General features: G+C 43.4%; 6 protein-coding genes across 6 annotated transcripts; all 6 read right to left on the bottom strand.

Annotated features, from left to right (window-relative positions):
• Positions 1-38,604: 38,604 nt before the first annotated feature.
• On the bottom strand, positions 38,605-45,132 carry arl8bb (ADP-ribosylation factor-like 8Bb). Its single transcript, XM_068742347.1, has 7 exons — positions 44,951-45,132; positions 41,954-42,034; positions 41,773-41,846; positions 41,599-41,692; positions 41,236-41,303; positions 40,332-40,402; positions 38,605-40,233 (listed from the first exon to the last, which is right to left on the bottom strand). Exons 1-7 carry the CDS (start codon positions 45,071-45,073, stop codon positions 40,184-40,186), a joined length of 561 nt encoding a protein of 186 aa, XP_068598448.1. The 5' UTR covers positions 45,074-45,132; the 3' UTR covers positions 38,605-40,183.
• A 238-nt stretch (positions 45,133-45,370) lies between these two features.
• LOC137898718 (N-acylethanolamine-hydrolyzing acid amidase-like) lies at positions 45,371-48,485 on the bottom strand. The gene is made up of 11 exons (XM_068742760.1): positions 48,316-48,485; positions 47,718-47,882; positions 47,382-47,505; positions 47,127-47,217; positions 46,961-47,046; positions 46,718-46,890; positions 46,572-46,634; positions 46,144-46,210; positions 46,007-46,035; positions 45,646-45,715; positions 45,371-45,535 (listed from the first exon to the last, which is right to left on the bottom strand). Exons 1-11 carry the CDS (start codon positions 48,483-48,485, stop codon positions 45,518-45,520), a joined length of 1,056 nt encoding a protein of 351 aa, XP_068598861.1. The 3' UTR covers positions 45,371-45,517.
• Positions 48,486-49,424: 939 nt separating this feature from the next.
• bhlhe40 (basic helix-loop-helix family, member e40) lies at positions 49,425-52,271 on the bottom strand. The gene is given in 6 exon segments (XM_068742913.1): positions 49,425-50,348; positions 50,351-51,141; positions 51,240-51,363; positions 51,719-51,826; positions 51,930-51,993; positions 52,127-52,271. Coding segments are annotated over 6 exon segments (1,203 nt in total). The 5' UTR covers positions 52,207-52,271; the 3' UTR covers positions 49,425-50,312.
• Positions 52,272-56,243: 3,972 nt separating this feature from the next.
• itpr1b (inositol 1,4,5-trisphosphate receptor, type 1b) lies at positions 56,244-111,774 on the bottom strand. Its single transcript, XM_068742914.1, is given in 56 exon segments — positions 56,244-56,433; positions 57,694-57,855; positions 61,374-61,534; positions 62,845-63,010; positions 63,644-63,852; positions 64,854-65,043; positions 65,278-65,442; positions 65,857-66,032; positions 69,642-69,764; positions 71,982-72,174; positions 72,707-72,814; positions 73,235-73,372; positions 73,451-73,546; positions 73,889-73,999; positions 75,228-75,428; positions 76,058-76,191; positions 78,075-78,258; positions 84,303-84,487; positions 85,567-85,636; positions 92,270-92,381; positions 93,120-93,268; positions 94,439-94,623; positions 94,736-94,856; positions 95,870-95,998; positions 96,153-96,278; positions 96,657-96,908; positions 97,045-97,245; positions 97,343-97,468; positions 97,555-97,692; positions 97,781-97,849; positions 97,946-98,113; positions 98,203-98,368; positions 98,456-98,510; positions 98,620-98,758; positions 98,842-99,035; positions 99,206-99,359; positions 99,440-99,581; positions 99,679-99,930; positions 100,092-100,283; positions 100,372-100,491; positions 100,855-101,027; positions 101,115-101,273; positions 101,374-101,515; positions 101,608-101,768; positions 101,858-101,957; positions 103,699-103,853; positions 104,500-104,526; positions 104,630-104,725; positions 104,812-104,958; positions 105,179-105,262; positions 105,909-106,007; positions 106,431-106,589; positions 107,041-107,127; positions 107,301-107,416; positions 109,130-109,200; positions 111,683-111,774. Coding segments are annotated over 56 exon segments (7,917 nt in total). The 3' UTR covers positions 56,244-56,346.
• A 5,023-nt stretch (positions 111,775-116,797) lies between these two features.
• On the bottom strand, positions 116,798-119,617 carry setmar (SET domain and mariner transposase fusion gene). Its single transcript, XM_068742129.1, has 3 exons — positions 119,507-119,617; positions 118,305-118,385; positions 116,798-117,595 (listed from the first exon to the last, which is right to left on the bottom strand). Exons 1-3 carry the CDS (start codon positions 119,615-119,617, stop codon positions 116,798-116,800), a joined length of 990 nt encoding a protein of 329 aa, XP_068598230.1.
• Positions 119,618-127,843: 8,226 nt separating this feature from the next.
• On the bottom strand, positions 127,844-129,997 carry lrrn1 (leucine rich repeat neuronal 1). The gene has a single exon (XM_068742623.1). It carries the CDS (start codon positions 129,995-129,997, stop codon positions 127,844-127,846), a length of 2,154 nt encoding a protein of 717 aa, XP_068598724.1.
• Between the last annotated feature and the right edge of the window lie 14,182 nt (positions 129,998-144,179).

Genomic DNA, 144,179 nt, shown 5'->3' with positions numbered 1-144,179 from the left:
ACTACGCACCGGACGGAGCAGTGCTCCTAATCTCTTTGTATATCCACTATGCAAAGACAATAAAGGCTTTCTATTTCTATTACTGATGTGACGCTGCTCACAGGGATGCGGTGCTTCCTCCAAGCTTTAGTTCACATCCTGCCTTTCAGTCGGACAACGCCCATCAATGAAACCAATATTCAGGTTTCACTAATCTGACTGAACTCCTGTCCCATTTGCCTTTGCCTTAAATACTCTAACAATTATTTGTTTTTGCACGTCACAATTCTATTGCAGGCATAATGAAATTGTAGAAATAATCTACACTTCCACTGAATGAAGCTAGAACAATGGAACAATCAGCGGAGTAGACACAGGGCAGCTACAAATGTGGTGCCACTTTTGTTTTGCTGTGTTTCTATTTCCATGCCAACCACATCAACCTGCCTGGAGTTGCCACCGCCAGAGCTGGAAGGCTATCTTAAACTCTCAGTGCAGGTTTGTGCAGCTCCTGGATTGTTTCTGCAGGGATGAGACACTCCCTTCCTCTCCCACAGCCTCACCCATTCCACCATGAAGTCACCCCTATGATCTTGACCGAATTAAATTCACTTGGGTTCAGACAAGCAGTAGGCAAATATTGCCAAATGCAACTTAAGAGCTATTATTTTTCCACTATCATTAACATTTCAAGGCCAATTCCTACATTAGATGGAGGGTTTGGTAAAACCCTACATTAGATAAGATTCATCATTTAATATAGATAGACAGAATTTTTAACCAATGGCACAAAAGCTTTTGCTCCACCAGGAATGTTTTAGGGGAAGATGTCTTTTTGAGGGGAACTCATGCGGATGGTTTATTGTAGCAGCAGTGACACATGAAGGAAGGATGTCCACTTCACTTCTTTCCTGCCTTCGTTGTCGTCTTTCCGTCTGTTTCACCTCCTGGGATATCTGCTTATTTGGTTAACGTTTCGAAATGTATGTGTGTGTCTTTGACACAGCATTTGGCTGACTAGCACATCCACCACCTAATGTATTCTAATAAAGGAGACTTTACATCCCCGTTGAGTCATTACGAAGTATGCTGACTCATGCAATATCTGTCCCTGCGCTACTGTGACTAGGATACAGTAGGTTTGAGCCGGAGGAAATAAAAACGCATATTAGCACTACGGCATCGTCCATAAAACGCTCGGTTTACCCAGCGTCCTCTAAATTGTATGGGGCAGCGTAGATGCGGGCCTGTACGGGAGTTCCGCGGATGACGTCAGCCTTAATAGCGTTTTAAGTACCCGTGAAAGCTCCTGGCCAATGGAAGCTATACTTCTGCCGTGGCGCAGGAGGGGCTCCGGGTCTCGCACAGCGGCACCAAAGGCCGAAGCCTGGAATCAAGCAAGTGCTGAAAGAGCGCACAACAGTTTGGATTTTATTCTGTATTGCAACAATAAACATTATTAATACATTGATTCCAAACTATAACTGGGGCAGCAGGGATTGAATGATGTCATCATAGCCAAGATGAACATTGTGTACCTTCGGTATATTAGATAATAGTTCTTTACGATTTTGAAAGCGCGTAGTGACAAGTCCAAAAGACTGATCAGACGAGCTCATATGAAACACTGAAATCCAATCTGGTACCATATTTGAACCAATTTATAATGTATTCTCTCTAGTGTTGGTGCTATTCCAAATTAACACCATGGTGTGTTTCCTTCTTTACATTTACTACATCACCAGATCATTATGCTTCTGAGAGACAGCAGCCTGACGCTACAATCCAACGCCATGACTTCCACTGTGGCTCCCTCAGGAATGATGAGCCACTTTATAACTGCCACAAACAATGATAAAACTGAATGACACGATGAGACTAAATCATATGTCATGTTTGCATGAACCAGGAGTTTGTGTGGTAGAAGAATTTGTTTGCAGAGATCCGTGCATTATGTCATTCAAGACTAGATTTCCCCACATGTTTTTTTCGCTTTCCGTTTATCAAGCCCACGCATGTTAAAAAAAAAGAAAAAAAAAAAGGTGCATGCACAGAACAGTATCCATGCTCCACGTGTGCTCATTCATCAAGTTGACTTTTAAGACTTTGTAGACGGAGGTGGAGCAGACAGCGGATGAGTTCTCCCTCCTGATTGTTCGCTTTGAATGCTGACCATGACCTTGGGTGGCGGGTCACAACGATTTGATTGGCTAGCCTCAGGTCTATGTTTGTCCTTGCAGAGGAGACGTTCTCCCTCAGGAGTTTTGCTTTCTCTTACCCTCATATCACAAGCAGGCACCTGGTTTATATGTATGCAGGTGTGGAGATGCTCCAGGTGATTAATGCAACCCAAAGTCCTTTTCACTGTAATTGCTTTTGGCTAACACTATCCTCTCTGACAAGCCTTCATTTACTGTATAGTAGATGCGTGTGGTATACTTGTATGTATTTATTACTACATACAACGCTGAGGCACATTATTATGAGACATTCTTTCTGCCTGTTTGCACACTGTTGACCTCGGCAGTGATGGGCCAAAAGTGGAAATCACCAGAAATGTGACAAGAGCTAAAAGGATCATTTAGAAATAAAATGCAAAAAAAAAAATCCAAATCCAACCCAGCATTCACTTGGTGAACTGAAAATTGGATTTCGTTGTATTTCTGTCCTCCGCTGAAACTCTTGGTTGTCCTTTTTGGACGTATTTATTGGCAGTTCTTACCGATGGGCTATCCAGCACCCTTCATTCTGCATCAAGCAAATGCTGAAAGAAATACTACTACTACAAAGACAAAGCGATTTGAGCAACTCACATGACAAACACCCTTTCACACACAGTTGGTAAATACTTACCTAAAAACAGTCTCTTTGGTTTTGCATCAGGAAAAGTGGAAATGCATCAGGACTTGGAGTTTGTTCATCTGGCCTTGCTTTAGCTGGAATGTACATGACATTTTCTGTATCTTATTTAGACATTAAGAGACAATGCTATTGTTAGAGGCCGACTTAAGTCGTTGGGCTGTCTCAAACGTCTATACAATTGGCTTGGCTTCCATGGAAGTGCTACCATAGGAAATGACCCGGTGCAGGAATGCATTAGCAAATATCTCCAGGGCACGCATGCCGCTTCCCTCTTGAATAAGAAAGGATGAAAGGATGTTTTGTTGGGCTCTGAGGTAACAGTTCAAACCACGGAGGAACTCCTTACTGATGTGTCAAATGTTTGTTTCGCGAGAAATGCCTGCAGGGTTGGATGCAAATTAAATTCATGGCGAGCAGTTGCAGAACTTGCAATACTTAGCAGGTGAGAGGAGGTAATGAGGGAAGACAATAGAAGACTGATAAGAAAAATACCTGCAGGGTCCTGCAGAGCGAGGGTGTCCAGCTCTCGTACCTTTGCAGAGAGGAGACGGCAAATAAAATATCACGAGAAAGAGATGACACTGTGATACTGAACCACATGATTGGTATTAGCTTGCAATTAGCAACCATAGAGCTGCTCGGTTTAGTTCTGAACAGGTCGGGAAAACAAAGTTTTAATTTGGTAAACTGGAGCAATTACAATAGAGGAGCAACCAGAGAAGTGAACCAATCAAAGAACCCGGTATAATAATCCATCATCTCAAGAATCAATAATGAAGGACTAAGAGTCTACAGACATGCTGCTGTTCCTTTGAGCCACGTTGCCCAACACCAACTCAATGCTAACATGTTTTTCATATTATGATAGCCACGTTGCTATTTTTTGTTTCGTGTTCATAATCTTCACGCTTGGAAAATTTACAGCTTTTAAATCACAACGTTCTTGAACCTATCGTGTATGGAAAGTTATCCATTAAAGGCTTCCTCTTTTGGCTGCTCCTCATTAGGGGCCACCCATCCGTATGGTCGATCTGGCACAGGCTTTATGCAGGACGTCCTTCCTGATCCAACCCCTCCCCAGTTATCCGGGCATGGGACCAGTGCCAAAAGTTCAAAAGCCAGCTAACAAAAATTAAAAGTAGGTGCACTGAAAGTGTAAGTATAACAGCTAATGAACCAACAATCTGGCATTTCCTCTGTTTATACCTCCTTCATAGGTATAGTTTGGGTGGCCCGTGTTTTCCATTGGCAAAGATTTGTGGATACTTCCTTCTGTTTCTTTTGGCTTCCGCTCAGTGGAAGCCCCAAACAAGCCGAGTCAAAAGGTGCTCAGTTAATTCACCGATTGGCACAGACGTTCATCTCTCAGAGCACGAAGAGGCAGGTCGCAATCTGCACTCCGTCTCTTGTTGCCTCCTTGTCGTGGCAAACAGCCACATACCGAGAGCCAAGAGCAACATCATCCATTTGCTTCCTCCCCCATTGTTCTTGTGTGTGTTTGTGCTGCATCAGCTGTTCGAGGCATCGCTTGATTGGGCACCTGAAGTATCAGTGGAGGAAGGCAAATTACTAAAAGTAATTAAAATCAATTCCAATCACACTGAGAAAACTGGCCTTAACCCTAATCCAGTGACTTCAATCCAATACTGGTCAGCACTCTAAACACAACCAAACCTGGTCACCTGATTACAAGAATGTTTTAGACATCACTTCCTGGAGGATGCTACATGCTTTCCTACAGTTTAAAGACACAAATCTATACATTGTCATGAAGCAGAAACAAACACTCTTTAAAAAACGTGATCAGGTATGACTACTTCCCACTGTGCTCTGTCCCATTGATGCATTTCTTCTTTGTTTCTGTCCCTCTTTCTAATGCACATTCATGCAAACACACTCATCGCCACACACACCCTCATTGCATACACAAACAAACATGCTCACATGCATTTTTGGTTGACCACTTGACCTCTAGCCCACCTCTACTTCTGAGGGCATTTACATCACAAGTAGCTTCTGGGCTGGTGGTTCATTGAGATGGAAACGCTCCAGTCATCAGGAAATAAAGTATCGGAAGTAAAAGTGGATTTTGACAATAGGCTGTCTCGAAGTGTTTGGCTTCTTTGGTTTTAATAGTTGGGGTAGAGGTGGCGTAGTGGTTAGCGCTGTCGTCTCACAGCGAGCAGGTACTGGTTTGATTCCTATCTGTTTAAGAGTTTGTATGTTCTCCCTGTGTCCGCGTGTGTTTTCCCCCGGGTTCTCCGGTTTCCTCCCACCTCCAAAAACATCTAATTTAGGTAAAATGATTTCTCTAATTTGCCCGTAGTGTATGAGTGTGTGCGTGTGTGCGTGAACGGTTGTCTGTCTCTGTGTGAACTGATGCACAATGATCTCAAAGCCAGGGCAGAAACAGGATGTTGTTTTTATTGGCCTTCAATAACAACTTTTTGAGTGACTTTTGCGCATTGTCTTGCACAATTGCACATCTTTAGGTTCAGCAGCAGAGGCAATTACAGCTCATAAATAACATCATTAGTCAACAAGGTGGCTAGCATTTCTGCTGCTGAGCATCAACATAATGCTTTACTGCACACCGCACTGCAAAATCAGACTCACTGAGCCGTTACTGCAAACCCTTGTTCGTTTAGTTCCTCGCCATTCAGAAAACATGCATTGCTTTGTACTAACTGGCACAGAAAACACAGTTTTCACCAATCCGTACTGTTGTCACATTATATAGGTATGATTTTAGTTGACGATATGCTACTGCGTGATCCAAACTGACAGGGAGATGGAAGGAGGTAAAATGAAAAGAAAAAGAAATTCCCCCTGCAGCCTTGTTGCTCTGTTCCCTGGAGAGCGACCAAGCAAAAGGAATATCTGATAATAAAAAAAAAACACACAGGAGAAACAGGCAGAGAAACTTTGGCTTTGAATTATTGAGGCATTTTGAGGTTGAGTTTGTTTCATGTGGGAGACGTCATGAATGCACACCCATTCATGGCCGTATTAAAACATGGATTCTGAATCTGAACGCGTGCAACTGAATGTTTGCTGTGGCATTAATAGTGTGCCATCGGGTCAGATTTTAAGACATGTGAAGAAAACACATGATATAAATCAGTGCTGAGTAGGTGGTGTCCATGGCGACCGCCACGTGGTAAAAGGGAGGGATTCCTGACCATTAAAGCGTCTCTGTTTGGTTGAATGAAGTATGGCACATCTCACTTTCATGAGCTACATCAGAGCAATGCTAATGTTATTCTCACCAGTATTAGCAGCACTCAAGCTCAGCCTCATTTTCATTGTCTGGTACCCATGGCAACGGGCGATTGCAAATAAGTCTGGTGGCTTTTGTTTGTAATTAGTGCAATACCAAAATCAGCAGGTCACTAAGCCTGCTGATTGTTCTGAATGTTCTACGTGTCTAAATATGCGTGTCCTTAAGGAAGGTACTAAAATATACCAGAGAACATAATAAGAGAATAATTCTTATCATTTTCCTTAAATCTAAGATTTTCTTGATAAATCTGGGAAAAATCAGTGAAGTCCGGACCCCAGAAAACATTTCACCGACCTAATTGTTGTCTCAAATGATGGGTTTTGATAACTGAATCAAAGGACACACCTCCAAGCGGATGAAGCCCCGTTCTTTACAAATCCGTGCACTTGTCATGCGGCGAGTCAAAGCGAGCCAAGCTAAGCCAGCACATTTATGGAAAGGCCTCGTCTGATAAGCTTTTACCACCTGTGCTCCAGAGCTGGAGATCCTGCCGTTTGATTAGCAGTTCAATCAACATAGACATCGCTGGAATTTTGGCAGCTTTATCAAGCAAAAGGAAAAAGCACCTCATTGTGCTGCGTCCGTACCTTCCCACTGCTCACTAGCAGAGCTGGAGAGAACCCGGCCAGCCAGGGCTGACCCTTAATAACATATTGTATTCCTGCATCACCCTGCTAATCCAGTCAGGTATCTCATTAGCTATCTGATTGCGTGGTATTTGGAGCAGGTGGGCAGCCTTCGTTGCAGATGCTGACTGACATGCTCTTTCATCTCGGGGCCAGACCCGCTCTCCTTTCTCTATATAAATGGGAAATGGGCCTGGGGGAACTAATATTGATGATGCATGAGGTGCACAATGATCTGAAATGTCATGTTGCATAACTATCTTTGTTTGATTTTATAATTTACTCTACGATGGTACCAATATTAGAATACGTTTTGTTGCCGCTGCACCAAGGTACACCTTAATGCACCAATAACACTGCAATAAACTAGTAATTAATCTGTCAGAATGTTGCTTGCCGTGTTGCTTTCTGATGATTCTCGGGATCTGGGGAAGTCCCGGGTTGTGACCCATCACAGATTCACATGCAGCCTGGCTTTCCCACACGCTGACCACATGGTTGGCAGACATGCTGCAGTGTTTTATCACGGAGTCTTAAATGGAGGAGACAGCTGTCGGACGGCAGCAGCTCTGCACACAGACAACCATAAAGAAGACATAAATTATCAGTTTCATCTTTTAGTTATACTTGGGCGGAACCAATCCCGCCATTGTTTCACCATCGGTGCTTGCTATAACTCAGTTCACATTGAAGTGCAACCCTTTATTACCCATCATGCCTTGCGCTGAACATAGTGTGTTATGTTTTTGTCTTTCTGTTAGCTCTTCAAAAACAGATGGAGATAATTTATAAAATTGGCACGAGTGATTCATTTAATTACTACTTACACTATTTTAATACGATCGCAGATGTCATTTATTTTGCTTTTATAGCGCCCGGCAATGCAGGACGTGAATTGATGAACAAAATATATTTAAAAGCAGAAATGATCATTGTACTTATGCTAGGGAAGTGGGTCTCTTTCACCCATAGCAGCACACACATCTGCCACTGCAGTGACCAGGCCTGATATGGATGCTTAGAGCGCTGCGTCATGGTGCTCTACGTCTCCAGCATTGGTTGTGCTGCAGTAAGCAGCAATCTGAGGCTAAAGCAGTCGCTTCTCTCTGACCTCTCCACGCGTCGCGCTGTAATTACTTTAACCCGCAGAGTCTAACTAGCGTCGGACTTCAAAAGAGAGCGGCTATCGCACATTCTCTCTGAAGATGAATACAGCTGTTCCAATATAATCTGAGCTGTGGCATTCAAAGAGGTCAAATTCCTGCACATCACTGGGCTTTTGTGTCTTTCCTGGCTCCTCGCTCAGGACCTGCCATTTTTTGTCACCTGTAAGAGATTTAAAGAGAAAAGCAAGAGGAGGATATACCATTATTGGAATCCATATTGTGCATGTTGTGTCACACTGTGAACCCCAGTAGCTAATTTACCATACAGATTATGCCAAGTCAGATTAAAATTAATAATCCTCTGCAACACCAGTCAGATATTTATTTAGTAGAGGTTTGGGCGTAGCGTTGTGAGAAAAAGCAATCAATATCACTGTCCAACAACACACTAGTTTTGCCTTTTTGGCAACACTTCTTTTTCTTCTTTTTCTTCTTCTTCTTTGTCTTCTTGCTTGCCCCGTCAGGGGTCGCCGGGGCAAATCAACCTTCTCCACTTCACCCTGTCCTCCTAATGTGCTCATTTTTATTGGACAGCAGAGCAAGCAAGTGTCTGTAAAAGGAGCACCCCCTTTGAAAACAATAGATTAAAATGAACAATCCATCATGAACATGTTCCCTGCGGCTCTACTAAAAGCTGTCTCACAGTGCACGCACACGCACACACGCACACACATACAAAAGCAAAATACTTACAAATACACATGCCACCATCTGGATTTCATTCGAACCTGACTTGACAAATTACATCTGAATAAATTACTCTGATTTAGTTTAATTTTATTACAATACAGGATTACATTTTTATTAAAAGTAAATCAAATCTATTTGCGTTCATTGCGTAATTGCTCTTTATAGTCATCGTATGTCAGTGGCTCAGGCAGCGTTCCAGAGCTGAACCCAGATGCCGTGAGCAAGCGCCGGGGATTCTAGCACGACAGAGCTGGATGAAATCCTAAATAAGGAGCAAAAACAAAACAGCTGGCGCTCTGCACGCATTTTTATTTTCTTTGGTTTTGTTGATTGATTGCTCCTGTCTGAACTAGGCAAGCGTCATCACAGCAATGAAATGCCTGAAGTTGGATTGAGCGAGACGCAAACAGTCTGAATCTTACTCGCATTCTCTGCTCAGAGTAATCGATAAATTTACTTGGAAAACGTATTTATTATAAATACTTTCTTTACTTGACCTGAAAGAACTGAAAGGTCACCAAATCAACATGCATCCATCAGCCCATGAAGGCCTGTGCTGAAATATTCTCCTAAATGTTGTTAAAAGACCCAAACGGACAGATTTAGTGTAAAAGGTGACGCTGCTCTCTCTCTCTCAGATGAAACAAGCTCAAAGACATCGCCTCTACCGACACCGTTGGGTGTTGAAGGAGCTGCTCACCTCCTCCTCTCCCATTTTCCGTTCTTCTTCCTCAGCTGAATGATTATCGGCGCCTGAACAAACCCTGCTTTGCTTATGACAGCCAATTACCGCCAGGCTTACCCTGAGCCCCGTTCAAAGCAGATGGGATTAGAGGATGATTAAAATGAACAAGCTGATGTCATCTAAATATACTTGTTTGGCAGAGGGTACCAAGTAACACTGCTTTATTGGGATCTCCCAACTCACATAAAAGTGAGGTGCAATCAGATTCCACGCTTGGTCCACAAGGGAAGTTACACAGGATGCTGTGGTGACTGGCTGGAGTTACTATGGAGTGTAATTCGTCTGCTGACTTAATGTGGGCAGAGCTGCGGTTGGTTGAAATCATCATTTGGTCTCACAGTGAAATATCTAATGGGCACGACAAGATAATATCTGAGTACTGGAATGTTTCTCTCCTCTCTGGGAGGCACGGCTATAATTCACCGTCTTCACTTAAAATACCAGTCGCCGTTCTGTAATAAAAACTACTGACCTCTCTTCTAATTTGTAGTGAGCATGACTTGAACTCAGCTTGAAAGGTTCATCAAATGCAGATGTGTAGGTGGCGGCGGCAATAATCATTAGTTAAAATTATTTGCAAAGATTTTGCGTCGCTAGAACTGCCACTGTGTACAACAGGGGGAAACATGTAGAAAAACACACACAAATAAATGGAAAAAAGTGGTGAAGGGAGGAGCCTTGATCGTCATGTGACAACATTTCACTATCGCTTTGCTTGATGCACAACAGAGTCTGCAACTAAAACACTTCATTTAATTCCCAGTTTCCTCCATGCTGATGGCTGCAAAGCACCCTTGGCCTCCACCGTTTACGCCCCTTCAACTTAGTGAGTCCATTAGTCATAAAAAGAAAGAAAAAGGCAAGTTAAGGGAATGAGAAACATTTGTCATTTTTGGGCAAACACACTTTTATATGGGCTGGGAGACACACAACCCACTGCCCAAAGGATGACACCCTGAAGCACAAGGCAACCCACCCAACTAAACTTTCATTTCATTTAACTTTCTCCCAAGCTGTGCTTTGGCCTCCCATCACCCTCTGCCTCCTAGTTGGCTGATATATGTCTCAAAGAGGAAATGTGATTGAGTCTTTTATCGATTTTTAATTAAAAGAAGTCCTCCTATTTGCAAATCACGGTATTCTGTTAGTCCATAATCTGCAAAGGCTGTGAGGTAAGTGCCGGAAATATGCCCGAAAGAATAAAAACGCCTCGTGTAGTCCTATAGATCAAAATTAAGAGAAAAAGCATTGCACCTCCCGTTCTTGTAATAAATTCTTTTATAGGAGTAACCCAATACCTAAATCTTCATGTCTCAATTACCCATCCCCTGTAAATCTTTACTGATAGAGATGCATTTATTCTCCTGCTTGGCCCTGAGGAATCAGAAACAGATGTAGGGAAACTTTACAACATGATGCAGAAAAGATGTTGAGTGACAACACAAACCCCAAAAACCTTTAAAGGGACGCTCTAGAGGACAGGCAGCATTGTCCCACAGAGGGACGAGGTCCAGCAGAAGTTGAATGGAGGTTTGATGAAGTGAACTCTGAGAAAAGCATGAGCTAGCATTTAGATGAGTTCGTCTTCTAAGCATTAATCCCACACTGTGTGACTGGAAAGACACAAAGTTCTGTGTTTTACATTTATGGAAAAGGGGGCCAGACTTCATAGCCCTTACAGTAAAGTGCAGCCTACATCTGCCCTACAGACATTGATCGCTGACTACGTTCAATAGTATTGAACTGAGTCGATGTGGAGCGTTGCCTGGTGGGATTTATTATAAACTGGTGGCAACTGACTACAGTGTGGCTGCGTGTTTTCCCACCTCTCTATTTCTGCAGCTTCCAAAAGGAGACTTGTCAAAGCCCAGGGTCTGGTTAATGCACGCCCATACACACACACACACACGCACACACACACACATGTACAAATCTCCATACCACTCTGGAAATATTTCCAAAGGCCTGCATATAAAGTGGAAAAATAATACATAGTTAAAATCCAAACTCCTTCATCTTACATCTACCACATCCATACGAAACAGTGACCAAAAGTTTTATATTCGTGTGGTGCATTATTAAAGCCATTTATATTGATTCCCACCTCATGACTTTCATCTGCACGACACCAAAACACTGATTTCAGCTCATGGGAGTAAATGAGAAAACACCTCTCCGTGTTATTCCCGTGTGATCTCTCGGTGTTTACACGGATCACGCCCTGTTGATTACCTGCATGTCTCCGGAGCCTTCAGTTATATCCCCAGTGATAACTGGCATTAAACAACCATATTTCATAAATTGATCTTATCTTATAATCACCTTAATTGCCTGTATAGCTTTGAGGATTACATTCCTTACTCCATAATCTCTGGACTTCAAAACAAGACAGACATATGTAAAACAATGCCTGATAAAAAAAAAAAAATATGCCGGTATAAAAAAAAAGAGGGGAGGCTTCACCCCGCTGTGGGTCGAGGCACCTTCATTCGAGCTCTCTGCACGGAATACCAAGTGGTTGCTGGGAAAACCTTTGTTGAGCCATGTTGGGGAATAGGGGTATTTGACTTAGATCTCTGTGATTGCTTGTGGGCTGTGGCTACACGACATGTGCCGCAGCTTTCAAATTGCTTTCTGCAAGGGAATGCGCGGGCTAGCATTTCTTTCAGCACGGGCATTAAAAATTCATCTGCACCGCACCGCCAAACTCCTGCAACACAACGGGAGAGGCTGGGTAAAATCATCTTCCAGAGTGGGCGCGCTTGTTCTGCAGACGACAACAACAAATGTCATCGTGACTGCGAAGCAGGCGGAGGGCAGAAACGAGCCAACCTGGACAAAGGGAATAGAGCTTCCAGGATAATGTATGCCCAAAAATAAATCATATTTGAACTTTGCATAGCAAACTAACAATAGCAGGGCGATCACACACACACACATCCCATCCAATCGTGCAAAAACGAATCAGCGCAGATTTCACCACGACTACCACCGCCAACGGCGTCCACCAGTGCTGTCAGATACTGATGCAGGCGGACGTGAGCCCAGGCCTTATCATTACTGAGAATGTCGAGGTCCTCACAGATAGACACGACATCCCATTTTCCTCTTGTTTGGATGTTTTTTTCCACTTTTATCACTTGCATGGAGCCTGTCTGACCAAACCGCCCTCACAAAGGCTGCCTGCCTCGCACATTTAGCCTTCCAGTTATCTGCCATCAGAAGCCATGACTGTCAGTCACATGGGTCGCACAACCGCAACGGCGCAGCCACGCAGTACATCATCTTTACAGCTTACTTTTGGTTTTGTCTCTGTGCATCTGCTCTCGGTTAAATAACTGCTTGTGCTTGATTTTTTTTGCAGACTTTTGCAGTATCGGGTCTCTGGATAAATTCTGCAAATGGCTTGCAGCTTAATAGATTATCAGGTGAAAATGGGATTCAGATGGGACAGTGACTGGAAATGAGTGGCTGAGGACAAAGTGTGGTGTCGCAACCTAAAAAAAAAGAAGCACAACAAAATAAAAACATTTTTTTTTTTTTTGAAATAACGGTCTCGAAATTTCCAGACTGATGGGAAGATGGGAGGATTTTAGATATGAGCTTCACAGTTAGCAAAAAAACATCAGAATAAACAGCTTTATATTGAAAACAGACAGATTTTAGGTATTGAACTATTGATTCCGTTTGACTTGGGGTACTGAAATTCATCCATCCATTTTCTTTCCAGTTTGCAGGTCAGAGGATTTGCTGGAGCCTATCCCAGCTTGCTATGGGCGAGAGGCGGGGTACACCTCGGACACAGACGACCACTCACGCACACACTCATACATTACGGACAATTTGGAGTATCGATTCACCTAAATCACATGTTTTTGGGAGGAGGAAACGGGAGAACCCGGAGAAACCCCATATGGAGCTGTGAGGCGACAGCGCTAACCACTATGCCACCGTGCCACCCACTGAAATTCATTATTTGTCAAAAAAAAAATTCAGTTGTTTGTGATTCTAGTAAATATAAATACGACAATAAACATACCTGTATTAGTAAAATATATATATATATATATATATATATTAGAAGAGTAATATATGTCTCTATATACTGTCTTTAAAATCGTTAACTCAGACCTTCAGATTCGGATTCTTCTCCGCTCCCTTGGGATGCCGCCTACTCCATAGAACGGGAACAGGTTCTTATAACGGAGAACCTAATTCCACTGAAGATGTACACACTGTGGGACATCAGGCTGACTGATGTCATATCAGAACAACCTGATTGTTCGGGTTACTGAATATTAGTCTGTAATCTGTGAACATGCTGTACAAAAAAATACTAAAATCTTAATCATCTTTCTAATTAGTGTTCAATCAGCTGTTCTACTGGAGCATTAAAACTTGGCCACAAATCAGTGTGAGAAAGCCAGGCGGCGATTTTATAGCTTTATTTATAAGCAGATTTTACTACAGCCAGATTCTAGACACACCCAGGGTTAGCGGGCTTGGGTTCCGTCGCTAATCTATCTCAGTCTAAGCATTTATATGTCATAGAGTTGTACTTCTATATGAACAGCTTTGTTGACTTTATTCACGCTGTCTCTCCCGGTAGGAGGTCTACAGGAGTTGTTCAGCTTTTCTCTGATTGGTCCACCACAGGAGTGGCCTCTCAGGTAGATGATCTCTGTCACCTGAGTGATGAATGTGTCCATATATTGCTCTGCCTTGTGACGCCGACTTGGCAAAGGCCTGATAAGGATCTCTGTGAGATTGAACTTTGAACAACTTAAATTCCTGCGAGCGTTTAGTGCATGTGCGGCTCTTTGCTTAGATGTTTTCCCTGCAAATACTTTTTTTTTGTATCATTGCATCAATTTCTTTTTGTACCACATACAGATGCACCATTGATCCTGAGACCTGAAACATGCAGCATTGATAAACACAGTCCTGATATTTCTGCGGCTGATTGAAAACAGTGAACCCTACACCTCTGGTTGCTGTCTGGAAACGGCGAGCCGGGGAGCTCGTTTGGCTGACCTTTCCCTTCATTAATCATCCAGAGCAGACACGACTCTGCGTGTGCCTGACATGCCGCCCCAAACAACACCGCGCTACAGTTAAACCTTTAAATACTACACCGATAAGTCCTAATCAATGTTAGCAGGCAAACGATATGAGTGAACCAAAAGGTCATCCCTGTCCGACTTCTAACAACTGGATAATAGGGCCTGTGTTTCTCTTTCTAATCCCCGTCATGTGATGGAAGCCAGCGTTCAGAGGTACAACTTTCTCACTTTCCCGTTTAATGAATTATGTCATCCTGCATCAATGGGGGCTGCATTTCCTCTTGAATGTGCTACGACAGTGTTATTCTGAGGCGCATTGATCCGGCGGTGGCGTTGCACATGCTGACGTGGATCTAGACAGAATGTCGAACCGGAACGTTCACCGTAGGCCTCCGTTTCTTTTGGAGTGTTTTCAAACTTCCATACTTGGGAGAGTTATCGGTGACACCCCCTTCCCTGCGACTGCACCCGGAACTTTGCATCTGCCCTTGGGCCATCATTGACAGAGTCAATGTAATACGAGACGTGGCAACTTGACTGCAGTACAAAAGCTGGAGTTGGCGGGCTATAAGAGGCTTCACACGTCACCTAACGTGGGGGGGGGGGGGTCATGCAGAGCAAGACAGACAAGAGAGCTGGGAGACGGCATGAAGCTCTGGACGGGCCTTTCTGGAGGAGAAGCAGCCGGCTGCTGGCAAGGAGATTGGGTTTCCCTACAACTTGTTGCCTGGTGCTAAATAAAATGCTGGCATGTTGCATGGAGACACGCTACACCCTGGCTGAAAGGGTCGCTCATGCCAAGTTACTCGCAGCGTCTCATTTCTGACCCTCCTTGTGCCCTCTTGACCCTTTCATTCCCGTCCGCCGTTCCTCTTTTACCCATTGCTGTTCCCGTCATGTTTGACCTCCCAGACTGCAGGGCATGAGCGCCTAGCTGTCGCTAACAAGGATCACAGGTCTGGCATATGTGTGTCTCAGTCTGGTGATATTATAGCATGCAGAAAACAAGAACATGCTATTGACCCGTTTCCCTGCAGTGCTGCTGCGCTTCGAGAATTCCAAACAACATGCAAGTCTGATTCTCCCTGTTTCGGAACTCCGCGGACGTGCCGGAATATTTTTTTCTTCGCCAAATCCATTCTACAAAGTAAGGCTCTGCCCAGTTTGATAGACCTTGCTGACTGGTTTCTGTAGCACAAAGGGAATTTATCATTAAAGAAGCTCAATCAATATCTCGCAAGGCCCTGATAGCGAAGCCTGTCGGTGAGCATCGAGAGGGGAATGCCGGGTACCAGAGGAGCCAATTAGAGACTGAACGTTGGCTATCTGGTTAGCCTGCATCCAGCTGTGGGAATGGCGCTAATGAGGCGTGCTGCACCAACGCAGACAGGCTGCTATTGCAACACGGACAATTACCGCGCTTCCTAATATTGCATGCTTGTATAATAGCCCAAATGTTGTATAATGAATGCTTTAATTCCCTCGTGTTGGTGAGCAAAGAAATCCAACGGGCTACATGGACGTAACTGACAATATCATGTCTGACATCACATCTGAACATTCCTGAGACGAGCAGAATTTTCTTCTCCAAATACGAATATTAATAATAATAATTCTCTATTTGGTCAAATACGATTTTTGCTTTGCTTTTACATTTTCAAAGGCGGTCAATAAAAAATTCTGACACAGCAACCAGTCGCAGCGAACAGTGCGTTCAATGTTGATTAATCCAGTAATTAACAATTAGCTGCGGTAATGGTTCGCATCCAGGCGGCCCAGAGTGCAGCCTGCCTGTTTTGTCTTCATTAGGGAGAAGGGTGCTGCGAGCAGCAAGGCACACTTTGACCCCTCGCCCCTGGGATTCATCCCACGGCAGCAGATTAGGCTCCATATCAGACCAGAGGTAATGCCTTTTTTCCTCCCTACTCCTTCCTCTCCTTGTTCCTGACGCTTCTTACGTGCTTGTCTTGGGAGAGTTAAGAAAAGTTTTTTTTTTACTAAGCATCTATTGCGATTGTCATAAGCTTCCTCCGGCTACCAATCACACATATCAGCTGGAAGGTTAATCTGATATTACATCCGTTCATCTCAGACACGCAGTTACTTAGCGGAGACCCCTGTAAGGTGAAAGCGCTGCAGGGAGTACTTTTTAAGTACTTGAAGCTTATGGCTCTCTCTCATCATAAACCCCTCCAGGTATGGGCTGTGGTTCAGAGCCCATTACTGCCAGCTCTACAAACCTAATGGCCGTCTCTTTATAGTTTGGGTTTAAACTTCCACGTCTTTTCTGTGAAATATGACTGCACTGCATCGCTGCAGCGCCTCCCAAACACGACTCCCGAGGCTGATACGGAGCAACGCCGTCACCGTGGATTGTGCAACCCCTCTATGTCATTTGCCCCTAACCAGGGTAAATATTTACAAATCTGCACTCTATAACATCTGCTGCGGTTTGGGCTCGGCAGCGTGGCGGAGCATGGCAGATGAAGCAAATGGCAAACTCCTGGGAACGTGCACGTCTCAGGTTCCAGCCCACTCATCGGGAGAACGCGAACGCCACAAACAAGCAGTCCCAGATGTATCCCATGATGCAACACAGATGAATTTAAAGCTCAAAGGATGCCTTTGATTGTTTAAGTGTGAGGAGTAGATAAGCGGCAGTTAGGAGGCCTGTCGTAGGCCAGCAGATGGGACTCGTGAGAAACATCTGTGGAAGCAGAGACATTAACGAAACCGATTCCAGGTGAACCGCTCACTTCTTCTTTTTAAATCGTGATGGTTTGACTAGATTGTCGCGTAATAATTTTATTTCACTTCTCTTTTTAACCACCTTGTTAAAATGCAGTTTGTCAAAACAAAACCTCTCAGGCGTGTGGATGAAAAGAAAAGATCATCTCTGCTTTTTTTAGTTACCGGCCATAGAGCATAATTGAAACTTTCAAGAGGTAAATCAAATATTTGGAAGTTGGTGTACGGTAAGAGAAACACTGATTAAATGTATTTTTTATTTATTTATTTACAATGACATTTTAGAATAAAACAATTAAGTTTGATTATTTGTATTATACACAAGATATGCAAAATGACAGGTATAAGCTGTTATTTTATTTCGATGGTATTACTTCTTAGACTTTTTTTTTACAATGTCCAAAGAAAATGCCGAATATGTTTTTCTTTCACTTTGATGTGTTTACGGTGTTAAAGCAGTCTGTCAGTGAAACACATCCTGACAGTACAAATACTCCAGTATGTCCCTGACAGGTGCAGGAATACTCCAGGAGAAAGGATTCTTCCTTCTCCAGCCTGGGAACCAAACTATCTGTGCACATCGGTGAGTCTGAAGAAGCTCGGTCAAACGTTGATGGACTGAACATATGGGGGCGTTGGAGGAGGAGACGTCCGCCATGGGTTTCCTGTCCTACATATACCAATAAAATGTCCCTTTTGCTTTTGAACCATGACATAAAGAATGTACCACATCTTAAAAGATGGTACAGTCATGCATAAAGCTACGGTTGAGCTTTATTAGATGTACTTAAAAGGTTTATTCCTACTCGTATAGCTGAAATGAAACGACACATCCACGCCCAGATTAAAGATGCAGAAGGGTTATGCACGCCTTTTATCAGTCTGCAGTCCTGTTTCTCTCTCTTCTATGTGCTTTTCTCCTCTTTCCCTTTAAGCCTCACTGAGTTGTCTCCACCTGTATTTCATTGTCTTCGATTTCCTCTTGCATTGTCTGTATTTAAGTCTGTGTGTTTCTGTCCTCTAGTGCCAGTCGTGTTGCTGTAAATGTCTCATCAGGTTCTTCCTTCATGTTGTTTATCTTTTCGTTTCTTTTTTTTACTGCTAGTTGTACTGGACTTGGTGCTTTGGCAAGACAGACGTTTGTTTCGCTCTTCTTGGATTTCTTTTTTTGAGTCCGTAGAAAATAAGGACTAATTTCCGTTGCCACCTCCTAGATTTATTTGCCAGTAAGTTTGAGTTTTACTTATGATTTACTTATTTTGTTTATTTTTCTCATGTTTGTGTGTCAGCGGTTGGGAATTCTGTCAATTAGCTGCAGGTGGAAATGAACATTTCTGAATGCATCCAACTGAGACTGAGACTTTCAATCAATAGGTCCAACGATAGATGCCTGGCTTTGCTTATGCCACAATTCAGAGACTTGGAAGATTGGTAGCTGTGAGCAATCGGTGGAAGTCGCCATTTTATGTGTGAGGAAGTCGTGGAGGTCACAGCCTCTGTGACTCCAGCCTCCATGCTTACATCGGACAACGCGCCATTAAAAACCTTCACAACCCGATGCTTGGCCTCCGTTCCCACGCTGGTGTCAGCTGGGGGGCCCCTGGCACCGAAGGCTTATAAAAAGGAGCTCGGGTTGGACCCCTCCAGCTGCGTGACAGACAGTGCACCAAACAGTTCTTACCAGCCATTTGCACCGCCCCCCCCCCCAGCATAAATAATGTATAAGTGAACTGTGTCGCCCCAGCAGCTGCTGCAGCCATGTTTTTTTACGAGTCTTGGTATGAAAGTGTGCCCCACGTGCACCATAATGAGCCGTCGCACCCCCTGCTTATTTACTGGAACAGGTAAGGGTGAGAATACTTTGTCTTTATTGGGTATGCTGGTTAGTGTTAAGTTACCCCCCTATTAAAATGATAGATGGCAATTAAGGTGTGCATGGTGCTAGCTGCCTGACGCCACACCAGCACGCCGCTAACCAAGATCAAATGTAATTTTCAAATCAGGAATGAATGAATTTAGGAATGAAATGATGGAATTATAATGTCTTTATATTCAAAGCTTTTGATTAATCTAGTGCTGGCTTCATTGCATTTGCTATTTGTTTAGCATTGATCCAGGTAGATGGGCAGAGTTACGTCATACAGCTATGAATTCATGTCCAATTGATGATTGACATTGTATTGTACCAAAACAAAACAAATCATGTATGGCATAATGTATAGTATAACCATACTGTGTTCCTTATATATCCAACAATTAAATAGAATATGACAGGCTTTCAAAACAAAGGCCTAATCTATAAATGTCATTGTTAGCAGACACCAAGAGGAAACGCCTCGCTGGAGGACCGAAGGCTTCCACTCCCTCATCTCCATTAAAGTCACGCAAGCAAAGTTAATGCTCTCAAACTTGTGGTGTTGCGTTACAGTGAACCCCACGAAACCTTGCTGGCTGTGCGTTAATCAATGTCATGTGCCTGCTTCACACGCTGCTTCAGGACGCGTCTCAAAGCTCACTCGTGACACAAAGATGACAGGAGGACTTTGAGGCGCCGCTACGGGAGAGGTCATTTCTGCTGCAGACGATGCTGTATGTCTTTGTTCAGAGTGACGTGAGCAAACAATTAATGGTGGACCGTGAGGCGAAAGTTGAACCTTTTAGACTAACACGAGTCAGAATCTCAGGACACGCGGTTTATCACTTTTATGGGGGTCAAGTGGCAGCGGTTGTGCGAAGGAGACGCAAGAGGAAGTGGCTAATAATGACTCCATGTTTACTCAGGGACACACACAGCAAGACGATTGACGATGGGCTGAACCCGTTTAGCCCCGCCCACACCCTATGCCACCGAACAGGAAGCATTTATACTACATTTATTTAACCTGACTCACTACGTTACTCATTACAGAATGTTAGTAACTGCTGTTTTATCACCGTCAATAACTGGCTACTAAAGGTCAGTAGAGGTTTCTCCATATGAGCTGCAGTAATATCATAATTTCATTTAATAGTACTTTAAATGGTGTCTGCTAACAGACCAAGTTCTTCGCCACTGCTGCAGCTTTTAAGAATCTCGAGTGAGATAACATTAAATCGCATAAATTCTCAAATGTATTCTTTGCAAATGGAAATTTAGTTCTAGTTTTACGCGTGCTTCTGTCCCAATAATTATATGAGAAAATGCTTTTTGTGCCGGCAGATGTGGTGAACATGGAAGCGATTGTGGCTGCCGCGGTGCCAAACTCATTTCACATCCCAGCTTCTTACCTGCCAGCTCGGCGGCTGCAGATGTGTTTGTATCTGTTAGATCGAAAACGTTTCGATCGTTAGCGGTTTTGAAAGTGAGGTCTGTGAGGTCTGCTTTGCATCACACAGGTGTTACTTTGTCAGGTGTCAAATCGTGAGAGGAAATGTTCATTTTGATCGATGGCAGACTCGTTTCCCCCATCCAGTGCATCTGAAAGCACCGCAGTGTGCCCCATGCATTCTTGAATTGAGCAACTGTTAAGTATTTTAAACATCCAGAAGGGGCCCCTTTGACAGACGTATAAGTTGGAGGCAGGCTCTCTGAGGTCATTATGAGTGACAATGTAAAGGGATTGGGGTCAGCGGGGACTTGGTACCTTTTGCCTCTTTCATTTCAGTCCCCTCATGCCTCCTCGTCTTAGGTCAAGAGATGTCTAAGGAGACCCAGAGAGGGGTCAAGCCACAGCTTAGACATAGAAACCTCTGTGCAAATTCTGCACATGCCATGCTGTTTGTCCACCGCGGAACAGATTCGGCTTGTTTCCTCTTCTGAACGGCGATGCAGGGCGTAATTTGTGGTTATGTGTGGTTTCCATGCTTCATTTACAAGATGATAATGTGCATCGTGGAGCTTAACGATGAAGCAGGAAGTGTCCTGAATCAAGAAGACCTGAGGATTGTCTTGCAATGTCCATGTGCAAAGACACCAGACTTTCACACACCAGTTAATTCAGTTCCGCCAGGCTCAAGACTTCCCTTCCTGTGCTGCCTCTTGAATAGAATCCATATCAACCAACCAGAATATTCTGTCTCTGGGACCTAAACGAATCCACCGGACTGTTACTTCCTGTAATGACAGGATTTGTCGTGACTCTCATCATCGTCAGCATGGGCTCATTTAGCCCAGCTCCAGATAAGGACCGCCTTTTGGTGTTCCTCTCGTGTGAAGGCAAACACAAAGGTAGAGATGAATAAAGTTCTGTGTGTGCTGGGACACACAGGGGATGTCTTTGTGTGTGACGGGGGGGGGGCAGAGAGGTCGGACCAATGACAGACATACAGGTGTGGCTGCTGACGATGAGTCGCGCTGTCAGGGCTGGACAGAGCGTTAATGCTTGACCTCTGGAGGACCGACAGGTTGGAGAAAGAACTTTTTCTGCGTGTTCACACGCAGCTGTAAGATGCATCTATCAAAGGAACTTTACCCAAATAATTACATTGCAGTTATGAATAAAACGATGGCATCCTCAATCTGCTTGAACACAAGTTGTTAATTTGCTGATGATACCCAACTATATATTTTAAATAAATGGGCTTAAAATCTAAAATGAGTTGAACTTTTTTGTGATTGGGCGCCACATATTGCATCTTTGCTTCACTTCCACTGCTTGTCAGCATCCTTTCCAGATAGAGTGTCAAGCCGTTGAAAAAGCACAGTTTAAATAACAGGGAATATGTTCAGCTGCTGGTTGAGAAACACATGTGAGTATCTGCAGGAAGGTTCCCCGTCTCAATTTTGTAAAGTGTTCACATGATGGTGCTGAGTTCACGGCTGGTTTCCGCTGCCCCCAAAGTGGTGTAAAGAAAGCTATGAAATAATTACAACGGGTGTAGCAGGACAAAATAATGAAATGTGAACATCAGAGATAATCATCACTAAGGCTTAGCACCAAATAAAACTGTTAAATTGTTCCAGCACTCATTTATTGGGATATTTCTACAAAACCTTCTTCTTCCTCTTTCAAGTTTTTGTTGTAGATTTTGTTAATACAAGAAAACAGCACCAGTTTACAACATTAATGTATCTTTACTTGGCTTGGGGAATACTTCTGTATATAAAAATCTGACATCAAATCCCGCGGGAGCAACACAAAGATTGTTAAATTACCTCAAGTCACCTAAAGCAGCCAGCAACACATCTGAGTTAAGAAGCAAGCTCAGCAGACTCCTTAAGTCTGCTGCTTGTCTATTTGACGCGAGATGCTCAAGGCTACATGAGACGCCAGCAGTCGAGGTGCGTTTGCGATGCATTGTCACAGAGAACAGAAAACAGTGAATTCAAAACATCCATCTCAAGGTTCGAACAGACCTCGTCAGGCAAGGCGGGCAGCATCGTTAAAAGCCTGAGAAATGAAACCAAGGGTAGACCACCTTACTCTGCCGTGTTTTAGATTCATAGTTTCTTTGTAGTATTGCTGCTCCTCACAAAGATTTAGACAATTAAAACTGCATCTGTGGCCAAACCGCAACATCCCTTCATTTAAAAACAAAACAAAAAAACATTCATCCTTCCGTGTTTGCTCCGCGCATTCTTCTGACACGTTCCCACAGCTACATGCAAAAGCCCAGCCTGCAGTGGTCAAAGCTGCAGTAGTTGCCGCTGCTGGCTTCACATGAGAATACTTAGCGAGGATCATGCCATATTGATGAGAAGCTCTGCCCTGACGGGTTATAGATTTTTCTCAGCCTCCTTTGAAGAATTCCAGAATCTCCTGTTTTTTGGTTCAGAGATTTATCGGGAATGGAGATGAAAACCTGCTCTCCTGGGATTTTTGTCGAGATCAGAGATGCGTGCACTCTTTTTCCTCAAACACGAACTTGCCCATGTGGTGAGGATGTGTCTGTGTTTCCAGGGTTAGCAACAAAGTATGAAATGATCAAAGAGAGCTGCAAATTCTGACTTTAGAATATTATCCAGTTCTTCAAATTCTTGACTCTTAACGAGAGGAATAGGCCTTGGCTTTTTATGCTCGCCTCCGCGCGATGAACAACAGAAAAGTTGGTCACCAAGGCATGAGAATGTCATTGTCAAATGCAATAAAGCCTTCCTGGCAAAACGTAACGCTAATGTAGCTTCTAAAAGCACTCAATTGTTATTTCCCTGTCTTTTGCAGCCTTTCCCTTTCCCCCTCTGCAATCTTGTTGGTCTTTTCACCACACTGGCCCGGTAAGATTTAACCATAAGTGCGTCCTCAATCCACAGACTCCCATGGTGGCAGCACATTTCTTGCGGCAGACCACAGGTAAATATCATGAAGGCAGCCCATACTTTTCCAATTCAGAGCTTCTGGCTGCAGATTCATCCGCTTATGAACATTTCCTGTTAAAACTGTGAAGCGTTTGGTTGCTGAGTCTCTCCGTGACCATGATCTTCCTAAATAACTAAACCCCACCACAGGATCTCACACATGTACCAACATGTGCTTTAGACCTATGAGCACATAAGCACATAAGCACGGTCCACCTTCTATTTATGTGTAAGCTTAGTACTGCATAGAGGCCTCTGAATGCTCAAACCCTTTACCTTTATTACCTTGGGCAAGGAGGTTATGTTTTTCTGACTGTTAGCAACATAACTCAAAACATTACAGATGGATCCTGATGACATTTTGAGGAAATGTTGGGAGGGTTTCCAGGAACAGATGATTGAATTTTGGTGATGATCCAGAAGAGATCCTGGATCACTTAGAAATCTTCATTAACATTGCAGTCAGTGGAGAAACAAATGTGGTGCCGGCGTGAGGACTGAGCAGAGTGTGCTGCGGGGCTGATGACGAGCCCAGCAGCAGGTGTCCTGAGCAGCACAGGTGACGTGGATGAGCTGATTACAGGCGTGGCGGGCAGAGCAGCGTGGCCTGACCATGAGGGTGGAGCCACGTAGAACGGGACGCTAAAGCCGGGTTCCTGACGCATTCACCGCAAAGTTAACAAACATTTCAAAGTGGTCCAGAATCCAGGATCACTTCTGGATCATCACCAAAATGTAATGTCTGTTTAAAGTATTGCAAGCACTAATTAGTTTATTGCCAGAGGAGTTAACATTTGGGGCATAAAAACTGTGCTTACAATCACAGATGAAACACAATTAGTGAAATGTTACATCCAGGCTTGAGTGCGCCATCTGCATGATTACATGTTATCATCAGATTCATACGGGGAACATTCCTCCAGCCAGTACAGCCGTCCCTTGGAGGACATAGATGAGATGTGACCACCGTTGTTTTTACCGCTGTCTGTGCTGAGTGCTTCTCTTCAGAGTCATCCCTGAGCCCGACCACATGCATCCTATGAGCCACATCTGGATGGCACATGTGTCTGGATGGTCCTGAGCCAGGACCCAAAACAGCTCAGGGGGACATTTTTAATGCAATACTGGGATTACTGGATTAACCTGCTTGTCAATCATTTCTAATTACCCATTTTGACGCGAGCGCTGTTGCTATATTTTGCCTGAACATATAGGCTTGATTTTTAGCAGGGATGTTCTGCGTACGCCACGACCTCTGTCCCGACTTGGTTACTGTAAATCGGGCTCCTGTTTTGATTGCAACCCACAGACAAATGTCTGCGCACACACCCAACACATCCTAAAGTCAGCTTTTTGAGGGTATCCTTTGTGCAAATCGAGTCATTCCCTTGAGTTCAAACACACGATTCTGCACAGCAAAAAAATCTGAGCTAAAAAAATCAAGTTGTGACGGCAGAAAAACAGCAAACTGTTCGTTAAACAAAGTGAAAGCAACGCTGCGACTAGACCCTAACCCGAAAGCATCATCATAGGGTCGTTGATGCGGACACAGAGGATGAGCTCCAGCTGCATGTGAGACCGAAAAGTGTATACCAGCAAAGATCAGGTGAAAAACAAAGGGCGATTGACAAGGAGGTAGGACAATGTGAAAATGTGTCTTTCACTTGATTCCATCCAAAGTCGGAAATTCCCATGGTGACATTTGAGTGAGTAAATGTTTACAGTAATCTTATGTCTGTCTGGGAGAATTACAAGCAGAGTTTTAGCATTCTTTGCATTAAATGCTGCCATCATTAAACATTTTAATACGTGGTTGCGCAGGAATGAGTTTAGTGAACTCATCAACAGTAATTGAGAGTGTCACTTCATGTCTTGTTTACTTTGTGGTCATTATTTAGAGCAACAGGGAGACAAATACATTCCAGGATGTAGCTTGTGGCCGAGCGGCATCCACCATTGGGGAGCTGCAGGCAGCTCGGTTTCCACCGAGGCATGCGTGGAGGACATGCCGATGTCTTAAGTCATGTCAGTTGTTGTTGTTTTGCATGCCATTGAACGCTCTCTGCATTAAGCTTTTAACTTATTTTAAAAAGCGAGTCTTTAATTCGTCCTTTCTTTTATTACACCGCCATAGAAATAAGACAGATTTGTTCCAAAATGTCACGGAAATCCGGACATTGGCTGAAAGGCTCGTCAGTTTGAAAAGGTCGAGGCGGCTTTTTGCTTTTGTGTGGTTGTGAGATCCTGTTTTTCGCAGCAATTGCACTTTAAGAATAGAAAAATAAAAGCGTAATTAGATTTTCATAGAGAGGTCAAGTGCTCAGGGTGAATGTGCCGAGTGTGTGAGAAAGAAAACAACGTTTTGTGTGTGCGTCTGCAACCGTGTGTCACACTGCACACATATATGGAACATGTGCGGGGCTGTGCATGCATTTAGGTGCACACATTAGGAAAACTCTTCTTATGTGACTCAAAGTTACTCATGCTTGGCACTGCTCCCTGTGTATGAAGGAAATACAACCCCTCCGCTCTAACTTTGAGGCTTCATAACAGAAAATGGCGGCGCCCCTCTAGGAAAGGTCTTTATGAAAGCAGGTCATTTTCAGCGCCCCCACTCTGGAGCAAATAATCACAGGTTACAAACAAAATGACATTTCATACACCAATAGCCTCGACCCTGTCTATGTGAGTGCTTGGCTGCTGAACTGTTGGGTGTTTCTTTTCTTTCTTTTGTCTTGGCTGCCTGTCACTGCTGACTCACGCGATTCATGTGGTGTGGAGTGAAATATGTCTTCTTTTGTCACAAGATTACGGATGTCGGCGGAAATAGGAGTCTTAGCACTAGGAGTCATAAATCACGAAGGTCTGTGTATATGCACGTCTATTCCAGAATCACGTTTCAGTCGTCGTGCATTCCATAGAGCTTTTCATTCACCGAGTGCGACTCTTATCTGCATCTGGCTTAAAGTGGCGACACGTTGCATCAGTCGCTGCAAGCGAGGCCGATGCAGAAGACTAGACGCTGCCGTGCGATGCCCTCGATAGCGAGAGACGAAGTGATGCAGGCTTAGTGCTCAGACACGGAGTCCTAAACTGTCATGCCGTTACAAAGACGCCTCTGGTTTCACAGACAGCGGCGCCTGCTTCATTGCTGTCAGCGTGATAAAAGACTGGATTCTCCCTCTCTGCAATCAACAAGCACTAACATTTGAAATATGTAACTTTGATGTCTCCGAGGAGGGGAAATTGAACAAAGCGCAGACTTTTAATCAGTTTGGATTGTGGTGAGATTAAGAGGCAAAGTTAGGCATCTTTTTGTTTCGTCTTATCGTGATGAAGGAACGAAATATTTTGAGTGAACACATCAGACAGAGCTCGGCTTGGTTGTGCGTTCCTGTAGGATGCGGGATCCAATTTACAAAAAGTCTGTTTCCCCACGATGGCGGACTGTCATTGTTGCGACCCTCATGTATGAGATGTAATCAGTGCCACTAAAGAGAACATTTATGTATGAGAGTATCATACTGCAGTGTACTCACGGTGCAGTCACGGTTCAGCTCCATGAGTCGGAGACACGATGTTCTCTGGCACATTGCAGAGGGATATAGAAACTAAACCCACAGTCTGTGGGTCGAGACAGTTGGGTGGGTGGTCATCTTAGTGGGTCATCATTTATCAAACTAGCAGGAGGTTCAATAAGTGCAAAGGAGGCAAAAGCTATGCTACAGCTGCTGCTCCAAGATGGTCCAGTGCCACAAACATCCCAATATAGCTGAGCATACACACACACACACCCCTCCAAAAACAGGCCTTCATTCATGCAGCCACACATCACATCTTCTGACCTCTCTATCTCTCTCTCTCTCTGTCTCTCTCTGGGGGCCCCGGGGGGGGCCTCGGGTCTCCAGAGCACAACCTCTGTCTAATTTATCCTCGACTGCGGGTCGCGAGCCCACGTGCCTGCTCGCGTTGTTTATGTTGTAGCTGCTGAAAGGGCAGTGGAGGCGTGCAGCCGACGTGGTTTCTCTGAATGTTAAGGTTCCGTGTGGAACTAAAAACATGTTTTTAGAAGGTGGAGGTTGAATCTATGGCTCTAAGGTTCCCGCTGAAGCTCAGGATGGTTAAGTGCTGCTATGAGAGACAAAATGAGACATCACTTCTGACATGAATTAGCGAGGGAGGCGAGGGTCTGTAACAGTTTGAAAGATTTCAACGGCTCAGGTTTGGAGAAAAGCATCGAGGAGAAATAACTAATGGATGCTAGTTTTTCCACAAGACATATGTCACATTCCTCTATGTTTTATTTTTCTATATGACTCCTGGGTCCTTTACTTTCTCTCTTTTTTCTTCCAATTCTGTCTTTCAAAGAGTCATAATTACCCTCGACAGCTGCTGGAATACTTGGAAGACAATTTAGGGGAAAGAAATACTCCATTTGGACATAAATACATCTCTGTAGAGATACATCAGACCCCTTTTGAGACTCACATTCTACACCTGCTGTTTTAAAAGTGTCTTTGTGTTGCAACGCTGAAGAATATAACAGGGTATTAGAGCCGCAATGAGGGAAGACCTCCAAAATAAACGTATTATTTGTTAGATTTTTTTTTAATCATTGTCAAGATTTTTTTTAAATAATATAATTGTGAGGATTTTCTTCTGTTATATTATTATTTTGTTCTCTAAATGCTCCAACGAGAGTGTGAAACTCAAATGGAACAGACATCAACTTTTCAAAGAGATGTCAAAGTTGAACATAGAAGCTTCTATCCCTCTTTGAAAGGTAGAATATCCTTATATTTCTTATATATCCAGTGTTTTTACCCTTTTTTTTTATTCCAGTAGAACAATTTTTACAAATCAAAGTATAAGTAAAACAAGCAGCAGGTGGTTTTGAAAGTCCGTCACTAATCTCAATTTAGCAACGAGTCAAGCGCCACCCTCTGTCCTGAAGCACATGCATAAAGACTGACGATATTTTCATAACCCGGTTATGGTGAGGTAAGAGGCTATAAAGGACGGCCTCCGCCAACAGCTGCAGTCAGGATGACATTGGCTCCAGACCTGGGATCTAAAATGACAAGATAAAATATCTTATCATTTGTCATCAGTCTTTAAAGTGTAGCTTAGCTGTTAGTGTAGCAGACAGTTGTCCCACAGTAGAGTCACTATGAAATGAAACTATATTATTTGTTTCCACCGTAACCTGACCCAGGATAACCAAAAGAAACCCATGAATGGACGGAGATGCACGTGACAGTTTTTCGTGGCTAAAAATGTCCTGTCAGTGATTTTACTGTCAGTGTGTTTTCCACGGGGGAATAGATTTTTAAGCTGCAGGTGCTTTTTTTTTTTTTTGCTGCAATACCACGATTCACCACCGGGCAAAATGGAAGCCAGTCTAAGTGGCCAAACAATGGCAGTAAATTTGACTGGTATTAAAGGATTTCCATATTACTAATACATTTAATCAATCTTGATTAAGACTAAACAACTAATTTATAGTACGTTATGCAAATAGTTTTCATTAGAAGCTAGAAACATACTCGATACGTGACAATCCACAAATCGAGTTTGACCACGGGTCACAGTGGCACGTCTGTAATGCTTTTGCCATTCTTCTCACTGTGTAACTACGGTGGGGGTGGTGAGAATCTGTGGGTCTTTGGGGACAATCGAAGCAGTCATCCCAGACTAGAGGGGAACAGGTGGCTATTCCTGTAACCAAGTCTTCCCCTAATATCAGTGTGGCAAGTGAGCATGGTGTTAACACTTTTACAGCTCCCCCGGGCAACTTAAGACCCCTAGTAGGCCTGTGTAAAAGCCTGTGGTGACAGGTCACCTTTGCAGAAAGTGGTACTGTCTGCCTGGGCGTCCTTCCAGGTCACATGTGTCAACTCTGTAGCTGCGTTGTATGTAATAATCTCAGATGATCGTAATGCATGCATGGAAAAAACCCGAAAACATTCCAGCATTTCACTCAAAATGTCATCAGTGAGAATCCAGGCAAACGCCTTATTGCATAATGCTATGATTCCTTAAACTTACAACATCTCATGCCAAGTATTATTTAAATATTTGATTTCATCATCCACTACCTGTGGGGGTCGTCCCCCGCCTTTAGTCATATGGGCTCCAAGCCCTGCTAAATGACATACAAGAAAATACATACAGAGGTCCAAAGTCAGACATGTAAAATAGTCCCGGTAACTATATATATATCCATCGTTGCTGTCCAATAGTTATTAGCGATCAGCCGTGCAGCTGAAAACTTAACCGTCTCCGAAGACCTGATCTGACATCGACTGATTATGCCCGAGTGAATTCAGGAAATGCAGTAGATTTGTTACAGTGATTACACGTGTTCAATCCTGTAACTTATAACATTTGGAACAACTTCAAATCCTTACCCAACCGAATGAGTGTAGATTTATCTCATTCATCATGCGGCATCGCAATTCCAGCCAAATCAATTCAATGTGCCAAAATGATCGATGCACATCTTTCATTAAAGAAGACATCAAAGCCATTGCAGGCTAACAAAAATCTGTGTTGGCTCATCAGGACTGCGTTATTTCACAGAATTAAGCAGCGCGCGACTTTTGGATCGTCTATGATAGACTGGAGCTTCATAGGTAAATTAAGGATAACTTCATTTTACAGGTTTTAAAATTTGCCTGAAGTGATTCGGGTGGGATTTAGGACGGCATTACAAGCAACGTACAAGCGAAAGCACAACTGGTTTGGATTATTGTCTGAAAAAAAATCCACTTGTTTTACAAAGACATTTGTGCCCAGGTGGATTCAAGAAAGATGCTGCAAGTCAGCATCTGATGGCTATTAGCGCGTAGCAGCAACAAGGAGTGGGACATGTCAACAAGAACATGTTTAGAATATAATCAATTCTGAAAATGCTTGTTGATGTTCCCTCGACTTTCTGACTCCACGCCCTGCTGGCCTGCGTACAGCCTCACAGCACAACCCTGTAAACCTACTCTTGTTCCAACATGAGTCAAGTCACTGAACTTTAATTTCTGAAATACAAGACGCGACAAGTGCAATTTTTGAAGGCACATTAATTCTGGATTTCCAGTATCAATAAATAAGATATTATTATTATTATTACAGTATTTCATTCCCGGCTTTGTTTTACATTTGGTCTTCATTTCCCAGGACTATGTCCCCGGAGCAGCAGTGACATAGGAGGTTATTGAAAATCTTGTGAGTCTGTCAAAATTATAAGCAATATTGACCGGCAAAAATGTCATACGTCAGCAGGTTGGTGTATTGCTCTTTCAAAAGTTCAACAAATGAGTATTGTATCCGACAGAGTCCATCATCTGACACAATACCGGGTTTCACGGAACCATCACGATAACAATTAGAGGGAGGAAACTGGTACAATACACCCGCTGAGAATGGTTACATAAGGCTGCAGGCTTACGGCCAAGCAGTCCACATTTATAACCTTTTATTACCTAATGGTATTAATAAGCTGCATGTCCTGCTGTACAAAATAAAGCAATTTCAGCAATGAAACAATCGTTAAAAACCTTTCCTCATGTAGGACTAACACATGTTTATTGCTTCTGCCAAGAAGTTTGGTTGGTTGGTCAGCAAGATTACATCAGATGCTGGATTAATTTCCATGAAGCCTGGAGGAAGAACGGGACATGGGCTCGGAATGATTTTTAGTTTTTTTGTAGATCTCAATAAAAGGGTGGATGCAAGAAAAGGATTTCAGCATTTTCCCTTATTATTGCAAAAAATAAGAAAACACACACATTTCCTTGGGAATGGGTCGGGATTTGCGAAATAGAAAATCTGTAAGACTGTTCAGATCCCGCAAAAGCCTTCGCTCGGCCTTCCCAAAATATCCCTGGCCCCACTTCCTCAGAAGAAGATATAAATCTCACCCCCTTAAAAGATGACGCAGTATTTAAGGCATATGATTCAGGTTGGACAGAAAACAGGAATGGGAGATGTCGAATAGGAAACACTCCAGCTCTGTCTGGGGCGATTCTGGAAGATACTCAAACCTTGGTTTGACTCTCAGCCCTACAAGAAGCTTCATGATTGGAGCCCTGCCTGTGTTCCTGAATGCTCATCGTCAAAATCCAGTCTAATGTTCCGTGTCAAAGTTAAGAGAGGGCTCATAGCTGTGAATGACGCAGTGAGACCTTTAACGGCTTATTGCATCTCTGTGTCCTGATGCTGCCGCGTCAAACACCGCGCTTTCAGCAATGCTTGCAATGAGCGCCAACAATTTTTCTTAAACAACAAAATAAAATAAAAAACACACAGCAAGTCTTGATCGTGCATTTTGTTTTTGTCTGGGATACTGGAGTTCATTGTGAACTGAAACAGACAGTATGTTCACAACACTGGCTGCTTGTCTTTGCAGGTAGACAAGTCCAAACACAAGATTTACATTCAATTGAGCCAAAAAGAAATCAGACAGAATGTTTCGGTTTGTATTGCCTGTTCAGGCTTCTTTTTCTTGTGGTTGTTGTGCAGGGCATGTCAACCGAGTAGGCTTATAAGTACATGCTGCCAAAAGTAAGCTGTCATATGACACCTGGGACACCAAAGGCTGTCTGCGCGAGCCAATCTCTGTGTCCTCGGTGCATCTTGGGTGTATTCATACCTGCACTAAAAGCATTCCAATTTTGATTGGATCAACCCGGGATATTTGAAATCAAGGAACGATGGGAATGACTAACAGCCGTCGAGACATTTCACGTAAGACCTCAAATCATTTGAAGGCAGTAGGATTAATTAATGTGACTGCAATTAAATTAATTACAAGGCTGGCCTAACTCAAGGAGCTACAAGATTCTGAAAATAATTGATCTCATAGTTATTCACAGAACGATCTTTAACTCGTGCCCAGAGGGATATTCCATTTGTCTCTGATCTTTGAAGCACTGCCATGTTCACCTTGATGAACCCTTTCACTTTAATGACCCTTAAAATCCCATCATTTCTCTCTTAATTCGACCCATGGAACGCATTCTTTGGTGAATCAGTCGTTTTACGACAGTCGAACGAAAGCTGCTGTTTTAAGCAAAACAGAGTGTGCGAGCGGCCCCACGCTTCAGTTGGCCCCTGCCCAATCTCACCCACGAGCTCCTCAGAGGGAAACTCAAGCAGGATCTCCACTTTATTTCAGGGATTGCATAAACTCCAACACTGTTTGAGTATGAACACGATGATGTGATACAAGCGGACATCTTGTGAGAACATCATTTATCCACTCCCTCTCCCTGGATCTAAATTAAGAATGTCCGTGACACATTTGGCGTTCACATTACTGTCGTAAGAGCCTCCAACGCCCAAGGGTGGAGCTGATCTGAATCTGGACCAGTTTGTTAACGCATCTGTCCCTGGATGGGAAGGAGGCAGACACCAGGCCAGCCCCAGCAGGCAGGGCAGACCGGCCAAGGTCCCTGCTTGGCAGTATGACAGACAGGAGGGGGGAATGGGTGGATGAGGCGCCTGGGAACCTCGCTCCGAGAGGATGACAGCTCTATAAGTCAAGCACTGATAAAGCCTTCAGGACGGACAATCTCTGGGCCCCAACCGACGTAGCGTCCGTCCTGCTCAGATAAAGTCAGACAGGCCATCCATCAGTCCGCAGACGAAGAGCCGGGCCCATGCTCTCCAGCCCCAATGGAGACAAGTCGGTGACCAGCGGCCGTTGGAATGCACAAAGCCTCTCACGCTCGAGAGGTGGAGGTGGGAGGAATAGATGCATGGAATCTTGCATAGATTAGTGGGAGTGCGTGACATGTAGTGGAAGAGGTGCCACGACTCCGGGCGAAACGCCGGGGACATGACACGTCTCTCGCTGGGAGGACCACCGTGGCTGCAGACGGCACGCCAACACTAGAGAATCTTCATACCATGAATGACAAAGTAATAAGCCACGGAGGACTCCAAATGCCACACAATGCATTCCACATGTCAAGCCGGTGCAAAGGAAGACAAAGCCGAAGGAAGATGCCAACTCCGGGGCGGTTAACAAGGATACTCTAAACCAGAAAAGCAGATAGGATGTCACATAAAAGACACATTTAAAATAGATTGGCATGTCTTCAGAGTTGACCCGTTCACCTCCTGACTACCTCCCTCTGTACGAGCCTCTTGATCTCTTTGTCTACCTTGATGGAGCTGTGTATCAAGATCTCAAGCCCGGAATGTGTTTGCATTAATAACAAGGACAATAATAATTTCCCTCTTTTGTTTACTCAGAATTAGCCTCTTGAAGCGATGCTTGACATGAGTGGAGCACGAGGTTTGCATTGGTTGCAGACCAAACTAAATATGCATGGATTCATTTGAAGGATTCAAAGCTTCAACGTTTCTCTTAACACAGAGAATACCTGCGTTTTCCTGGCTAAATGTTGGTTGTAGCTTCACAGTTATTATCAAAGGATATTTAGCACAACTATTTAAGCTCAGACAGAGGACAGAAAAACATTTAAAAAACTCTTCAGTGAGAGGTCTCAATTACTCTTGTCATCTTTGCTTGGAACGTCATCCTAGAACACCAGATTATTGTTGACCACCAACCTCCATGAAGCGGCACCTTCGGAAGGGATTGTGGTCATTGTGGTCCGGCACAATAATGCTGAGTCACACTCCACTAGAAGCCGTGGCTCATCCTCATTAGGGGGGTCAAATTCCAAAAGCAGGAAAACAGCATTCCTGGAAAACAATGGCATTCCATTCCTGCTTGGTCACACGCCTTTATGGATGGACTCCCTGGCTAAAGACGTACATTAGGTTTTTTTTTTATCACGCTCTTGCCGATGCTTTTAAACTTGGCAGCAGAATGAGTGCGAAGGACATGCTAACTATGTCCAGGAGCATTTCCTTCTCCTGATATTACATCATCTCACCTCATCTATTTTTGGGGCGCATGGACACACGTTTCTTCCTCGGACCTCGTTGAAAGACGTCTTTAATGACATCAAGCTGTTCGTCGAACAGAATTCATGACTGGAAAACTTTGCTTTGGACGCGTGTCAAAGGCAACATGCTAAAAAAAACCCCGCATTGCAAACTATATAGGCATTTAAATTGCTCACAGAACACATAGCAGAAAACACGAACATGCTAATGTCAGGAAATGGATGTCGTTCAAAGCAGTATGAAACAATAAGACTTTACGCTCATGCATGACGCCTTCTTAAGTGTCTCTGCAGGATGCTTGCAGCTGAAAGGAGTTTATGTTCAGGCAGGTGGCTGGAAGATGCCAAAGTGATTTTTTTCTTCTCTTCCTCTTCCTATGTCTGGGGTAACTTAGGAAACAGCTGTTTCTCATCAACAAAGCGTCACCCATTCTCGCAGTTAATAACGGAGAGCAAACCCAGAGGGACGATAGTATCTTCTACTGTACGAGGAAGAATAAATCATGTTACTCAAGAGAAATGTGCTTTGGATATTTCCCTTGTGTAACAACAAAATGAATTGGGGGGGGGGGGGGGGTAGTCAAGGGGGTTATGTCAGAAGAGCAGCAACAGATCATGTTCTGAAGGATGCCAACTCCCGCGAGGATTCATGTTCGTTCGCCTCTCATCCGAAAGTAAAGGCTGCACTGATGAAACTCTTGAGTCAGAGGAGGTAAAAAGGGAGGAAATGGTTCTCTCCATTCCTGGTTCAAGGCAAAACTATAGTTTTAGACTTTAAAACTGGACTTACACCGTTTGCATGACATTATTTCGTCCCTATTGTTAATCATTTTTCACTAACATTCCAGCCTGTCGGGAGCCATTTGTCCTGTCAGCCTCTCTATTCAGGTTTTTTTATTTTTTTTTATTTTAGCCATTGTCAACCTGAATCTATGGTGACTGGAAGATAAAGGACTCACGCGGACCCCGTAAAGTCCTCCAAGCACACCTGATGCTGCATGCGAACAAAGGGCGGTAGATTCCTGCAGGCACCCGGTGAGGAGGGCACCAGAGAATACGGAAATCAGCTATTGCATCCTTTAAAAAGTTAAAATAAGACATTTTCCACCACTAGCTTCTTCTTTCTCTTTCAGTTCAACCCATCTCGAATCGACTCAGCTACAAGACGACGCTCGTTCTAAATCTCTATCTCTAATATTAAATGCACAGTAGGCTGAAACACAAGTGTACCCCCATTTTTAGAAAGATCTAGAAAATATCCTCAATCCAGATCCGATCCGCAATTAAAGTCAGTGGCAACATAGAGATCCCCCCCCCACCCCTACATGACTGTGTCAAATGTCATAAACATCGGTCAATAATCAACCGAGATATTGAGGAACAAATTTTGAAGCTCCATTTACTGCAAAGTTAATGAAGATTTTAAAGTGATCCAGAATCCAGGATCTCTTCTGGATCATCGCCAAATTGAATCACCTGTTCCTGGTAACGTTCCAAACATATCCTGACGATTTCATCAAGATCCATCCGTAACTTTTTAGAGATATGGTGCTAACAGACGAACGCCGGTATGACGCCGCTTGGGCCAATGGTCACATAGCGGCACAAAAGATGCTACAACAACAAACAACCAACACAGACATCAGCAAGCTTAAGCTCAGTTGTTCATTGGTCTGGCATTACTATTCACCCCACATACCAAGTGTACTCCCTTGTTCAAAGAATTACACTCCCGACATCAACTTTTCATTAAATATACATTAATCCAACATGGTTTAATAAAGTGGGCTACAGTGAATCTGCCTTAAAATGCAGACTGATAAATACTCAATCTATATGTAAATATGAGGTACTGGGGGGGGGGGGGGGTCAAAACGCTGGGAAAATGCATTTGCCACCTTATTTGATCAGAGCCTCAGGAGCTGAAGCCTTGCTTTTTAATGGAATCCAAGAAGGAGTAAGTGTTGGAGCCGCGGCTCGGAGGTGAGCGTATGAAAGCATTCACAGCAGAGCCGGCTATCTGAGAGGAGGCCGGATAACAGGACGGGGCTGGAAGATTACCCGCACTGAGGGGAAATGGAATTATTTCATTTGAAGGTCTCAGCAGCTTTTCCTGCACGCCCACAATCGCACTAAAAAGAGAAGGAACAAGAAAGTTCTTCTTTTTTTAACCTGACATCAACCAGGACTTACACGCTCCAGAAGCGTTATCTGTTGCATGTTTTTTCTTAGGGACGAACACAGTAGGACGGAATTAGATAAAATGCACTTTATTAATCCCTAAGGGGGGGTTACTTGTGGCCAACATATATCTAAAAGGTGACAAGTGTAAAGCTCAATCTGATAAACACGAAGCTACAACTACTGAAACAAGGATCTTCACACATTCAAATTCAAATAAATTACAGTTTAACTTTGACATGCAAGATTTAGAGTCGCCAACTCTGTATCCAATCGAATGTGAAAACCGGTCGCAAACCTCCCCCCTCTTTCTCCTGAGATCTAAAGTGTCATCACTTCCTCATTCTATCAAATGAAATGGTGTGAAATCTGGTCGTAAGCAGTGGATGAAGTCTTAGATTTACGGGCCAAAATGTGTGTCTTGTGAACAATGCAGTGACCTTTTCCTCATGAAAACAATACACTCATTTTAAAATCTGCACAAAACACATAAAATAAAAACTCCCAAGGCCTTCCTGAGACGCGCAGATAGTCGGCCCTAAAAATCACGGATTGCTTCAGAGACTCCGGCTCCACTCAGGAACGTATTGATCTGTGGAGTCTTATTAAGATGGGCTAAGTGCAGAGTGTGTGTCACCATCTGTCCTTCTCAGGGCGCCAAGCACCAACAGGTCCTGACATTTGCCATGCAGCTCCGTATCAATCATTCCACACATAGTGATTAGTGCCAAATGCCGAGGCTTCAGACCTCTAATCCCAAAAGGTTAGTTTAACAATTTAGGAACACCTTAATATTTCATTCTCTGCGACAGAGATCCTGTCTTAAATACAAATGTTTGTGCTAAATAAATGATGTTCTAGAAGGAGAACCTCCACCCGCCTCTCTGCTTAAAACTCGCGGCGAAGAAGATGCTGCAAATCAGAGCAGGGCCTTCGCTTTACGGCCGAGTTTGGAACTCTGGGATTTAGCCGGATGCTGTGTGGGTGCAGCGGTAAGTGCCGTATATCATGAATGAACTCAAAAGTTGAACTGCAGGCAGTGGATGAAATAATGTCACAACGCTCGGCGAAACGTTCACGGTGACGACAAAATGAATTACAGACGTGATGGAAAGAGATGTCGGCGCTTCAAACAGATGTAAACCCAGATGTGCACACGAATACAAACGGCGTAGTGTGTTCAAATTTTGTCTCTTTCTGCACGAGACGGGGATAACATCATGTCTGTCGTTTTATGGAGAGGATATTTCTGCCACATAATAGTTGCTTTGTGATGATGGGTCCATATGAATCCAGAGAAAGCTGAGACTTTGACGTTATTCCGGCCACATTGGCTGCTGTACATCCGTTCAGCGCTCCATCCAAGCCTTCATCGGTGGAGACATCAATGAGCTCAGGGTTGTTTAGGTTAAGCAGACCGAAAGCTACGAGCGGCTGTTTCATACCTTGTAGTTTTTCTTGATGAATGGCCGCCCATGTGTCGAACTGACAATCTTATACGCTTTAAGAAATGCAGCGCCGTTGTGACAGGTGGCTGCTGCAAAACAGCTATTGCATAATGAGCCCATTTTGCGACGGGAGTGAAATGACATTAATAGCGTCACGCCTTCAGGCCTTCCCGGTGACCTCACAGAAATGCATAGCGTTTTAATCTTAAACCACACACACGCTCGAGTGTGTCATGTTCCCATCTGGACCCGGTGGACTTCATCGGATAACACCTTCATCCGTCCACACGTTCAGACTACTGCACTGGCATATAATAAAAGGCAGCAGCTGTCTGTGAAATGTTGAGTTTTTAAGAAATTAAATAAATTAGGTCATTCCTGCTTCTACAGCTACCAGCTGTGAGAACACGTGATTTATCGCCGCCCGGTTTGGGACACATGTCCCACACGAGGTGTTACAGTTGCATGTTTAACAATCATTCTTATGCCAAGAAACCATGAGGAGAAAAAAGAGCGGCTGCCTTTATTTTGTCGAGAGTCCGTTATTCGTGTCTTTCCACTGTCCTCTGCCGCCACCTGATGGTGATAAACTAAAGAGCAGCTCAAAGAACTCGAACGCCACATTTAATCTTTCAAAAAAAAAAGAAGTTTATTAGCAATCACAGGGAAAGAATGCATGACATCGATAGGAGCATTTGAGGGAATAAAAATGCTAACTTCTTATTTACAAGGTCTGCAATTGAATGTGAGTATTGTAGCACATGCACATACAAATTGCGAATAGGCTATATGTTATTACACAGGTAACAAAGCTTTCCCGGACTGCCCACAGTCACCCAAGCGTTACAGCCCCTCGTTGCTGCTGTGGTCCCAACAGTCGATACTTAGGATTACATAGATCACAGACACACAGATAATGGATTCGGAAGCGACGCTAGTCAAATCCAGAGGCAATGTAGCGTGCTGTAGCTGAAGGAATAACTCATCTCGAGCAAACAAGTAAATAAAACACATGACGTTATATAGAGCGGTCTAACGTGTGAGCGATCATTGTCTCGTCGCTGAAAGGAAAAGATGTGTCTGTCGACCTTGGACTGCTGAGGCGAGGCATGGAGGACATCGAGCATCCCGAGACCTAAGTGATGGACCGTCCTCCGCGAACTCAGCCAGCGCGACTAACGCTGGCTTTCGATTATCCATCCCAAACAAAAATGGGGATTATGAAGCAGATACTTTGAACACGGAATGGGTGTGCCCATTTAAAAAACAAACAACACACAAATACAAATAAATCCTTTAACTACCTGAGAACTGATTTTAATCTACGTAACAGCATTCAGACGAACATCGGCCTCTCATCTCTGTACAATACAAACCTCTCTCAGACATTGAGTGTTTATGTGATCACAAAACCTAAAAATTAGATTGTCGCGGGTTGGTGTTCGGAGTCATGATAGGTTTTACCCTCCGTCTGCTCCGTTTATCCATAACAGCGGATTACATGTTGCATTCGATGACTGTCTGACTGGAGCTTTTCACTGAAGGCACTTAAAACTCTGATGACCAAACTTCGGATTTTGCCTCCGAAACTCCCGACAAACACTCTGTCTTTCTTTCGCTTCTTCTTTAGGTCGAGTGTAAACTTTAAAGCACTGAATAAAACAGATATTTCTGTGTACCAGAAATTAAAACGGAGGCTACGCCGCTACGAGTTCATTAATTGAAGGCATTAGCGCAAAGTAGCCGTGATTTTGTTTTGGGTTTTTTTGGCAAATAAGTGTCAAGTACAATCACACCAACGTGACATAAATGGATGTTTGCATGTGGGATTAGCGCTCTCTTTTGGTGTAGCTGGGTGACGGTACACCGCAAACCAGAAGCCTTTTGGGAAAACAATAAACATAAACCCTTAAAGACAGATGTCTGTGGTGACAGAAGAAAAGGCATGGAGTGTCATGGAAGACCCACCTCCTAGCACAGTACCAAAACATGACATCAGGTATCTGGGCTGGTGGTAGTGTTTGTACGGGGGGGGGGGGGGGGGCTATAACATCTGTGGTAGTGTACTGGGCGGTGCAAGTGGTGACGGTAGTGAGCAGAGAGAACTGGATTACTTCACACAGGCAGTGGAAGGGACGGCTGTCAAGGACCCGTGGCCATTAGCGGGCGGAGGACACAGCTGCAACGTGGAAGGCTTCATTTTCAGCTTCTCCGCGACTTTGAATGCTGGATGAGCCACTGCAGCGTGATATCTGCACCGAGAGGGGGGGGGGGGAGACATTAGGATGTTGTACGACCTCGGCAGGCCCAAACACTCGGTGCTGAAGGATCCTTTAAATTGCTTCTGTACCTATATTGTCTTTCTCTTTGCAAGAGACGGAGTAGCAGCAGATCTCTCGGTCCTGAATGGCAGACAGATTCCTGACGAACAACAGGGCACAAATCAAAGAAGTATAATTAAGAACACAAAGCGACGTCCCGGTCAAAGTGTTCCGTCTGATACAACACTTAGAATGACCTGACTGTTGACTAAACATGCGCAGGACACACCGACAGGACAGGACAGGACAGAGGCGCTACCTGAAGCACTTTGTAAATGTTTACCAAAACACTTTAGAAAGTTAGAAGTCAAAACAATGAAAGAATTCAACTTAATTAATATTTATAGTCCTGCAAGAAGATATCTGGAGGGGAAGAGCGGACGTCTGAAGCGTCACCGGTCGTCCCAGAAGTGACAAGGATCCCCACGCATAGCTCAAAGTTCACCAAATCTTGCTTGAAGAACTCTTGGAATATTTTTGAGTGTCTGTCACAATCACCTGACCAGGTGGAGAAATATTCCCTTGTGATTGTTGACTGGCTTAATTCCAAAGGAATGCTGCAGGAAGCTACGGTTTGGCTGAACTTAATCTTTGCATCAGGTGATAGCAGGTCTGGCGGCAGTAAAAGCAGCGCCTGGCATTTTCTTTTGGGAAAGAAACACTTGTTGTGTGTTTCGTATTGATTTATCGGTGTGGTTGCTGTGGTGACTGCAAACAGCCGATCATTAGCATATTTTACAAATAGATCCAATGTGTGACTGCTTTAGCCTCTAATCCGTGGACACACCATGTGACTGCTGAACGCTTGGTTCCAAACGACAGGTATCAAAATGTTTTTCACAAAACAGAGGTCTTATTTCAGACGAGATAACTAGACCAAGCTCTGAAGACTGAAAATATTATAATCAAAGAACCACAACTAGAACGCCTTACATTGTTTCAATGAGTTGCTTCTCATCAAGTGCGTTGGGTAAGTCTCGTTTGTTACCCAGTACTAGAATCTGAAAGGAGAGAACAGATCCAGCATTATCGCTCTGGTGAAAGACAAAGGAGCGGGCCATCGACACGCATTACGACAAAGTAAACCCTCTCTGAGAGGCTCGTCAAATCACCGCACCTTTAAGAACATCAAACCCAGTCATCAAAGGCGACATCACTACAGTCCATGTAGTGATGTCCTGCAGTGACCGAGTTCAATCATTGATTGTGGCAAGAATCAGGAGACCCTCTGGAGTCAAACTGCAGAACCACATATTATCACAAACACACGGGCCGAAGGCCAAAAGTGTGACTTACAGGAATTCCTTGCAGCTGCGGTTTGTCTAAAAGGTTGTGGAGTTCATTTCGGGAGGCTTCGATCTTCTCTTTGTCTGCCGCGTCCACCATGTAACTGTGAGGGGGGGGGAAACACAGCATGCGTCAGTGGTCACCGAAGCCGCCTGATCGACTCTGGAGAGACCACAAACTTACACAATGGCGTTGACTCCTCTACAGTAGCGCTCCCACATGCTTCTGAAGCGGGGCTGTCCACCTATGTCCCATATCTGAGGCGAGGAAGCACAGAACAGTCACAGCAGCGCCGCAGACGACACCGCTCGATGCATTTAATGCGAGCGGATGCATCGAGCTGGAAACTTCCAGTGCCGCTTACCTTTATCGTCACGTTGCCTTTAGTGACTTTGCGCATGTTGAAGCCGACTGTGGGAATCATGTCTTCGCTGAACTGGCCTGACTGGAAGAGACAAAACATGCAGCGTTCCATGAGAAGAATGTCGTATTACAAGAAGGCCCACGCAGAAAGAAATGAGTATCTGATCCGCACGCATTCGTGAATACATCCGTATGACTGCTGCGTTTGTGTAAAGCGTGATTTCATCTGGGTCCTTCCTGTGCATGGGCTCCACGCGCGCCCGATACGATGAGAGCAAAAACAAGAGGCCTCGAGCGACTCAAGTTTCAACAGCAGTCACGGGATTCATGAGCTCGCAATGGAAATATACTTTTACAAACGCGTGGCGACATTCACTTCTTTATCTTAAGTAACTTCCAAAAGGCTAAAAACACATTATTAATGTAAAGGTTGCAAATCGTTATAAAGTGTTAAACATCAAACACAGAAGCAAATATAGAAATGTCATTTTGGCTAACACTCTTTTTAGTTGAAGCACACAGAAGATAAAAGCACTTTACGGTCATAATGCTCCCGCCCGAGGTGGAACATATCCAGATGCTGGTGCAGCAACATGAATGCACAACGAACGAACCACTCTATCTATAGACTTGCTCACAACAGAAATCTCATCCAGCGCTGATGCTCGTTAATTTAATTTGCATCGCCAGTTTAGTTTCAAAGACCTTTGACACGGAGAGAACAAACAAACGCCGCACAGATCGGGACCAAACCCAGTACCTTCTTGCTGTGAAGCCACAGCGTGTGGTGGTGCGGGTAGTATAGTGGGTAGTATAGTGGGTAGTATAGTGGGTAGTATAGTGGGTAGCCAAAGGGTGGGCAAACTCTTTGACTCGCGGGCCACAATGGGTTCTAAAATTTGACAGAGGGGCCGGGCCAGGAACAGATGGATGGAGTATTTGTGAATTTGTGTATTGAGTATTTGTGTATTTGTGTGAGCTAATATAAATGACATGCAAAACCCATTACATGAAATGATTTGGCCTTTTACAGGTAGCATTACAGGGAAAAGGTCAAATGAATCAGGTTTAATTCTAGTAAAATTTAATTTAATAAAATAATTTGGACAAGTTCGGGGGGCCAGATTAAATAGCCCAACGGGCCGCATATGGCCCCCGGGCCTGGGTTTGCCCATGCCTGGGGTAGCCACTACACTACACCACCGTGCCACATGAAAAGCCTCAAAACACCTTCTGCAGCCACCGCAGGACGAGCTCTCCATATCCGTCTTCTTTCCTGCTTTTCACAAAGGTTTTCTGCACAAACCGCTGGAAACTGTCTCTCGCTAGCTCATCTGCACGTTTGTGGTTCTTGGCTTTTTTTTTTCTTCTGATAATCTGAAGGCATTTAAACTTCTGAAAACCACACGTTGATTCAGATTTAATTCAAAATTCAATCACCTCTTACAAGGACCACTTATCCAAAAAATAAACAGTTATTCTGCAACGAGACAATCTGCAATGAAAACGTAGCTTCCTCGGAGGATCGTCTCATTATAGATCGTGTCTCATTGCACGAGGCACACGATTGTCACAACAGATTGCTCGTCAGTGAACATACACGCATACACACCTCCGAAATACCAATGTCTGTAACAGTTATCTTGTAGGGTTCAACACAAAAACTGCTGCCTCAAGTAACATCCTGTTGGAGGAAGTGTTAAATGCTCGATACCAACATATCTGACAAAGAAAACTTGATGTTTAAATTCAACTAAATGCACTGCCAGTGGATAATTTGTTTTTCTGTCAAGTCGCACTTTTATGTTCAGCAAAGGGAATTAAATGCTCCCTTCCTCTTTCTAACATGCGTCTAACCACAAGGTCAGCTGATGAGATAAATAATTAGCATGTGATGAAATAAATCATTTTATATGGATCTCTTTAGCCGTTTCTTAGCTTGATCTGTTTCCACCTGAAAGGCAGGTAAATACGAGTCATCACAGAATGACATGAAGAAAAAAAAACAACTGCAGAAGTTCAAAATGTAAAAGGAACATGAAGAAACCGATTAAAAGACGCACGCCTTCAGGGCCCTTTAACAGCCAACCTGAAACTCAGTTAAATGGGAGGAAGAGGAGCTGTGGATGGACCAGGGTAACCTTGCATGCCTCTTTGATGGGTTTCATAAAAAAAATACATCCGGTCAGGCTGGCTGTCAAAATGAATTAAGAAACTATTTGGTTGCCAATTAATTTTGGATGCTCGAAGCCTCAAGATGAATACTTGCCCTTGTATTCCACAAATCACGTTAGCATGACGCCGTCCATGAATCAGCATGCATTAGTCTCCGACCAAGCTTTCTGAAACCACCCAGCGCTTTGGAACCAAAAGAGCATGATAAAAATATCAAACTGGGCCCGGCCTAAAAGCCCTGAAAAGGCTGGGGGGGGGTCCAACCTCATTACAGATCACCTGACATGATCTGGACGAGCCTGTGGGATTGTGGACATATACAGACAGTCAGGCTGTGACAGACAGCATCAAATAGACGTGACTACAAAGAAGGACCATTACATCAGAGATGATTAATTCTAGATTATTCAAACCAGGTGTTTAATCTATATAAACATTCTGTGGCCACGACGGATTGAGGCCTCGTCGTTTTCAGGATGACGCAGTCTGCTTACAAAGTCGTGGCCCGTGTTGACAGCGTACCGTATTCTTTACGCCGACGCTCTGCTCTGGCAGCTATTACACAGACGGGCGTTCACACGAGCGCTTTCGTAAATCCGGTTCGGGTTCGGGTTTCGACATTAAAGCTTAGCCAGTGTTGGGAATTTGCACCGGGTGGCCACGCAGCAACTGCGCTATTTCGGTCAAACTGTGATAATAGCATTTAAATCCCGTGGCTCTTAAACTTCCAACAGACTTTTTTTTAACATTTGTTCACAGCTTCTTCTGCATGCGAGCCTCGGCCCATCCTGAGAGTGCTTGTTCGCTAGCTAACGTTACTTACTGCTATCACGTTGACAAACGTGGTTTTCCCGGAGTACTGAAGTCCCACTAAGGTCAGCTCCATCTCTTCTTTCCAAAAAAGGGCCCTGAACCAGTCCAGAAGCCTGTTTATGAGGGCCAACATCTTGCGTAGCCGCTGCGGGAGTCTGGTCGAGGTCTGACGGGCAGGACTAAACAGGAAGTGGCTGCTTCGTCATGTCATGTGATCCGACAAGTGTTTCTGGTTCTGCTGCCAGTCACGCGACAAGCACGGGAACGTCTCGGGGGCGCGCTTAATAACCGGAAGCAGTATAAAGAATATAAAAGTAAAAGCGGAATGCGTTAAAATAACCTTTATAATTTGTAAAATACCTTTGAACTATTTATACATTACTCGGCTGCGGTAGTACTACAATAAACAACATATTTTTTAGTAGTAGAAAAAGATTTTTATTTTAAAGGAATTTCTTTGTTATATGTTAGATTTGAACAGTGAAGTTATGGAATCCGCACGATTAGCGGCACACAAAAAAAGCAGCATCAACCCAAAAAAATGCCTAATTTCTAGCAGGTGATTCCTCAATGGTCGTCAATTTGGGCGGCAACCCTGGAAAGAAATTAAAATAAAGACATGAGACGGTCTCGTTTCAGGACAGAAGGACTGTGACCGCGGTAACAAATAAATAAATGCATGCATTTAAGATGCAACATAATTACCATCGGCCTGACGAGTGTTCGGTACTTCTCCGGGGTTGCTGCACTCATTGTTGTTGTGTAAACAGTAATCCTGGGAGATTATAAAGCAGTTTATGACAAAGGTCAAATGTCATTCAAAACAGTCTATATAATGAGAGCATTAATATAAGGTATAGAGGTGGGGGGGGGGGTCATGCACTCAAAATGTCCATCATTTCCGTTGTACATGCTCGCTGAGCTCAAGTATGTCCTTAAACAAAGGGCCATTGACATTAGGGAACAGATGCTGGCATGCACACAATTGCCCGATCTCAGCAACATGAACAGTTATGGGATTATTTGAAACACAAATAGGCAGCGTATTCAGCGTATTTCTCCTTACCGATTGCACACTGGATGCACCGACAAAACCTGCAGGGCAAAACTCTGTTAGCCACTGACTCACTCGATGTGCAGTCGACACGGTGCATCTCGGAATGAAGTTCCCAGATTGCTGATATTTTGAATCTTCGTACTCGCCTGATAAAGTGTCTCCATGTTTATGTGATCTGGGCCGGTAGCATTTAGCGCCTTGTTGGCTGCTTCTCTACAAAACGAACACAAAACGACGGGATGAATACGAGGCTGCCCCCAGTGACACTTCAGTGATATAAAGTAAAGCAAATTAACTCCCACTCCTCATATTACAAATGTTTTTGTTACTAGATCCAAAAAAAGTAGTAATTTTGCATGACTGATCGGCAATATTAGCGACAAACCTTCTCTTGAATGTACCTGGAATTATTATATCTTCTTTTAACTAGAAGGGAACTCAATAGAGAGCTCTGGTCTCTGCAAAAGCCCAATAATAAATCCCTGCTCCCTTAATCCCAACGAAATTCCAATAAGAATTCAATTTTATGAATTGAACAAGGAATAAAACTTTGCACACAAAAGAGATAACTCACCTCCGGTGATCCCGAGCAGGGGGAGGAAGCCAGTGGTCAAAGTTTGTCTCCACTCGGTACCATCTAACACAGGAACATGACATTGTGTGTTAAAGTGCAGCTATGCAACAAGCCGGGCTCTCCTCTGATCCATTTATCGGCCTTACCCTCCTATTATGGGCTCGAGTGGCCAGATATCAGCCGGGCGGGTCCGGTCTCTGGTGATGACAACTCCTTCTCCTGGCTGCACCCCACCGACAATATAATACACTCCAGTGATGATGGGAATTTTGGAAAGGCGCATCACTGCGTCTTGAAAGTCCTCCGCTTGCGCCAGCGACTGCGTAGGTTACAGCCCGTGAGTTAAAAGTTTCATTTCCTCGCGACACAGACTTCTCTAGCGTTCTCACCTCCCTCACCAACCAGCTGACCGGGGATCTCCGGAGGAGGACGGCAGAAACCACATTCTTCCACCAGTTCCACCAGTGTTCAGTACCTGGTGGGCATAAATAAGCATAAAACGCGCTGTATAGACACACTAGACTAGAATATGGAGGGAGGGGGGCTTGATCTCACCTCGCTGGTCACCAGAAACAGTGAACTTGTTTGGACTTTGGCCCGTCCACAGGCCAACATAGGCTGCAAACGAAGTTCCCCTGTACGCCACCTGAATGAGTGCAACACACACGAGCTCAGCCTCATCGTAAGGCGCCTTAAAGCTGTGCAGACGGACTGGCGGTCTGGGTAAAGGATTCTTAGCTATTTGTTTTCATCTGAAATAGCTACAACAGCTGTTATTTAGTGCTTATATGCCGTGGATCCATCCTGTACCTTTCCATTCTTGAGGAAAACTACGTCGATAGTCAGATTCCTCAGAACAGGATGTGGATAGTCCAGGTTCCTGCCATGGTACAGGTGCCCGTTTACGTCCTGAGCTACGATGCTGGTGCAAAACCTTAAGGGGTGCATAAAGTTTGTTAGCACACATGAGTTTCCTTTTTTACTCCTTCAATGATTTAAAAAATGGCCATGAATGTATAAAAGGAAAGATATTTGGGAGAGAATTTCACCCCCCCCCCCCCCCCGAGTATATGTACACGTTAGATTCTCTGAAACACTGCATTTTGCACTTTTCAACAATGAATCTAGATAAGAAGTTAAACATACGCTGATATTTCATAGGCAAAGTTGAGAATGATGATATCCGAAACACTTCCTCCCAAGAGCGAGGCGATGCCGCGGATCTCACCGGCGTACGGTTTTGGAATGTAGTCTTCCAAGGCGGCTACAACCGGTTTAACCGCCTGATGCACCCACTTTGGAACGGTAGAGCTGACAACAAGAGAGAAGAGGAGAAGATCACAAGCATTTATTAACTCTGAAGTTATTCAATATGAAATATTATTATTATTATTATTAGTTTTTGGTATGGGATTATTTATTACATGTTTATTTACTTATTATTATTTGGGGGGCGGGGGGATTACTTTTCTTTACCCTGTAAATTTATAACTTGTAGTTACCCTATAATAAATGTTACATGAAGCGCGCTGTAAATAAATTAAATAAATCAAGCGGCCCTGCCTGTGCAATAAAGGAGAAAGTGAAACTAAACCAGTGACGTTAATATTTATTTAACTTTAAATTGAGGGTTTTATATAATATAATTTATATAATTATATAAATATATACAGTATATATATATTAAATATGTGGCATCGTATACAAAAACACGATGACGTAAAAGATCCTCTGCAGAACTTACTCAATAATGTCTGCGGCGGCTTTCCTCAAGAACTCCACATCGAACACTTGGGCCAGAGGCTTCCAGCGCAGCTCCGGCGCTTCATCCAGGCTGACAGTCACCGTGGGCGGACCGAACTCTGCCCGGCACAGCACCGCGAGTCCGATCAGCAGAACCGCGACCCGCACCATCGTAACAGTCCCGGACCCGAGGACAAGTCGCTGCGGACGGCGGAGATAAAAGCAGGACGGGAACTTCCGCTCGGATTTATTTTTCACAATAAAAGCTTTTTACTCCAGGTGTCTGTTTACGGAAGAGGAATCGTTTTATTAGCAACGCGGACAGTCAGACAATCATTCACGCACACACTCACACACAAGTTGGAGTAATCAATCCACCTAAATTGCATGTTTTTGGAGGAAGCCGGAGAAAAACACACGCAGACACCGAGACCATACAAACTCTTCACAGATAGGATTCGAACCCAGCACCTTGTTGGTATAATCCAGTTTTGCATCTCTTCACAGGTCGACAGCGGTCGGAACCAGTGTGGTGTGTGAAGTTCTACTCGCCACAAGGTGGCGCTGATACTGCATATTTCATTAGAAATGTTGTTGTGACGACTTGAGCAGAAAACGTGTCACTTCCACACTGCCTTTGGAGACACGGTGGGCGGCCAGGAACCAGGCGGGAAGCAACAGGGGGGTTGGATTGCTCTTTCATAAAATCAATGTGAAACTACATCAAAGTTTTAGCCCCCCCATTTGCCACTTCAAATAGTATTTTCCTTCCACCGTTTCTAATATGAGTGGAAGAATCACGGTTCAGATTTGGGAACAAAACGTTGCACCTTGTCTTGTGAACTAAAGGAGTCCAAAAAAGAGAGATTTTTTTTTAGATAAAACAAAAACCCAACAGAAAACCATTCTTCCGTTCATCCCTAGGAAATGCTTTGGACGTGTTTACAGCCTTGTAATCTAAAACATGCCATCGAGTTTGCACATCAGGCATCGGCTGCACGGCCGCTTATGCAAGCGTTATGTAAGCAGGAGCTGTGATGATGAGCTGTCAGGTTGGACGTCCGCAACACGTTTAAAGCCCTGCTGCAGAGAGACACAACTTCCACAGGGGGGTGTAAAAAAAAAAGAAAAAAGTCTTTATTAATATCTTAATATATATCAGTAATACTTTATATACAAAATATGTACAACAAAACAGAATTTTCTGACATTTCCCCACAAACAATCCCAAATACCCTCTTTTCTATACGAAAACATTTTTTTTTTTTGCTTGAGCTACATTCCACTTCTCTTCGCCACATTTAAAGCGAATACATTGAAGCACCTGCCGTGGTTGTGTTAAAGGCAACGGGCATGAAGCTACACGGTCGGGCCTTAACTTGAGTGGGAATCTGTGGGCGGCGGGAATACACTCAAGTGTGTCACGTATCAAAAATAGAGATGCACAAGTAGCTTGACCTGTAATTACCAGAAATGACTCCAGCGAGACCCGTGAATACTCACGAGTCTTAAACAAAGTCGTAAAAACACGTCGGGCCAGATCAGTGGAGCAGAACATGAATGACACGCCTCAGAATGCCCGGAATTCTTTGAGCATCGCGAACGCTCACTTAGCTCTGATGTTACCTTTGATGGCCAAATGCGGACATTTCTCTGTCCCATTTTAGTCCAAAGGACAGACAGACACAGCAGGGAGGCCGTCCATTCACAGATTATTATAAACTTGTTTGTGTGCAAAAATAGGTCCAAATGACTTTTCTTTTTTTGGGGGGGGGGTTAATTGTTGCCTTACATTCTGGGTTTACCTCTGACATTCAACAGAGAGATGAAACCCTCTCGCAGTCTCTTCCAAACGAATGACCCCTGACCCCCCCCCCCTCCCTCCCCCAGAGCAATGGGTAATCTGGGGGTCTCCAGGTCGCCCACACAAAAGTCAGTGTTCAATCGGGTTGTCGGTTGAAGAGCTGCCGGCGCCTTTTGCAACCGTCCGGGATGGCATCAGTCTCTCGTTTCCATATTCAAGGGGGGGGCGCGCGCTTCAAAGCTTTGTGAAGAGCAGACGAGTCCACGGGGCTGTAGTGGATGACTGGGGACCCCGCCCTTGGGGACATCACCAGAGATGATGGGAGCATATTCGGGTACATGACCGGCACGCCGCCGGGATACCAATGCTTCTCCAGCACGGGCAGGTAGGCTGCTACCGGAGCAGCTGCGGGGGGGACGAGGTAGAAGGGGAGGCTAAATGGAATCTGGCTTGGGGAGAAGCTCATGTAGCCGCCCCCGCCCCCCGCCGTGTGACCGGGGAGAATCTCCTCCGCGGAGTCAGACCTCGGCTTCTTGGCCCGGGGCTCACCGCCCTCCTGTTTGATGCCGCCGGCCGTCGTCTCAGACATCGCACGCTCGAGCGCCCCCTGTTTGGCGTGTCGTTCTGACCACTGGGTTTTGGGGTCGCGCTTGTCGTGCTCCCCCCCGTAGCCGCTGTCGGTGTCCGTGTCGCTGCCGCTCTGCTCCCCCGTCCCTTGCGGGTTAGTCCTTTGAATGACCGGGACGCAGTTCTTAGCCGGGCCCTCGAACGCCATGTGGAGCTGCCCGGCCGGTTTCTTCAGTTTTTCAGAAGACGGATGGGGGGACTCGTCCGGGTGGGGGCTGCTCCCACGCCGCAGGACTTCGGCGGCTACTTTTTGGATGTGGCCGATGACACGGGAAGGAGTCAGGTCCCGGCCGCCGTCTTGGCTGGCCACGTACTGGAGGAGCTCTTTAGCACACAAGTGGAAGCCGGAGCGGAACATCTCCTCGCTGCTCTCTGCACCATCGCCGCCGTGATCACCTGTTCCAACAGATTAGCAAACATTTGGCACGTGAGATGGAGGAGGAGCGCTGGGGGAGGGGGGGGTGCGGTCTGTCGACGCTTCACATCAAACGTACTGATCTGAAGGTCCCTCTGGAGGGCGATGATCTTCTGCTGCTGCTGGTCCAGGAGGCCGTTCAGGGCTTTCACGTGTTTGAGCGTGAGTTCCAGCACCACGGCTTTCTCCAAATGGCCCAGCGTCTAAAACAGGAAGGCCTTCGATAAGCATGTTGATCTTTTCTTATGTAACGCATTCTGCAGCCGAGCAGAGGACAGGCGCCAAAACCCCGGGTAAGTCACGCAATCCGTGTCCAGACGCCCCCCCCCCCCCCCCCCCCGCCAAAATAAAATAAAAAAATTACATTGTGTTTGCGCTCATAAAAACAGCTAAATTAATTTAAATAACAAATAAAAATGGGTTTTCAGATCTAGTTTTCGCCTTAAAACCCAAACGTGTCTTTTTTTTTTTTTAGATTAAAGTCTTTTTAGATTAAATTCTTACGCATTCGGCATCCCAGATTAGCAGACAGGCCATAATTTAGGGGATAATACTCACAGTCAGTTTAAGATGTTCTGGCAACAGATCCTTCAGCTGGGCGATGCATTCGTTGATTCTGTCGCGCCTTTTCTTTTCGATCAGTCGGTGTGGCAGCTTGTAGTTCTCCTGGAGAGGGTTGGGAAGTTGTCAGTGAAATAAATCCACACCGATCAGATTTATTTATTACCGGATAAAAATTAGGAGAAGTTGATTTGAACTGGGAATTTACCTTGCTCTCATTCCCATGCTTCCCGCCCCTCCTGGGTTTGTAGACATAAATGGGGAAATCCAATCTATGGGAGGAGGTAAGATCAGTTAGACTACAGGTTTGTTTTTTGTTTGTTTGTTTGTTTGTTTTTTGGGGGGGTGGGCGGGGTATAGGGTTAAAGTAAAAAAAAAAGAAGAAAAAAATAGTTCTTCTCTTACCCTTGCATATCTGCTATATCCACCAGTGATGGGTGTTTTGGCACGCACGGAGGCGGTTGCGCGCTGGGAATCCTTTCCATGTCGCTTTACTGTAAAAGCAAAATAATTTGAATTCAAAAAGCCTTTTTAAATCGATCCGGTTGCGTCGCTTCAAAAAAAAGGGGGGGGGGGAGAGAAGTTGCGTAGAATAAATCCCTCGTGTTCTGCGTTGCCCGTGAGCTGCAGTGTGAGAACGGCGCGCCGCTGTCACGCTGAAGTCAGCCCGGACTGTCTGAGGACGTGTTAAATAAACCCTCTGACTCTGACTGCAGGCACGTCTCTCTCGGCCTGAGACAGACTCCGCACCGTCACATGAGCCTCACGTGTTGGACGGCGCGCTTTCAACTCCTCGCCCTCCCCACGTGCACGCTCACACCAACGCGCCTCTCCCTCCTCCTCCTCCTCCTCCTCCTCCTGTCCCTGCTTCCAGAGTACAACCCTCTTCTGTAGTACTCCTCCACGGGGGGCCGGATCCCGTGTACCGCCATGCTCCAGCTGGATGCGGCGCGCATCGTGTTTAGAACGACTGAAGGAGAACAACAGTGATCGTGAACGAAGTGATTATTGATTATTATTACAGCCAGAGAACTGTGTTTTTATGCGTGTTAATGTAGAACTCTGCATATTTAAATAATGACTCGAGCTCTTAAACTTCTCTCTTATTCTGTAACACAAATAATAATCAATAAAAAGCTATTTTAAAGCCAATATTCAGCGTTTTAACCAGCAAAAAGCCAAACTATTAGTTTAATAATGTAATAGCGTGCGTATGTATTTATTATTATTAATAATAATATATTTCCGTGCGTCACGCGCCTGGTCGGGACACCGAGTCCTTCCCGCACGTGCGCCCGCAGCGGGCCTGACGCTGTCGCTGCGGAGGCGTGGCTTGTTTGTTGTCGTTGTTGTTGTTGTTGTGAACACCGGACGTGTCACGCACCGGCAGCAACAGTCCCGCTTGTCACGTTGAGCTCCTCATGGTCGGGAGAAAACGAGGAGCGGATTCATGTCGCTGACGTCACGCACGAGTTCATCCGAGAGTGCCCGAGTGGTCGCTCGGTTTCACAGATAAGACACGGCGATAAATCCACCGGATCCGGAGCTGGACAGAGGAAGAAGCCGACGCGCCTCTGTCCAGATGTTCTCTTCCAGGAAATGGAGCACTTGTAGTCTTCTTTGGGAAAAAAGCCATGGGTGGTGTGTGTGCGTGTGTGTGTGTGTGTGTGTGTGTAAAAAAAACTGCTGGACGGATCCTGATGAAATATATATCGGAAGATATGTATTGGTCTAATTTAGACCCCATTCAATTTCGAGAGTGATCCGGATACCCGTCTGGATACAAAAAAATAAATGAACAAATAACCTATAATTGAGGCAAAAATCAGATCCTGTAAAACATGCATTCAATTCACTCACTAAAAAAATCACAGTCGTAAAGGGATCCAATTTACACTATCATGCAAAATATGATATACAATTCTGATCCAGAACGGGGTCAGCAAAAATATTAAAATTTAACATTAAAACCTCATTTATGGGTTCAAAAATCAGTTAAAAATAAACATAAACTCTGATTCCCGTTTACTTTTCATGGTTGGTGTATAAAGATACCAAGAACAATTTCGAACCTTTTGATAATGATCCAGATCACCATGTGGACGGTGTAAATCCAATTAGGAGGGGAATGAGCTGCTTGGCGGATCTGCTCTCTCTGAGAGCTTGATTTTTGTGTTTGTCAAAATTTTGTGCGTCAATCATGCATAAACTCAGCAAATTACTGGGAAACAAAGAGCGAAGGTTGGGCTGGTACTCAAGAGGAAACCATTAGAATCTGGAGAGGAAGTGCATGGCTTTTATTTGCAATCCTAAATTGATTTAACATGCCATCAAAGATAAACTGGAACCCTGTTGGTTCCATAAAATGTGGCCTTTTCGCCACTGAAGCCCAATTCAGGAGTCCTTGACTTGAGCTCTGTCACCTTCGAGCCAGAACCAGGAAAGTGGATCAGTTGACTTCCCGTCTCCACAGCCAAACCTCAGCACAGAAAAGCAGCACTTCATCTTTAGCCCAGATCTTGAACAAACTCCACTACAAACCCCAGAGTCGTCTTTAAGTTTCATTTTAAAGTACATTTTACTGCCACCTTTTATTGAATGAATTAGTGATTCAACTTTTATACTCTTGTGGTTCTTACTTCCTGCTTAATTCTTTTTAATTTCTATGCAAATGGTCGTTTTCATAGCCTTTTATATTCATCTCTAATGCTCTTTAATATTTGTGTGAACTTTTAATTACCTCTTTGCTGAAATGCGATACACAAATAACTTCACCTTTGCAGCCTGCAGTTTGAGTTGCATTCTCTTCACATTATGGATCTACACTTTGATTTTGTGTTTTCAACATTGAAACCGATTTAAAGAAAGCCAGCATAAGCATGGTCTCCCATTAGATTAGCGCCCGTCTGAGAGTAAGACTCAGATTTAGTGTCTCGACCCTGAATGGCTTCTGCGTCTGAATCGGCTCGTCTCAAGAACAGCAGGGTTTGAATAAATTTGAGTCTTGGAAGAAAGCTGCCGAGTATCGATCATGCGTGCAAATTTATGACTGTGCTGCCGACATTTATTGGTTTCAAACATTTGGAAATTAGTTTCTCAGGAAACCTAAAAAAAAGTATTCAGGACATGACCTAGAAATGAAATGTTTAATTTGACTTGGAACATATTTTATAGAACTCATGGTTCACCAACTGGACACACTTATGCCTCAAGATTTCCACAATGAAATATAATACTTACATTTCTTAAATTAAATTATATTATATTCCTCAGGATGTGTTCTGTTTTCAGATGAATACATTCTGCGTGTTAATTTGACTGACTTTTATGGCAGTTGAACTAAAGTTGGTCTCAGAAGCTGTCTTATGCACCGATAGCGTTTGTACAAAAAACACTTAAATTCTTAAATAATCAAGAATGTTAATCATTAGATTTTTTATGGATGACTTCTTATAATAAAATATCACCTTGAGGAAAAAACAAACACATGAATGAATGGATAATTACAGCAATTTTCAATAAATAATTCTACTTTAATATACAAGTTGACAGCGCTTTAGCTTTTTAGTCAACGTTAACACTTTCCCCGCCGTCTCCTTTTAGCTCTACAGAAGTCATGATGCATTTTATTTACACACAGTTTGCTCCATAAGGGCCATTCTAAAAGCAGCATGAAAACCAAATCATACATTTTAGTGACTCCGAACATAAACAAGAGACTCCAAACAGGCACAAAAGGAAAGAAAATTTGCAGAGGAACTACAAATTATGCTCACAATATTCATCTAAGTAAAAGTCGTACAACTCCTGAGCAAACTGTAACAGCATGAGCGACCCCCAACGTGTTCTACAGTCAGCATTGCCTATTGGATTTCTTAACGGAATAAGAATGCAAATGATCATAAGATAAATGGGCAGCGAGATAATGAGACACCGCTGGATTTTAAAAGGTGAAAGAAATAATCTGCAAATATTGCTCTCACACAATATGCTATCTCTATTGTGCCTTTCACATGATTGAGAAATATCAGAGAAATAAAACTGACAAGGCCAGCGTAATAAATATTACCTACATATTTGTGTAATTTAAGACAACCAGCTATTTTATCCAAAGGCAATACAGTACAAAGAGAAACATTGGTTTTTAAATAAGACATAACTGATGGAGCTTAAATGCACAAAAAAACAATGAGGGTGCGCATTTAAGATAAGATACTGCACAAAATACAAATGTAAGACGTACTTTTGTTCTTTATGCCAGAAATATGAAAAAACAAACAACAGACTAAATCCTCCTGGTCCAGTCAGCTGCGTCGTATTTAAAGTTCAACCAGCGAAGGCCATGAATTGAAGAATCAAATTTATTTCTACAAAGCATTTGGCACCGATTCAGCCTGGACTCGGCTGAACGAGGAGGATGAGCGTTACTGCCGAGAGGAACTGGTGCTGGAGGGGGGGGGGGGGGGCAGAGCTACACGTCGCCTCATGACTATCTATTTGACAGTGTTTCCTTGCTGTTCTAAGCCACACTCAGTGCAGGATACATAATGTGCAAGCTCAGAGTGAGGCTCTCAAACCCCGTCAAGACACACGGCCAATAAATGAGCCGCCGCGATGGCTTCCTCTTAAGCAGGCTGCTGGGGGTTGACGTTCATGTGCTGAGGGTGTCCCAGCAGGCCGATGCGCTGCTTTTGCTTCCTCTGCTCGGTCATCTGGAAAGCACAGACAAGATTTGCAAAAATAAATAAAAGATCAGCCCCACCTGCACATCTGTTGCATGCACACCCTCCTCCGGTAACTACGTCTGTACGCGCTTCACAGTCCATCATCCTTCCACATTGCTTAGCAGAAACTACCAAGAAGCAAACTGCATCGCCAATCTACCAAGGATACTTTTGAAATCCGGCCACTTGCGCTACCCTACGTTCTGACGAAAGCAAAAGAAACAAATTACTCAGAGTGAAACTTAGAAGAAATTTCAGAGATCAAGCAAACATGCGAGTCATAACAGATGGCAACCTTCAGAGCAGCATTTAAAAAAGAAAGAAAAAAAGGAGGGTTTTCTGCTAATGGTTAACTTGGAATCACACAAGGTAGTGATTTGCACACTGAATCTCAACAACGCAGCGAGTTCTGCATAGACGGAAATGCTGAGGAGAAATATGAATACACTTAAAGGAGGATGGTGTAAATTAGGCAGCTTCCTTTGGACTGAAACAATGAGGCGATTGTCTTCGTCAAAGTTTTCGCAGTTTGTTTTATTCTGAAAGAACATCAGTTTCTTCTTAAAAAGAATGACGATTTAATTCCAAGAATTTTTACACCATTCTGTTTGAATTTTTGGAGTTGAAACAGACCCTATAAAAGTTATTTAAGACTGAAATGCCACTGATGCCGTGACTTTTAGCAGCACAGCGATCATTCCACCCCCCAGACCCCCCGGTCTGGGTTAAAATGTCTCCGGAACGTTTACTTCCTCACAGATAGTTCTCATTTCTGATGAAAAGACACTTTTACAACTTTGTTTACTAGAAACAGTGGATTGCAGATATTGTGCAATTGATTCCAAATTTGGTGTTAATGCGCAGTATCAGCAGAATGCGCTCTTTCAAAACATTGTCTTGATAATCCTTTTAACTGCTGTCCAACAGAATTAACACGCCGTTAAGTCGAGCTACTGAGAGACATTCACGTTGTAGACGATCACTGGAGAAATGTTCTAATTTTGAGTTCTTCTAATTATTAACAAATGATATACAGTATAAGGTAAGATAGAAACTCAAATCTTTGCCAACACCTGAATAATGAAATCCAGACGAATTGTTGCTCAATAAAGCAAATAGAAGCAGGTTGTTTGTTGCACATTGCCCTTTAGATACAGCTGCCTGAATGCAAAAGCTGACGAGTCATACTTCACAGAACAGCGTACGGCTTCTCCTCGTCGTCGGGCTCCGGCTTCTCCTCGAACCCACCTGTTCCTTGAGCTCCGTCAGCTGACCGGACAGGTTGGACACGAGCTTCATGGTGGACTCCAGCTTCTCCTGCAGGCTTCTGATCTCGTTCTGCTCTCCGTCTGCGTCGCTGCTGACCAACGACATGGCCCGCATCCGTGGGAACCAGTCCAGGTTCTGCTCCTGGTAAACAGAAATCTGGATCGTTATGGCACAGCGAATCCAAAATGTCATGAAGCCAATATGTGTTTAAAATATATATATATATATATTTGTAAGAGTACTGGCTTCTGTATATTTTGCAACCTCCTTCAAGGAGACGATGTTTTCTGTTTAGTAGGAATACACAAAAATGACTTCAATGAGCCATTGAACACATGGAGAGAAGAAGAGGTTCATTTTTGGAGATGACCCAGTTAAATATTTTGATATATCGCCATCTGTAATTTTTCATCTATAAAACATCAAGATATTTTGAGAAAACAGGCAGGAGGACTGGCATTAAAAGTTCTGGAGTTTGCTCTATAAATTCTGGAGTCAGAACCTATTCTTGATCATTTTATGACTGTTTTTGTCAGATACACCACCAGTGTCTAGACTCCAAGTGGTGACGTATATCTTGGTGCTGCTCAGGACAAACGCCCTTTGGGATCTAAGGGCCTGACCTCGTTGGTATCACATAAAATTCAACACCAGTATCTCCTTATTTAAATACCGTACACTCATCCGCATCTCCTCTGGCCTTTCAGCACCGCATGCCATTTTCATTGTGCACCGTCTGACCCCGCTTCCAAATGAGCCCAAGTACCAGCGAGGCATTTATTCTTAAGTCAACATGAGTCCCCATGCAACGCAGCCATGACCTCAGTTCTGATGCATGAATGAAAAGGGAGGATGCTGCGAGGCCGCTGAGGTCAGTAACTAGAATCAAGTGGTCTGAAAAAGTCCCTGGGTTTCAGTGGTCGGGTGAGGTGTCTGCATGAACCACAGCCCCCCCCCCCCCCCTCTCAGATGACAGCTGGGGAGGGGAATCACACAAGACGTAGATCAGGAGCACACACACTCATTCTGAAAGGAGGAGACAACTTCCTGGATGCAAAGAGAAAGGTTTTATTTACTTACACACACACACACACACACACGCACGCACTTTTACAGTTCTGCTTATATTCTCCCACACAAATGAACCCCGTCAGCCAACCAAACAACTTTGCCGGCATCCCAGCCCTCACAAATGAAAGTCCTTCCAGTAAACGGAAGCCACGCGCTTTCAAACTCTTCATCAAACGCCGGTTCGATGGAAATGATGGAAGTGCTTTTTTTTCCCTTCTTTTTGTTTGAACTGCAATGCGATGACACAGAAACAGGATGCTGTGTGGTTAAAACAGCAACAAGACACGTCAGGGTGATGCCACAAGCCACCTGACAAGTCTACGTCCCACTCAGTCAACAAGTAGGCACATGAATGCCAAAACGTTTCACACACACACACACACACGGATATTTTTGAAGCATATTTTGTTTCACAGAGATGGACCGACGACTGCAAGCCAAGCATCATCTTTTTACACCGTCAATGTGACAATACAGTCAGAACCATCCAGCCATTGACGTCAGTCCCAGTCATTGTCAGAGTCGTCGGAGTTCTGCACTCCCATCTGTCCCGTTGCTTCTTCACTGCATCGTATAAATCGAAAAACAGTGGGAGCGAGAACAGCTCGAAGGAACTGCTTCATATGCAAGTATGAGCAAACACCAAGGTGGACACATCTATGCTAAAACCTACATTCAAAGACTGCAGCAGGATCCGACCGTTGATACGGGCGTCTGACCAGAAATGAACCGGTTACTTTCTCCTCTGCTGACAGTAATAGCGTTAATGTTAGTTTCTTTCTTAAATGGGTAAAGTAAATTTAAAAACCAAGGCTTTATAAATTATGTATCACAGTACCTGAACTTTTCATGTGAGAAATAATGGACAAAGTGATTGGCCTACTAAATAAAATAAAATCAGGATTGTTTCCTCGAGAATACGTCAGAAAAAAAAAAGTGTGTTGACACAGTAATAAATATAGATGACTGATTGACTTGTTTTCTCTACCAGTGTAATTAATTATTATTTTACATGCAATGAAAACACATTTTAAACACCAAATAATCTTGAAGTCAAGCATTTCCACAAAACACACTGTAGTTCTGCATGCATTTTGCTTTATTGAATCAGTGCTGAACGCCATCGCTCCGTTTCTCTCCCACTCTGCGTGCGCAAGAAAGATAGTCCATAATCAAAATTAGTTTACTTAAAAATGATGTATTCCCTTACCAAATATTGAAAAACATTTTAGATTTTAGATGAGTGACGTTCTGCGAAGCAGCCGAGGCTCAGCATGGGAAGCTGATACTTAAAGGATCACCTGGTCAGCTGATGGGTCAGTGGGGTCTTTTGAACCACATGCGCTCCAGCCTGCCCCCTTCACAAACTCACTTTGGCTCAGTAGGGAATGGGGTTAATCCAAGAGGTGGTTCCTCACATGATTAAGCGGAGCAGATCAAAGCGACAGGCTGGAGAACGGACTTATTGAAATCAACCTCGAAACGGTGCCAGACAGCAGCACAGCAAGTACGTCAAGGAAGCTACCACTTCATCAGAAGGGGCTTTCCTTTGACGTTCTACTTGCTTCTAGGCTACAATTATGATGCAACAAGCCAACCATTCCATTTTCATTATGAGTTAGATTTTTCTAATAGTGAATTTCCAAAGTTTTTCCGAGTTAATCTGACTGTGACTTTACCTGCAGGTTTGACTTTTCATTTTTAGCCTCGCAACGGAGGTTATGTTTTTGACGGCGTTTGACTGCTTGTTTTTTTAGCAGCAGGATTGCAGAAAAGCTGCTGGATGGATCTTAATGAAAAATAAAGAAATCTGAAGATCTGAAAATTTTGAGAGCAATCTGGATACACAACAAAACTTGCATTTTGTGTTTATGCAGGTTACCTACATCAAATCATCCATTTCCCCCCCACAGCACTTTATATAATCTATAATATAAATGTTTTACATGCAAAAAAAATAAAAAACCATGGCGCCATCTTTAAAGATAACATCACACTGCTGCTTATAAAAAACAATACAAGGCTCTGCGCTGGTTGGAGACTACCGCAAGAATCTACAGGGTGAAACCTCTGTGTGTGTCAGAGTGTGTGTCTGCTTTCAGCAAGGCATGACTGCTTAAGGGGATTAGCACATTTTATACCTTTGGTAGACTGTCTCAAGGTGCATTCTCCATTCACAAAGCCGACTGATGTGATCGTGCTTTGGCGAAATGTAAGGTCATGGCGGGGATTACATAAGACCGTCGTGGTAATTGGAGTCAGGATCAGGTAAAAAAAAAAAAAAAAAAAAGAAAAAGAAATGCTGGTGATTCCTGGCGGCACAAAACAGAAAGGCCACGTTTATCAATTCTGTTCAATATAAACCTAGTTTCTGGAGACACAGCATATTTTGTGCAGGACGTCTTCGTATTTGTTTTCTGAGGTGCATGAAGTTGCCCATAGCAATAAAGAAGTTGTATTTTACAAGGAGAGCTAGATGAATCGAGAACTTCACAGCGACTATATATATATATATATAAAAATTACTCAGTTTATTAGAAGAGACCCGGCAGTGAAGGAGTTCAGTGCTTTTTGAGAGTCATCCATACCCTGATCATTTCAGCCACGTAGCTCTCGGGGCCGGTGTACTCTGTGGAGTCCTTGACCTTCACCAGGACGATGAAGAACAGGTAGTGCCACATGTTGTGCTCAACTTTGATGTGTTCTTCAAAGGTTACCGTCTTATTGTCAAACTTGTCTCTCTCCAAACCTAAAAAAAGAAAGGAAGAACACCCACAGACACACAGACAAACGCACGCACACACAAAATGATCTCATTTCTTTGGAAGAATGAAGAAGTACACTTCATGAAATGATCATCTTCATGACCTTAAGTGAAGATAACTGAAAAAAACAGGAGGAAATGGGGTCACAAGGGGATGCGCACATAAACCAGAGGAAAAGATGTTCCAACAATAATTTGTTTGTTGCGCTGGTCCCTCATTGATTTGTACTATTATATTTATCTGTTACATTTGACTCAACGTATGGATGGTTGCAAAACTGTCTGGGGAGAGATGCGAACACTGAACCACGTGGATGGGCGATGGTGAGGTGGAGCTCCGCCTCCATTTAGAGACGGTTCATCAAATGTTACATACAGTACGCAACTTCATGAGTCACACAAACCCCTTTGGTCTTCACTGAAACGACCCATAAGAGTGCGTTTGACTCAACCGTTAACTCGTGACCTTAACGAATGGGTTGGCGACCTCAGAAAAATAAATAAATATCTACACTCCGCAGCAGTCGGTTGGATAAGAGATGAAAATGTCTGTAAAATCTAAACACAAGTCCAGTTCAGAGTCAAGCTTGAAGGTAAAAAAGAGGAACAGACGCAAAGCAGGAAGAATGGCCAGAGCTGACCGAAGCATGATACGATGCAAAGCAAACGGATGACGGTCTGGTTGTGGATGAGTGTGCAGCCTGACATGGGTCAGGACCCGTGTGGAAACAGGAAGACGCACTCCTCCTCCACAGCAGCACCTGCCATGACTAACAGTTCATTCTGGGAAGAGGAGGCGTATCGTTGTTTATACTAGTCAGAAAAACAGCGCACAGATATATGTGCACAGAGCAAAGTTGCAACACAGCAGGGGAATGTTCGCACAAGAGCAGGCTCCGATCAGACCAATCGCTGAACGCGGTCATCACCGGCTGACCGTAGCTCCAGACTCGGGTCATGCAGCACTGATGGGAACGATCGATTGTAGCTTTGACAGGCATTTGCAGTTAGTTCAATTCTAAGAAGGGAGTGCAGCTATTAACCAATGCGAGTCATCGCTATCGGGAAATATCCGTCTTATTCCCATCATTACTGTTTTACAGAAGTAAAATGGCTACAAAAGTAAAAAGAAGTATGAGCAAGACCAATCAGAACTGGGCCTAGATGAGGGGTGTTCAGTTGGTTGTAGTCTGCAAGTACACGGCTGGATTCTGCTGAATCCTCTTCCCCTCGACCTAAAATAATCATTTTAAAACATCGCCGTGCCGATCAGCACCGAAGACGACTTTCCTCACCACAAATGAAACACGTGGTTTTCAATATTTCTTCTTTCTTCTGCTTCTCGCTCCTCAGGTCGGCAAATGTATCGATGATGACGCCAAAGATGAGGTTGAGGACAATGATGATGACCATGAAGAAGAACAGGAGGTCGTAGATCACCCTGGCCGCGAAAAGCGGCTCCTGTTGAAGCCAAAAGAGGAAAAGACATCTAAGGGAGAGCAAGTCGTCGTGCAAAACGCTGATTTAGCAAAAGTAAATATATTTATTCGTAATATGTATTCTAAATGACACACATACATTTATTGTGTGTATAGACTCGGTTCTGCTGAGCAATTATGAAAGTCAAGAGCAAAATTCTGAATCGAACATTTTAGGTGTGAAATGACTAAAATATATCAGATATAAAACTCTATTTTAAACTAGAAGGGGAACCATGCATATGTGTCACTATGGAACCATTCATTTTCAATTTCACTGGTCTAACACAGCATGCATCATCATGCCCCGCCTGTATGTAGGATCCGATCCAGCCAAACACAAGCCGTGCTTCTATGCTAAACACAGCCTCACAACCAAAAGCAGTGAATTCGCATGAATGTTGGGGGGGGGGGGGTCAGGGTTACACAAGGAAGAGCCACGCTCTCATTGTGGATCGAACGCATGTTGTGGCAGCGTACGAGCTTGTCTTTAGGAATAAGTGTAGGACAACAATGTTTGGTGCGAATCACAACATACGGGGACTGAGGTGCTTGGCGGTGGGCTGCGCTCTCAGAGTGGTTTTCTAGTTCACACTTGTTTCCTGTCCTTTTGTACCTCTTTGGATGGCTTCCTGAGAACGTCGCCAACACCTCCTCCACTCCTTAGGCCGTGACTCAACACTGTGACAATGCACATGAGCAAGGAGTCACATGTTCGCTCCTTGTCCTCGATGACCACCGCTGATGGCTGGACAGCAAGAGAAGCTATAGAGACAGACCAGCACAGTTAGAATCTTTATTGGCTCTGTGCAAAACTTTGTCTGCCTTGTAAAACGCACTGCTATTAACGGAAGCATTTACACATAATTATGTATATATATATTTGAACTCTCATTTTATACTCTATTATACTGATTTATTGAACTGATTCATTGAAGTCAGCCCATCCGGGGTCTGAGAGGTCATAAAAAGACTGGGAATGTTTCCTCTATCTACAAAAAAGCCCAGTCACCAGACGACCACAATTAGTGTTCCTACAGATGATGGATAGAAAAGCCTTTACAAGGTCAGGCTCCAGGCAGTTTGGAGATTTGACACAGATGACTGATCAATTTTAAGGTTGCACACATGATCATATAAGATTGGAGGACTTTCCCCATTAAGGTCAGAAGACTTACAACAAAACCTTTTGTTTGCACTAAAAAGCTCTCAACGCCATGGCAGTCTGGTCGTATGGACCCGCTTCTATCCGATGGTAGTTAATCCCTTAGCCTAAAACTTTACACCCCCACATTCGACGCCGTTCTCTGCAAAGGAAGTCTGAACCTATGTTTCACACAGCTCCCTGAAAGTCCTCAATCGCATTCAAGCCTGCGACCACCCAAGATTCACAGGCTGGTGGGATGCATCTGCCGCCAAAGTCCATTACCGTACACATTCACGCATGCGAGCTTTCAATAACACGGACATAGGGGCAAACAGAAACACTCCCCAGCCAAGCACACATACAAAACGTGCATTTAGATGATGATACCTTTGACTTTTGTCAACTTACCTCTAATCGCAGCCTCTGCTGAGCAGTTCTCCCCATTTTCTTTCTGGCACACTCCCCCAGAGAGGAACTGTCCTACCATACTGGTGCTGCGTTCTGCTCAGGTCAGAACACGTATATTTGCATTATTTTTAGCATTATTTGTGTTTTATAAATTTGTTCATACTAATGCTGTCATCTTGTGTGTGTGTGTGTGTGTTCCATGACTGTCTGGGTCATGGGGGGCAAGTACTTTCCGTTTGTCCCGGGAAGGGAAGCGAGTATTTTAATGCACCTGATGTTTTATTGGGTATCCTGTCCACAGCCAGGATGAAGTCATCTTTGAAGAAGATATAGCCGACGATGGAGAAGAGGTAGACGAGAATAAGAGCAAGCACAGCCGTCAGGACGATGGAGCGGCCATTACGGGTGACGCTCTTTATTACGTTCAGCAACGTCTCTTCTCTGTAAACCACATCAAAGAGCTGGAGGAGGAGGGAGGGGTTCGAATGCGTGTGTGGAAAGTATGAAAGAAAAAGATAACCATGTGTAAATGTGAGCAAGCTAAGGGTTATTAGATCATTGCTTTTATTTTACTACTCTCAAGGTAATATATAAGGGTTGACCAATCAAATTGCATTTAATCCCACTTTCTTTAGTGTGTATATAAATATGTATAGATGGCTAAGAGTGCATGCTTTTCACGTGTGCTCACATACTAGCAGACTGTAAAAGAAGACGTGGACAAAGACCCCCAGGCTGCAGATGATCAGGTAGAGCAGGTGGTACAGGAACTCCACGTCGGTGATCATGGCTTTATAACCACGTGTGAAGGTTCCACGGTTCCCGACGTAACTCATCAGGAAGATGACCTTATTGCATAACTGAAGGACAGCGGACACGTCAGAGATTACATGTAGCGACCACAGCAGCATCGTGATGAAACTGAGAAGAGAAGTATTAGTAGAAGTATTTAAACCATTAAAAAAGAAGAGGATGTAATTTATCACCCGGGTGGTGTGGAATCTTCCTGGCTGCCACTTTCAATGCGCTGAATGACATTTCCTTGAACAGCTTTAATGCTACCTCAGCTTTTTGCCCAATATGTCAACATGTCCATTTGGAAGCGCAATCTGGCTGAATGCTTGATTTTACAATGCATTACTGGAATTTCTACACTGTGTATATGCAACAGAAGTTAAGTACCTCAGTCAACCATCCCACTTGGATATAAAACATTTCTAAACCTGACGGAACGCGCTCTCATGACCTTTATCAACACATTTAAACGCACTTACATTAAACCCCCCAAGCAGAAGGAGCGTCGGCTCGAGGCCTACGGAGAAGATCAGGCGCAGTATGGTGGCTGCAATAAGAGCCCGAATGCCATGAGGCTGAGGCAAGACGATGACTATCGCTAGAGAAACTAGCATTGCCATCCACAGCAGGGCAGACAGATGGGGCTCCAGGGTTCCTGAGGGCAAAGGTCAGAAAAGCTCTTTAGAGAAAGGATTTGTTTTTTTCTTGTTAATTTGTCATGCCTCTCAAACTGAGAGAACCCCACAATTGGAAAGGCATGATTTTAAAAACACAACGATATGATTCCACTTTAAATGCCAGTTGAAGAACCCGAGACAGACATATTCAATGTTTGAGAAAGCTGAATTTTCAATGTCTTCAGAAATAAGAATTTAAATCACAAAAGCATTTCCTCTGTTTGTCTGTTGGGCATTGTGGAATAAACTGCGTGCCATCGTGACTTCACCTGGCACTAACTGCGCGCCGAGACCTGATAATCACACCGCAGATAGTCGGCACCACATTGTTAATTCCAATTCCTCAGACATGCTCTCTTTTCATCGAGGCACCAAGACCACGAGATCTCTCCCTCCATCCCCTCCTTTCTGAGGCCTCCTCCCGCCTCTCTACGGGCAGATCACATGCAAGGTCCTCGTTACATAACCCCCAGTCGGCTAAAAATACCCTGCGGCTAAATTCATCAGGGACAGTCGCGGGTATTGCATCGTAACACGCGACCTCGGCAGTTGGACTTGGCAGCCAAGCCGGATTCAGCCGCTTGAGCGTCACCCACTTAGAGTTAAAGACCTTTCAGCTCTCTACAGGTATTAGAAATCAGGGATGAATGAATGAATATATTTATTAGACAGAATGTTAGAGTACAAGTACAGTCACACAGTAGCGTGTATTACAGTACAAATAAAGTCAAACATCCTGTCTAAGAGGAGCATTTCAAAAAAGCCCTTGCGGTCTTGTTTCCGTTGAAAGTCCTTCGTACATAAATCATCCACAATTAACAATACAGACACGCCTCAAATTCGGGACTGAGGTGCTCGGCGGAGGTCTGCGCTCTCAGAGTGCTTTTCTAGAGGTGTTTTAGTTCTAATGTTTGCTCTGACTCCTGTATAAATTACACATTGTCTTTCTTTTATTACCTTTAAAACTAAAGAAGTGTCTCAATGTCAAACTTGCAGTAAAGGTTTGTCATGCCCCGTATGCATGGTTTCTTCAAGGTTTGCAAGCAACTGGCATGCATATTAACAAGAGACCTCTGAGTGTGCGTGCATCGAGGACACAGTTAGTGTGTGTGTACGTATTCCATCGATATGAAATACTCCCTATTCAGCAAATTCTTCCTTTGAGTGTCCCGGGATGAACTGCTGAGCACTAAGACCGTTGGACACCGAAACCCACACAGAGTTTCTTGATCTCAGCGAACAAACTCGTGTTTGTTTATTCTATACTGCTGGGAGGAAGTTCAGACAAACGGGACCTCGCCGTTTGACCCGAGACCAAACAATTGAAAGTTTATGTGTATTACAATGTGCGTTTTCTCTCTGGTATTCTGCACTGGAACAATGTAGGCCTTAATGGTTGTGGCTTTTCACATCTCTGCAAATACTACGATCAAGGAGAACTGAGAAAGACTAACGAACAAGCAACAGCAAAACAAACACAACCACAAACTGTGTGGACCCCCCCCCCCCCAACAAGATCCCATATACAGATACCACACAGGAAGTTAATTACTTCTGCTTTTGTTTTGTTTTTATCAATGTAAAATGGAACCTTGGTTCTCGAACGACTGTAGTCGAAAAACTCATACACACACGAGTTTAAAATGCTTCGGAAGTTGAACAGATTTTCGGAGTTCGAACACACGAGAACGAAGGCGGAGTCTACCCGGGTAAGTTCAGTTTGGCTCGACCTGCCATAGGAGAAAGACTGTGCAGATTTTTCGCTTTCTGTGTGTGTTTTTTCTCTTTTTTGCTTTGTTCTCACGGATCCAAAGAAAAGCAGCAAGTAATACTACTGGAAAAGAAAATAGGAAAGTAGTGCGAACAACTGTTGAATTAAAAATGGAAATAATCGCCAAATATGAAAATGCCATCCGCATCTCGGATATTGCTGCGCAGTACGGTATGGAGAAATCGACGATTTTGACTTTTCTTAATAAAGCTGAGCAAAAGAGAAGGAACAAAACCCCCAGGTCATTTTATGGAGGGGGACCCTTTCAAAGGAATAACCCTTCCCTCCTTCCCTCAAGAACCGAGGTTCCACCACATGTTGTAAAACCTGAAGAAATTCATTTAGCTCTTCTTGCTCTTCAATCATATTTGACTTTTGCCCACTTAAATCTGCAATTATATTGAGCTGATCATAAATGATTAATAAACTTTTTTTGTTGTTGGTGCTCTGTAAGACTGATGACAGAAGACAACTTATGTGCGCGCCCACAAAACCGACTCCTCAAGTTGGCCGTTTACCTAGTCTGTTGTGCAAATATACTCTATATCGCTAATTTAATTTAATTTGGATACTTTACCTTAAGCGATGAACATAGGCTAATGGCTGAAGCGTTTCGGAAGCTGAGAGATTATAACATGAATATATTGAAGGAATTTACAAGATGGAAACTGACATTTTAAAAATACCTTTTACATGCTTGTGTAATGACTCTGACAAACGTTTCTGCCTGTAATCATGTGACCTGCAAGAACAGCTCTTGAAAGTTTTGACAGGTTGATTAACGTCTTAATTAAAGGCTGCACTCTCTCTGTTGAATGAGATCAAAGGTAAGAATCTGTCAGCACTCAGCAGACTTTCTGTCCTTCCTGTTTTCAGGCAGATTTAAGGTCACTTTAAATGCAATCTCAATTTACTTCAGTGTGAGAACGAGACTAGAAATGGGATATCATGTGAAGTATAAATAAAACAGGTCTGTGCCCAACGATGAACAAATCCCTCTTCGCGACAGCGCTGCAGCTCAGGATGTTAATCCCCAACTAAGTTTACTTTCACATGACAACGTCGCTTAAGGTGAAACTAACAGTGTGCCCTTTCGCCTGTGGTTTGGGTGCAGCCTCACAACTGTAAGATCCTGTACACACCTATCAAAATTAATAAATCTTCAGATCACATGCCAAAGGCAATAAATGCAAATGCTGCAATGTGAATGTGACACGGCGCTATTTCTCAAGGCATTAAACGTCTCCGTGTTGGACATTTTTTCCTTCATTGGTTCATCCAGTTTCCACTCATTTACAGAAGTATTATTCAGTTTCAACCGCCACGGAGTCAGTCAACCCCTGGAATCCCCTGAGGGGAAATTTAACATATTCTTCACGGCTCCTTTTGGAGCAAGAAAACACTTCAAACTATCAAAAAGAAGTTCAAACTGCTTTGTAATATGAAAAGGCCCCGTCTCTGCGGCTGGCCTGGAGCAGGTCGACTTCCTTTTACACACGCTGAGCCACTCCGTTTATTTTTGCATCAAGGAGCTGCATCTTCGATTTGTAACACTCTAAGGATGCAATACTACCCCCGCCCCTCCAGAGTTTTAAGTAGAGCTCCACTTCTTTTCATGGTCATCTCGGCCATCACGGATTTCTTGCAAATCACTTTATCCAGTGAATGCTTGTGCCGCACATTCCAGTTCGCTGCATTGTGTTAGCCGCAAACAAAGTCAGAATTTGGTCAACCCCCCCCCCCCCCCCCAATTGCAAATATTTACTGCTCTCCCAAGTATTAAAAAGGACAAAAGACAGAAATCTAGCACACCGACCTCCACGGACGCCCTCCAGGGGGTAAAAGAAGCCCACGAGCAGGTTCATGAGCACGGCCAGGTTGAAGGAGATGCTGCTCCAGAATGACATGTTCCTGGAGCACCAGTACAGGATGGGCTGAGCTGGAGGACAGTGGGTTGATGCAAGTTAACAAAGGCGATTACAAAGCAGAAGGGTAATACAACAACGCTACACGTCTGTTTAATTCACGAGACAAATGTTACCCACTCGGGATGGTTAAGTGATTAGAGACACGTACTCAAGCTGGGATGAAACACATCGACAGAAGGGATCTGTCTGGTTTTAAATGGCATTATACACATTTAAATATAAAATAAATAATTCACTTTGAAGGTTAAAATCAAGGAAACTTCAATCGTCATGCTTATTTCATAACAAGTAGTCGATTTTCTTCTCTCGGCAGGGTAATAAGACATGATCCTGAAAAGAAGTTACTCCAGTCATGGATAGCCTTTAGCACCAGTAGCATAATAAATGTTCCAAAAGTTCAGTTTCATTTGCATAGCAGAGTCATTATGGATTATCGTGTTATAGACACGCCATTGCCTTCTGGCCTCCTGGCGGGACAGGCCACAACATGTTCCTGAAGACATCAGAAGCTGACAGCGAATCGCCAGGGGTTGTCAACAGAAATCCAAAATAGTGTTTATAAGTGCGTAGCTGTGGTGCTGTCAAATTACGAGGTTTTAAGAGATCCTCACGGAAACATTCCGGCTTGCACCTGATGACATCGTCTGGGGATTCGATGTTCGGCCTCGAAGGCAGTAAAGTCATGCCGGATGTAGAAAGTGTGTGACCCTAATTGATGTGTAGAGATCCTGAGTGCTATGGGTAGCCATGGCCTCTATTTTCATGGACAAATAAAATACAGGAAGATTGTGGAGTGAATACAGGAACAATGTTGGATTGTAATATGGAACTACTTGTGTGCCCACCGGTACATCATCCTTTACATCCCATTCACTGAGCTGGCATCGCTCTCTCCTGTCTGAAAAACATCACTTTACATCTTTTGACATGCCTTATCTTGCGTTCTTGATTGAACTTATTCTAAATGGTATCTTTAATAAGGCAAGGCACTTCACATGCTCTCTCCACCGGCATTCCTCCAGGGTTCGTAGCGACGCAGCCTGTTTCGCACGGATTAACTCATTGAGTGCCAGTCATTTTGAGCTCAGCTATATGTTGACTGGCCCAGTTCTCGCACATTTTTCCACAATTTTCCAAGCCCCACAGAATATTCCTTACTATGACTATGCACACATGAAAGAATAAAGTATCTTTTTTCACCAGGAAAGAAAAAGTGTGTTCCTATCACTTTTTTATTCCAGAGTTATTGGCCATTGAAGAGAGGCAGATTTCAATGTCAGGTTTGGCAGTAAATGTTTGGGTTAGAAAAATAAATTGTCTTTAGATGCTAATGGCACTCAAAGAGTTAATAGAGTTTGCTGTTAATAATATATTTAATTTGGCCAAACAATGATTTTGAAGTTGTATTTCACTAATGACTGAATAACTACAAATATTGACGAATACAGGCAGCACTAATAAAAGGCTTGTCCTACACTCATATAACAAGCATGTTTTTATAGTCTATATTGTTTTTAGTCATCTTTTGCTGCATATGACGTTGCCCAAACATATCATTCTAAATGTCCTATTCTTATTTTATAATAACGTTGTTCTGTTCTGTTCGCCTGTGAGAAGCCTTGTTAAGATTCTGTGGTTTGCACAACACAAAGTTTCGTGCCAAACCCGTGCGAGGGTCAAACATCAGCCCGCATCATTTACCTTATGTTTGTGTTGTCATATTTAGAGTTCCTGGTGTGCCAAGAAATATATAGCTGTAATTCATGCAGCTCGCCCTGCTTGGAGCGTTCTTTTTTACAAAAAAAAAATATATATGTTTTTTCATTCTTCCAAAGATGTTGGACATCTTCAAATAAAGTACAGTACAACCCTTTAAATTTCCTGCCCTATAACCACTTTAATAATGAGAAATAGGTGTTCTACGCTGTTTCAGGAGAACCTTTTGCCTTCTACTGCGCTGCTTGTCACAGACTTCTCATCACAGCCCAACCGTGGAAGCTGGAAGAGTTACATGCTGGGAAGCAATACATCCAATCAACATCACATTTACTGGGATTGTATGCGTGTGAAAGAGGCTTCAGTATCTGGTTCCGTTCACAAAGGAGAGGAGTGTCCTATTGGGCCTGGAAGAATGCGAGAGGAATTCTTAAACAGAGAATATCAGATAGAAGGTGAGGAAGAAGACGTACATGGAACCGCATTCGTGTTACCAGTAGCCTCTTGAGTACCTCGCAGCTTCTTCTGCCAGTTCATCTCATTAAAGAGGTCTTCAGAGCGCAGGAAGAAGTCATTGATCTTGCTGCCTTGCTCGTCCCGCTCTGTTGTATAGTAGACACGTAGTTTGGATTCTTGGGTAAGAAATTCACAGATGTTGGGAACCGGGAAGACGATCTGCTCCATGGTGCGATCCATCCGAATAATCTAGACACAAGCGCAGAGGTCGTCGTCAGTCACACAGACCCCCTTTTTGTTCTTTGAAGCATTGAGAGATAATTCATTCATCCAAATGGTCTGACTGATTGTTGTTAGAAATTTGTTATTGTAATACAAATAAATGGGCTGTTCTTTTTCCAAAGAGACTTAAAGACTGTACTAACAGTTCAGAACAATGTCGAGAAGCAGTTTTCCTCCTCCTCAATAAGAACACACACACACACACACAAAGTGCAAACATGCCAAAGGTAGCTGCTATTCTATCACGGTACACAATGAGCTGCTAAAGCAGGCCAAGAAAAACACAGTCACAAGCCTTAAGTCAATTACAAAGCCAAGCCCTGTCACAATCCGCTGTCGTTACCATAGCTGACTAACAACAGACATTCAAAGTCTCTTAAGAAAGACACTGAGGAAATGTTTCTCAATTAAAGGTCAAAGTTAAAAATAAAAATAGAAAACTGACGTAAGAGGATACAAAATGCCACAGTCTGGCTCAGGCCTGGATGGAACAACCGACCTCGATCTGAGCTGTGTGATTAGCGTAGAATTCCAGGGCCTCGTCGCCCTCTCCATATGTCCCCCCTGGCTTCAGCATGGCCTGCAGTTCCTTGTTGTGACGGGCTAACTGGGGGAAAACACCATCCAATTAATGACAAACAGATCAGTGTTGGATTGTCATCATGTAAACCACTCTTAACCGATCACTTATTGCAATCTTAATATAACGCTTCTGGCGTTTAACGGCTGCACGTTCATGCTATTAATGCAGGATTCTCCATTCGTTTAAACCACAACGCTGTCAAACGTGGACTGAGCGTTTCATTATTGTAATTAATTTAATTTATCTACGTCGTGGTTTTAACTGCCGTGCAAAGATAAACTGCAACAGAAAAACTAGGGGGGATAACCTTGTATGTTTCTAGTACACACAGGAAATGACAGACAAATAGCAATTTATCCTCTGGCCACACACTGCATAACGTGACTGGCGTATTCGTGGGTGAGTCTGTCTCCATAATTATTCTCCAAATAGTTGGTGGCTTACTTGATGTGCCAAGATGTAGATATTGTGACCGACATTTCGTGGAGAAGCCGAGTGCTCCTCCTCCCCCTCCTCCCCCTCCTGAGGCTCCTCCTCCACCTCGATCTCACCCTGCATGTAGGCCTTTTTTATCACTTCCACCTGAAATAATGTAGACTGTCAGAAGACATCCAGTGACACCAAGCGATGACGTGCATGCCGTGTCAGACACACACACACCAGCTCTTTAGGCCTCATGTTGTACAATATCCTCTCAGCATTCTCGCTGTCATGGCGACTCTCCATAATTGCGAGGAGAAGCTTGGAGGCATTATTCTGTGAAGAGATGACATACAGGTATAAAAAAGAGACCAAAAGGAATCACATCCAGTTCTTTTTTTCTCTATGTGGTGTTTAGCATTCCAGACTGGGAAATCCAGCTTGTGTCATTCTTATTTATTGTGTGATAGACTAATTTATGACGACGTGTTAAAATATATTTTATTGTTATTCCTGTTCAATCTTATTCATATTGCCTATGAATTTTAGGCAATATAATTTCTTATAATGTTTTAGTAAAAATAAAATAGAAACCACTCAATTAAATGCATGAATAGGAAAACAGGTTATGTAACAGCGGAAATGATTTCAAGCACCAAATGAGCAGTAAGCACTGACCTTGAGTTCCAGCACCAGATCCATCCTCTTCTTGCCAAGGGGGTTGATGTCATTGAGAATGAGCGCGATGATGATATCAATACCATTGCATTCATGGGTGGCAATGCAGTTCTGAGAAACACGTGAATTTGAAGACAATGAAAGTAACGACTGGAACAGCAGAGTTTTCAGGATCTTCTGTAGCTCTGGGTAGAATCTTAATTGACGGGACCGGCCCACACACACACCATACAAGTCAAAGTATGCATGCAATGCTGGTTGATTAGCTTAAACCCGGAAGACTTTAATTTAACTAAGAAGTTGCTCCATCAGGTGGCATCCACCATCACCGGCCCTAAACCCAGTGGAAAGCATTTTGAGGGAAAAGCAGCCAACAATGTTCAACATATTTGGGATCATCATCATCAGGACTGTTGGAAAAACCATTCCAAAAGACTGTCAACCCAAATGCTAGTTACGTTGAAGAATTTAAGACACAATGCTTTGTTGCTAGTTTTTGGTTTGGTGCACAACTGCGTAGTTTTGATACCTTCAGCAACCACTGAAAGGTTATGTCCGCAATTTAGAGTGGGACTGTGTGTGTGTGTGATGGATGTAAATACAATTCAAATTCTTGAGTCAGGACCAAAAACATGTTCCGTGAGCTCACTGCGACCTTTAAATGGACATTTGTGCCAAATTTGAAGAAATTCCCTCAATGCGTTCCTGACATCTTGAGTTAAGTAGGCCTCCAGCCACAGTTATCGCCAATGCAGTGGCTAAAAATAATTCCAGCTCTCGCCACCCCCCCCCCCCCTTCACGGGATCAGCAGATATGAACAGAGAGCTTTGTTTAGTCTGGCAATTCTTCATCGAGCGCAGCACCGTCTGCAGGAACTGAAAGCAGCTCTAACAGTGACTGCATTCAGATAGTTGCTGGTTTAGTCAGGTCAGTTTCATACTTGCAATAAAATAAACGTATCGTGTGGCACTATTCATTTAGTTCCATTTGCCGTGCAGCAATACTTTATGCTCTCTAAACTATTTTATGTTTCTAAATTATATTATTAGAATTATTTTTGCTATTGAAGATAAAATATTCATATGACTTTATATTAAATTTTACATTTAAAGGTTTTTTAAAAAATAACTGCTTGCTATATAAATTACTATATTACAGTTTTAAAGCATGTATTTTTTATGTTTAATAGCTGTGGTGTCCGCAGATCTGACTGATTTGAATAAAACCCAATTCAAATACAAATAAAGGCTGTACATGGTTCAGTAAACGACAGCATAGCAAACTGCAGACAAAACACACATAACAAGTGCAGCTTGTTGTGTGTGCTTTACGGATCACCTGGTTCTCATGACAGGGGCCTTGGCAGTACTCGGTCAGGCTCTCCACAGTCTGGTTGATGAGGCCGACGTTCTTCTCATTGATGTAGAGTCCCAGCAGCCCCAGTCCGCCTGTGGTGCTGCCACAGATACAGTCCAGGAACTGAAGTGTCTCACACACCAGGTTATAGTTGTTCTTGTTATTCTGATTGCGCAGAAAGTTCTGGAGTTGGATGGTGAGAACATGCAATAGTGTGGAATCATGTAATAGATCTGGATTTGGGTATCTTTGTGTCTAGACTTTATACTAGCAGTTAAAAAGTTAAGTTGAAATCAGCGATTATTTATTCTTCAAGGAGTCTAAAACACATTTTCTTTCTTTCTCTGACATGAGAAATAAATATATCAAGTTAAGAATTGTGAAACTCATTTCACTTTTCTCCTCTGATGCAACAGTTATTACATCACATCTTTGGAAGGACCAGAAAAGATGAAAGAATTGATGATCGGTGCTTTATGGCTGGCAGTAAATCAATATCTTCCACAGACGCCACGTCGGGATGGGTGAGACGCCGCCACCCAGCAACACAACACGCACTTCATTCTGTAAAGGTCTGACCTGGTTTAAGGGTATAAAATGAATCAGCCCTAGCCGTCAGTAGCCTTAACCAAACAACAACACACTTCTCATAGTGAAACCAGACCAAGACACCCCAGAAATGGAAACAGCTGCATCAGGAAGTTGAATGGTTAAAGTTAGATGAGAGTGTGGTGAAAGACTTTCGGAGCACAGGTCAGGAAATGTTAGCATATGAGGGCGGAAAAAAATAAAAAGTGAGTGTACTGGCTGACCTGAAGTTCTCTATTGTGGTTCTCGCAGAGCAACTGCATGAGTCTCAGGATGGGCTGCATGATGGTGATGATGACGCTCATCTCTCCCTCCTCCTGGCCTTTGTCGGGGGGCAGCACATTAGAGCCGTCGGCGGCTGCTTGGTGCTCTTCGGCTTCAACCTCACGGCGGTAGGTGGTGAAGGCCTTCCTGGTGACAGCGGAGGCCTCCAGGAGCTGCTCCTTCACTTCCTCAGTCACCACAGCGACCAATGGCACATCTTTGACTGCACAAAAATTAAAGATAGGCCAAACCCTCAACCAGAGATAAGAGCAGAGTAAAAAAACAATACGTGCATGTCAAGAGAATGAGCCGAACCTCTTCAATGTTCCTCAAAGGGCTGGATTATTTTATTTTAAACCAGAATTTCAAAGTGATCCAGAATCTAGGATCTTTTCTGGATCAGCACCAAAATGTATTCAACTGTTCCCGGTAAGATTCCCAACATCTCCTGAAAATGTCATTGAGATCTGTCTGTAACTTTTTTGAGTTATCTTACTAAAAGACAAACAGGCAAACAAAGAAACCTAACCTCCTTGGCGGAGGTAATAACAGTTCTGTTTGTTTTTTGGGGGGGGGAATGTGGTTGTTGTAGTTCATTTTGCAATAATAAATGACTGCATTGAGAGTTTAGTGACAAACGTACAGCTACATTCTGTCAGTGTGAGGTCGGGTTGAACTGACACAGGGACCTAAGCAATATACTTCTATGAATGAGGGAAGTAGCAAGATTTATTTATCTACCTAGGATAAAAAAAAAAAACAGATAAACCTTTTCCACATTGAGGTTCTATTAAAATATTTACTCTATCTTACCTAGCAACCAGACAAGCTTTTCAAACATGTTCTGAAGCTTGTTCTAAAGTGTTTCCTCTCTAAAAGGCTGTCTGGCGGCAAAGTAAAGCAGATGAAATAGGCTAAATATTTTCTCTGCACCATCCACAAGCAGTACATCACTTTATTTTCAACACCAAATACAATCCATTTAGCACGAGACATCACAATTCTACACGTCCTTGCTGTAGACATCTCCATTCAGGCCTTTAAGGCAGACGACCAGTGGTGACGGATGAAGGTCCTGCCCACACATAAATACCTCTGTTCCCACAGCCGTGGACACCTCTGCTGAATCTGGATAGCTACTGTTAGCCCCTAGGCTACTGTCATCTGGAACTGAGTTCAACCGCTCTGCTGGTGTTAGAGAACTCTGTTTCTGTTAGTGAGTGTGGCTATCCAAGGAACGTTTGTGTATTAAGCAGGGGAAGAACAAGACCTGTATCTGGACTTAGTTTCAGAATTGGCCTACTTGTGACTTCAGATAAACCAACCAGGGGTTTTGACTGTTTATCATGTCTTTATCTCATTTAAGGGGCTGAATGTTTTAAATGTTCCTCTGTCCAAATTGATCAAGACCATTCAGAGTGCCTTTGCCCTCCAGTGTGCCAGAGGGTGTCCATCTCCTCACAGAGCTGCAAGCCAGTCTTCTTCTTGCAGTTCAGCCCCAATAACTTGCATGCGCAGAAACAACAGCAGAAAGAGAACCATTGCTAGGGGTTACTACTTACTTACCAGTCTGAGTAAGGCCTCCTTGTTTTACTCGCGTTACACACTGCTGAGCAAAGGAGTGATGTGTCAACACTTGGTTTCCCGGCTGAACAGCAGGGTTTGTTGAGGAGCGGCTGTACAAACAACAATCTTTACTGAGGTATTCACGTGACGGGAAATCACAAAGGTCACCACAGGTCATCCGTCTTCAAGGCGTGAATAGGCATGTCCTCAGTAAAGACACGCAAGGGTGTAATTATAGTACTAAATGTAATGCGTCTCGTTCTCTCTGTTGCAGGGGACAGAAATTTCAATCATAACATTTTGTTATGTCCTAAACATGGACGGTGGATGAGAACCTCAGACAACTCCACTTCAGGAAAGCCGAGCCATCGAATTCAGAGTATAATCTAACATTTTCTGTTTGATGGTCACCTCTCTTGCGTGCTGGCGTGTCTTTGTCTGGCGGCTCCTCGTCCTTCTTCTTGCTGCCCAGGTCACTCGTATTCACCGTCACTGTGGCTTTAATCTCCTGCTGAGCCAGCTTCATGCGCTCGTAAAACACCTTGAAGAATTTTTCTGACTTGTTATCCCCAGTTAATCGCTGATAGAATGACCGCTGAAGGGAGATAAGACAGAGGAAAATGAATGGAATATGCCCTTCAAAGTCTTTTTTATGTCTCTCATAAATATTGTTTTAAGGTGGGCCCTTTTTTCCTATTTAAATACACGTTTGATGATGACGAACACCAAGATTTTACTAGTGACATTTACCTTTGATCAGAGAAAGTTTTCAAGTTTTTATTTATTTAATTAATTAGCTTTGTCTCTTAAAGCTTCGACAGCTTTCACGCGATTAGGCGATACAGTAAAGTCTTCATTCACGGCACCGCGGAAATGCTGCCATTCCTGACCTTAGTCACCTGAATTGACACCGTCTGTTTCTCCACTCCATCATCATATTGTGGAAAACATAGCAAAAGCAAGGCATGGGGTTTACATGACAAACACCGACAGAGCTACGCCCTTCTGAGAATACACTTAAGTATGCGTGGCGCAGACAAGCAAACAAGGATGTGACAACTTGTGATACGTGCAGAGAGAGAGAGAAAAAAAAGACACTGCTGAAGAAACATCTTCAAAGAGTTTGCCACACACACACACACACACACACACACACAAGAAAATAAAAGCTTTATTTAAATGATTGCACACAACCACAATGTCCCTCTCCTGCGACCTGCTCGATGACGTGACAGCAAATGGCTTACCCAGCATGACTAAGCAGTTTAGGAAGTCAAGCTGGGGCAGGAAATGTTCTGCCTACAACAGTTACACAAAGGACTGTCTTGTATACACGAAGCTGTTTTTCTGCAACAGGCTCATATGTTCCGTCCCATTTTCATCCTGACAACCCATCCTTGCATAAGACCTGTAATCAGCCGAGTGGTTCCAGTGAGGGCACGCAGCGCAGCGCCTCAGCCCTTTGAGGGCGACCGTTGGACGGAGGCAGAGTGGAAAAGGAAAACCCTGCCCTACGCATCAGAGCTAGAGTGGCACGAAGTCAACGCGTGGTGCACGTGCGTCGATGCAGGCAGGAGTCACTGCATAGATAGAGCAAAGGTATCTGCATAGAAAGCCTCTGGAAATATGAAATCTGCCGAGCATCATTCTCTGTCAACCGACTCAAATCCTGTGGAACACTTAATGGCTTGACCAACAGTTTAACGCAGTAGCTTCTTCATGCTTGTTTTTCAAGACGCTTGAACGTCTTGTCTAACGTCCTGTAGACAAAGTCTTATGCAAGCAGGCAGACATCAGCGGACTACAGTTTTATAAGTTTAGCATATTAAGGCGATCTCATGACTGCGGTCGTAAAAATAACGTTTTGTTCCCGAATGCAAAATGAATTATGTTGTCAACACTTATCTGTCATACATGCTGGAGGCTAAAGTTGACTGTTGACTGCTGATCTTGGTTGCGCCTACAGTCAGTTAGATCAGGGGCCTAATTTAAAAAAACAACATAATACTGTTAGATTTATGCTTGTTGACATTGCGTTTGCGGAAAACAAACAACGAAAAACAAACAGTGATAATTTAGCGTGAGCGATTCGCCTTTGACGCTTATTCTCGGAGGCACAAGGAAGCCGGAGAACCCAGACAGAACCCACACAGACACTGGGAGAACTACCCACTGCGCCACCATGCTACCCACAATGTGTATGTGTTCCATAATATTATTATTTACAATAAGTTGACTGTGATCTTTAAATCTCTATCATTAAATGACAGCACAAATTGTCAAAAGAGATAATCAAACTTTTTTGGAAGGCAAGGTCACGCCGGTGACAGAGGAGACCTGCAGCCAGCATATTATTCAGTGGACCAGACAGTGGGTTGACAGACAATACCAAACATTAAGCCTGGGAGGGTGTGAATGTTGCTGTGAATGAAGTGAAGCAGAAAGACGGAACTGTTGCCAATTTTAACCAGAGTCACCTGAAGGTGACAGACACCCCCCCCCCCCCAATAGTCAAAAGGATAAAAACTTCTACAGAAACATTTACAACTTCTCAAAGTGAGGTAAAATAAGTTTACAGTCTAATCTCTTCCAGTAAATCGATCCCATAAATCAGGAGCCAAACAAAAGTGGATATTATGAAAACTGCTTAATGAGTTCATATATAAATTGTCTTGGTTAAAAATGTCAACCTTACAATGAGAAATTCGGCTTTTCCACAAAAATGTACTCAGTCGTTGGTACTGGGAGCTCTGGGGACGTTTACTGGTTCTCCCGGTGCTCCACATCTTCTGATGCCATAAGAATAATTATCTTCGCTTCCATACTGGCTTGAGTTAAACACACACTTTGCTGTTATTTCTATGCACAAGTCACAGCCAAAAGAATGTAGTATATTTAATAAAGCACAAAAGCATAATAATTCAAAATAGCAAAAAGCTACCACTCCTGCAAATAGTCGATGCGCGCAGCAAAGTTTCACCAAAAAAAAAAACAGAAATGTTTTAGTTACCTTTGACAAATTCAAACGTTCACGGACAGTTTTGGCAACGTGTTAGTGACTTAGATGAATCATGAGAATGTATTGCACCGGCGCTCCATTAGTGACAAAATATATTTTGCCACGCTTTGATCCGAGGCCTGATTAAGGAATATTATTAGAATCTCTCCAGATATCAGTGTCGAGCAGCTGACGAGCAATTGCGTGTTGCGAAACCGGTTATTTTGGGTGCACACTTCGTCCCCAGCTTCTTCCCATTGACTGCTGAATCACTTTCAAGAAAATTATGTCCAATAATGAGTATCGGCTGTCGTCCCCGAGATATTTTAGCCTCCTATGTGGTCCCACTACAAAGATAATGCTATCGGACATTAAAGTTGAAGTCAGCTGATGATGCACCGTCCTGTTTTACAGATTTAACATGGTGCCAAGAGGGGCATTTTTGATTAGTCTCTGCTTGCACTTTTCTCTCCACTTCCTGTTGACTGCCACTCTGGTTTCTGGCATCGATGCGATCCGGTTATGCAAGCCCTGACTGTAACGCCAGGACTCTGTTTTTAACCATCTGCCGCCTTTCCAGTCTGACACCTTGGCGAGCGTCAAAGCTACCTCTGGGATTACTGGAGGGCATCCATGCTGCACCCTGCAACAGCTACTACAATCCTTCAAACACGGAGATCTGCTCTTTGCAGTGAGGACATGATTGGCAGACAGTTGATTGGAATGAAAAAGAAATGCACATGAGCATTGTTTTCTCAGGATCCTGCACAGTCAGAAATGCATTCAGCGACTTTGACAACAACAAAAGGGTGAATTTGCAAAACAATCAAATAGATTTCAAAAGGAGAAGCGCCTGCTTAAAGACAGTTGATATGCTGATGATAGTGACGCCTGGAAACTCACTTCGCTGCAGCTTTTTAAAGCATTCCAAGTGGCAGACGTAGACTGAACTTGAACTGAAGGGGGGGGGGGGGGGGGGGCAGTGAAACGTGATAGCAGCACAATGTGTCACAACAACCTTATTGAGTGAGAGCGGTGCCACCTGTTTGCGTCTGTGAGGTGAGGTCATGAAGACAGAGAGAGATGGATGATGGGTTTAGCATCTACATTTCATCTCTTACATAACACACTCGCTCTCTAAGGGCTGTTTTTGGAGTAACCTTTCCCGTTTCTAAGTATATCCAGGAGTGTGTGTGTTTGTTGTGTGTGTTTCCCAGTGGGGTGTAACGTTGTATGCAACGCTGAGGTTTTATGCTAGGATATTATATGTGTTCATAAAAAAAGCAACAACCTGGAGGATCGTGTCAAAATACATGGTAAAGGTGATCTGCCATACATGTCACCTCCTAAAGAAATAGAGTTTCTGCATTTCAAAGCCTCAGTAGGAACTCAACTTCTCATCACAGATGTTCATTTCTTTAATTTCCTGCATGTGGTATTTATTCGTAGGAATTTTGAGTAAATTTCACAATAATTTTTTTTCATCAGTCTGCATGGATATTTATAACTTGCACAAAGATTGGACAAAATAAATAAAATAAATAAAATAATGACATGCATTTTGTTGAATTGCAGCAGGTGAATGTGAAGATGAATATTTTTGTACATGGAAGTCTACGCATGTGACCAACACAGGCGCTCCTTAAAAGACTCGCCTATGCCCGGCGATGAGCTGGCGTGGGATCAGACAAGTACCGTTCCTCCTGGCAAACGCCAAACCCAGACTCATCCATCAGATTTGCCAGATGGAGAAGGATGATTTGTCCACTGCTTTACGCCATGTAATGCTTTACATTGCGCTTGGTGAGTGCAGGATGCAGCACAAAGCGCTGTTCTTGAGCTAATCTGAAGATGAAATGAAGATTGGAGGTCTGTAGCTACTGACTCTGCAGAAACCCAAGATGGTCTGAAGCCAACAACAGCGCTCAATCTTCCCCGATACTTGCTTTTTCCCAGAAATTCTGTTGGCCGGGCTATGAGCCGGCGCTACCTCAAAACCAAACAAACAAGACTGCTCGGAGGAATCTGTGGGCATGTTTTTGTCCTGTTTTCATTTAAACAACAAGGACCCTTCTGTCCCAAAAAAAGGGCAAGCAACCAATCGTTATGCAAGGCGGGGAAATGCGATGCATCTGCTGATATGTTGTAAATTCACGCTGAATCATCCGTGATCATTCAACAAAGCTCACTTGTCCCTGTAACATACCAAAGGAGGAGGAAAACACCTAGCTTCAACTCCAAAACAAGAAGCTTCTTTATAATGGCTTCTTGTTGAAGCCCATAAAATGCTCTGCTTGCAAAGTTCATTTTGAGGTTCTTTTTTTTGTGTGTGTGTGTGGGTGTGTGTCTGTGAACACTTCCCTGTTCCAGCAGGCGAAGGAGGAAGAAATTCAAACATGAAAGGAAAATTTATACTCTTTTACTGGATAGCACAATGACAGGCCATAATTCACATTAAAGTGCTCTTTAATATATTCTGAACATGGGTGTGAAAAACATTTATACTCAAAACTCACGACGACGAGTAACTTTACAAATATTTAAAGTAGCCTGAAGTGTAAAGAAAATTAAAAAGAAACAAAAGACGAAGCAGACGAACGTTGCCTCGTTTCCTTGAGCAGAAGCGTGAGGAGCCCGTTACTGGAGGCCCGGCGCTGTGAAAGTCACCCCCCCCCGAGCACAGGAGTCACGAAGGCCGCCTTCTGTAAAGGCTTGTTTCCGCTCACAAGTTAAGGAGAAGGAAACAAAACAGATGAGGTCTGGGGGAATTCCACATAACACAGATCTAATATTAGATGGAGTTGGGGAGGAAGCTGCTGTAGTGAGTTTGCTGTCATTGGGAGGAGGGTGGGTGTTTCAAACGGTTAAAATTGGCAAATGCCAGTGAAGAATTTCAGGGACATTGCCACTTGAAATGACCATATGATAGGTTTAGTCGTAACATAAAGGGTGAAAGCATTGTTTCAGGCAGAGAGCCCCCCCCCCCCCCCCGCTGTTGGGAGGAATGGCAATAAAGCTGCCTGACCAGTTCCCTCTGATACTTCACAAAAGGCTGGTTGCTCTTACAAGATCACTTTGATCATTTCTAAAGACTTCCCGGTGTTATCTTGGCAGCAGAGAGGCTGCTTCCCATTAGGCCAAAACTCAAATCCCCCCCCTTGGTAAAAGCACTATGCTAATATAGAACGCGAGCATGCATGAAACCCAAAACTGTAATATGATGGATGGATTAAAGCAGCATTTTACCCCACAGATGCTACCAAACACTAGGATTGTATTTCATGCTTGCAGACACAGCCACACTGCCCTGCAAAGCTGAAGCAATGCAGGTGCAAACACACGGCAGCTTTCTCGCTCCAACCTGCGCGCTGTGAGGTCTGCAAATAGTGTTTCCTTAGCAACCCCTCGGCTACAGGGATGGGATGATGCGTGTGGCTGCAAAGCTTTAACCTCTCCCTGCAGACAACTGTGCCTTTTGCTTTCAATCTTCCCCTTCTCCTCTCTTCCACTTTCAGTTCTTTCCACAACTCAAACTTTCGATAAACTCCAGCTCAGCATGTCTCCGACCTGTTTAACACTTTAGTCTCACCCTCCAAGGCACCATTTTTGGTATGTCCACCTGAACTTTAAACCCCACTCACCTGGATGGCCGTGTTTCCACCCTCCAGCAGAGCGATGGCCAAAAGTATGCTTTCCTGGAAAATCCGGTCACTTGTAGCATTCATGATGAGGTCAATGACCAGATCAGAAGCCCCCTCTTTGTCCAAGTGGCACTGGACCTCCGCCAAACTCAGCTCCCCTCGACCTCCGACCCCGGAGCTGACAACTGAAGTCAGAGAAGAACGATTACGCATCAGGGGCAAATTCATGTTTGGGTATTAATTGCTTATTAAATATAATCAAAGGTTTAGGATATTTGATTTTGATTTCAATGGGATTTATTTGAAACAGGAGTTAATGCATTGACATTTGGAATGCTAATGCTAAGACTGATCACTGGCAGTTTTAATGCAGCTAAATCGACCCCCCAGATAGAATTCAATATCTTCCAACTGGCAGAGCAAGTCACCTACAGGAACATTAATGACAGAACTACGTCGCTGAAAACAGACAGAAAAGCTCTAAAAATCGGCGTATTCCTGAAATCAGTGTGGAAAAAGTTTGTAGATCTGATTGAAAAATGATCGATTACATTCAAATGAATGATATTGTTGCATAGAATGAGCCACAGGTGGAGTCTTGAGCATCAGATGTGTCTGCAGACGGTGGAGGTGGTTAAACTACTGCTGCTGCTGGCTCACACGACTAACCAGAAGAGCGGCGGTGAAACAACAGCACCCATCAGAGCCATCTCTGGATAGGCGAGCCACTAAATCAACAACACATCTCATTCTAGATGGTGCTTAGCTCTCTGGTCGCCTGGCAACAACACGGCCTGCACGCTGCTCAGTAGGAGAGCTAAGGTCTAAGGGCTTAAAGGAATACAAGGCCATGGCTGTGAATAATATATACCGGTATATAAGAAAATAAAAATGGTAGTTTCTAAGTCACTGGAGATGACGGACGAGTCATAGCTGTCATGGGAGACACATAGCGGATAAATGGCACGAATAACCTATTACATGAGTGAATGTCAGTCTCAGAGAGACCGTTTTCTGTACGTACACGCACGTGAGCTCAGTGCTAATATGCTGTGCTTAAATACATGCTTCTGTAGATGGAGAGGTTAAAGGAGTGAGCGCATAGCGGAGCTATTTTTATTTCCTGCCAAGTGAAAAGCTAGATATTAAATTTATGTCTTGATGAGCATATCTAGGCGTGTAGCTACTTTATTCTTTTACACACCTGTAGGTGACTTGCCCTGCACTGCAGGAGTGACCGGTCCATTGCTGAACGATGCGAGACTCTCTCTCCTCGGGCCAGACTTTGCATTTCCATAGTATCGATTGACCAAGACCTGCCGCAGAGCTTCGCCCTATCAGTGCAAATGGATGTAAGGAAACTGGACGTCACAGAAATGCAGCTGGCACCCAGAGTCAGTGTTGCTGTGCTAACGCAGCAGAACAGGATAACAAATCTTATACAAAAATACAATTACTCAGATCAACAGTGGAGCATAGACTGACAGTGATCATCATCATCATCATCATCATATTTTGGTCCTTTCAGACTTATTCAATTAAATAAAAAGACTTAAAATGACATTTGAATAACAAAATGTGAAAAAAATACACATGAAAGTATAGGTGAGAGTACCAAAGGCTAATCTTAAGACATGCTTTGGAAGGTAGAACGTGGAATACAAAGCCTCTTGCCGTCTGACCTCGCTCATGAAGGCAATACTGGACTCTCTCCTCCTATATGAACCCATGTTCTCATTCAGCGTTGGTTCAGCAAAAATGAGTTCAGCGTCGTGAAAACATGACATTCGGGGGGCAAACATGTTACCAGCTGTCAAAGTAGAGCCAAACGCCCAAAGATCATGCCCACCTAGTCAGGTGTCTCACGCGTTACACCCTGTATAACTACAAGGGGAGGGAGTGAGCGCCATGCTGTGGGAGCAAAGTGGCAGCGAGGGGATCGTGCGATAAGACGGGAGCAGGGAGCAGGGAGCAGACCGAACTCGGTACCTACCCTCGTTTGATCCTCCAGTTGCTTCTGTGGCTGGTTGGGATCAAGCTCCTTAAAGGCGAGGCGAGTTAGTAGAAAGCAGTGAAGATATAAAGGTCGGAAAGGAACGAGAAAACAAAGCAGGCTGAAGATAATTTAATAGCATTAATGTGGGAAATCTGGGTGAAAACAAGATCATGCCATTAGGAGGGAATGTTTGTGCGAGGGAAGCTGTGAAGATGATTCAAAGTCATGCAAGGCTTCATGAATGGGAGAACTGAAATCCCCTTTAAAACAATATACTTTGAGTTAATGGCATAGCTTTTATACAACTGTCTACAAATTGTCTTAGACTCAAACGCTGGAGTACCGGACATTTCAAACATTGTATTTCATCATCTATTGGCTCAATCGTCACTGTACAGTGGAAAAAACGCCCAAGATGAATAAAACAAGATAATGACAAACTGCTAAAGGGGAAGAAGAAACACAAGCAGAGAACACAATAATAAAAAAAAAACACATTACACAATGAAACTGAGCTACAGGCACACAATGGCATGGAAAAACACCTCAACACCGTGACTTCAAACCCACCCCACCCCAAGGAAAGAAGGCCTGGATATTGGACTTTGCTCAAAAACCAACAGGTGGATGGAATCATGAAGGAACGGCACGAGCGAGGGAAGAATGGATGAGTGAAATGGGAGGTGGTGAACGGACAACAGCTGAAATATGCACAGTAGCGTAAGTCAAGATCACAAACTGCACAATATGCATGAGCGGCCTATCAAAGGGGCAAAGACTAGACAGGGGAGGGGCTGTGACTCTTATCGGTGCAGGTAAAAGGACTCAACAGCATAATGGGATGAGGTTAGTATTGAAATATGACATCTTTGATCAGCACGGGTTTTAAACACACCTCTGCAGGGACTTCGGGTTCAGGTGGAGGCACCAGCTGATTGGAAATAAAAGGATGATGTTAGTCACAGTTTGAAGATGTTGCATTAGTTACGTCGCCTCCGAAGAGCAGCAGCTGCTCTACAGACATCTAATCTCTAACTGATGAATCTACCTGCATCTAGCTTCCTACTATGCAATAGCTCACATGCACATTTTTAAATGTGCATGACTAGAAAAGCGAGGGCAAGAGTGAAAATGGACAAAACATGTTGCTCTCTGAGGTCTTGGCGATAATGGATTGCTATGGTACTATACAGGATTATTTTACGTCAGCGTGTCTTATGTCATGCTAATGGGGCTAGCTTCATGGAACAGCACAGATGATAAGCAAGTGTTGATCTAACGAAGTAAGTAGAGAAAACGACACAGACTGAAAGCAGGTCGGTCTAACACAATCCTACAGACCCTCGGCTTCAGATCGACACCGCTGTGCTTTTATTATTCTGTGGTTGCTTCGTCTGAGGTGACTATAAAACCATAAATAAGCACACACTGAGGATTGATATGAGCATTCATCAAACTGTGTTGTGATTATTCGTAAAACATTTTCCGAAGTACTGAAACCACTTTCAATAAATCCATTAAAAAATAATACGATTTTTAAAGAATATAAAATGTATTTTTAAATAGACTGGACAAAAAACAACAACATAAAATTGAGCCAAAAAAATGCCCCAGAATAAAAACTGATTCCATGACGGCCTGCAAGCAATTTCCAGTCTTGAAAACAGCAATGAATTAATTTAACTGACAATGCTTATTATTTTTTTATATTCCTGAACACGCAAACCCTTAGAGTGAAAAATAGCAGCCACGTGATCATCGTTGCCCTTCATGAGCCGGTCATGATGGTTTCTGCTGATTAATTACGTAACTGGATAGGAAATTCCCTCTTTTTATATCAACACATTGATTTCCACAGAAAAATGGCAATGCGTCACACATGCAACTCACGCTATACTCAACATCAATTGCTAATGCTAAATATAGGAATAAATGTAATAAAAATAATTTCAGTCTTCAACCAAAACAGGTTGACAATGTTAACTTCATTCATTCTGGTTCCCAGGCAGTGACAAAATAAAGACAATATGGCATAATGGACATCTGTGGAAACACATGTAGTCAAAGACACACAGCCTTATTGATCAGCAATCAGTTCAGTCCTCAGAAGTCTGACTATAAGAGACTTAAAAGTTTCCTATAAAAGCAACACAAATATGCCTCTCTATCTCAAATCGCTAAGAAATCTAGAATAAACTTGAAAGAGAACAATGCCTCAGGGAACAGATCAGATCCTTGCTCAGCTGTCCGTTGACAACATGACACGGACTTGAAACATGGACTTCAAATGATTGTAAAAAAATGAAATGTCATGTTTGCTAAAGCGGACACTCGCAACCAAGATTAATTGCTAATTTCCAGTGAAGGTCACACATCAGAGGAGAGTTTAATATTCCCGGAGAACAGACAAGAAGAAAAAAAAGCTTGCTCTTATGTAACGGCTTCCTGAGAGCTGGCTTCAGCCCACGAATCGTGCAGCATTAAGCAAAGGAAACTGGGACAGTGCCGCTTGTTGCTGAGGAACATCCGCAGCTCCCCCTGCTGTTCAGAATACAAACAGCAGCTCCAAGTCTCCTGACTTCACCTTCAGTGACAGACAGGAAGGTAAACTGAGACACATAGTTTATCTGAGGTAGTCTGGCAGAGATAAGAGATGGGAGCGTCTGAATTCAGCGAGCAGGAAACGAAGCATGAACGAAAAAATGTATGAGGAATAAATAAATGAAGCAGACACCCCTTGGTTAAAATAATGATTATTATCATGATTAAAAAAACCTCATGAGCAGAAAGGGAGACCACCACCATAGCGTAGAAATATTCTGATACATAACCCTGTTTTATGGATTACCTGCTTAGCTCTTCACCAAACCCTGTTACATCACAGACATCATGTCCATCTGACCCCCTTCAACCTCCCACAGTCTGGCAAATAAGTGCCCCATGCACGTGACTGCAACACATGCGCATGCATTAAACCATATAATCAGGCGTGAGAGGGAGGGTAGCCGGCTAGTCAGGACTTGTTATCTCCCGGCACACAGTTTTATCTCACTTCTATTTCTGGGAGTGTCAGACATGCTCTGTTCGTGGGTGAATCATCACTGCCCTTTATTCTGCTCTTTCATCACGTGCGCCCTGGATGCACACACAAACAGGGCATGCACACATGATGAGCCTGCCCAATCGTTTTTAGCCCAACAGCTGCATTCATTCCTCGTTCCTTCTGGGTGGGGAGTTGGGCTGTATTGTGTTGGGCCAGACAGCACAGTGGGGGTACTAAAACAGCCATCATGGAAGGAAGTTGTTGTTTTTTTGTCTGCCCGTCTGACAGAACCACACACATGCTATACCAACTAACTATCTGGGTATTGTACGCTGCGGTTAGTGCAAGTGTTTACAAGAATGAATGACATGCAGCATGTGCTGCGGGGGTGAGGGAGTGCACCTGCATTCTCAACATACGTACGTACGGGCCATGCTGACGGAACAAAGCCCCGGCCTCTGAAGTGTTTCTGTTCAGTGGAAGTGGGGGATTTCCACCACTACAGTAACAAATTGCATGAATAAGGAGGGAGGGAAAGAGGGAAAATAAGACAGACATAACAGCGAAACTGCAAACTTGTTGCTTCCTGGCAAATCTGGAAAACCCCCATCTATCAATTTTCTCATCTCCTAAACTATAATCATTGTTCCCTCGCTCTTGCACCCACCACACTCTTGATTAAGCAATTAGTCCACCATGAATTTGTTTTTGTGTTTTTAGGACTTGGGGTTATAGCCCAGCAGCGGAGTCTTTTTTGGAATTGCGTGTGTGGAAATAATAATAATAAAAATAGGAAAATAATCCCAGCACAAGATCCTCTTTCCCTTTTCATACAGCACTCCTACTCACGAAAGGTCTGTTGACACACAGGCTAAGTATCTGCAATTATATTATTAATCACTTATCTAAATAGCTCTAAAAAAAGAAACCGCTCCACCAGAAAGAGTTTTCACCTCAACTTAACTGGTGAAATCAGCAAAAAGTGGAAGAATAAATCTTTGTGTTTTGTACAATTACATGAGGGTTCCCAATAATTACCTTTGTTAAGGAGTTTGTGTGATTAGTTTGGTTTACCTGTCTGTCTGTGAGCAGGATTACTCACACACACACACTAAAAAAAACCTAATGATTGGAGATTTGCATGAAAGCTTCACCAAAGATGGAACCCGCAAGATTGATAAAATTTTATCTAAAGTATTCTTTGCCATCGACAGATACATCACTTTGAATCCTTTTGGCTTATAACTATAGAATTATGCAAACCACATGTCTATCAAAACTAGGAAAACCCTCCTCCAAAAACTGTTCCCAAAGTTCTTCCTTGGAGGAAGTTTGCAGTCCCGGAATGTTCTTGTTTAAAGAGTGAGACAATGACAATACTGTAGTGATACATTTTTAAACAAAAGTACGTAATAATTAGTAAAAGCAGACAAGTTATTACATGAGATCAGAAAACAGACTTCTTTTCACGACCTCTGGGTGCTTATCTATTTGCTGAAAGGCTTGATATCCTGTCAATCTTACACACACACACAGCTTTGTGGCGGGAAATAATAATTTAAACGTGAGCTTTCACCAATGACATGCGAGACATGATTTCTGTGAAATCCCACCCATGACCACTGTGGTCACTCGTTTTGGAAACAGAAAGGAGAAACGACTTTCATCCGCTTCCTTAATGCCATGGGACTTATTTTTGCAACGCATACTCATCCCATGCATGTTGGCGCAGACATCCAAACCCGTCTGGGTTATCTGTTGATAGCTGGGGATACTCAAAACAACACGACTGCCAACATCCATCATGAGGAGCGACGTGGCATTTGAAAGGGATGCTTGGTGGTTTACCGACCAACACGAAGCGCTAGCAATCTATCCTTGAAATGGTTTCCCAAAAAACGTAGATGAGATGAGTCTTCACTGGACGATACTGGTAGACCCCTAAGTATTCCAGTAGGAGTAGAATTAAAATCCGGGCTCTGTGAGGAAGGCAATACTATCTTTGAAAATGTCTGCGCAGGTTCTTAGCTATCCAGGTCGAGGTAAATCACGATGAGCAAGAACGAAGAGTCCACTGGACTTGTTAAAGTTTGGTTGAAGACGTTTCGCCTCTCATCCAAGAGGCTTCTTGGATGAGAACCGAAGAAGCCTCTTTGGATGAGCAGTCTTCTTAGTTTTTTACCCTCTTTGATTTATGTTGGAAAAATAACAAAATCCACTCTCGTAATTATCGTCAATCTATCAACTTAAGAACAGGAAGCAGACTGTTACTTATGACCTTTAGAAGCTAAAAGGAACTATATTATTATTCTAACATGGTTTTTGTCATAAGGTGTGCGTTAGACATGCCAGCCGTATGCTACATTTAAAACGGGCATCTGCAGCAACTCTCACAAGCACAAAGCAGGGAGGGGTGGACTCAGCTGACAACAGGTGCCACAGATGAGGAGGTGATGCTCGAGCGTCTACTCGCAGCACAAAGCGTGTCTGTGTTGTGAGTGGGGGGGGGGGGACAAATCAAACGTAGGTCACAGTAGTAAGTAAAATGATCAACCTCAGCCACATCCATCTCATCATCAAAGGTAATCAGCTGCAAGAGAAAATACATACGGGTTAGTAGAGCTAGATTAGTGAGTTGGAGTAAAGCTTCATTTGCAAAGCGTTACGTTGTCACACACAACAACTTGAGTTAGTGGTAATTGTGAGTACAGCATGCAAAAATCTCAAGCCCGGTTGGGTACCCGGAATTAGGATCAAACACCCTGCCCCTTTATGAATAAACTGTATGTATGGATGTATTTCACCCCCCCCCCCACACACACACACACACACTTCTTGATTTATTTTTGTTTTATCCTACATGTAGGTATTTCCTGGGCAGGTCTAAAAGCAGAACATGAGAAACAGGACCATGGAAGGTACCGGTACCTTTTCCGCATAGCCCCGGTCTTTAGTCATCATTTCCCTCAATGTCTGCAGGACTTTGATGCACAGGCGTTCCTCATTCTCCTCCAGCAGCTGCTTGGTATGTTTGATCAGTCTGGTCAGGGGAAGAGAAAGAACAGTCTGGGCATTAACAAAATGAACTGATGAACTGACCTGAATTTGCTGCTGAAATGTTACTTTTGAAACTATTATTTTGGCTGGTCGTCATCACACAGTGTTCTTCTTGTCCCAAACAACGAGGAAGTAAATGGAAATGATAGAAAACCACAATTTAGGTTAGTCTCAACACCAGGGAACATGTTTTTGAGCTCTTAGACCTTTTGAGATCATAATGGTTTTACAGGGTGAGGGTTGACATCGCTTTTCATTCCACAATGGCAACCTTAACTAAAGGGATAATTCATGCTCTGAGAGCTCTTATAGAGCACCATAAATACACTGAAAACAGCCTATTAGCATCCACCTCCTGATTTTGTTCCTATTCAAAGATATCTACTATAAAACACATTTCTCATGTTTGTATACAAGATGCATAAAGTTATTTTTTTAATATACTGCATAGAAATTTGGAGGTTGTGGACCTGCATCTTGCTGCAAATGTAGTGGCAGATAGGGTTAAACTTAACAAAACTAAGAGATGACTCCTAACACAAATATTGACCGAAGGCTGCACGTCCAAGCAGAACTCAAAGCTGACTTTTCTACCCAGTTTTGATTTTTCTACTGCAAAAATACAGATCAATACAAAAAAAAGAAAAATAAGAAAAGAAAATTATATATACATATATATATATATATATGGATGCCTTTGTGGTTGGAGACTTTGACTCACTTTGATATGAATCCTCCACTTTCGCATTTCTCGCGAGCTTCAGTGTTCTCTGGGAACAGCAGCTCTGGACGATGCAGGACGTCCACCAGCACCGACAGCTCAGCTTGGACCAGCGGCCTCAGCCGGTCCTCCAGAGCAGAAACTATATCCTACAGGAAAGAGAGATGAAAAACATTCACACGTCAGTCTTCACACTGACATACCTAATGACAATCCTACTCATGGAGAAGTACAGGGAAGGTCAAAAGGCGCTGCATTGTGTCTTTGTAGATCTCGAGAAAGCCCATGACAGGATGCCTAGAGAGGAACTGTGGTACTGCATGAGGAAGTCTGGAGAGGCAGAGAAGTATGTCAAAGTAGTTCAGGACATGAATGACAGTTGTACGACAGCAGTGATAGGGAAGTTTAGTGTAGAGGTGGAAGTGCACCAGGGATCAGCTCTGAGACCCTTTTTGTTTGCGATGGTGATGCATAGACTAACAGATGAGGTGAGACAGGAAGCCCCTTGGAATATGGTGCAGATGATATTGTGATCTGCAGTGAGAGCAGGAAGAAGAGAAATTAGAGAAGTTGAGGTAAGCTCTAGAAAAGAAAGGAATGAAGGTGAGCGGGAGTAAAAGAGAGTACATGTGTGGAAACGAGAACCCTGCCTGGCAATAATACAAAACCCCCCAGAAATATTTATTCATTTAAAAATAATTGTTTGTGTCAGGAAGCCAATGTGCTGCACTGTAGAGGTGGGGGAAGAAGGACGGATGGACAGACATGTGGGATGAAGAAAAGGGGGAGGAATGGAGGCAGAAAGAGCAGGGGAACACGAGAGCTGAACCAGTCGATGGATTCATTCCAGATGTGCGAATTGGTTGACCAATGGCATCAGCTGCAACCGCGAGACAGAGGACAGAGTGAAATGAAACCACCTGCTATAATTAACGCCAGGTGTGGGAGAAATGCTGAGTCATGAAGGCGCAGCTAGACAGAACTGTAAATTTTATTGCTCACGTCAGCCGATTACTTAGAGAGGACATGCTTTCTCATGTTTCTGTGAGTGAATTCTGGCAGTTGAGTCATTTATTTTCATGGGTGTGACGACTATTTGGATATTCTTCCCTGAATATGAATATACACACACTTTAGCTTTGAGCGTTCCCTGCACAACACACCCATTAAAAAGTCACACAAGAAAGAAAACCTTTCTCCATTGATTTGTGATGTTTTTACATTTTTTAAAGCAGAGTATTTTCTTTTTTTATCATTTCCTTACCAGCTCACATCACACCATTTAAATGATTATTGTGCATGTGTGTCTTGTGACTAACCTGCAGCCTCTCAATGATGTTTCGGTAGTCTCTGGATGTAATCTGGCCGGAGTCTCGTCTGGAGGTGTTCTTAGCAGATAGTCTCCAGCTGAGGATGCTCTTCTGCACAACGTTATTAGACTTAACAAATAAGTTATTCACCTGACTGTCCAAGTCCACTGGGATGGCAATAGCTCTGCTCTTAGCTGGGGAGAGTTGAGAACATAGAAATGTCCATTTGATGCTTTCAACATGTGCCCCAAAGCCCATTCTGATATCACGACAGAGATCGCAGGTTGCGCTGGCCCGGTATCTTACCCACGTCTGAGAGCACTTTAATGCAAGCCTCCACTGAGGCCTTCTGAACCGGATTAAGCCAGTTACAATGATATACCCTGAACACGCCCTGGAGCAGTTGGACAAAAACCGGTTGACGAGTCTGTAAGACAGAGAAAGAAAACTAATGATGGATGTGAAAGAGTAAAAGGAAAAACACAAGGATAGACTGAAGGACAATTGAATTGGCTATAAGAAGACATGTATTGTGTTTCCCTGACTCATTTTTTATTTGACCAATTTTGTGGCCCAGGGTGTTGATGCGATGCTACAGCATCTTCAGGATGGTTGAGGGATCTACAGCATTGGGTTCAGTGGGCCAGCTGCTTGTGATCACGTGCACTCCCGAAATATCACACCAAACAAGTGTCCAATAGCGCATAAATGGATTTCTACCACCATGTTGAAAAAACTATCTGGCCATCAGCCGGAATCAGAACAAAATACCTTGGTTATCTTTCCAAGAATGGCGGCCTGTTCGAGAGAAAGAGGTTTGTGATATCATCATGTATTGTGGGAAAACTCCGCAAGCAGAGTTCTCAGAATGTGCAAATCTTTCCATAACACACAATCCACTGTTATTAGAAGGAGCCAACATGAAACAAGACAATTCCATGTAGAATGAAAACAGGGCGTTGGAAGCTCCATGTAATTCTACACCGTGATATTATTGGACATGGGATTTGGTCATTTATAGGAGCTATTGGTCATAATTATGTGAAAAGGTTTATGAGCTACATTAAAAGCATCATGAACCATGCCATGAGTCCGCATCATTTCCAACATCTTGTGCAACACCTCTACAGACCCAGGAACAACAAAGTCCTAATCTAGAAATACATAAAAAACCACAGCAAAGATATTTCTTAATATTTAGAGTTTGCTGACAGGAACCAAAAAGGTTGGGAGACACAAGGAGGGGGAGAATAACAAGTACTTACATACATACAGCGTGCCATCTATGCAGAGGGAAGAATCATAGCCAATTTTATAGCATGCATTGAGGTTCTGCCTAGCAAACAGCTCCACTCACGCATATACATGATTTGAAAGCTAACGATTGTAACTCTGCTTGTATGGCGAGATAAAATGCAACACTCCAAAAGCCCAGATTACCTGTAGGCTTGTGCTCTGGTCGGAAAAAGGAGAGCTAAAGAAGCATGTGACAATGCTCATGACTGTGTTGGTTACATAACTCTCCAGCGTGGTATCAGCGTGCTTCCTGTCGCTGGTATTGTTGCACACCTAAGCAGGAACGGACAAAACGTTAGCAAGGCACACGCAGCCACTGGATCACACGTCCTTGCATGTGGGCTGTAGGTGAGACGCCGCAATCCGTCACACTTTTTGGCCAAATTGTATGTCAACAGTCTGATTTTAAAGATGCCAAAAAGCTTACCCTACAAATGTCCACCAGGAAGTTCTCAAACAGCTTCCACATATGGTTGGAAGTATAAATCTCCTTCATCTCTACCTCTGTGTCAACATAGCAGTGGTTCAAGAAGTTGATATAGGCGACCTTCACCTATTAGGAGCGAAGAAAGCAAATTGCAGATTACTATTAGAACAGTATTAAACAGTGCTGTTTGGTGACTGGTAAAGTTCAGATCCCTTTGATGAGTACAGTCAATAATTGGGGTCTTCTTTTTCAACCCAGTAAGTCAGGGTTGGAACAACAGACCTTATATAACTTAGAAAAAAAAAATCAAACTTGTCTTTTTTTACTGTGATTAACTATATCAACAACTTTAATATACTATTAAATTGAATCAATCGATTGTGTACAAGCCATTCCTCTAATCCCAATGTTGTTTGTCTCAAGGCAAAACGGCTCTGAATATAAAGTAAGAGCCATTTCAGCTGCAGATAAAAAAAAGAAAAGAATATTGAATATCATTCACACCTCAGGGATGCAGTCATCATGTGTGACAACCCGGACAATATCGTCCAGGGGAAGCAGGGAGTTGCACTTGATCTCAGTGTAGACATTCTTGCCCTCAGTGCAGACAGCCAGCAGTTCCACCAGGTGGATGTGGTACATGAGAGGGCTTTTTTCATCCATGCGGTCCCGCTCTGAGCGCATCATCTGAACTAGGGTCTGGAAGGAGGCTCGATCATTGTAGAAGACCAGGACGTCCTCACCCGAGTTCACCATCTGGGTGGTTTAGCCCCACAGGATAAATGTATTATTCCCATAACATCCATCAGTTATTATTGACGTACGGCACTAGCGGACCATCTTCTCTGTGGTAGCCATGAGCAGCATCTGATGTAAATGTTACAGAACTCACCTCAGCCATGACGACGTCCTGACACTTCTTGATGAACTTGTTTTCTGCCTTCACAATGGTCTGCAGGAATTTGAGGTACTGGACATGTCGACCATGCGTCTCAGCACAGTGGACAAAGTGCTGGACCACTCGCTCGTTGATCTCACTGCAGAGCTGGAAGTTATTCATGAAGATGTGCTGCATGGTAACCGCCTCTAGGATCTGAGAGTCGGACAAACAGGGATCAATAGGAAAGTGTGTGGAAATGAATACGTTTTCCAAAGATAGTCGCACGACATGCCTCGGGTTTATGACTCACTCCTGGGTTAAGAAACAAGTAGATGTGCTTGTGGAGAAGAGCCTGATTCGGTTGATTTCCTGCACAGAAATTCTGCAGGAACTCATGAGCAAGTTTCATGATTTCCTGCATTCGGACATCTTCGCCCTGAGATACAGTCATGAAATGTATGAAAGCTATGCAGGGGAAATAAAATCTCATTATTTTTGCGACACTCAGCTCCAGAGTTGCACCTTCTCGTAAGGGATCTGTAGGAGCTCCAGTACGACACTGTGAGCCCCCATGTTCCTCAGCAGCCTCTGCTGCTGTTTCTTGGTCTTCTTCCCTGAGCTTCCCTCCTGGACACACAGCATGCTGAGACGAAGCAGGACCTGAAAACACAGAGATGACCGTTTCTAAATCACGGGGAAACAAATCAAAAACATGAGAGTAGACGATTAAAGTGCAAAAGAAGCATACCTCCTTTACAACCCTGTAGTTGTAATTGCTGGTGCTTTCCATCCTTTTGTCTGATCCCGGTGAATCTTCCTGTATAACAACCATCAGATAAAGCATTTTAACAACTTTTTCTTCATCAGTTAAACAAACGTTTTATAAGTTTCATCAAGTTCTTTCACATTGCACCTTCTTTTTGTTGTCAGACTCTGAAGGTCCGTCTGCATCCATCCCATCTTCTCCTTGCCTCTTGTAAACCCACAATTCAGATTTCTCTACAATGGAACGAAGCTGGTCCAGATCTGACTTGATCTGCTTATAGTTATCCACATCCTGACTGGTCACAAGCAACTGGACCTAAATAAAGAGGTGGAAAATGTTGATTTGCAAGTGTTGACTCTACAATGCCCAGTTTTGAATGCCTGATTTTGAATGGTAAAGCCTACTTGTTTGAAAGCCATGAGGACCTCCTGTCTCTGGCTGAAGTGTCTGAAGAGCAGGTGGAGCGCCCCAGACACGAGGGGAGGGTAATCATGCATGGTCAGGTGCAGCAGCACCCGCAGGAAGGTACGACCTCCATGGTCATCCAGGTCCAGGGGAGTGTTCTCCTCACTGAAGATAATTGGAGCAGACCTCAACCTCATCTTGCATCGCGAGTCTCAATGTTTGTTCAGGAGAGACTAACAAGCCACAAATTACCTTCCTCCAAATATCCCCTCTGCCTGTTCTTCAATGTTCTCAAAGTCAAGATTTCCTAGATCGTAATTTAGTAGAAAATTAAATTAGACAAAACAACAAACAAATCAAACTGCTGATCTCAATTTCTGCTGCAAAAAAGATCTATTAATCAGGCGGCACCATACCTGGCATCTGCCCCGGGATGTTATTAGTTCCATTTTGACTGGCAGTGCCGTCTGTTTGTGGGTTGTTCTCATCGAACTCGCGTTTGAAAATGCAAAGCAGGCAGGAGATCCTGTAGTCTAGTCGCACATTCAAAATGAACTTCAGAAAAAGACAACAAAAAACGTTAGGGGAGACATTCAAACATGAAGTGTTGAAGAGGAGCCAGGCTTCCGACGGCCTACCTGTAGAATCTCAATGACTTTCAGCTTTGTGTCCATGACCATGATGTCCTCCCTCTCTGGTTCGGCTTGCGTCTTCACCACATCCCCTGCTGGCTGGTGGGACGGGGTGCTGTGCAACAAGCCGCCTCCTCTTAGCACTACTTTGGTCATCAATTCGCCAACTCCATGGATGGATTTCATCACATTGCTGCCGGCTACAGAGCAAACGAGACGTTATCTAGAGATGAATTCAACAAGCTGCTCTTTGCATCGTGTGTTCCTCAAAGAGAAGTTTGAGACTTGAGAATCTCGACTCTTTTTGTATGTTGATGCACGGCAGAAAAGGAAAACATCTCCAGTGATGGTAAAATGGATGGATGGTTACCTTTGTTTTCCTCTCCCTTCGCCATCTTATTCATGGGAGAAATGGTGCTGACGTGGACACAGTCTAAAATGTCCAGTAAGATCTTCGTAAGCCTCAGCAGGTCACTAAAGTTGTAGAATCCAAAGTATATGAGATTCCTCGCCAGGTTCACGACCTGTGGTCAAGAAAAAAGCAAAAATAATGATTTACAAATTAACTTATTTTAAATTCATATCACGTACAAACAGGCGTTACCTCAAAGGTAAGCTTGTTTTTCTCTTTGTCAGAGAAGGGAATGTTCTGTGACACCACCTCTCTCAGGTAATTCTCCACAAAATCCATTGTGAGGCAGAACCTCTCTTTGATCTCGTCTCTGGTGGTTCCATCATTGTCGTAGCTGGAATAGTTAAAAGGAGAATCGCATCTAAGAGACGCCGTGACATCTTTGAAATGGCAATGCACGTTGGTTAAACGTATTCATGAAACAAACCCACTCATCAATAGCAATCTCGGAGGGAATCTCGGACCAGAGCCGGGCGTATTTGACAGGTGTGACCTGCTCCTGAGGGTCACGGTCCACGTGCATGTGCAGCATGAGGCGGCAGAAAGACGCCCGGAGGTCAAATGGCAGGTCCTCATCAGACATACAGCGCAGGATCAAATCCACATCCAGCTGAACAGAGATCTTGTTGATGGCCAGATACTGACGGTCCAAACACATCTGAGCGAAGAGGTTCAACTGGCACCTGAGGGTGAATAATATTTTTAAAAATTGACTAGTTTTGGTTTCTTCTTATACTATCCTGAAACTACACGTTCACACCTGTCTAGTTGCCAGTGTGTCAAACCCAGGCTACATTCATGTCAGCTGATACAGGTAGCATGCTTGTGTTTGCATACACCTCACCTGTAGTAGCCAACCACCTCCAGGTCTTCCTTCTGGCCCTCCTTAGCATCCTGAGCCAACTCTCGAACGCTCTTACTCTGGATCTCCTTGCAGTTGTCCTTCCAGAACAGCCAGACCTCCTCCTCATCCTCTGCCTCCATTGGACTCTCCCCATTTGATGTGGCCTCAATCTCAAATCTTGACAGAACCAATCTGGTAAACAGCAGAAATATTATTGCTGAACACTTGTTTAATTTCTGCAAGACTTTAATTAGGAGGCATGTGAGTGCGAGAAGCTAACTTGGTCTCAATGAGGATGTCGGCATTGCTGGGGTCCAGTACAGCGTTGCAGATCAGCTCCTGTGTCACGGGGATGGATTTGTGCATGGATACACAGAGATCTGAGAGGTAGTCCAAAAACCTGAGGATCAATGACAAACAAGCATTTTTCATTTCTTTTCCAGGCGCCTGGAGGGTCAGAGATAGTCACAGTCTATTTTAGTTCACATGACAGGCAGACGCGAGGAAAAACTACGTTAAAGCACAAATGTTAACAGTTAAAAGCCCAGAGGGCCGCCTTTGCCTAAACGTCTGGAGTCGCCTGATTCACCCGACATCAGCAAATTAATACAGTGCCCACTCATGCACCTCTGTGAAGATTTGTATGTATTTACATAAATTTACTTTCCTTTTCAGGTGTTAAACAAACAACTTCGACCAAAACTGGCCACAGAGGAGTAATCTAATCCAAGATCCAAAGCATGCCACCTCCTCCGGGCCTCACCTTGGCTCCCGGTTCTTCCGCACGAGAGACACAAATGTGTCTATCTCAGCTGCAGTGATGTGTTTCTCCAGCAGCTTGCGGTTGTTGTGGAGCAGAGCCGTTATTGTGTCTTCAGCTAGCACATCGTATCCTATCTGCTTCTGCATGAAGCGGAATTGTTTGGCTATGTATTCCTGGACAGAGAAGGAAAGAGGAGAGTGTTACTGCAAAGGAAAGGTCTCAGCAACGGGGGTCAGAGTGGCGTGGCCGCGTCCACCTGCCTGATTCTTCCTGTAATCCTGCTGGGAATGGCGCAACACTCTGTAGCAAAGCCTGCAAATGTGTCTAAAAGGAGCGTGGCGCTGGTCTCCAAGCTCCTCAAGCCTGAGCATGGGGCCATCGCCGCTGTCTGTGAAAGGGGCTTGGAGGAGTTTGAAAATCTGGAATGGACAAGTTGAATACCCCAAAAACGAAGTTATCATCAAGTTCAAAATCAGTGATGGTCCATTCGCATTGCAATCACTGTGGTTTAAGACCGACCTGCTTCAGGATATTCTGCTCTCGCATGAGTTTCTGTCTTTCTCTGTTGGGCTTGTTAACCATGATCTCCAACACATCTTGCCCACTATTAGGAATGTCCACTACAAAGAAAACTAGATCCTCAAGGAGCTTTGTGACAAACCTGAAGACCGTATGTAAATGTCAGAACAATTAGTTCCTATGACATTCAATGCATCATTTACAATCCAGAGCTGAAGCCTGCTCAGCACGAACCTTCTTTCATTCTGTGTGATGGTGCCCTTTTCAAGTTTCCCAGCGATGGATGCCAACACTTTACTGGCATCATTGGCAAAATCTAAATCACGTACTTCTGCGGGTGGAACTGGCACAATGGCAAAAGCCTCCTTGTCCTCTTTCACTGCCGACGTTCCAATCTATAAAATCATTTTTTTATTGACAGCATTTTTAAGTTTCGGAAAACCTAGCAGGGCCATAGATGCAGACTTAGCGATAAGTTGCTCACCCGCAGCATGACGGGTTTCTCCTCCTCTTTGTCAATGGGGTTGTTGGTGCTGTGAACCCAAGTGTTGGTGCACAAATGTCGTAACCTCACATAGGAGCTCCTAGAAGGAACAGAGGTGAGTCAAATACACCGGTAAAATAAGAACATCAGGGAATCCTGAAAGCCAATGAAAAGTCTTGGGTTCAATCAAAGGGTTCTTTTTGGGCGTTTACATGCTGTAGATACATTCTGATCACTGGATTCTAAACCCATTAACTCCTCCCAAATGTATGTGAGAACATATTGCATCATCCCAGACATTTTGTTCTTAAATAGTTCAGCTTTTCGAGGATGCGTTTTCCCTACCATAATACAGTCATGCAATTATTCTGTTTAAACTTGATTGAACCATCCTTTCGGGCAGTAATCGCTTATTTAGAAATATTTAAGAAGTTACGAGGGTAAAACTTTAAACACTCTCTTATCTTCGTGTCACGTCCGACTGAGTTAAAACGTTTTCTGTTAATTACATGTCATACAGGGGCCCCAACATTGCTGGCATCGGGGATGTAATGGGCTCTTCAGTGAGAGAATTGTTAAAGCAGCCGTTACCACTTGTGTTTCTGTGGAACTAATTACGAAGGCAAAGGAGATTTACAGGTTCACTAAGTGGCTGACCTGAAACAACACGTTTGCTCGACAACCACCCTAAAACTAAACACGGCACACAGGATGTGTCACAGTTTAACGGGACTGTTGCCCAAAAAACGTGATGATCGTTATCGCCAACCCTGAAAGACCTTTTCACGTTCGGGATTCTGTGTCTTGTTTTATAAAACCTCACTGGGATCAAATTAAAATGTTACAGCGCTTAACGGGAACGAGCCGCTCAGAGAAGCTTTATAAAAGCGCCAGCAGCAGGATGGAGGTTTGTTTGATTCGATTGTTTGGTGCGCTGTGTTTTATCTTAATTTATGTTGTTTTGTTTGCGTCCAGTTTTGGGAGGCCTCCAGACCCTCCTACACGTAGCTTGACACCTGCACGGGTTTTTTTGTTTTTTGTTTAATCTTATTTTATGTTGCTTTGTTTGGATCTGCCTCGGGTCGCCTCCAGATCCATGTGGGAGTGGGCTGATCACTACAATCAAACAACACCCGCACCATTCAGAGGGCTTCTTGTGTATCCTTGTTACTAAAAAGTAAACAAAATACGTGATCAGTCTTGCAGGTTTAGGAAGAATCCCATCAAATGATTTCTACATTAAGCACTGAACCTTTATATATATATACCGCACATGTGGAGCAAGTGTGTCTGTGTGCACGTGAATGTGTGTGTGTGTGCGTGCGTGTGGGGGGGGGGCTCGTCAGGCCTTCAGCACAAACAGAAGGCCGTATATTCTTGGCAGGCATTTCGTACACGCCTCGCAAAGCTAACAGGCTTCCCTCTGTGTGCGGGTTCTCAGGCATCAATTACTCCCCTGGCTAAAGATTGAGCGATAGGGTTATTTCAGGTAGGAGTGGGAGGCACCAACAGCAGTCGCCTGCAGCATGCACGCACACACCTGACAACGTGACACAATGGAAGCTTTGACACAAGCTGGAGAGCCTCTATTTAATCTGATGTGTTGTGACAGGGACAAAAGTACTATTGTAGTGTTTGTACACATTACTTCACACAATACCGACACGGATAAAGCAGTAAAGGAGTCTTATTACAAATGTACAATGTATTTACTATTACTGAATTTTTGCACAACAATTCCAGGAGATTAATTTCAACTAAACCTGGAAGTTATCATCAGATTTCCTGTGTCTGTGTGAAGGCATGTGCTGTATTTACACAACATCGAGGCGGTGTTCTACCTGGGAACCATGGAGTCCCCGCCTCTTAGAGTGGTAGGGTCCAGTTCGAAGATGGAGGAGATGTCCATGCCATCGGGGACAGGCACCAGAGTGTACATGATCTTCTCCTGAGGAGCTCGCAGACGACCCCGGAACGCTTCGTTGTCTGCATCCAACTGTAATGAGAAACCCATGCAGCGGGAAGGAACACAGCACCGAGTACAAACAGCTCACAAAGCCAGTAACGAGGACCACTGATGATGCAGAGGAGTTTGCATGTTTTCACTTAGACATACTCCTAAATGTTTTTTTCTGATCAGCACTCACTTTGAACTGAAGAGTACAAAAAAAAGGTGAAAGATGATTAAAGACTGTCAGACCATAATGTCATATGGTAAGAAAAGCAAAGCTACACACATCATCCATGTGGAGGTCAATTTGGTTTGTGCAACAGCGACACCTAAAGGTGATTTTCAGTAAAACACGCATCAGCTGAGATGATGCTCTGGCGACACCCTGTGGTCATCTCGTGCTACTAAAATGTAGGCACAATCTGAACGAAGAACAGAACTAGAAAACAAAACAATAAAAAGGCAGGCAGATGTGAGGTGTTTGTGCTTAGGTCGCGGGAAACCAAACTGCATATAACGTGAAATACCTGGAAATTAAAGGGTGTGAAGTCCACCACCTAGACCAGAGAGCAAAAACCCAGGTGAGAATTGAATTGGCTCGATTGATAGCAGTCGGGAGGAAACAAGCGTGATGTTCCCCCAAGAACTCAAATCAGAAGAAATGAAGTCTTACCGACGACCGTTGTTCAGCACTCTCCTCTTCAAAGTCAGGATTCACCTGGAGACAATGCCGAATAAATGTCCTCTTATATATGAAAGGCGACAAATATAAAATATTTTACAGTGCAAGATAAAAAAGTTGGCACACACACCTCACCCACCTCAGCAGCCAAATAACACCCTGTGGCCAAGTGTTTAAACCTGAACAGGCTGTTCCAATAGCCTGCACCTCCCCGACAGGGATCATGGTGAACCACCTGGTCGTCGCAAAACACGGGGCAATGGCATGAAGGAGCTTCATGTTCATACACTGATTAGCATCCGGAGAATAAGTCGTGCTGACCTCTACTTCCCACAAAGCTTTGCTACTGGTGGCAGACGTTGCAGATTGTCGGCCAGTTGTTCTCAGGAAGACGTATTGCTTCTTGCTGTGGTCGTCGCACGTGAGGAACTTCTCCTGCTCTGCATGGAACAACCGGACTACGTCACCCTGCAGAAACATAAAGATAAATACAACATAAAGATGGAACAGATAAGGTGGAAAGGTCATTTATTCACTGAGGTGCTTTTCCTTCTTTGCTCCGTTTCATAATGCATGTTTTAGCTTCCGTCATTATGTATCGTGTTACAACATGTCTGCTAATAAAGTTCCATTTCAGAAATAGAATTTGTGAAAATTGACCCGTTATGAAAAACTTGAATGTGCCTACCCCTTTGAGAATCGTTTCCTTGTTGTCACTCCATTTCATAAACAGAACAACTTTCCAACTCGTGTTGCAATTTACAGAATTTACCTTAGCAGAGGAGAAAAATATGTTTTATTACATGAGAACACAAAAATGTTATAATTACAATACAGTGCAAGTTTCTACACCCGAGCCTCAGACTACTAGGTACTGTACTTTCGGCTTGTCCAGTGAGGGGTCGCCAATCTCCACTTCACCCTGTCCTTTGCATCGTCCTCCCCAACACCAGCCCCTCTCATGTCCTCCCTCACTACGTCCATGCATCTTCTCCTGGGTCGACCTCTAGCCCTGGTCCCTGGCAGCTCCATTCCGATATCGTCCCCGTCTCTCCTCTGGACACATCCAAACGATCGAAGTCTGTCCTCTCTGACCTTGTCTCCAAAACGTCTAACTAACCTCCACTGTCCCTCTTATTGTCTCATTTCTAATCCTATCCAACCTGGTCACTCCCAAGGAGAACCTCAGCATCTTCATCTCCTCTACTTCTAGCTCCGCCTCCTGTCTTTTCCTCAGAGAACACTGTCTCTAAGCTGTACATCATGGCTGGCCTCACCACTGTCTTGTGGACCTTTCCCTTCATCCTCGCTGACACTTTCCTCCAGCCTTTCCAGCCTGCTGGCACACAATCCTTCACTTCACACCCAAACCTCAGACTAAACGTGGAAATATGTCAGGCAACGACTGGTTCTTGTACCTCGTTGCATCCCGGGTTGTCAACTAGCTGGTGGCTGCTGGCATGTAGAGGCTGTCCTGCATTCACAGGGTTAAGGACCACTTTATCTCCAATCACCACCTGTAAGGGAAATCAGTAGAATTATACAGAGCATTTTGCCTACAAATGAGTGTTTGATTTGAGCAAATGAAAATACAATCAAGTGAATTACCAATTAGCATGTTAATCAGGACAGAGAGCATTTTTAAAAAAAGAGAGAGAGAATACACTGCTACTCTGAATATAGCCTGTGACTGTCTTTCCTCACTCGTTGCACTTTTATATACGCGCAATGTGGTGATAAATATTTTACAAATACATGTCGTCTCTTTATCATAAATCAAATATGTCCCTAAATCAAAAAGGTAAACGAGTCCATTTGACTTCCGCCGTCAAATCAAATTTAACGAAACGCAGCATAATTAACTCGGCTCCGACTCGCCACGCTACTCACACTATCTCCCAGGGATCGCAGCTTGTAGAAGGACTCGCCACGCTACTCACACTATCTCCCAGGGATCGCAGCTTGTAGAAGGGCTGGATGTAGAACCAGGAGCCCTCATTTCCTGCCGAGTCCAGCGTCACTCTCATGGCATTCTTCTCTAGCAAAGCAGGTAGGCGCTTGTTCACCGTCAGGTACTTATTGCTTTTCAAATGCAGCAACTGTTGGAGAAACAATGAGCAAGGTTAGATGATTAAGAGACACATGGCTAATTTCATTTCTTGTCATCATGCAGAAAGAAGGAAGGATGAAAGCGGTTCAAACATGGATAAGACATAAAGTTTAAAATCAGGCACAGCAAGACCAAGAGGAACAAACACTTCTCTAAAAATGAACTTCTGAAAGACAAAAAATATGTCTTTATGTTATTTCTAAAGCATTTCAATATTGGAAATCTCTTATATCCCTAATGCCTGAATCATATAAGGTCCGCAGATTTTTTTTTTGTGGTCCATAGCAATGTAAATAAAGGCCTAATTTAATCTGGAAGTCACATGATGCAATCTTGAAGATCTGCAGTTGTAAATAACTCGGGATAAATTTGCTTTGCAACTCGGACATCCTTCTCATATATGGTCCGACAAGCACAGTACCACATGAAAGAAGACGCACTTGAATGACATTTCCATATTGGATGACCGATCCCAGCAACTTGCGATTTTCAGACTCGTTCTGCTTCTTCTCCAGGTCAGCGGCGTGCTGCGGTTAAAACCCAGAGGAAGAAGCAGATCAGTAAAAACATTTCAATACCATTTTTGGAAAGAAGGATCTGATACGCTCACACGTCCTTAAAACAACACTGTCTCAATCCATCTATTTTCACCATGACAAAAGTTAAAGGGCAGACAAATGAAGGTGGAGAGGGTACGTGCATGGAGCTTGTTGAGGAGGAGTGTGTCGGTGGTGCTGTTGCCTCCAGGCTTCGCCGCCTTCCAGAACTGTTTCTGTGCAGAGTATCTGTTCATGGGACACAATCTAAAAAGGCAGTCTGGGGAAATAAGACAAGAAGAGAAAGGCAAAGAGCCAAACCTCATCATTTTGTGTTAGTTGTTTCTCCGAAAATAATAGATTGAGCTTTCTTTTCTTATACTTCACACGTTACTAGTCATGGAAAAAGGGAAGAGAGTTGCGGTTTATCACAACAGAACTCGAACAGTCAATCCGGCACACATTAGTGAGAAGACTCAATAAATCTTAATTGCTCAGACCACAAATACCCTGAGTTTGTTTTAGTTTCACAAAACTATCACCCTTGACTCCATCTCTGCCCTCGTGGTACTGGGAAAATGCCTCTCCTGAGGCTCTACGAGATCGACCTCAGGCAATATCATATCAGGAATATAAAGTGTTTGACTAAGTCGTCATTATGAATAACTTTATATTGACCTAATGAGCTATAAAGATGATAAAAATAGCCCTTCTAGCATCCATCAGAAATGCGGCCAAGGAGTCTTCAGGGATTAGATATGTTGGGGCATGAAGTGCAGGAAAGGAGGCCGAGAACCAAAGCAGATCCAGGGCACTAGGAGAACATACGTCTGCCAGGGATGAGCAGTCGGAGTTACGGAGAAATAAAAGAAAATCAACAGGAAATATATAAAGGCACCAAATAAAATCTTCTACGTTTGGACCATAAAGAGGTGCAAAGACATTAAATACAGTAAAATAACAGTATAGATAAAATAATAAATCATGCTATATATAGTGAAGCGTCAACTCAAACAGTAAGATTATTAATGTTGACAGGACTGAGAGCTGCTTTTTCCCGAGGGTATGATAAAATAAATATACCAATAGCACCTAGAGCAGGGGTGGGCAAACTTTTTGACTCGCGGGCCACAATGGGTTCTAAAATTTGACAGAGGGGCGGGGCCAGGAACAGATGGATGGAGTGTTCCTGTGAACTAATATAAATGACATGTAAAAGCCATTACATGAAAGGATTTGGCCGTTTACAGGTAGCATCACAGGGACAAGGTCTAATGAATGAGGTTTAATTATAATACAAATAATTTAATGATATAATTTGGACATGTTCGGCGGGCCGGATTAAATAGCCCAGCGGGCCGTATTTGGCCCCCGGGCCTTGGTTTGCCCATGCCTGACCTAGAGCTACATTACGTTACTCACGTTTTACTATTTATAGTTGATTTCCTGTCAAGTTTAAACTTTGCTGAAAGGAAAACAAATTCCAACCCACAGAGGCCAACAAGCAGAAATAGTCAATCCAACACTTGCCAAAACGTTGTCGGTTAATCTCTCCACTGTTCGGACAAGGTCAAGATAAATGTGGCATTACCGCAACAATTATGTCAGTGAAACTCGTAGTTCTGTTGTCACAACTCCCACCATCATTGACAGAGAAAGTTTTACTTGTTGTCAAGTTAATCTGATATGACCGGAGGGCGATGAGCCACCAGACCTCTATCTCCCCAAAGAGAAGATATATTTCATTGCTGTTCAAACTTAAGAAAATAAAATCATTAAATGAAAAACTGCTCTACAGACTATAGACTTGAAATAGAGACGGATTTCTCCATATGCACAAATTAAACATGACACGGCGACTCATCACTATATCATTATATATGATAAAACAATAACTTTTACCCAACATTTGGGAAAACAGGTTGATTTATTATCCTTTAGCATACCAACGAAAGACATGTATGCAAAGAAGGAATTGATTTCTAGGTCTTACCTCTAAATTTCTTGGGTGGGTTGTTGAGGTCGCCTGTGTCTGGTTGTACCACACAGCGGTCATCCACAAGCCTGATGGGGACACAGCCATCATCACTGCTCAGTCACAGTACTGGTAACACGTTTGCTTGTTTATGCCAGGTGTAAATGTCTATAATTAAAGAGGCCTCCAACCATTCGCAAAGACTATGGATAATTTAGAGTAATCAATTCACCTAAATTATTTTTGGAGGTGGGAGGGAACCGGAGAACCCGGAGAAAACCCATATGGCCACAGGGAAAACATACGAACTCCACACAAATGGGATTTGAATCCAGTATCTTCTTGCTGTAAAGCGACAGGACTAACCACTACGCCACTGTGCCGCCCATAGCGTCGTAAAATTTAAAATGACTATGCATTCCTGTTCAAAATCAATTAAGGGTTAAAAATTTGTGTTATAACATAACTTATCAACCAAAGCCTGAGCGGATGAGGTCATAGATGAGCAACCAATGAACCAGGTTCTTTCCTGAATATAACAAATGCATCAGTGACTCCATAATTCCACTTGGTTTTACAATTTCTCTCATTAATGCAGCGTAACATTCTGATAAAACACTTTTATATATAAATCTGATAACCAAGATGAACAGATTTATTGTCAAAAGCAACGGAATTGTGATTGCAGCATCAACACTGCATAGACACAGAACTCTATGGGAACCAATGGGAATACTGTATTATCAAATACTAGATGGCAAACGCCACATTCCAGTAGGCTGTTCTGGCCAATCCAGTCAGTTACATCTTTTTATAGCTCATGCACTTGATTCTGCAGTCGTGGAGACGAAAGATGATGTGAGAGTCACGTTTATAAGAATAAAGACCCTCAGCAGAAATCAGAACGCACTGTTGGCCAAAGGTTTCCAGGGTGATAAAGACACAAGGACAAAAAACAACAACATCATCATCATCTTGCATTCTTCCGGAATACGGTTTCATTCCCGTCTCCCAGCTTCAACTCATTGGCTGGCATCCTCTGTGAGCCAGCAGTGGTCCAGGTGGTTACAGCTCACACAGGCGTGAGGGCAAACGCCAACACCTAACACAGTAATGCTATTTATAGCTCTCTTTAATAAGAGTGGTGAAAAACGGGTGTGTGTGCGTGTGTGCGTGCGGGGAGGAGAATTTACTAGACATAACAATATAAGATGGGAAATTTGACAAGCGAGATCCGTCACGGCAGTTTTTAAAGCTGTGCACATTTGTTGCCATGGTGAGTGACGCACACGATTATAAACTGTGAACGAGCAAAGTTTGGCAAGGAGACAGGCTCGGCATGTCTTGTGGTGAGCGGCAGATATAATAATGAACTCGGAAAGGTAAAACAACACAGATGCTGTGCAAATTCCCCCCCCCCCCCGGATGGAGAAAATCGTAGAGGAGCAAGACGGGCCTGAAAATTGAGCTCGATTGGCTGGATTTGCTCTCAGATACGGTGGACTGGGAAATTCAGCGACTGCCCTTTTTCTGACCGCATCGTTCTCACTGTCAGGGTTTGCTAAATTTGCACATAATGGGATGCACTTTTAACTTGTTTCCTACCATTAACAAGGAGGGAATATGTCAAGTGCAAAAATAAACTGCACTCAGCAAGAGGCAGGAAGAGACAGGGTAATTTGGGTCTCGAGTGCAAAGGAAGTCCCTGGAATCAAGGAAATAAAAGACGATGTCAACAGGAGGCTCCACTTTGCAGATAAGACCTATTCAATGAGACATTACCTCGGTCTTTAGGACACACACTGCTAAAACATTTATAGCATAAGGAGAATCCTCAAAGGCTCCATCATTCACGAGCAAGGACAGGGCGAGGTTCTGAGCGTTTCAAAACACATGGAAAGAAAGATACGCAGTTGGCTCAACAGTACTTTCTTAAATCATTGTCTCTACTCGGTTTTGGAATCGTTCTTGTATTTAAACTTGAAACTCTTAACATGTACATGGACTAAAACTACTTATGATTTTATTACCTTACCTTCTTTAAAAAAAAAAATACATGGCTCAGAAAAGTTGTGTTAAAATATGCCAGCTATTTACAGCAGGAAAATTGCATGATGCATAAATCAAAATAGATGCCTGAGTGTAGGGGAGAGCTCAGTCCGGATTTAGTTTTCCTTTTAGGATACATAGGTCAACGTTAATCTTTCATGGAATCTGAAGTTTAACTATTAATTCAAACTCCCTGCCCGTCTTAAATTAATTCTCACGACTGAAAACAACTTGATTTCTAAAAACTGGGCTAATTTCTTGCTCTGAAATCAGATCAATAATTACAGACTGCACAATGCAGAGGGACGAAAGGGTCATTCTTATGTTACTGCCCTACAGCCTCTGCACAGCAATCTGTGGCTAAAAAAATAGCAGCCGTTTATAAAATTATATGATTTCACCGTTTATTTTGAAATCTGAAATCTGCATTTTCTTGCACAGTGGAAAACATCCTGAGGCAATGGGGAGGGTGGGGGGGTGGTGAAAGTGTCATGAAAACTCACAGAAGAAACAAACACTTACCCTAAAGTGCTGATAAAGCCACTGGTGGTCCCCTCTGCATACAGGGAACAAATGTCCCCAATGTGGAGGAAACTGGACATCTTGTCTGTCATGGCTCCACGGGGTTGACTGCACCCTGACAATCATTAGATCAACAGACAAGAATCAATTAACTTTGATCCATGTAATCCTAAAAGGTTATTTCAATATGTTCCCATTTGTACAAAACCATCTGCAGAGAAGAATGCGAATACTAATTAAACTAGAAAAGCACTCAGAGAGCGCAGACCTCCACCAAGCAGCTCATTCCCCTCCTAATTGGATTTACACTGTCCACATGGTGATCTGGATCATCATCAAAAGGTTCTAAATTGGTATCTTTATATACCATCCATGAAAAGTATATCAGAGTTGATGTGTATTTTTTGAATCCGTAAATCGGGTTTTCAGTGTTAAAATGTTAATCGTTTTTCCTAACGTCATTCTGGATCAGATCCAGCAGACATTTTTCATGATAGTGCATTCTGTACCCCTTTATAACTCATTTTTTGCGAGTGAATTGAATGCATATTTTCCAATATATTATTTTTAGAAAAAGCCTCCATTATAATTAAATGGGAAAATCTTGATTTTATTTTGGTATCCATACAGATATCCAGATCGCTCTCGAAAATTTACTGGAATCCAAGTTAGACCCATCTTCAGATTTTTTTTCCAGCAATACCCATCCAGCAGTTTTGCATGATTCTGCTAACAAACAGACAAACGGCATCAAAAACAGAACCTCCTTGGTGGAGGTACGGTAATAATATTAAAAAATTAAAAAACGTAGAATCTCTGCTATGAAGCGGTTTCCCTGCGCACTGTGCTATTGTTAGCTGCGTGAAACAAATAGACTGCATATACAGCTTCAATTCAGGTCACCGCTCTCACGTCTGCGTGCAGCTTGAGAGAACGCACTGCAACAAGGTGTTCTGGAATCAAACACCACTTCCAGGTGTTAAGTGGTCGGCGCTTTTTCTGTTGACGGTGATGTTCTTGCCTAGAAAAGCCTCACCATAATTATCAGAATGTTTAGTTGTAACGAGGAACATAACACATGGTTTCAGCCTGGAGGAGTGGTTACTGGAGCACCAGATTTGAATCAATCAATCAATCAAACACATTCATAAATAACGCTTTTGGATAAAAAAAAAAAAAAACATTTCAGTATCATTATTGCATGATAATAGAAAAAAATATCGCCTTAATAGTTTTATGAACTTCTCAAATATGTGCCAAGTGTAAAAAAAAATAATAATTACAATTTGAATTCTCCCTCTTTTTTAATTTTTTGTTCCCACTTTGCACAAGTGAATAACTCTATTTCACTATATACTCACCTGTCCTGGCTTTTAAACTGCTTGTGCTCATGCTTTACTGTTTTATCATATCTCAATGAACGGATGCTTTTATTGTGACCCTGTCAGAGGTCTAAAAGGAGAACATTAGAATTAAAAAAAAAATGTTTGTTGTCACAAATAAGTAAATAAAACAAAGCACAGCACAGCAAAGCATAGAACGTCAAGGGGTCATAAAATGTGGATTTGTGAGGTCTGTCATAGAATGCAAGTTCCTTTCAGTCGTATTGATTAGGGCCACACGTCGTTCTGAGGTCACAACAACACACCTCTGCTCTAAACTAAATAGCAATTGGATTTATTTTTACCATCCCAGATGAACGCGTGGGCCATTTCGTCGACGGAGGAACAACGCATCATCTAGAAAAAGTACACACGGATGATGACTTTACCTGTCGGAAATAAAAGAAGACGTCAAAGCCAGCGAGAAGGAGAAGGAGAAGCGTGCGCAGAAGTGGGTCAGCGCGGGATAAGTTCCACACCCACGGCGCGATCCTCGGTAAAGTCCATGGCAGCGAAGCTCCAGGTAAGAGCAGGATGAGCGGCGTTATCTCCGACAGGCGTTCAGCAGCAATCCGCTTCCTCCCTCCTCCACACGTCCCCGTCGGAACGCCCCTTTGGTTTGCTATTTATAGTGCCGCAGAGCTCTCTGGGTAATGTGGTTCTTTTAAAGACGGGGGGTGTTTGAACCGCTGTCACTTATGACATCACAATATCGATTGTAAGAGGCTGAGCGTTTATTTCACAAAAAGGATTTTCAGGTTTTGCTTAAATTTGACATTAAGTAAAGATGAATGCAGATCACAGAGTGCTCAGTTGTCATGGATACAGTGTACAGATAACTGGCTGCCATTCGACTGCAGAGAAATAGATAAAAATGTACATAATGAGATGGCTTCTAACTGAAGATGAGTCTATGCATAAAAAAAAGCATTGTGCAGGTGTTCTTGCAGCACTTTAACATGAGGCAGGCGTCTACCTCGCTAAAAATAAAAGATCATTATTCCAGTGTAATAGTCTGCCTATTCCCAGTGGACACAATTTGATTAGACCAGCTGCAGACATATTCTAATCTAGGCCTTGAGATTTTTGCTCCATAACTTGTCACCTGTGCGCTGCATTTTAAAATCAAGTGGACGTTTGTCTGCCGATAGTAATGAATCTTCATGTCCAGCACCAGGTGCTGCACAGAAAACAGTATGAATGAGCTATTCAACAACAGCTAATGCCATCTTTGTGCCCAGAGCGGAGGACCACTTCACCTCATCCCCTTGGTTACAGCATAATCAATATGTCAGACCAGCCTCTTATGCTGGGGGGGAAATTATTTCCCAGGATCCATGTACCGGTAGATTATTGTTTTGCACAGTTGCTACTTAAACGCCGTTTAAGCTAAATCTGTTGAAGGAGTGAAATGCCCAATAAGGCTGAATGAACAGACTTCTAAAGTAGCTTCACCCATTAGAGCTAGCACTTTTATGCTATTAATGATTTGACAAACCCATTATAATGGAACACAAGCATTTAATACAATAATTTATAATAACATAAGGTTTTATACAGACCTGACATGCACAGTTAGTGTGTTCTACATGTTCAATATTCTGTCCAAATTAAAAAATGTGCCCAACCCAACACGATTCATTCTGGATTACTTTACAGAAGAGTGGCTCATTGCAGTGGCAGATAATGATTTAGTCCGGATGGACGTGGATATATTACAAGATGATTGATCACATTGTTATATGGTTCTTAAGATATTAATACTGTACAAGTATTTCTCCTTTATTGACATTTTTGGCTCTTGGGCTCCAGAACCTCCTGCTGAGCCTGCTGCAGGCATCCTGGGCCAAATTTAACTTCACATCTGTGATGGGGAGGAGTCTACTTGAAAACCCCCAGTGACATCCCCCTTCCTGTAACACTGAAGCTGCAAAGTCCCACCTGCACAATTCTGCACGTTGTAATCACAGGACATGGTAATAGTAAAATGGCAGATGAAGTTTGTTGGTTTTGTCAGTGCAAACATTTGTAAAAAAGAAAAGAAAGCATCACGAAATCTCATACATCCACTGATTTCATTATTCCTGGGACAATTAGCTTCATGTGGCTCAGCCTTACAAGCCAAATGTCGTCTTCTGTAGTGCAGGCTGACTGGACTGTTGTCATCATGTCATCAAACAGAATCTTTTAAAAGAGACGTTACATTGAACTCCAATTTCAATGCACCAACATTGCTTCTCTCATTAGCCACGATCACAAGAAAGTTAGGACTTAAACTTTATATTAACTTGAACTGGTTTTGAACAAAATTGGCAGCAGGATTCAAGGCAAGGACATCTGCTCGCTCAAAAGAGCCTCGATCCATTTTTCAACAAGCTGTAATTTTTCCATGGTGTGTTTGTATCTTTGGACCTTTCAAGATACACTTAAAAATATATCTAGGGTAAAGTTTCATTAGCCTGAACTGAAGGTATCACACACGCAGGACATACAGCATTTGTTATTTACAAGAAGCGAAACTAGTTCTCAAAGTTAGACGAAGCATCTCTAACTCCTGCCACACCTATCAAATGCCAGAATGTTTTTCTCTTCATATCTGAAGCTTGTTTTGACTCATTCCCTTAAAGGAATAATTCAAAAATGTTCAGAAATAGGCTTTCTTCCTCATGGGGGCGTGATGAGAATACAGATAGGCCGACAGATTCATGTCTGAAATAAAGAGAGCAGGTCAGCTATGTGGAACCAGTATGATTAAAAAAGACTGGACCAGAGAGAAAACATCTGTTCTGGTTCCGATAGAAGCTGGAAGCCAACAGGTGGGGGGGCTTGCATGTTCGCCATCATTGAGTGGCTGTCCTCATTAACCCAGATGATGGATATTAATAAAATGAAAGCAGGCCTGGACTAGAATTGGGGCACATTGAGCAGAGGAAGTCCTGATTTCAGGATGGTCACACTAAAGTGGGACACCTTCACTCCTCCTCTGATGGGGGGAACAAATTCCATTTCTATTTTTAAAAACATCCCCCTTGGTTCTTTTTAATTGCTTCCACTTTGATTTCAATGACGAGCTGAGAATATCTGAGGAGAAATTGCATCAAATGAAGACTGACAAGAAGCACCGAGCTGACTGAAACGCACGACAGCCATTACTAAACTGAGGAGTCTGTTTTGTTGTCGACTAAGATGATGAGATAAGATTTCAGAGCGCTTCGGCGAACGAAAGGGTGACGGTAAATTATGTGGTCTGTTCCGTAATAACGGAATTCTTCTCTTCCCCATCAGGGAAAAAAAAGATGCTTCCACTCCTAGATTAAATGCAATATGAGAAATGGGACAAGGACAAATTTAGAGCTGCGCCACTGAATCTAGCTGAGGGGGGGTTAATGCATGCCCTGAAATGGGATGCATTAACGAAAAAGCCAGCTCACTCGCTCAGAAGTCTGTCTTGAGATTGGGTTTTCTTTGCATCGCGTTACATCGAGTGGGAGTTAGAAGACAGGAAACAGAAATGACTCGTCCAGCTGATTGTCTTTATAGAGATACGCCATCTTGTATTGCATCGTACTGATGAGTGGCTTCGGGGGGGAAACTTGATTTAGATTGAGAGATAAGTAAATAGACGTGGTTTAATGGAAAATAATGAGAGAAGGCATCTGGCTTGACTAAGAACTCTTGTCTTGAGATAAATAAATAAATAAAAAAGCCATATAAAAACAGCCTTTAGATCATTTCAGTTAATAACAGATAAATCAAGAGGAAGCAACTTTGCACAGTTGTCGGCGCCGCAGCGGCACTCTTTCCGCCGGCACCCGTCGCCCCTGCTGTTTGGTACGAGCGCCTCAGTCCGAGCGGCGAGCAGCCCAACAGGAGGATGGCTGCTGTGTCCTCCCGAGTAGTCGAACGTCAGCTCCTCTTGTGCATCAATGTTCCGTCCTGCAAACAGCGCCAGCCGAGGCACCACAGAGTGAACCCGGACCGGCTGCATTAACAGGTTGGGCTGACAGGAGTGGTTTAGAAAGCGGCCTACATTTCCCACGACGGCCGGGTCCACGAACGTCTCAGTGATGGCGCCCGTACCTGCGTACTCTCTTACGGCAATGATGTAGTTATTTTCCACAGATTTCTGGGCACGGTGTCTGCTTCTAGCCTCCTCAAAACCGATCACCTCTCCTGCGTACTCGCACACAAACGCACCCCGCGGGATTGCCTCCCGTGTCCGTAATCCCCAGCCCTTGTTCTTGGTGCTGTAAACTTCCAACCTGACACCAAGTCCTCTCTGCACCACCCGGTTGGAGCAGCCATCACCGCAGGTACAGAGGACATTGCATTCGAACACTGGGGAGCAGTAGCCAGAGTCTGCCCTGCAAGCGTGGACCAACGTGGAGAGGTTGGCGTCTGCCTGCCCGTATGTCCGCAGGCAGGAGCAGCTCTCAGCGAAGCAGGATTGAGAAATGCAGGAGCATCCAGGAAGAGTGACTTCACTTGGGTCAATCTCGCATCCTGGTCCCCGGACATTATCTGGGGAATACTGGAAAAATATAACAAACATGTGAATATTCAAGAACCGCAATATCATTCAACAAAAACAGCACCATGATAACTCCAATCTCATTTTCAAATACTTTTTTTCCAGCAAGAACACCAAACAGGTCTTTCATCTATAATAAAGTAACCGAATATATCTGGATTTTGGCCCGTTAATCTGACAAAAAATAAGGATTCGTTGAGGAAATTGTCACAGGTAATATTTTATATGCGGCAAAGGCCGTATATATTTGCTGCCATCTAGTGGCCAAACATATTTTCTGGAATAAGCTCGACATTGATAATAAATTTGAAAATGGGTTATAATTTTAATTGGCTCGTCCTCTGTGTATTCTTGACAGATGTGGACATTGGGTTACTTCAGTGAATTGTATTGTAATATTACAATTTTGTAATATCATTAACTGAATTTTGCTGGTAGGGGAAAATATAGAGTTAGCTATATTTAATATTAACTCTTCTAATATTAATCTTGCAAACAAAATAAAAACTCATCACCATCATCATCATCATCATCATCATCATCTAGGTATTTCCATCTTCACGGAGCGCATGAAGAATGTGATGAAGAGTCACGATACGAAGTTGATTCTCACTGATCGATTAGTGGACTTATATGTAACATTATGCACGTTGCTATAGCAAATGCGACGAATTCTTAGGCTTCAAAAACACAAGGTCGGTCAAGTTACCTGAAACTCAGGTAATGCTAGCAAAGAAGTATTATCCGCCACGTGTACGGGAACATCCTCGAGTCCTTTGCTCAAGTCCATCTGTTGGTAAAACGAAATATCAAACAGCGTCCGACAACCGGATACCAGAAGAATTCAACTAAGAATCTGCAACTTCCGGTAACAGTTACAGGCTATCGCCCCCAATCGGCACATTTGCATTACTACGCCAGAAGCACGTCCGTCTTTTCCTCTTACTGACCAACTCCCCAGTAAAATATCATATTCGAGTTAACGGACATGACTTTCTAGAAATGAAAAACAAAAGGTGTTCTAGTTTTGCACAGGCTGTAACAGCTTGAGTACATTTCCATCCCAGAAGAATGATAGTTTTCCATCCATCCATTGTCTTGTAGTAAATAAGCAACTGCACCAATGTCACTTGGCCTGCAGATGGCAGCACAATTAAGTAAGAATCAGCTAGCAAACAACAACCTGATTACCCCCTCCTATAGGACTAACATGGGTAAATCATCTTTCTACAATACGGCCACCCAAGGGTGGAACGGATTGACTCCCGCCCTCAAAACATGCACCTCTTTGGCCTCCTTCAAAAAGGCTCTAAAAATACACCTTTTAGGGGGACAGAAACGGAGATAGTCATCACGACTCTCTCTGGGTCAAACCCCCCCTCCTTTTTTTTGTCCACCTATGTTGCACGTATTAATTGCTTTAGTAATTTATTGTAATTTATGTAAGTTATTTATTGTCATTTCGCATCAGTGGTGTAATTTATTTTAGATTAATTGTTAGTTTGCACTGGCGGTGTAATAACATTTTATTTTTGTCTTTCTAATGTTACGTTGCATCAATTGCGTAATTTAATATTGGATTTATTTTTATTTGTATTGTTTTTTTTTGTTTTGTTTTTTTTGTGGATGATTTATGTACGAAGGACTTTCAACGGAAACAAGCCCGCAAGGGCTTTTTTGAAATGCTCCTCTTAGACAGGATGTTTGACGTTATTTGTACTGTAATACATGCTACTGTGTGACTGTACTTGTACTCTAACATTCTATCTAATAAATATATTCATCATCATCTTCTCTTGAATCAATTAAATCAATGAACAGTGAGTAAAACAAATTGATCCAACAGAGGGAAGCACTTAAAATATGTAAAAGGAGATAAATTCCTGAATTAATTGAGCAATTTAAATGTACCAGACTAGAGTCCAGTGTTGTCCGGAGGACTCCGGAGTTATTGCATGCAGCAGATCGATTCTCCGGTGGCTTCCTGAGGCAGATGTGGAAGGTCACATTGTCAACCGTCATGTCCAAGCTTCACACAAGTGACCAAAGATTTTCCTCGGAGGATCAGCCTTCATCCTTGTCTTTGGGCATAATTAAGATTGTCGGTCGTTGATCCTTAATATAGGTTTCAGCGATTCATTGCACAATCAATCACCAGCTGAAACGTTAGAAGTGGGTGCTTCAGTTACTTGACAATGAAATGATTGACAGCTGGACTGATCTGATGACAGAGAAAAAGGCCGGCTTCATGACTCAACTCTATTTCACAGTCAGAGCTCCCGAGATGGGGTCGCTTTCAAAACGTGGAACTTTTTTACAGACTTAGACATCATGTCTTAGCATGCTAACATTTGCTTATCAGTCTAAATTTAAAGTGCAGGTGAGGCTGACAGGAATTAAGCAATGGACAAATTACTATTCTGACACTTGATCAGGAGATCACAACAAATATTCTGGTTGATCTTGAGGATATCCGATATTTCAACCCAAACTACAAATACCTAACTCACGATGGCGTTAGAGAGCGAGTTCGGAAGGGATCAGAATCATTGAGGTTCGTTCTCTGATCTTGAATGCACAAAAAAACTTCATCTGGTGGATGTCTCGCAGGAGGAGTCAACACTTTGTCCATCTGGTGGTGGAAGAAGTCAGAAAAAGAACAGCGCTGGTGTTCATTTCGTTGCAAACCATCTGACAGTGGTTGAGATCAAAGTGGTGGACGAAGCGACTGACAGGCCGATGTTGCGGTCTCCAGAGTCCTGCTGCTAGCGTGGCTAAAAATAACTCCTGCTTCAAAGGAGGTGCCTGTCGAGATAAAAAAAATAAAAAGGTATCAGACCTCTGACCATGTAGCCGCTCTCATAATTAACACAAATACACCTGTGATTAAGTATTTCTGTGAAAATACTTACTGAACAAATAATTTTCCATAATTTTCCAAAAAATACATTTATACTTTTTCCATCATCAAAAACACGACCCATGAAACAAATCTCCCTACACATCCTTTTGTCAATTACATTTGTGATGATTACTGAATATTTAATGATGCAGTGAAAAAGTTGCTTCATGTGCCACAAATCTTATAAGTAGTGACACAATTTACATAACTGTGGGCATGCTCCTTAATTGAATAATTTAACATATGCTCATTTGTTTCCTTGTGGCCTTTCAAAGGGTAATATGACTTGACGTTGTGGTTCTCTCTGCCTCATCTTCCCCCCCACTGCTGACAGTTTGGAGGGTCTAACATGGATGCTGTTGTCAGGGATCCTTTGGCTTTAATGAGCTCTTGCTCACACGCGCGCACACACACACACACACACACACACACACACATACACACCTATACACACACATACACACACGCACACGATGATGAGGTTGGTCTAGGAGCTACAACTGGTTGGAGAGTTAATGAACCCAAGTCATAGAGCCTGTTCTCAGGGGAGATAATCAACAGCGGTCTGACGCTTCCTCTGCCGCCTCGCTGATTGACTCGGCCTCAAATTGGCAGTGATGCCCCCCCCCCCCCCAGGTTTGGGAAAACCCGCACCAAAGCCACGAGGATGCACTTTTGTCTGGCCTGCCAGTGAAAAACAGAGGCAATTTCAAAGGTTTCATCCTTGTTGAGTCGACGAATGCATGATGTGCTGAGCCCAAAGGTTTCCAAGGCGCCTTTTCTGACCTGCTTCACCGAGTTCATTAAAGGCAGCTTAACAAAAACAAAACTGCAAGGACACTCGCTAGAGCGAGTCGCCTTTCACTCAAACTTACCAGAGAACACAAGTCGCAGTCCTGTAACGACTGGTGGCAGCGTCCGGTTTGCATCCCTATGCTGCTGTTATGATCTAATAGATCCAGATTTATTTTGGTCCGCACTAAACTGCACAAACCCACAGGTCCCAACTTCATAAACATTTCGTGTATTAAAAAAAAAAAAACAGATTCCATGCATCAGTCCCCGAGATATTAAGGTTTCAAAAATGCAGAGCGAAAGAAAGAAAGACTCATTAACTAACAAACAGAAAATGTGATGCGTTCAAACTTTTGGGTGGAGGGATGGCTCACAGGCGGATGACTTCACCCTGCATCAGCCTTCTGGGTGCTGCCAGGCAACGGCAGCGACTGTGATTTACTCACATGACAAGGTTTTGCAAAGCAATTAAACAAGGAGTCAAGGGGGTTCATCTGCCTCCTGAGGCAAGCGACATATTTAGCTCCTCGCTCTGAGTTTGAAGAATGAATAAAGTTTGATAAAGCTCCACGGCAGCACGGAAAGCTCTGTGTTTAATAATTCAAAGTTTCTACTCTTTGAAACGAGGAGAAATACAAAGTAGACTTATCTTCATACACACAAAAAAAAAACAAGCGCACACACACACACACCAGACTTGTTCTATTTAATGGCAAAAAGTGTCTCATATACAGCATCTAGGTACCGTTACTTAATAATCTGGGGCACATGACACACGGGGGGTAGGAGATATTTTCCAAAGACTGTCAAAGCATTCCCAATGGAGGTAATGACAAAGTTAGAACTTCACAAGTTTCTCACAAGTTAAAATATTGGATATGCTGTCTGAAAGTGCAATAAAAATATCTTGTGATTTAAGTCGGGCAAGAGCTTCAAACCACTTCTTTTATGCTCAGCGACAATTTCTTTTTTTCTTTCTGCTTAAATAATATTCTGAATTTCTAATTTGTTGCAATTAGATTTCGGAAAAGTCTTTACTGTGAGAAGAGTCCAGCAACTCCTGCCTGTTTTCACGCACTGCTTTAGGCACTTCCAGGTCCCTTCTGGTGCAGAATGGACCAGATGGAGGACTGCAATTCCAGAAAACTGATGTCTCACTGGCCCCTTTATGAATGGCTCCTTAGTCCCTCAAGTAGGTGTTGGATTACATCACCTTGTCCCTTTCCAATCCGAAATTGTCCGAGTTTTGCTTCTTTTTCAGGGAGGATGCTATAACAGGAATAGAATCCAGCCTACAGATCATTCTTATCCACCTCCCTGAGGACCAGGAGAGTACAGAAACACAGAGTCAAATAAACTAATAAAAGGAAGTACAAAAAAAACCCTGAAAGCATGCAGAAGGGATGGAGCTCCGTTAATGATAATGTCTAAAAATACCATCATCTTCACAAATTTTCAATCAACGTAATACATCAAGACAACATGGGCCATTTTTTTCACCATATATTTCTACTTTTATTAATAAAGAGTAAGGCAATATTATAAAAGATTGCAGTTTGGCATGAATCATTTCAGTTTGTCCAAAAAGAATAGCGCACAGTGAGAAAAGTCAACGGCGAAAAGATATTACCGAGAGTTAAAAACAACACCGATGTACAATCTCCAGGAATCAATGCGCAGCTTTCACTAAACAAATCATCCTCGCATGTTCCCTGTAACAACGCTGAATCTCTCAAGAGGGTCTGTTCTTCCAATCCAATCAATACCCTGTTGTCTGTTTCCACTCAGCCAGCTGTGGATCAGTGGATTCATTTTAAGCCAGGTGGACCCCCCCCCTCCTGCAGGAACGGTGACAAGCTCCTTACCCATTGCTTTATTTAAAAGACATTCAAACTGTCAGACTCCGGCTGGTACCTACATTAAATCACACATCGTCTTTTACAGCAGCTCAGCAATAGGAAACCTGTCACTCATGGGTTATGCTCACGGATCACACAAAGGCAGAGTTTTCACATAAAGTTTTTTCAATTTTATGTATGTTTCCCTTCTATTTTTAGATCCTGTAATTGTCAGCTGTTGCAGAAAACCGGAGCTCATTTTCAGTAATGATCCCGTAAATAAACTTGCTTTCGCTGAATCAGTGAACTCTAACGGTTACTGGCGTGTCGCCAACAGGAGCACAGAAGGCCACGCGGTTTCTGGCATGCAATACTTCTACTAGCGTGATGACGTATAGAGTTTGGGTTGCTCACATATCAATGGTGGATGTTTGCATGATAAAACTGGTGTTTAAACAGATGTTTTGAAATCAAAAGCCATTTAGACATGTTAATTTCATGCTTTTGTCATTAATTCAGGACCATTTAAATTCAGATGGTGTTTAAAAGTCCTAGAAATAAAACAGATGATCACAAATTAATTTTCTTTCATTGTTGTTTGTGTTGTTTTACATACATGTACACGGACAACGCAGTACTTTTTATTTAGTTTCAACACCTGACCCGCGCCAACGACCTTTAGTCTCAGCTTATGAAAACTTGACTGATCCTAATATAACGCCATGAGAATACTGGATTGGATTGGATTTTTGCAAGTCAGCAGATCTTGTTCTTCATGTCAAAATATGATTTTTTTTTTCTGATTTAAGCAAATTTCTACTTTAAAAAAAAAGACCTCTTCTTTATTCCCTACGCTTGTATAACTGGTGCCTGCTTCTTCCATGGATAAAAACAAAACAAAAACCTTTAATTACCATAAAGTACTTCATAGGCTTGTTGAAATAAAGAGACAGCAACAGCAGGAGCTCAGCTATGTCTAAGAAGATGGGAACGAGCTTCAAGCCTCCGTGTCAGCAGTGAGACTGAACATGCATTCACTGTTACAGTGTGCAGCAGGAAAAAACACGAACGCTCAAGCTCTTTAATTGGGCCCTGGGAGAAAACACGGCAACAATCCATCCAACAATTCATTATGCATTTAACAGATGATTAAGATTATTGAAGTGCATTATGGGTCCTCGCTACTGTTGCAGTCTTTCCCACAGTGTGCCTCCATTATTCAAAAGAAGAATGAGAGCAATAAGCTCATTGCAATGAGGTCTCTAAAATAAAATAAATAAAGAGACCCACAACAACAAGGACTAAAGCTAAGTTGTTTAGAAAAACACCTCCTCTCCTTGTGATAGTCAGTCCATCTGTTAGTCCCTCCATCCATTCATCCATCCATCCATTTTCTTCTAGATGAGACGATCGTCACGGGAGTTGCTGGAGCCTATCCCAGCTTGGAATGGGCGAGAGGCAGGGTACACCCCGGACACGTCACCAGCACATTGCGGGGCCACACAGAGACAGACAGTCATTCGTGCACACAATCACACACTACAGACAATTTAGAGTAACCAATTCACCTACTGGTAAGTTGCATGTTTTTGGAAGTGGGAGGAAGCCGTAGAACCTGGAGAGAATCAACGGGGTCATGGAGGAACATACAAACTCTGCACAAATAGGATTCGAACCTGGTGCAAGGCCACGGCGCAAACCTCTGCGCCACCTGGTGGCAGTTTTGGTTACCTTTGCAAAGCAGGGATTCTGGTCCATTTCCATGACGATGTGGATGACCCAGTCTGCCTTAAACAGGTGGCTCACCATCACTAAATAACGCTGTACATTTAAAATACCGTATACATATGATCCAATAGAAGAAAGAAAATACGAGTTAAAATGATGTACATTTGTATTTTTGCAAATTCTACGTGATTCTAATGGATTCTATTGGACCTTAGCAGGAGGTGTTGATAGAGGAACACCATGCTGACCCGACACCGGATAAATGAAAGCCAATGTAATCGAGCTTAATAGGCTCGCACCGCTTGCCATTTCTGCCAGAGAAAAAGAGTACCGTATATTTTTTATTGTTTAAGATTAATGGCCAATTATTAAAATTAAACTAGCTGCATAGATGCTATATAAGAATGTAAACCTTGGCAGGGATCAGCATTCATTTGTCTTCTCGCAGACTGCAGTGCGCATTTTGGAAATAAGCTGAATATTAAGACAAATGTCTCTCTTTAGTTGCTAGGCGCTCGCCACTAATCAGAACAGTGAGCTGAAACTTTGCTTAAGCGCTTCAAAGGTGCCGCCTTTTTGCAGTATGTTTAAAAATGTATCCCTTTCTGTCGGATGAGATGATTATTATCAGACAATAGCCAAGCATCTCAATGCAGATGAACCACAACAACGGTGCTAACATTTGAACAATAACATCGTTGTTCTTCCTCCAACTCGTTCACAGAAGAGAGCGAGGAAGGCTCCGCTGCATTCTTCCTCACCTTCTGTGTGAAGATGACCCTTTTCTCGCTCCATACCTTTGAAAGCATGCAGGACGTGGCAGCGGTGTCCCACCTGCGAGGTGTTGACCTTGTCAGTGGTATTTCAGGCTTGGCGGACTTCTTAGCTGGCCGCCACGACAGGTGGATGGACGGAGGGGTTGTCATGGAAACAGGCCACTTGAACAGGACAGCACATGCTGTGAAAAGCTTTCATTGATAGCTGTCCCAATGAGCTGATTACCAGGCGGCCCGCTGAGAGGGGTATAAAAGCGAGTCGGTGTTGCGTAGATAATAAATGGCAGCGGAAGTAGGTGTTTGAAAGTGCAGGTTTAATCGATTTGCACTTGTCTGTCCATTATTGTAAGTGCAGGACCCCAATCCACCTAAAGGGGCCAGTTTATTCTGGTTTAAAGTCGTCATAAATGTTTATGCTCGATCTGAACCTTCTCATCAACCTCAGCTTCTTCTATTACAAGGGTGAAACGGTATTTCAATGTTTCCGTCCTGTGGAATTTGGTGCCATTCAATGATTGGATTTTTAGGTCATATAAAAAGGACGCCGTCAGGAAGTTTTAATAAAGGACAAGGACGTTAAAAGTTTTTATTTGTTCCTTGGATAAAGATTTCCAAAGACAGAAAAACTGACGCCTACATTACCCCACCTTATACAACGCCAAAATTAACAGAAATTTAAGAAATGAGTTGCAGTTGTGTTTTAGTGATTATTAATGGTCTGGAGACAAATTACAGACCAGACAGTTTATGTGTTGTCAGTAGATGCTAAAGAGAGATCGTTTAAACAAAACCCGGTGCTGTCAGGCCCATTTTTATAGACACAGATTTAAATCTGCACCTTGTGGAGAAATAGATGGGCTGCAGCTCTCAAGATATTACTGTCTTATATGTTTGCAGATAAAGCACAGGCATGCTTGGTCTCCTTTTACTGAAATAAATCCACAAAATCTAAAAAAAGCAACATTTGCACCCTCAGACCTGCTATAATTCTAAATCATGGCGAGCAGATAAGTTGTGATAAATTCTGCCTTTTTTTGGAAAGCTGAAGATCGATTTCTAGTGGCTAATTTCTGTTTTTTAATTATGGTATGTTCTCCTCATTGTGTGGTAATTATACTGATGAATTATTCCCCGATAATTGCTTTGCAGAGGTAAAACGCACAACCTCCACCTACCCAAAGCGCCTTTAAGCTGTGGGCCTTCTCACGATTTTATTATGTTCGCATAATGACAATAAAGTATCTTGAATCTTGAATCTTGAATCTCATAGTGAAACTATGATTTTCTCCCTCCTGCAACAATGAAGTCTTTAAACCTTTACTGCAAATGTACATTTCTCAAGAGAAACATATTTAAATTTCATTTAAAAAAATGAAATAGGTGTTGAAATCACGGTTTAAAAAATATGAGGAAAGAAGATTTTATTTCAGTTGCTCCCCGATAAACAACATGTTTGTGTGTAAAACAACAAAACCAGTGATTGTAGACATATTCTAGCAAAATAAAAAAAAATAAAAAACCCAGAGAAATCTCAAAAGCTTTACAACTATTTAACTAGTTCATAACATTCATATTTCTATTGCTGGTTTACAGTAGCTGCTCTGCAAACTTAAATCTAAATCAAGTAGTTTAATGTACAAAAGGTTAATTCAACTTTAGCTGATACAACATTACAGAGGAATTGCTAACATTATTCAATAGACAGTATATAAAGTCTAAATGTACTTTGTCAGCTTATATTGGAGATGATAAACAAATTAGTATATATTTCAGTGCACAACAGTCAACAGTGAAACTGTTTTACAAGAGAAAGAAAGACGGCGGTCTCTTCGAGTTCAGCCAGACACAATTTCAGCTTTTCCTTTGCTCGTCTTCGCTGAGTCCGTGACAATACTCATGCTGCGTTTCATCAAAACAAATGCTAAAAATAAAGCACGGCGACTATTAATTCCAGGAAGCTAACCAAAGCTGCCGTATTGTGTCAAAACAGGTGAGAGGTAAAAAGGCGATATGCTACAGTAAAGATCTGAAAGTCTCTGGCTGTCGTTTACTTTAAAGACTAAGTCTGACAGCGCCGATGTTTAACCAATAAGAAACGTGAGACAGAAATAAACGACTGAGCTCACTTTCACACAAAGAAGCGGGTATTTATATTTGTGCTCCTGAAAGAAAGATAACTGTGTGTCTCCCACTGGATAGGTCGCACCTCTCACCACATGTAATAGCTACGTGTGGTGTCTACCTGGCTGGGCTTGGCCTCCGACGAGACTTCTTTCTCCTTCTCGCTGTCCGCCTCCCACAAGTTGATAAGAGGAGGGTACAACTCGTTGAGTGGTATCGATGAAGTTTTCTGCATGTATTTTTTCAGAGAATGGTGATAGTTTTTCCTCTTCCACCTCTTGGCGATGTACACTCCCAGCGAGGCCAGACTGATGATTGCGAACATGGTTCCCATGACTGCTGCGAGAGCGGTGTTGGTCCCTTGGTCAGACATCTCCACCGTGAAGGCCGCTTGCTTCGTTGTCACATTAACGCAGGACCTCTGTGTTTGTTGGTGCACGCTGGAGACAGTGAGGCACACCTCGTACTCCGTTGCCGGCTGCAAATGCGTAAGGTTGTACTCGTGGACATCTACAGGGACCCTGGCAGTGTAAGTGATATGCGGGTTGTCTATTTTCATGGTGGCAGATGACCATTTGAGGTTAGAAGTCATTATGTTGGAGTTGATTTTCCAAGAGACCAGGATGGAGTGAGATTCGGTTTGCTTGACGTAGATCTTCATAAGCTGAGCGCTATCCAAAAGAGTGCCGTTCACCCGTATAGCCGTCACTCTTGTATCGGCTCCCTCTGAGTTTTGGGCCACACAGGTGTATCTGCCTGAGTCTTCTACCTGGATACGAGAAATTCGCAGTGTCCCTTCTCTGCTGAGGCTGTACTTGCCAGATAGGGTGTCCATCATCACCTTGTTTCCCATCGGTGTCACCCAGTAGATTTCAGGCTCAGGTTGAGACATGGCTCTGCAGTCCAAGTCCACAGTCATGCCAATGTCAAGGTTCAGGTGGCTTGGGAAGGTATCGTGGGAAATCATGGGCAAGCACTGGTTGGCTAAATTCTTCTGCAGAACCTCCCGTACATGCATGCCCCGAGCTTCTGCTGGCATGGCACAAAACATGGACAGAGGCTCCATGAAACGGACGGCGGTTTTGTTGGAGCTCATCCACTGAATAATGCAATCACAGCGCAGTGGATTGCTGTGAATGCTGATCTCACGCAAGTTGGGTAGCGAGTCTACTGTAGACTGATAGAGGGAATTCAGGGCATTGTTGTTCAGCATCAAACTCTCCAAAGCTGGAACATCTCGAAAAGCCTGACGGTTGATAAAGGAGAATTTGGGATTGTTCGTAGCCTCCAGCTTTGTGAGCTCAGGAAGGTTGTCTAGAGCGTACTGGTCAAAAGAAACCATCTCTCCCATGTTGTTAATACCCAGCTCCTTCAATTTCAGCATGTTCTTGAAATCTCCTTCCTGAATCTTGTGAACTGGGTTTTTGTTCAAATCCAAGAATTTGAGATTTGGCAGTTTCTGAAGGGCTCTCTGAGGAACTTGGACCAGCTTATTGTCATAGAAAGAGAGACTTTCCAGATTTTCAAGTCCCACAAATGCATTTCCCGGGATGTCCGTCAAATCCATTCCAGCCAATACCAGACTTCGAAGGGAGCTCAGTGGCTTAAAGTTAAAGTCCATTATTCCAACAACAGGGTTCTCCCCAATCATGAGGATCTCTAATTTGGGGGTAAATTCAAACCACTGGCTGTTGATGGCCTTGAGCTTGTTGGAATTGAGGTGAAGTCTGAGCAGATTGTGAAGGCCAGAGAAGGCATTTGCAGAGATTGTGTTGATCTGATTGTGGTTGATGTAGAGCTCCTGCAGATTGTTTAGGTCTTGCAGACAATAGTCGGGCATTTCCATGATCTGATTCTCCTCCAGATGAAGTGTGGTGAGCTGGGACATATTGGTAAGGCCAACATCACGAATGGTACTGAAGTTGTTCTGCGACAAATCCAGCTCTGTGAGGTTGAAGAGCTGCTCCAGCTCCTCGCTGGTCCTGGCAATGTAGTTGCTCTGTAGGAGGAGAACCTGAGTGTCACTGGAGAGGTTCCCCGGGATACGTGTTAAGCGAAGGTCATTGCAGTCCACAGTGATGGCCTCTCTGTAGGTGGACTGGGGAGTAAACCAGGGCCGGATCTCACATACACATAGCTGGGGGCACTCATTGCTCTGGACGAAGGATAATCCTATCACTCCCATCATCAGACCAGCAAACACCTGGCATAGGAGAAAGCAGTCTAACCTCCTAATAGCCATGTTGTTGAGGAAGAGGAGGAGGGGCAGATGAAGAGTGTCTTCTAGTCATCAACTAGAGTTTCTGTTGACTCTGTTCTTCTGTCCGGGGAAATGTTCAGAAGCTGAAGCATCAGGCAGAATTTTATGGTTAGGTCTTGGAGCAGCAGAATAACCTGGAAAAAACAGACAAAATATAAGTGTTATTTTACGGAATAAAAGCTTTCACCTTTGTAAATAATTACATTATTATCCACATTACCAACATTATCGCATAGATAATTGTTCTGCTGTCAGACTAAACTATCTCAACAACTCTTGAACTGTGTATTTCTAAAGTATCGAAGTATACTATTATGTGTAACTTTTGCCGTGCAATTAATTTACTCATCGACCGAAGGAGCCGGAAGGCCGTTCTGGACTGTTGTGGCCCGCTCTAACCCCTGACTAAAATAATTTCAGCACGTTAAACATTCACATTTCATCTCAAAGCATGATTGTGCCCATGCACCCGATGCCACTAACGTGCTTCAGACCCTTTGTCTCGAAATAAACCGCGCCTGTCACTTTATATCATTATCAGATAAGTGACTCGCTAATTGTTCATATGCAAACACTGTATACAGACCAAGTGTGTCTGTGCAACAGCTTTATCCCTCACCATTCCTTATTAATAGGATTAGGTTACCAGCACTTATTTAAAAACGTCTGTGCACTTGTGGCATATCCTACAGCAACATTTAAGAGATCCAATCACTCACTTAGATCTATTTACTAAAGGAGGCACGCCATCCAGCGCCGAGCCATACGGCGGCACCGCGGCACCCTTCTCCTCTCAACCACACAGCTTTGTGGTCAACCCCATCTTAAGAAGATCGTGGTTAAGAGGCTTTCAAACAAGAGAGCCGACTAATTCATCTGAATGCAAACTGCCTGGCAACAGCACCAGGGAGACGGGAGCACCTTACCGCTCCCTCCTGTGGAGATTTCCTGAGGGACAGGGTGCAGCTCGGTTTGAGACAAGGATAATACACCATGTTGTCTTTCAGCTAAAGCAGCGTATATTCTGACGATCGCAGTCACAGACAGGATTACCAGATGGAGATACTGAAGTGGAGATTAACAGCGTACTGTATTCAACCCAGAGGAGGGATACGGGTCACTTTGCACTTTATTTAAAAGCGACATATCCATGGAATCTATAAGACATAGGCAATATAAAGAGGGAGCATTTATTCACTGTTAATCTTATAATTCCTTACATTCTTCTTTGTAATTTTGTCAATTAGACTTTTTCCCCCCATACATTTGATGTTTAAATCTCTTTCTTGCCGATGAAAATGTAGCAAGAATGTTGCATGTAACATTTAAATGATGTTCGTTCTATGGTTCCTGGCCCATTTGATTATTTTATTCATATTTTAAAGATATTTTCTGGTAACAGAAAATAGATCCATAATGTTCTTTTAATGTACTTTCCATGATGACCGTAAACACACAAAAAAGGTTTCTGAAAACAAAATGTAAAATAAAATAAAAAGTCTTGATGTAACGATGAACTCCTGGAAGACAAAAATGAATAAATGAAAAATTTCTGTCGACATCCCCTTTTGATTTTTTTAGACAACAACAACATCTTAAAGCTGTCTGACATCCTGACATAGAGGTCCATCGTGATCACAGTCACACATCCACAGGAAAGAGTCGATCCACAGCGGGAGGAAGAACAGTCGACCAGTCAACATTTCACAAAAGGCAGGATGGCAGGAAGTGGAAAATGCCAAAGGTTTCAAACATGGTCACCTTTGAAGCTGTAAATAAGATATTTACAGAATACAGACAGTTTCTTGAACAAAATTTTATTTTCTTTCCTCAACCAACTTTAGCTTTTGATAACTGCCCAAAAAGTGATGAAGACTGGTGGGAGGGGGAAAAAAAGTATTCTATATTTCAAAGTTAATTTTCCCAATGTGAGGGAAAGAAGTTGTGAAAGCCCTTTCCCAAACTTTTATATTTCCCCAAAGTAGATCGAGTCTCTCTCTAAACCGCTCAGTGACTTTAAAGTCTGTCTGAAGACACTCCGGCTCCCTGCGAAAGAGATATTTCATTGATTGACCTAAAAATTGAGAGTGACACTGGAAAAAAAAAAAGTGATTTAAAGCGGTTAGCGGTCTGCTGGGAAACGGACACATAAACCTGCTAGCCCTGGTTTGCCTTGAGCATTAGTTTAATTCGTCTGGCAGAATGAGCGAAAACAAATTACAGGCAGGAGATATTAATAAACCAAGTGAGCCTGCAAACACGTCTCATCGCAAACCGAGAAAAATTGAGGTGACAAAAACAATCAAACAATCCTAAATGCAAACTTGGGGCTGAACAGAGAGCAGACTGGCTCCTTAACAAGAAGGCTAAATGAAGAAAGAATGTGTCTAACACATGAACCAACAACCGAACAAGCTCCTCTCTCAGTAGGGAACGAATTACTGGGCTACACATCCAGACTTACACCTACTTATCGCCCTGATAGGGGTTGCCTCGGTCATTCTGTTGGCGCTCACATCTGCTTATGATGCTTTTTTTCCCCATCACCTTGCTCCAAAGATTAAATAAAAAACAACCTACTTTATATGCACACTGCAGGTTTAATTGCTTCTCTGGAGCTGTAGTATCAAAGGCAGAACAGCTTCAGTGCAGCATGTGGATGAAACAGCTCACATGCAAAGCATATGACATCAGCTGCTTGGACGTCGCCCGGATGGAGGCAGCTGAGCCGCGTCGTCATCGTGGTGTTGGTTTTACAGCAGCTTGATTGCTGCATCTCTCAGAGCACAATCACGACGCACAAGTCCGCAACGAACTCTGTGTGGGCGTGAGCGCGACTGGTTTCAATGGATGCCAGTGCTGGTAGGTGGTTCAGTTCTTCACCGCCATCATATTTGGAAGTATTTGGAAGTGCAGTCTCAAACAACAAAAACAGTTAATTGTTAAACTCCTCTATTACTGTTGGGATAAGTTAGTGAAATATAAAATTATCTTTGACTATGATTGGTTGGGACCCCCTCCCCCCCCAAACAAAAGCTGTTTTTTTTTTTTTAAATCATCAACTCTGAATGGATTTATAATTTAAAATGTCAAAGCTATGAAAAGAGACATGAAGTTTGGATTTTTTATTTATTTATTTTTAACACATTTGCAAGCTTAAATACAAATATGTCATTGTCTTTTCCGCAGAAGACCTTGGTGTAATTTCTTGGAATATTTCCCATCTTTCCGGCTCCATTGCCCTAATGCATATCTCAGCACAATAATTGTATGACAAGGACACTGTAACACTCGGCCTGCTTACAGATTTACTACGGTGATGTGCTGCCAACTAGCCTCCCTGGCTTTTTATTTTTGGCAGAAACCTTGATAGATTTGCCCATTAGCATTCAAACGTTATCATTGTGCATGAGCCATTATGAAACAACTCCTTACCTAATACACACAAACACCTTTTAAATGAACCGTCCAGCTGATCGACATCGTAACTGAAGCTGATCTACTTTTTTTCTTTTTACTTGCCATCTGTCTGGCCTAAATGAGCGTGACGGGTTGCCATGGGGTGTGTATGTGTGTGTGTGTGTGTGTGTGTGTGTTACCACTACCTCTTTTCCCATGGGGGGGCAGTGCATAAAATGTAAAGCCCCAAAAAGTCAACAGCTCCTATACTGGCTGCAGGACACATGCTTCTTTGTCCGGTCCACCGATGAGGTTCAACTCCCCCTTCTTCATCCTCCTTCATTACCTTGGGGGTACCCAGTGGTGAAACCTTTTACTCCCCCCCCTCCCCCCCCCCCCACCCCCACTTCCACAAGCTCTGTTGTTCACAGCATAATAAAGACACACAGATAATTGCCTGCAACACACACACACACACACACCTCATTATCTCTTTCCATCTTCTCGACTACGAAAGAAAAGTGTGTGCGGTGAAGGATTTAGCCTTCATCTTTGAGACAACAGGTGAAGTCTGCAAAGTGGGGAGACGTTTAACCTGGAAACATCCAGAAGACTTGAGATAATACTAATAATAAACTGAACTGCTTTAATAGACCTCCGGGATATGACTCTTAAAGTCCCCACATCAGAACATTAACATATTTCATCAACTAAACTTTCTGCAGCGTGTGCCTTCAGCTGAGTGATGCAGCCTCCATCACAAAAGCGCAACAGCTGCAGCGTCGGTGAACCACAATAGACCCCCCGCCAATGCAGCCCCCCCCCCCCCCTTTCTCAGCGCGTCATGATGAACAGCGGGCCTCTGGGTTCCCGTCCGAAGAAGACTTTTCTTCGCTTTTTATTAGAACAGAGGAATCGAGACATCTGCCGACGTAAACATTAGTATGCAAATCACATTTTCACGACGGCGCGCGCACACGCACGCATGCAGCTCCTCTGGGAGAGGCGAGTGCCGCAACGAGATGAAAGTTTCTTTTCTGTGGGAAACCATTTGACGCATTATGAAGGGCTTGTGCATGTGATCCATGGGAGGTGATATATTCTAATGTGGTTTCCAGGTTGGCGTCCGGAGCGATGGGCTGAAACCACACTGCATTTCTCCTACCCTAAATAGGACCATGCCCTTGAGTGCGTCCGCGCCCTGAATAACGCGCTGCTTGCGTTGCCCTCGCGGGGAAATGTATCATAAAAGTGTACGCATGGTTTTTACGCACCAGAACAATAAGGATCTATAGATACCAACGAGACCTTTGGATGAGGGACGAGACGACGCGGCTGCCCGTCCCATCAGCAAAACGTAATGTGGTGCATCCAGAAATTCAACTTGAGAAGAAGCTCCATCAGTAAAAGTACAGCAGCAACACAGCCTTGGCTTTCTGGGGGGGGGTCTCACCTGGTTGGCATTCCGGTCCGACGTTCCCAAGCGCACAGATCCTTTATCCAGATAGACGCGTCAATACGCAAGGATAATACGATCAGTGTAGTTCAACCGGGTGGAGGGGGTCCTCGGGGGGGTTCAGCTGGCGGCTGTTTCACTGCGATTTGTCTCTTCGGTGTCCGATCAGTCCCGGGCTGCCTCACGGAGAGGCATGGTGCCGTCTGCGAAGAGACCCTCGACCGGTTTGTACACCAGATATCCCTCCGCTCCGCCGCCGCCGCCGCCGCCTGCTCCTCCGACACGGATGGAGGAGAGAAATGATCAAAACACCTGGCGCTGTCCAGAGCAGCTGATTCCCCGGCAGGCTATTGGCTGAGAGCGACTGTCTGTCACCGTCGGACAGGCAAAGCAGACCCACCATCTGCTCCTGGGCTTGTTGTGATGAGAACAAAGACTGGGGGGGGGGGGTGTGGAATTAATGCTCCCCTCTATATACCTCTTCCTCTGCATACACACCAATGTTAGACCTACTTTGTGCCATTAAAACAACAGAACAAAGACTTCTATGATCCAATTCATTCTCTCTTTTTTTTTTTTCTTCGAAATATAAATTCTGCAAGTTTTGCTATTGGGGACCTGAAGGGCTTTAAAATGCAGTTAGAATGCAAACAGCTCTCATTCTCCCGACATCTTTCTCATCTTACTTTACACGCATGCCCAAACCCCATCATCATTCATATTCATTGGTTTGACCATCACACAGCCATTAACAAACAGCGTGAATAAATTCTAAATTCACGTGACAACCACAAAGTTTCCAAACATAATTAACATGTCAGGCTGAATTATGGGAAATAGGCAATATATGAGGAAACAACTTGAATAGTTCCCTATGAGGGAATGAAACAAGTCTTATAAACAATGTTGAGCATCGGACTCTGTAAACATGATAAAGCTTTGATAAAGAGCAAGCTGATGGAGAATATTTAGATGCTCTGCATCTTCGTTCAGATAAACATGCATGAACCTCAAAACCACCTATAAGACATGACATTGCTTGACAGGCATATTTGCGGTGGCCCGACAGGAATCAACATGCCATATCTTTTTTTTTTAGATGAAGAAACAGCACACCTGAAAGTGGAACAACTCCAATATAATTCATGACAAATGTGCATCCTGTATTTGCTTCGGAGATGATTGATTTCATTTTACTAACAAGGCTTTTGCAAACTGTTCGTTTTACCCAGGATATAATGATACATCAGCATCTAGTTCAGCACCATGGACAGCAGCACACCTGCAGCAGCATCAACAGTTCCAGGGAAAAGTTCTGTTAAACATTACCTCTCATGTACGCCATCTTTCATAATCTTTGTTTGTATTCTAAACCTGTAAAAACCGCTTGTTAAAGCTTAAATTCATCCGCCTCATCCTTTATTGCGTTGGAAAATCTGGCCGCAGCAATCAAGCAGCGTTCTATCAATCAGTCTGCGTTATAAAGAATGTTTATTGCATCATTTCGCTCAGTCTTTGCTTCATCACAAGCATCGTAGCAGCTGTTTTGTCCTCCCTTATGAGAAATCTTTCACTGGATTTATTTGTGAAGCAGCGTCTTTCCATCAGCGGTCTCATCCTGGCAGTCAGAGCTCGTAGTCTGAAACGGAGCCAGGCTCGATAATCACATGAGAACAAATTCATCTTTTATTGTGCAGATCCTTTGTTAGTGGCTCATCAGTTTATTATACAAACTTCCCGTCCTCCTCCTCGTTATTAATAGCGTATGGATTGCTGCCGTTGTTAATTCGTGCAGTAAACGCTGTCGTGTGTCACTCTGTATGCTGAGCATCAGATAGTGTAACCATTTTCAAAAGAGGATCTTGGTGCAGGACGTACTTTTGCTCTGCGTCTCGGTTTCCAGCAAACTTTAATCTCTCAGGAGCTGAATTCATCACAAAGTTTTTGCTCCTGTGCCTGGCAGCTACGACCCAATGACAGGTTGTTTGTTTTTTTTTGTTTTATGGCAACTTAGAGACAACTAAGGAGAGGCATCACTTAAATTAGGCTGTGCAATTTGAGTTATTCTTGTTTCGAGGTATATCAAATCTCCCAGTCTGCACAGTAATAGAACTCCAAAACTTAATATCACAACGTCCCTTTTCACACTCTACAGCACCATTATAGACTTCCCAGCATGCACAGCAGAAGCAAAGGGAGCTATAAATAGAGGCAAACAAACAAATGCGTCTCTGTTACATGTAGTGTCAAATGGAAGAGGGGAGGGGTGGATGTAAGTGTGATGATGATGATTGAGGGCCGGACCCGTGCAGAGCTGGGCCCGACGCGATGTGACATTTGGCTGGCAAGCCTCCAGCAGGTCAGGCTGTCAGGATGACTGACGGTTGGTTGAGCAGGAGCCAGGTGATGCAGCCGGGAGGAGGCAGGAGCAGACGGAGAGGCTCATCGACCGGCCTGGTGGGGCCCCCGCCGCAGCACGCGCCGCCCAGCTCTCACTTAGCAGGTCGCAAGGCCGAGAGAGGGGAAGTCACACTCCAGCCAAATTTTTTTTCCGTGATGAGAAGGCAGGAAATGTTGTATTTTTAGCCAACGATTCATTTATTATATTTCACCCAGCGGGCTGCACCCCCTTCTCCCTCGCTCTGTTCTGTTTATCTCCAGTTAGCAGCAGAGCTCACGCTGCTTCTCTTTCTACCGGCAGGTCGAACGATTCGCACCTCCCGGCCACCTTATGTCAACACACAGGTAAAATGGGCCTTGTTTGTACACGCCCACACCATATGGGGAAAGATCTGATTGGATGACTTGACTTAACTATAGATATTCAAACTGAAATAAAAAAGTATATTATAGAAAATATTATTTCGACAGCTGGTCGCGGTTTCAGAACACAAACCTCTGGCTGATGATGTCACAGGAGGTTAACACCTCTGGTAATAGGATGCAAGTAATCACTCAATAATCTGGTGTGTGTGTGTGTGTGTGTGTGTGTGTTACTCCTGCAGTGACCTGTTTATCTGCTTACATTGCATCTTTTTGCAGTCAATAATCAACTCTGTGCATGCTCGGGCATGCTGTGGAAATGAGCTGTCCCTCTCTCCTCTCCATCACACCGGGTACAAACATGACTTACCCCCGGCTTACGCCACCCACCCCACGTTTGAGAAGGACAAACACAGTGACCAAGCTTCCGGTTAGTAAGATGATCGTGGCTAAACTAATTGGTTGCCGGGCAGATTAAGCAGGTTGATCGCTTTCTCACTTTTTTGTCCCATTTTTTTTCCTACTCCTGCCCCTCCCATATTTCCATGTAGCAGATTTGAGATGTGATTGTTCCCCAGTCGCTTCCCTCACCAGCGTCAGTCACGCATCCCAGGCAGAGAGGCACCCAACCCCACCTGCAAAAATGAATTCAGGCTTCTAGATTCCACAGAATGCTGAACAACAGCTTACTGTGTCTGCTTGAGCGCCGAAGGCTTTGGGATGTGAATAAGCAAATGAACAGTAAGAGGGTTTCTCTGTACTGTGTCAGCTGCGCACCACTAAGGAAGTGAACGTGCACCATAACATGCACAAGAATACATCTTTAAATATTAATAACATCTGCCTGGTAACTAAACAGGAAGTCTCTACAGGAGGCTCTTGGTGCCGTTGCCCAAAGAGGAGTTGAGAAATATCTCACGTCACACAGAGTCAGTCAAAGTCAAAGGTAACGGACAATCGTCTCCATTCCCCGTCTATGAAGACGTACAGCGGAGGCATCCGCCTGCGATGAGGGCAAGAATAGGGAAGAGGCTGGGCGTGTCCGCTTCCAGATAACTACGGCTTTAAGGTTAGAAGATTTCCTCAGCAAATTCCGCTGAGATCAGAGTGTTCTCACCCAATTTGGATTTTTTTCTCATGTATCTTTTATTTGAATCGAAAATGCAAAAAAAAAAAGATTTATGATTTCAAAAGGAGGAAAAGGATTTTTTTTGTATTTTACCAGCCTCTTTATTTATAGGTAGGTCAATAGTGTTTTTTCTTCTTTATTTTAATTTTTTTGGGAAATTCTTTGCATAACTGAGTAAAATAATGTGATGAATTATTAATAAATTGATTGATATTCTAATGTAAGGCAAATCCAACATGATGATATATGCTGATGCTCCTCTATGCATAACATCTGGCAAAAAGTAAAAAGCACTTTAAAGTATTTAAATCTGAATTTACTGGTCAGAAATCCTCTTTTCCCACCAAACATGAATCCAGCCACCTCCTAAGTTCATATGAGCAAATCAGTGTGAGGTTATATCGGCTCAGCCTCCGGTAAATATTGCTTTTTGGCACTGTTGCCCTACATTAGGATTTTGGATGCTGATTTTAAGCCAGATCTACTTCAGTTAACGCTCAATAATCTGCAGCTATGCATTATGAATCATGGAGATTCTACAACACTGCGCTGGTGCATAGCACACACGCCATGATGACATCACCCAACCTGTATCTGACACTTGTGAGGTTCAGCGTCTAGTTCCTTGCCCTACTCTTATCATCATCTGCTTCAGTGCCGGCGAGTCGGCACATCATCAGCGCTGATATTATCTCCTCCACTGAACATTTATTATTTAGATGCGGCCATTACAGAATCGCTGTTTTTAATGAGGTTTTTTCTTTCTTTATTTATTTATTATAAATGACAAGGCAGCATTGTTTGCCACCAAATCGTTATTCTCCTGACAGAATGTCATTACTGTCATCTTGTTCTGTCTTGTTTTGTAACAGGGAGCTGTTCAAAGCATGAGGCTATTGTATGAGATCAAAAGCAAAGGGCTGCCACCATTAATCACACTGGAGACGCTACACAGAAGTGCTGGTCGCACCTGCTGGGAGGAGAGCACAATGCAGCTCTTTTAAACACTCATCCCATTACTGCCACTCCAGGTTAGTTTATCCTTTGGTGATTAGATATACTTATATATATATACATAATAATGCAATATAAATGCATACTTTAATTTCACTCATGCTGCATACATTGAAATAACTAGAAAGGCGCTCGGACCTCCGCCAAGCACCTCAGTCTCACTATATTGTGATTTACTCCAAACATTTATTTTATCTATAGTTTTAGATTCCTTGAAAACAAACCTTTAACAATTTCAATTCACATTGACGTCATTATTAGTTTGGAAGTTATTCACAAAAAGCGCACTTTGAGTGATGGCGGTTTCTTCTGGAACTGTGCGTGTCACTGAATTTGCCTTGCTCAAATTAAAACGTTAAAAATAAATAGAAGTGACTCAAACCCATAAAGTTACGGCGGTTCGCAATGACTCAGAGCAGGAGTTTGAGGCTTGCAGCAATGACTTGCATTTCTATCATGGCTTTGCATAAATCCTCACGCTGTGACCAACAAGTGAAACTGATGCCATGGAAGGTTTCGGATGGTTGCCCTTTGAGGCAGAAAAAGAGAAGAACGAAAGAGGCTTGTCTTTTTGCATTCTGCAGCCGAGCAGATGGAACGTCTGTCATCCATATGCATGAGGCAGACGGTCGACAGCCTTTCACCTTGACCTTTTGCTGTGGAGCTGTGACCCTGGACTCAATGGAAGAGAATGAGACCCGTCTGAGCTGTGGTATCCAGGATTTATCCTGGGACTGTGGAAAAGTGGATGAGCCTTGTGATTCCTGTATTCCCGTCTGTGTGGAGAAATGCCACTCTGCTCTCCGGCATCTGCCTGGTGGATGCACGCAAGTCAATGATGGATGGAGGGGAGGAGGAGAGGGAATGTCACAAAGACGCCTCTATCTCAGGCCGATTCCTCGGGAAGAAGCTTTCAGAGAAGGATTAGCGGAAAGTAAACAGAAATGTATTATTAATTAGAATTACCTCCTCCGAGATGGGGGTTGTGTAATCTCCAGCGTTTGTCTGTCAGTCCGTCCGTCTGTTAGCAAGATAACTCAAAAGGTTCTGAACGGATCTTGATGACATTTTCAGGAAATGTTGGGAAAGTTACCAGGAACAGATGATTAAGTTTTGATTTAAGTATGGATCTCTTTTAAATGTTTGGTAACATTGCAGCCAACGGAGCTTCAAAATGTGTTCTTCCATATCTCGGTTGATTATTGACCAATGGTTATGGAATTTGCTACAGTCAAGTAGGGTGGGAGTCTCTATCTCACCACCGACTCTCATCTGGATCGGATCCAGAATGAGGCAGGAGGAGCGACTGTGTGCTATCTCATCCTTGTTTTGTACCTTGTTTGGTTTTCGATGATGGAAAGTTTTATTTCTTGTCATCAAAAACCCTTTTGCCTCAGATGCCAACAGAGATGACCTTTGCATATAAAAGATGGAAGTAGGAAAACAATTCCTGGTGGCTCTGACTGAAGAGCGGGCTGCTATCTCACAGGATGACATCATCCAATCACATACCTGTCCGTGAGCAGGCAGATTACCACTCACTGAAGCAGGGATGTGTTATCATTGGATGCAAACAAATGTGCAAATATACTACTACTATTACTATACTGGCTTACTAGTGTCTGAGATCAGCAGTGATTATTTGAGGTCTATAAGAATCATAACAGATCCCCTTCTAAGTCCATTTTTAAAATCTTTGCACGGAAACTCACAGCAGATACAGCATGTCCCTGAAACAGGAGGATTCCCACGTGGAAGCAGGGAACATGCATCTTCCTGCAGAAAAACGAGGGCATGGTGCCAATGAGATGTGCAGGAAAACAAGGCGTGTTCAGAGAGCTGGAGCTGTCTCCTTGAAACCTCACGTTGCTGAGGCAAGCAGAAGATAGCAACTAAAGGTGGGAGATGACAGAGTATTGTGTGCGTGTGTGTGTGTGTGCTTATATATGCATAAGACTTAAGAAAGGATAGTAAGGTACTGTTGAAATGCCTAACCAGACCGATCAATGCATTAGTATTATTTTATTTCTCAAATCACAAATTTGTGCTTCATCAAACCCGTTCAAAGTGATGCATTGTTATGTAATTAGCGAAGCCTCCTAGGATCCCATACGCCATTTTATTTCTGGGAATTACCACCAAACTATTTACTGTAATCATCTCATTTGATTTTGTTACCAGCTCAAGCCCGATTATTGCAGCCACACACAATTCTGTGACAAATGGGATAACTGTCTGTTGGCGGCGGGAGGTCTGGGAATCCGTCTGCACCCTAATCTCTCTTTGAGCAGGCAAGAGTGTCTCATTGTCGTCGGCGTGTTGTCCTCGCATCCTGCAGGAATCTGGCTCGTGCTGCTGCCTCAGGTGTCCCATTGTCCTGGGCCTAGAAAGCGTTGGGAATGTGGGCGGGACAACGCCATCAGGGGCAGGGCAAAGATTTCCACAGCGAATATGTGATGCCCTATCTTTGGTTGAATTGTAACAGTTGCTATATCTTTTTTTTTTGCACTGATTTGGGTCTCTGTCATCCACACAGCATCCCAGGAGCCTGGAGAGCTGCATTAGTGCTGAGGATAACTATCAGTCCATCAATGGTAATCAATCCCATCACTGCTGGCTCCTCCTTACCTGGGGGGAGCCAGGTATTACCTCCCCACAGGAGGTATACTTTGTTTTTTCAGAGGCTGGACGGGTAAAGAATCACCGAGGGAACTGAGGTAGAAATTAGCTGATTGAATATTTGTGCGGTGTGTGAGGAGAATATTAACTACTATCCTCCTTGTATATACAGTTCCAGCACGTGTTATTCGTGACCATGTTCTCACAGCTAATGGGAGCAGGACTGGGACAATGGCGTCCATCAGCGCGAGTGGCCTCGCAGCAATACGGCAAGCCCAAGGGAACCTATAATAAAGACAGCAGGGATATTCTCCGTAGACCCGAGCACAGGTCAGAGCGGCTCATCGTTCCTCTTTCTCCTCAAAGGATCGCTGAACTATTTATGTATTCACCTCTTCTAGTATGACTCTATTATATTGGAAAACACACGACTGACTGAGGGTTTAATGCGTGGGTCTGTGTGAGTCACAATCTGGTGATTTAATTTCTTTTTTTTTTATCAAAGCCCTCTCTTGTTGCTGCGAATGCCATACCTCCACGAAACAAGAATATCTCTGTTCAAGCCTTGTTTCATCAGCTCCTGACCAGAGGCCGCATATTTCCCCGGAGACCGTCACTCCACCTAGCAGCCAGCAAATAGCAAATCTTCTTGTTGTCTGACATCATTCACACACTCTCCTCCTTGCAACCAGCGAGACCGCTGATGTTGTATCATGCACTTGAAAAGGGCACCGCTGTGTATCTGATCACAACTCAAGTGGCATAGATTAATAAATATGCATGCTACATGTAAGACTATGCCGGCTTTTTAAAAATGTTAATATCAAAGAGGCCTCGAATTTGCATATAAACTGAAGGTGTCTTTACCAACGATAATGAATCCCACCTGCCTCCATCCTGAACGGCATTGTGACTGGCATGAAGACGCCGCCGTACATCCATCACAAGGGAACAGATCAAACTAAGGTTGCACCTTGTTCCCTTATTGCCTCATTACATTGCAATGTATTTATGTATTTAACACCGTTACAGCCCGATTCTTGGCTGCCAATAAAAGACAGCCAAAAAAGCTAAAATAAAGTGTACTTTATTTACAAAGAAAAAAAGATGAGGGATCTGAGTTGACAGAGAAAAGGATGGATGAGTGAAGATTGAGTGCAGAGTCGAAACCCAAAGGTGCTGAGGGTGAAGGTGAGGAGGAGGAGGCATCATTAGGACTGGCTGCTGCTGGATGGGGCTCGTCGGGCCCAGGTGCGACCCGTGCCACTTATTAAAGCGCTCAACTGCTCTTCGGCCCTGGAGGGAGGAAGAGGAGCGGTGAGCAGGAGGTGGCATCACAACATCACAAGCCTTTCTGTTTTGCTGTCTTTCTTCTTTTTATGACCGCCTGTTTGGATTCATATTCGATTTTTGCCCACCTATGTTTGAGGCCTGAGTTCCGACGTACTTCTTTCCTGCTTACACCTTCACAAGCAGCATCCGACACGGGCGGCCACGCGGTAGGAAAAGTCATTCAAATAGTAATTTCATTCATGTAGCGTTAAGACTCTACATGACTCTCCTCTGTCTGGAGTTAATATTTACAACTGGTTTCATCAAAAATAAATTACTTTTTGTTGCGTTTGTTTTTTTTCTTCATCAAATACTGAATTTATCTGGTCTGTTTTTTTCGTCTGTTGATGGGCAGAATAATACAAACTTGTTAGAAATTGGGAATTATTGTGCTCTTATGTGCTGAAAGTTATTGTTTCCACTCTATTTTAAGCTCTTTTTTGGTGCAGAGG

Source organism: Brachionichthys hirsutus, chromosome 8 (assembly GCF_040956055.1).
Source record: "Brachionichthys hirsutus isolate HB-005 chromosome 8, CSIRO-AGI_Bhir_v1, whole genome shotgun sequence".
Classification (NCBI taxonomy): Eukaryota; Metazoa; Chordata; class Actinopteri; order Lophiiformes; family Brachionichthyidae; genus Brachionichthys; species Brachionichthys hirsutus.
This window is presented reverse-complemented; position numbering and strand designations above follow the sequence as displayed.

Coding starts and splice junctions, on each gene's coding strand:
- lrrn1 (XM_068742623.1), bottom strand. CDS start 129,997: ATGGCTATTAGGAGGTTAGACTGCTTTCTCCTATGCCAGGTGTTTGCT.
- setmar (XM_068742129.1), bottom strand. CDS start 119,617: ATGACGGTTGACAATGTGACCTTCCACATCTGCCTCAGGAAGCCACCG. Junction 118,386..119,506: donor CAACACTGGACTCTAGTCTG/GTACATTTAAAT, acceptor TTTTACCAACAG/ATGGACTTGAGCAAAGGACT. Junction 117,596..118,304: donor TAGCATTACCTGAGTTTCAG/GTAACTTGACCG, acceptor ATATTTTTCCAG/TATTCCCCAGATAATGTCCG.
- LOC137898718 (XM_068742760.1), bottom strand. CDS start 48,485: ATGGTGCGGGTCGCGGTTCTGCTGATCGGACTCGCGGTGCTGTGCCGG. Junction 47,883..48,315: donor GCCGCCGCAGACATTATTGA/GTAAGTTCTGCA, acceptor TCTTGTTGTCAG/CTCTACCGTTCCAAAGTGGG. Junction 47,506..47,717: donor TTTGCCTATGAAATATCAGC/GTATGTTTAACT, acceptor GCACCCCTTAAG/GTTTTGCACCAGCATCGTAG.
- arl8bb (XM_068742347.1), bottom strand. CDS start 45,073: ATGTTGGCCCTCATAAACAGGCTTCTGGACTGGTTCAGGGCCCTTTTT. Junction 40,403..41,235: donor AAGCAACTCATTGAAACAAT/GTAAGGCGTTCT, acceptor GTTGTTCGTCAG/GAATCTGTCTGCCATTCAGG. Junction 40,234..40,331: donor CAAAGAGAAAGACAATATAG/GTACAGAAGCAA, acceptor CTCTCGGTGCAG/ATATCACGCTGCAGTGGCTC.